Here is a 108,736-nt window from a genome sequence, read left to right on the forward strand (position 1 = left end):
GACAGGCTGCTAGTAACAAAGTGTCTAAGGATGCTACCAGAGCAGTTGTATACTTTTACAATGTTATTATGCATTCATAGTGGTTTAAATCAGCTTAAGCACTGAACCTCTCTAAAGATAATAAAACCTGAGCAGTTATACTTTAATGACTGTAATTTGCAGATAAGAAAGTACTAAAAATTTACACCTAGTAAATGAAATTTTTGGTGAGTCTGTTTTATGCTTTAACCTGTCCAATTTCTACACGGTCAGGAAAGACTGCTTTGTTGTACTTTTCATACACTCTAAAGGTCGGTCTTATTACTTCACTCTGGGCTTCATGCATTAAGCGATATAGTCATGTGGCAGCTTAATTCAAAGTTGGTGGTTATAAAAATGTTTTTAACCTATTTTCAGATGTGGATAAGCTTTCATCTTGGACCAAAACATGAAATTTAGCCAGAAACGAATTTAATTTGTAAAAGTTTATTTTAACATGTTTTTTTATGGATTTATAAACTCAAAAGACTAACAGATCTGCAGCGGCTGAAACATCTGGATGTTTTAATCCCGAATTAAGTGAAATAAAGAGCTCCTGATGTTTGATAGCACTGCTTTCTTTAATTATGTGGCATTTGGTATGTGAAATTAACTATTACAATGAGCCAGTTCTCAGTGTGAAGCTGCCTGGTTGTAATTATGGAGGTTAAATGACGTTTGCAGTGAACATAAGTAGTTTGAACTTTTTTTAAAAAATCCCCTCGTATCGCAAACGACTACGGCTTTAAAGCGAAAGCAAATCAAAAGAGATAAAGCAATACAAAAATAAATAAATAAATAAATATCTATTTTACGTCAAAGACTGAACAGGAGCGTCTCCGTATTCAAACTAAGCCCTGTTTAAATTTCAACAACTGCATTCCTTCTCTTGTCTCCTTCAACAAACAGGAAACACTCGTCCTACAAAAAAAATGACTGGCGCTCGATTTTAACCAATGACGTTCCACCACAACCTCCGCTCAGCCAATTGACGTAGAGAAGAAGGGCGGAACGTCCTGTAATGTGATGCAAATTCGACGGTCAAGCTTGTTAGTCCCACCTTTTTGTGTTTCCCGCACCGTCAATCAAAATAGAAAAAAAAATCGACCCGAATTCGCCGATCAACACTGGCCCGCCTTTGATAAAATAATCATGTTCGGAGTTTAGTTGATCCGATAATCCCCCGGGTTACTACCACTCACGCTATGACTGGTACGTAAACGTTCAGCACATCGAAGCGTGCAGCTAATCGGTGAGTTTGTGAGAGCTGGAGCCGAGCGAGCTACGTCTTTTTATCTTTAGCTCTGCTGCTAACGAGCTCGATATGGTTAGCTGACTGAGCTAGCTGGCTAGCCACGGAGTTGACAAAGTAAACAGTCGAGCTCGGCCCCCCAAATTTCTTCAGAACCTCCGCTGCAAAGTTGAATTTCGCAGTCGGCTCCTTTTGGGACCGGAGAGTGGGGATGCTTTGCGGGCTTTTCTGGCAGGCAGGAGTTGAAGATTACAGAGTTTTGCTGAGTTTCCCCCTCTCTCCCTGCTAGCGCCAGAGCAGCCTCTGAAACAAGGAGAAATGGCGTCCGCGGACGTGGACAGCAGTCAAAGCGAGTTTCTGCAACCCGGCGGCGCCGCGGAAACACAGGTATCCGACATTTTCTAGCTCGTCTTTCTCGCTCGCTTTCGATTTCTCGGTTGTGTTTTGTTTTGGAAGCATGAAGTTCACAGGTTTTAACATTTTGATGGCATGGGGGAGAAAGCCGTACACTTCCTGTGTTCCCCTCAATAACGGCCACCCACTTTACCCCTGTAAAACCCGCCCATAGTGGGTAGGACACTGAAGTCAGTCACTTGGGTCGGCTCGCTGGAAGATAGCCGGTGTACCTTGGGCTCGGAGGATGCAGGGGTGGGATAATGTAGCACGGATAGCATCCATAATCAAAACAGTAGCTTGCAGTTGTGTTGTAATGGCCACCCATCCCCCACACCCTGCTCTCGGCTGTATCTGAGCCTGCTATCTTCACTCTGTATATGTGTGTGTGTGCGCTGGTAGTGCTCGCAGCTTTCTTGTGACTTTAAATGCTGCGTGATCTACTCCTGCCCGTGCTCCACTTGTTCTTTTCATGCATCTGCACAGTTTCTGAATCCAAACCTGATTGGTAGACAATAGCCAGACTGTGATCTAATCTGAAGCTGAGAGGAGTCACTGTCTCCCTGTTGGAAGTGTGATCTGTCCCTGTTAATGTGACTTTTGATTGTGCTCCCAGACGACAGATATGTCAGCCATTCAGCTGACGGGCTCGGATCGATGGGAGGTGTTGACTCCCGTCTCGGCTGGGAAGGAAGACCAGGGAGTCGTTCACATTCCAAACTCGGGGATTATCACGTCCAACGGGCAGTACGTGCTTCCTATTGGGAGTATTCCCAGCCAGCCCATATATGTTACAGCAACTGGGAGTGAGGCTGCAGCAAACGGAGTGTCGGGCATTCAGTATCAGGTAACAAAAAGATGAACAAAGAAAAACATACAGATCAGAGCACTCCTGCATAGGTGATCAGGATGCTCAAAGCTGTCTCCCCTCCGCTCTGTCTTTCAGGTCATCCCTCAAATCCAAAATGCAGATGGGACAATTGCAGGATTCCCCACGCAGGGTTTGGATGACGGTACGGGGCAGATTCAGCTACTCCAAGATGGCAGCCAGGGCAGCATTGGAATCAGCTGTGCCACGACGGCAACCACAGATCTTTTGACACAGGCGGGGCAGGTTCAGTCGATCCAAGGCGTTTCGCTAGCTGGAGGTTCGGCGTACACGGGCACCATGCCTGTAGGGCTTCCTGGCAACATAACATTCGTCCCTATAAACAGTGTGGATCTGGAGTCGCTGGGGCTGACCGGAGCTCAGACGGTTCCCATCGCAACAGGAGTCACACCTGAAGGCCAGTTGATAATGAGCAGCCAGGCTCTCGAGACCCAGAACCAGGACACCGGAGCCAAACAGTCGCTGGTCACAGTGAGTGACCCGAGCGCCAACCAAGAGCTCTATGTGCCAACAACCACAACCACTTCCTCTTCCAACTCCGCCCAGCTTCCTGAGACCATCGACGGCACAGGAGTTCTCACCCAGGCGACTGCCGTGTCCGCAGGCGTGTCTGATCCCTCGTCCTCGGAGAACTACAACTCCCACAACCACCTGCAGCAAATCCAGGTCAGCGTGTGTGGCCTTAGCAGCATGTCATGTGAATGTGTGTCATGCCCAATGGTCTCTGGAGAAATTTGATTAGAATTTAAATTATAAGTGAGCAATTTAATAAAATTAAGGAATCTCAGAAGGAAAAGTCTTTGGTCTGCACTAAAGCCATAAGTGGGGACATGTAGGCCTTGGAATATCGTCATTCCTGAAGACTGGCATCCAATATCTTATTTGTTGCAAGAGTTGACAGATTCCCAGCTTTAGTCATACTGTTGCCAGTTTAATGGGAAGGTTTTGCACAACAACCCCACAACACTTAGAAAACCTTAGTTAATTAAAAAGGTACTAAAGAAAATCCTTAATAATAGTAATAATAATAACCTGGGTAAAGTAAACACAGTTTAATAACTGTGTCGTCACTGGCAACAGAATGCGAGAAATGACACCCAGCCCAAGTAATGAGGGGTTAAGCAGATTCTTCTAATCACCCCAAGGTCTATAATGTCTGTAAGGCACTGCTTTAAGGTGTGCATTTAAAGTTTACAAATTCCTCTTTATGTTTGTTGAAGCTTTCACTGTGACTGATGTGTATCACAGAACATATTTTGGCCAAGACCACCTGGATGATGTGGTTCCTATGGAAACGCACCAGGAACCTGGGCTCGACTCAGGGCTGAAATCATGTTAAAAATGATTTAGCTGGCTAAAGTCATTTGATTGCACAATGTCTATTATTTCAGCACAGCGTGTCATGCTAGCAGTCAACTAAAGCACTTACGAAACTGTTACTCACAGCTGTCGGAATAATCAACATCCCACTGCAACACAAATGCATTCACAAAAATATTGTGGCCTAAACTCATATTTGGAAATTGTTTTTTAAATCACTGCATATGTACACATACTGATCACAGTTTTCCTGTTCTTCCTGCTGATGGTTCCTCTGTCTGTTGCTGATATCCAGTTTCTTTCACTCGAAAAATGCAGTTCTTTGGTTTGTCAGGTCATAAAAATGTAGCTTTGTGTACTTTCATCAGTTCTACTTTAGATCAGAGCGCTGCAGTGCATCTCACATCTGTCTTTTTAAAATTTTGGGGGGATTATTTCTAGTAGATGTGATTGACAAGAAGGCATCTGCACATGATACAAAGCAAAAGGGCCTAAAAGCGCACTGCTGATAATAGGTTTGGTTAATTTTTTTCATGCACTTGTGTTATTTGGGCCTTTACATAAAGTGGTAATGTGCAGTTTCTCCACTGCAGAAAGTACTGCATTCAAAAACAAAAACATATGAATTCTACTCATTTTGGCCCTTGTTTAAAAGTGTAATTTCTTTCTGCAGGTGTCATCCTCCAATGCCACCACTATCTCACAGCCCATCTTGCAGCTGTCTGGGGACAGTCAGGCCCAGGTAGCCCAGGTGGCTCAGGGTCAGGACCTGACTGCAGCAGCAGGTCAGACTCTACAGAGTGTGCAGCTGGTCAACCCTGGGACCTTCCTCATCCAGGCCCAAACTGTCACTGCTACTGGACAGATCCAGTGGCAAACCTTCCAGGTAAGTTCAAGGGGCTGTTTTGCTCTTTCAGGTGAGCTTACTTTGCCACAAGATTCTTAAAAACATCTGTTTTCTCTCTTAGGTTCAGGGTGTCCAGTCACTCCAAGGACTTCAGCTGCCCCAGGGTCAGGGCCAGGCCCAACAGTTGACTTTAGCCCCAGTCCAGACCCTTCCCCTGGGCCAGACAGGCCAGGTCAGCCTGCCCAACCTCCAAACAGTCACAGTTAACTCTGTAACACAAACTGGGGTCCAGTACTCACAGGGAGAGGATGCAAACAGTCCAGCAGGTACAGCCACGCATAAATCACTCTTCATTTAATTCATTTAGTTAATCCCTTACAGTTTCTTAAATCTCCCTCTTGGATTCTGTTTTCCTCTGCTCAGGTATCCAGATAAAGGAAGAGCCAGACTCTGAGGAGTGGCAGCTGAGCGGGGATTCCACGCTGAACCCCAGCGACCTGAACAACCTGCGTGTTCAGATGGGAGACGAGGACATGGAGACGCCGAGCGGGGAGGGCAAAAGGCTCCGCAGAGTCGCCTGCACCTGCCCCAACTGCAAAGAGTCCGGAGGAAGGTGGGCCTCTGAAAACACACACACGCCACAGATAACAGGAGGTGTAGGTGCTGAGCTCACCTTTGCCCAGCAGAACAAAAAAAGGAAACCATAGTAAATGCAAAGTTTGGAAAATGGAAGCACTTCTGCCGATCCCTGATCCCTTTTATCTTCACTCTCCCTCGTTTCCACAGGGGTTCGGGTATGGGGAAGAAGAAGCAGCACATCTGCCACATCGCCGGCTGCGGGAAGGTTTACGGGAAGACATCCCACCTCCGAGCTCACCTGCGCTGGCACAGCGGCGAGAGACCCTTCGTCTGCAACTGGATGTTCTGTGGGAAGAGATTCACCAGGAGCGACGAGCTGCAGAGACACAGGAGGACGCACACAGGTGAGATCACCCATCGACACGCTTTTTGTTTTGAAATTGGAAAAAAAAAAGAACAACAACAAAGTAACAGTTTTATGGTAGGAGCTCATGTGGGGATTACATTGCCGTTACAATGTTACAGTTACAAAATGTTTTCTTGTCTGCTGCTGCTGCTGCTGTCCAGAGCTTTTGTTTGCGATCACACAATGTTCAGCAAAGAGGTGTGAAACACGAAGAAAAAAAAGTGAGAAACCGACACTTCACAGCAGATCATCAGCGATATCAGTTTTATTTTATTTGTAGCTGAAATGAATTTAATCAGCTAGTAAACACTTGAAATTACATCATTGTTCATCTGTGGAGTTAAGTAGCAGATAATATCAACTCAGCACGAAATATTATTATTAAATCATTTTAACAACGCTGCCGTTGCTGTGATAAAGCCTGAGATGTAGACGGGGGCTGTGATCACAAACTTGTGATGTGTGCTTGTCCTTAATTGATACTTTGGGTTAAACGACAACTAGAGTCAGGCTCTGATTTCTTTAGAAATTTGACCCCATTATTGCGATCACATTTCTATCACAATGATGCAATATGTGACTGTCTGTCATTAATAAATCATTAGATCCATCAACAATCTTCCAGCAGTATTAATATAGAGGTGTAGCTGCTCAGTCTTGCTATCTTGGTAAAGCCTTTGGTTTCCTTTTTGGCTTTTATTTTGAAAACCCTCTAAGTCGGTGAGGGAGGAAATCAGTTTAATTTCAGTGGTCACCAGGACAGAAGCGCCAGTAAAGTGTGTTGTTTCATACTTTTCCCATTTAGATGTTGATTGGCTCTTTAGGGGCAGGCCTGGGACAAGTTTTAATTATTCAATTAGGGGGCGTTTTAGCTATTTTGATAGGAAAGTAAAGTTTTTTTTCAGAGAGGAAAGTTGGGGGAGAGCGACAGGAAAGGATCTGATCCCAGATTTTGCATTTAGCCTTGGGGCATATGGTCACCTGCTCAACCAGGTGATGGCAAGTGAATCTGAGTAGATGGTGATGAAGGATCTTGCTCACGTGGGCCACCAAGAATCCAGTGGTCACCATGAGTGAGATCCACACTTCCTTTGAGGAGATGGAAGATCAGTGTAGAATCAGATTTAGAGATTTATGGCTTCAACATTACATATTTTTTTAAGATGTATGGAAGAGAGGAAAGGTCACATGACCTCGACAAGGGCTGCAAATCAAATCGTGTTGCAATAAAGTTGCTCTGTAGCATCTTAGTGAGGTAAGGCAACTCATTAACTGCATCCCTGTTGTGTCAGAGTGTAGTGTCATCATCATGCTGTAGAGATTTTTTTCTTTCTTTTATTTGTGAGGTAAAAGCCCTAAAATGTTATGACTAAATTAATATGATGCTCAAAACTATTTAACAGTTACACTAAGAAGAGTGCTTCAAATGGGGTCCTGAGTAGGCTCGAGAGAGCCGTCCCCACTGCAGGAGCTTTTACAAGTGCTAAGTGAAGGATCTGATGCTAGAAACAAGCGACAAAGTCTCCAAATGCTCCAGTTCAGTTAGTTGCAGACAAAAATGTGCCTCGCCACTGATGTGTGCTTGTTGGACCCTGCAGGGGAGAAGAAGTTTGTGTGCTCAGAGTGCTCCAAGAGGTTCATGCGGAGCGACCACCTGGCCAAGCACATAAAGACTCACCAGAATAAAAAAGGCGGGGTGCCTCCCTCCACGTCTCCGCCCACCTCCGAAGCCGTCATCACCACCGACGGAACAACGCTCATCCTCCAGGCCACCAACGCGCACGACCTTGTAGCCAATCAGGAGATCCCCTTGCAGCTGGTCACAGTGGCGCCCAGCGAGGTCATGGAATGAGGGGGTGGGTGGGGGTTGATGTGGTGAGGTGGCTTTTTGAGAACTGGCCTATGAAAAGGGACCTCTTGGGCTTTTCTCTTCCCCTCTTCCCCCCCCTTTTTTTTTTCCTTGTTTTGTTTTTTACATATGAATATATACCTAAATGTATATGACAAATATATATATTTTAAGTAAGAGTTATCTTGACTTTATGTTTGTTTTTTGCAGTCTTTTTATAGGCGGGCAAAAAGAAATAACATTAAAATGTGTTTGCTATGTACACACGCTCACACACATACACACACACGCACACGAAAACACACATTAACACTCAAAACACGACATGAATACTCAACACAATGAAATGCCTTATTTTGTATTATACTCTTGTATAAAATGCTGGAGGTGCATGTTGGTTTTTTGTTTGTTTTTTAAGAAAAAGCTTTGCAGGTGATGTAACTGTAACGGGGGTAAATGTGTTTGTGAAATCAGAGGGAGGGAAAAGGAAGCCGTGGAAACTCTCGGGGAGAGTCGTGACAAATCTGAGCGCCCTGTTTGAAGCGGCACGGCGTCCACACCGCTGCCTTGATTTGTTTTTTTGTTTTTGTTTTTTAAAGTAGTTTTTAAACGTTTTTGGAAATGTGCTGATTCGCTTTCTTCCTGAGAGTAAAAAAATCCAGCACCTCAGAGTCTGGTACCACCCCCTCCCTTCACTGTCGTCGTGCTAAAGGTAACCAGCTGCTCACAGGGGCTTCGCGTTTGGCGTTACAGACTTTACTAAGACGGCAAATCAGGTTATTTTCCAGCCCAGTCGGGGCAGCGGTGCTGATGTCGCGCCGCGCGCCGCAGAGCACGGGCGCAGCTGGCTGGTCAGGTTAAGATGACAGTGCCACCATTAACCGGTTTGAAGTTTGTGTTTTTGCCTCAAGGACGAGGGGAGGGGAGGGGGAAACAGATGCAAGCAACTTCTTTTAGCATCTGTTCTCATGAGCACGCCGTCCGCTGTGCTTGTCCACATTTAAAGAAACACCACATCTTTTTTTTTTTGTGTTAATTCTCATTATGTTTCAGTTCTCCACGTCTCTTTGCTGGTCTGGGTGTCGTCTATGTTGAAGCCACACGATGATGGGGATCATAGGTTTTAAAGCGTTCTGGGTTATTGTTTGTTGGCTGCAGGAGGAGTCTGCACACACCAGTGTTGCCATGTGAAGAAAACGGATGCATCAAATCGGCCCCATTTAGGGCGGTTCTACTTTTGTTTTCTTTCCTGCTTTTTGTGTCATCACATTCCAGTTGCACGCCACACGCTGTGGGATTCGTTTTGCAATAACCGCTCTGTTGGTAATTCTGGCCAGATGTCACTCAAGTGAAAAAGCAAAACAATCATGCCATTGTTTGTGTGTTTTTATTTTTTATTTTAATTGATGTAATCCCTTTGTTTGTCCTCATCTTTGTAGCATTCATTTACATGTATATTATCTTATTTTCACATTGTTCATAGAAGCCATTAGTTAACTGAATTTTGTTGTATCAAAACCTTATTTTAAGTGATTTTTTTTTTTTTTTTTAAAGAATTGGTGTAAAAATTGAATGTTACCTTTTTGTAAAACCTTTTTTCAAATGGATCACAATAAAAGTCTGAAACCTTCCAGTAACAGGTTTTGTGTGTCCAGGGCAGAAATGGGATGTCCTGCACCAAGAGGGTTACACTTTAGAGAGTATGTAGATGCTGATGGTTGGTAGATATGACAGTAAACAACGGGGGAAAGGAAGAGAACAGCAGTGATGTGCAACGAGATCACAGTATGAATCGCTGCTCTGGAAAAATTAGAGCTGTAATATTAAACAGGCATTGTGGTGGCAGATCCAGATGTTGCCATCAGGATCAGATCTGTTTTTAAGAAATTCACAGCTGTGCATGATGTGAGAACAAGAACCATCACGAGATGCTACATGTGCGAGAGGGGTGGTTTCCCAGTCTTATATGCAAAAAAAGTACACTTAATATCCTTACCATCTTCATTACACTTCTAGCTGTGACATAATCACAGTGGAAACTTTAGTCTCATAGTAGATCCACCTAGGAGATAAATTTGAAAATCCTAGGTGTTCTCCAGAAAGGCTGATTTCATGCAAAATGCTTCAGAAGTTCTCATGTGGATTCAGATCTGTGCAGGGAAGTGACATCACTACTTTGTCATCCAGGAACTACCTACACAGTCTAGCCGTTGGCCTGCAGGATGACATCATCAGTCTTGATGATGTCATCCTGGTAACGCCAGCACAGCCTGTGGAGGTCTGTGTGACCGAAGGATATGAATCCCCCAGCTCACCACTGACCCACTGCCAAACCTGTCATGCTGGATGATGTTTGAAGCAGCAAAACATTTACCCAGCTTGTCCACACTCTTTCAGGCTCAGAGTGAATCTGCTCTCCACATGGGAGAACGGAGTCCCAGCAGCAGACCGGCCAGTTCTGGTGTTCTGTCAAGCTCCGCAGTGCTGGGGTGAAAAGGTCCCACAAAGGGACGTCAGGCCCTCACACCACCCTCGTGGACTCCGATTCAGACAGCCTGCACATGAATAGCTTGCTGGAGATCATGTTGTAGGGCTCTGGCAGTGCTCCTGTTCCTCCTTGCACAAAAGAGCAGAAACAAGTCCTGCTGCTGAGTTGATGTCCTTCTACGGCTCTGTTCAGTCTCCTAGCAGCTCCTCCACACTCTTGAGGCTGTGCTGGGAGACACAGCAAAGCTTCTTTTGACAGCAAGCATGGGCTGGAGGTACTGCCTCATGCTGCCAGATGTGACAAGGACACTAGGCAAAAACAGAAACTAGAGAAAAAGCAGTCATGAGGGATATGGGGTCAGTCTGGTTATTGCCTCTGATGTCACTTTGATTTGCACCAGAGCAGCTGATATGGACTCACAGTGGTTCATGCTTCCTACCAGGACAGAATGATATCCCTGAAGTTTACGGACTTGCTGTTATCATGTGATCCAGTTTTTCCTTTTTCAGCAGTGTGCTTATCTGGCTGCTAACTAGCTTTCTCACCAGGGTTAGCAGAATCTGCACAGGACGTAAAGAGTTAAGTCAAGTAATCACATGTAAACAAAAATACACTGGACCACCCATTACTCAGACTTTATTTAACAAAAATATCTGACAGCCGAAACAAGATGAAGATGACAAATCCATCGATGTTACCAAAGAACAGAAATCACTTTTGCTTTAGCCAAACTTTTAAGGCTTCTCTTCCCTTTACAGTATAACTTTGATCTGCTTCTGACTTTATGCTGCAACATCTGTACCTGAGAGTCACAGTGACAACAATCCTACTGATTTTGATGTTCATTTTCAGGTCAAACACCTGTGGGTGAGAGTTTATAGTGCTTCTCCTTGTTTTCTTTAAAATCACAGCCTTCACGAGAACTTGTATCTTTATGCAATCCAGAGAAAAACCAAACAGCTTCAAATGAGCGAGTGCAAAGTGTTACCAGCACCAAATGTTTGACGTACAGCAAATAAACACCAAAATGAACCAGCAATGCCATTCTCTGAAGTCCTCCTCCCTTTGTGCTTCTACAAAAGCCAGAACCAGAATCCCAATCAGTGCAAACAGACTGACATCAATTACAGGGAGAAAAAAATGATTCGCTTCACACAACACATCCTCACAGTTTGCACCCACACAGTCACCGAAACCTATAAAAGAACAAAAAACTGGACATTGTTTCAACCAGTCGGTCAGTCTGTCAGCAGTCCCCGAGGCAGGAGAGGAGCGTCGTTCTGAAGCAGACTCTTTAAACAGAGTCCAGTTCAGCGCCTCATCGCAGCGAGCGCCTTACAGCTCCGTGTGAGCATCTGGCAGAGGACAGAGGAGAGAGACGTTAGTCTGTGTGATTAATGCGGAAAGCAGCGCGTATCGGTTTCCGCGAGCGAGGCGCACCTGTGGGCTGCTGCTTCGCCATGTGGTTCGCTCTGTCTTGGATTCTAGCCTGCAGGCGTTTGATCTCCTGGTCGTAGTCGGTCCACTCTGCCACGATCCTCACCGCAGCCTGCAGCTTGGGCTCTTTGGTCATCGGGTTGTTGCACTGATATTGGGAAAATGAGAAGAAAGACAAAACAGCTCATATCATAGTTCACATAATGTTGTTTGGTAACAAAAACAGGACGCAGCATCAAAACTGATTTTTGTCCACCTATAAAACGACTATTTAAAACCTTCATGGCAAGGCTGAGATGGTTTGGACATGTGCAGAGGAGGGATAGTGGATATTCTGGGCAAAAGATATTAAATATAAAACTGCCAGGCAGGAGGAAAAGAGAAAGCTTCATGAATGTAGAGGAGGAGGACAGGCAGAGAGTTTGTATGACCGAGGAGGATGCTAGGGACAGGGTGAGATGGAGGCAGATGATCCACTGTGGTGGAAGAAGAAGGTGGTCTTATTTTTAATGTGAACTCATTCTTAAGCCTGCCTGCCCTCTAGTGGCTGTTAGGATACATAGCAATCTTTAGAAAACTGCCATCAATCCTCTGAAACTCTGTCAAACTGCACAGAAAATAGAAGCACGTTGTTACCAGATCTATTGTTTTGGCGCTCTTCTTGGAGCTGTCATCACACCAGGTCTCACACCACAGCCACTCCTGAGGTAGAGACTTTATGGGCACCTGGTGGATCATGTTGTTTGGAAGATCCTGGAAAAAATCAAATCATATAAACAAACAAACCAGTGAGAAAAAGTGCAGAGCTTAACTAAAAGCAGAGAAGGGAAAACTATTGTTATGAAGGTTGAACCATCATGTACAAACAAGCATTAGAAGCAGCATCTGCTTCCCCTGTGTACTTTCACAGTTGGCTGTCTTTATGTTTTCTTTCAGCTGCGTAGTAATCAAGTTGCAATCACAGACTACAGTTTGTCCTGTCGCTGTGCTCAAGGACATCAGAGCCTGAAATGTAAAAGCTGCTGAACAATGCTGCAATCATAAAACCAGTGATGCGCTGTCGTGAAATCAGAAGCAGAGCAGAACACGACGAGTAAACACGAGCGCCGACAAGGAACAGACGCACACTAAAGCGAGGCTGCTCTGAAGTCTTCACTGAAAAACTGGAGAAGAGTGTTCAATCAATCTAAAAACATATGGCTGTTTTACATAAAACACATGGCTCTGATGTCACGTGTACATAAAAACACAAATGTGGACAGTGAGTGAAGAGAGCGTCAGACCTGGTCGAGGTTGGAAAGGCTGTTGGGGTCTTGGCTGAGCCCCTGGTACTGTCCTCTGAGTCGATCTCCTGCAGCTATTTTCCTGAACTTCTTCAGATCGACGACGTACAGCGCGCTGCAAACGATGGTAACATGTGAAAGTTGCAGGAAAGCATGTTTGCAGAAAGTTGATGTTAAATGCTGCTGAAACTTGATTGCGACACTGTAGCTGAGCGATCAGCATCTACCTGATGTGGTATTTGCGTCCAGCGAGGTGGCTCGCCCAGTATCCGGACTTCCAGAAGCGGTATCCGTCCATCTCCCTGCGGCTCTCGCAGAACGGAGTGTATCCGTACGGAGCTCCCTCCAGGTCGAAGTCACGCAGCTCCTTCAGGTCTGTGCGCACGATCTGAAGCAGAAGAGGAGGTGTGAACAGCTTAGCTGGCACAAAACAGTAAAAAAATAAAATAAAAAGTTGAGAAAATATCTCACATAAAAAAAGAAAAAAAAAATGAGTCTATGAACTCATGTGGAGCAGAACTGAGTGTGCACTTCCAAACTTTTCTATAAAACTACTTCCAAACCTTTTAGCACTTCATGGCAGTCCTGAGGAATATTATATTTAACAGGTTCTCTGAAGCTGACAGTTTCCTCCTTTACTGAATAGTAAAAGAACAAATATTTGGACAGATGCAGGATGAGTGACTGTGTTTGCACAGCTACATGTGAGCGAACCTGGTCGGCATCCACGAACAGGATCTTGTCGACGGCCAGAGGGAACAGCACGTCCAGGAAGAGGATCTTGTAGCCCCAGATGATCCTCTGCTTCTCCGTCTGCTGGTGTAACCAGCGGGGCCACTTATACTGGACCAGCTCGTACTGGAAGCCGTATTCCTTCGCCATGTGGGGGATAAACTCCTGAAAGATGGTGACACACAGGAACAGAGCTGTCAGCATGTGCACACCTCATAATTTTCCCCTTTGACAATATGGGGCCATAAATAATTAAGGTTTAAATTCATAAACAGGCTGACAGCTGACCGACAACTGACCCCTGACAGATTTAATGAAAATGGACTCAAATATCGAAAATGCAAAATTAAATAAACACAATGTAAGACCACAAAAAAAAAAAAAAAAAAGCACGGTAACTTCAATAGACACCGCTCTATGAGGTCGTAGAAGGACACAAACTGCTCCCAGCCAATCGGCAAAGATCAGGCTATGTGACGGTTAGATACATTATTGCATGGACCAATCAGCAGTGGCCTAAAGCGTTTTAAACTTTACTGTTCTTCTGGAGTTCAGAAAACTCTTGCATCTGTAACATTGAAACTAAGAGTGGTAAACTCAATGAAATTCAGTCATTCTGTGGTTGAATAGTTGCTTTAAATGTTGAGTTTGGTGTTGTTTACGTAAGATTTCTAGAAATTAGTGAAATGTTTGGCATGACGGATGATTTTGTAGGACAGCAGAAATCAAAAGTAAAGTGAATACCACAGGTTTGTATAAAATTATGCAGTCATCTACTGAGGAACGAAACTCATTCATAGAAGTTTATAAGCTATAAATAGTGAAATAAGTATGATTACACTCAGTTTACGACCTTATAGCAGATTTTATTATACTTAAATTATATATATTGATATTTATTTTTAACTCTAAATCTTAGAGTTCAATTTGTAAAACTGATTTACAAATTTAATATTTGTGATTTATTTAATTTTGACTGAATTCAGATTCATGTTGAATTCACATTTATTATGACAATATTTTTTTCTACACTTTGCTGTTACTGTTTTTGCTTCAAAGCCGGCTCAATAATGACTTAAAAATAATCTCTTTTTTCCCCATTGCAGCCGTCTGCTTGGTTCTTTTATTGAAAGAAGGCTGTTGTTGTGCCGTGCTACAGAAATAGCACAAACTGCCTGATTCAGTGTTTATGAATGGGCTTAAATCTTTGAAGACTAGTATAAATGTTTGGTGCAGTCACATCGAAGCCACATTAGATAGATCTGACACAGAAGTGGCCGGGACCTGACAAACATTTCTCAGCTTCCGTGCGAGCAACTGAAGCAACAACCAATGAGAGAGCAGGATACCGCTGACTGACACATGACCCGACAACCAGAGCCTGGAACTTCCACAAGGGATCAGCCGTCAGCTTCAGAGTGAATAACACTCTGGTGGGTTTCAGGTGTGGCGCCTTGTGGGTACAAAAAAATCTCCATTTAGTGCTTCGCAAATGTTCACAGCTCGCTGTGAGCCACATGTGAGTAACTTCAGACAACTTCCTGACCCAATTTTCCTGAAATAGTCCAGAGGTCATGTATGAAAACGGCGTCAGTGAGGTGGTTGTTACATTTCTTCACACTAGCTGCACTCAGCAGCGTTAGGAAGGTTTAGTTTGCTTTTATGGTGAGAACATAAGAGAAATGCTCCTTTGGTCCTATTCTGTCAGAGTACTGTACCGTGGGTGTACTGTGCTTTAAACAAATAACATGTTTTCTAGTGAAATACTAAGTACATCCCACATTTCTCTGTTTTCCTGTAAGCAAAGGTTGTTACACTCGTGTTAAAACATGCAATACATTCAGCATCCTATCCACTAAACTGCAGCACCTTCAGAAGCCAACAGTATCTCCCACACAAATTATTTTTAGACATAAAAACTAAAGAATACTTAAAAGAAAAATCAGGGAGTAATCCGATCCTGCTGCATGTTTCTGCTTGGGCTTCACATCGATGTTGGACAGAGAAAAAGCCGCAGCCATTGGAGAAGATTTCCACATCAGTGACGAGATGCCAGCTGAGTTTTAAAGTGACACCAGTGGCAAAAAATAGAATAAAATAAAGTCAAATCCTACCTTAAAAGTGGGAGACAAGTAGTTCTTGAGGAACCAGAACTTGACGGGAGTTTTGGTGTGCTTTAGAACTGACAGCATCATGATCCTGAGAGAGGAGGACGACAGTAAAGTAAAAAGACTGGTGGCAACAGAACTGGGAAGAAAAAGACTCTAAAATCAAAAGTATAAGGAAGAAGCAGGGATGTTCGCTTTCAAGGATTTTTGGCTGACACAACAATCCCCTTTCTTTGCCCGGTCACATCTTTGACACCCACCTGAGGAACCTCTCGTACAGATGCCCCGAGGCCACAGAGAAGATGTTGATCGTATCTTCCTTGTCCTGCTTTGGCTCCTCCGTCTTCCCTCCACTCGTGAAACCTCTGAAAGACAAAATGAAAAGCGATTATTTGACAGTTTTGAACATTTGAAAATTAAAAATGATCACCGTTTTGAGCTGCACCTGGTCAGGGAATTCCAGAAACCAGTGTCGTTCTCCTCCGTCCCATCACTCAGCAGCTCCTCGCTGAACTTGTCTGGCTTCTTTTGGACCTGATCAACACACAATCATAACTCAGTCAGTCACAACATACTGTGGGAGGAGAAAAGAAGAAAATCAATTAGTCTGTTTAAAATATGAATCAAATATCATATGACGTGGTTTGGATTCAGGACTGAAACTTACACAAAACATTAGTGGTTGAGTTTTTACTCTGACTTAAATTTTGTATTGGCTTTAAGATCACACGAGATCGCATGTTCACATGTTGTCATGAGTTCAAGAGTGTAATTCCCTAAATATTAGGTTAAAGTGCTTCAGGTGATTGCTTTCTTACACAGCTTTGCTCTTTGGACACATTATCAAAGCTAATGCTAAGCTGCTGCCGCGGCGATGTTGCCTTCAAAAACACGAGTAATCCACCGAGTCTCAGGACCCTCAGATTCTGGGAGCAGAGCTGCAGACACGGGGTGGATACTGGGCCAGATGTCATAGTTATGAAAAACTTTCATAGTAGTTTAGTCACAAAAGCTTTTCATCTTTTTATCGTCAAATTTTGGAAATAGAATTGTAGACAACAGACAAGTATAGTCTCTTGCTTGTGCTGTTGTTGGTTCACCAATCAGCCACAGAAAAGAGCTAACAACAAAGAGCTGAAGTGATAAACAATGAAGTTTCCAAGATAGTCACGGTCTGTACTTTTCATGCTGCATCTTCCCTCTTGGTCACGGCAGGTTCAGCGCCTGCTTCTGCCAGAGGTTACTTCCTGTTAAAGGGGTTTTTTCCTTCCCACTGTCACCAAGTGCTTGCTCACAGGGAGTGGTCTAATATTGTTGAGTCTTTACATTACAATATAAAGTGCCTGTCGCTCCCTTCCCCTCCCAGCCCACTTGTCAACCAATTAGCATTCAACCTACACAAAGCATCATCCACACCTATTGTTGAAAACCTCTCTCCTGCAAAAAGAGAGGAGCTCATAGACACAACAGCAGGTCGACAACCTGAGAGAATAAAAGCTGCCCAGGAGATGAGACTGTATTTACCACACTGGGGGCAAAGCTGGGGTTGCATTGGGTCAAGGGGCATAAGCAAGACCTGGAGTGAAGACACTGTTCACTCTAGCAGCCAACATTACAAAAACTGGCATGCGTTGCTTGTGGCTAACCTTTAGAGTAAGCACAGTGAGGGAATAAAGGTCGACTGTGAGGCAGCTGCTCCTTCTTTGTTTGAGGGAGGGCCAAACAAGCTGTTTGGTGGGCATTATGGCAATGTGTTACACAGTGATGTAGATGAATGGTGGAAAACAATTTTGAAGCATACTTTTGCAACTTCTCAGAATTTTTGAGAAGATGAACACAAACAAACACTATAAAGCCCAAAAATTATAATATGGGCTTTTTAATGTGAAAAACAAAGAGGTGAGAGAAGCTTAATGTGTATGTGCTTTTGTCTGTAGTTGAAAAATGCACTGGCACGTGGGCACATCTGTCATATGCAAATACCGCTTCAAAGTCTGATTTCACTTTAGTCATCTTTGCACAAATTACATATTTATTCAGCTCAAAACGGCTCAGTTCAGACCGCAGTTTCTGCTTCTCGTTAAAATTTATGAGAAACCTGAGAAATTGAGCAGTCTGGATATTCTGCTCACCAACTTTCCATCCTGGATTTATCCAGCTAACAGTGCTGAAGGGCAGATTCCTGCCACTGCTTCTGTGCTTTTGTGCCAGAAAGACGTCACTGCATTGCAAGTGAACCGACCTTGACTTTAATGATTCTGCTCTTGAAATTGTTCAGCACGACTACAATGTCGTCCGAGTCTGCCGGAGAGTCTGTGCCGTCATGGCTGCAACAGAAGAAAGAAATGATAATGAAAACATTAGTAGAGAGATTTTCAGATTAATTTATAGAACCAGGAGCAAAGAGGAGTGGCTGACATTTCATTTATGTGACAGAATATAGCCAATTCGGCACATTATTACCTGTAAATCTTGTAGATTTCATCAGAGCGCCCTTTCCTTAGCTTCAGGATCCAGGCGCCTGGGTTGGCTTTGAGCTGAAAGTAACCCTGCAGAGCAGAACAAAGGAGATTTACAGTTTCAGGCTGAGAGAATATTAATGTCTAGGAAAGTAAAAATATGTTATTTATCAAGTAGGAAAGCATTAAACTATAACAAATCAAAGCTGTGTTATAGAGAGGGTCATGCTTTGAAGTGATTACCAGGTTTGCCATGACGATAGTGTCCACGATGACGGGCTCAGACTCGGTTCCCAGGGTGAACTGAAGGCCACGTGGAGGCTGACCCGAACTGACGTCAAAACAATGGCCTTCCAACAAAAGGTGCTCCAGCTCATACTCTGCTGCTACAATATTCTCCACCTGCAAACACAGAAGCACAGCCAAGGAAAGTTTACTTTATGCAGCCCTATATCAGCATCCAGGGGCTCCACAGACACACATTAATAATGGTTCCCAAATTAGCTGAAGGTCTCCATGAGGACTGGACTCCAAAATGTTCAATATATAAGCAACTTATATTATCTATATGTTGTCCAGCCAGTTGAGTTACTGAAACAGCAAAATTAAAGAATTAAAAACAAACAAATAAGCGATCCTTCCTAAAAACAGATGTACTGCTGTACCTCCTGCAGGTAGATGTTGTCCAGATCGTATCGAGTGTGCACAGACTCAACCATCCAGCTCTCGGGAGTGTTGAGGTTTAGAGTGAAGAGTGGAGAGTGGGGCATGTCCAGGAACTTTGCCATGGGCCCAGGAGAGAAACTACCATCAGCCTGAAACGCCACCTCTGGCTCCAGTACGTAACGATAAAAACTGGAAGACAAATACACAAGCAGAAATCAGGTGAACCTTTATATCAGGTGGATGAGTCTTTACACCACATCCTGCCTGCTTTAACAGAACAATCCTGATTTACAGTAAGCGCCATATGCACATGAAGCAACATCAAAAGATTCAGAAAAGGTAACATCTTGTCAGCAGATGTCCATGACTATTGCAAAGTCAATAAACCTGCATAATAATATGATATTTGATGATTCTGTACTTTAACTAAAGGATAAATGAAAAGTGATGTGGGAGAGGAAATAGAAAGACCATGAAGGTGCAACTAGGATATACAATTTCAGCATGGAGTACAGAAACTGCTTGTTTTCTCACCTCTTCAGGGGCATTTCTGACAGCTTTGACTGGCAGTTCATGAAGACACGCAGGTTGACGTTTACCAGCTGCTTCATAACCTGCAGGAGGCGAGGAGAGGGAGGTGTTACACAGAACAAAAACAGACCACGTTAGAAATAAATCAACTGGACGTACGAGCACGATGGATCACAAATTCAAAGGAGTTATCACAGATAACCTACCAGAAGAAGAGGAGCAAGTTTCTGAGCTTCTCTGGTTACTGGATCTACCACAGCAACGACATCAAAATATACATCTCCCTCTTTAGGACGAATCTTCACAGCACTGCCAACAAACAGCAAATCAACGAGAAGATCAAGCAAACAAAACATATTTAAGATCCTCCTGCTTTCTCCAGAAAAAACAGCAAACAAAAAATCTTTAACCGACCTCTTCAAGGTCTCCCTTCTGAAATAAACTATCAAATCACCCCTGTGGAGTACTCACTTTTTAAACATCTCAACTCAATAAAGAAATCTTGCTCATCTGATTTATACACAGCTGTACCTGTAGCGGTCATCTGCAAAGCCATACTCCACACGTGCTTCTCCTTTAGGCTGAGACGAGAGCAAAGCGTCCACCTTCATCACAAGGTCGCTGGCCCTGAGAAAAATGAAGTGTTAACTCGCACAAGAAAGGTTCATCTGTAAACTTCTTCTCAGAGGAGCCTGAAAATACCTGTCCTCCTCGATTCCAAAATTCTGAACTTTGCTTTTGATGCGCTCTCCAGAAGTCTTTAAGATGATGCTCTCCAAAAGCAGGAAGTCGTCCTGGTTAAACACCTCCGCCTCCTCCAGCGGACCTATGATCTGCCAAGAAGAAAACAAAAATACTGACTGAATAACTACAGTAAATGTGGGTAGATGGACATTTTTGACATCAATATAAGCTATATTTGAACCTATACAACATCTAGGACAGGTTTAAAATTTCTGACTCACTCTTCCGTTGCTGATAACTGCTCTTTGTCCTTTCTTCAGTTTGAGCACATCTCGACAGTAAGCAGCGTGGGAAAGCAGGAAGTCGAACTTGGGAGCCTCATACGCACTTTTAAACAGTGACAAATCCATACCCTGAAGAAAAAAACATAGATATCTTGTAGGCAGCTGACAAAAAGGACAAATTAGGAGTAAGAAAAACTAGGATGGCTTAGTGCCTTAGTGCAAAGGCTAAATATTTCACCAGTAATAAAAGAAGAAAACATGATCATGTTTTCAACCCTCTCACCCCGACAGCGAACTCGCCGACGTCGACACCCTTCTCCAGGGCCGCAGCGGTCTCTTCTTTAGCCATCTTTGTGATGAAGTTCTTGGCATTATTGGCAGTTTGTGTCTGCATGGCGGACCAGATTGCTCTGGTCACGCGGGTCGTCTCAGCAGACACGTCAGCTGACGGGTTGTTGATCATCCCCAGTCGGACGTTGTTGCTGGTTTTCTGTTGTACAGGAGGGGAGAGATGATAAGCTTCTACAGGCTTTAATGTTCTGACCGTCTATACGCTAAACTCCACATGAGTATCGCTGTAAAGGAAACTATGATACACAGAGAGGACAGCCTCAGTTTTAAAACTGGTTCACCTCTTTTTAACAAGCATGTGCATTTATTTGGTTAATGACACAGAACACATTTCATTGCTTTGCATCCGTGTTTTTCTTTGTGCGAAGAAACACAATTACTTTTTGGCATTCTGCCTTTTTGCTTTTCTCTCCTTCAAGTTCTACAACAATAAAGTCATCACTCTTGGCTATGATGCTATAGCCAGCTGCACATTAGCCTAGCTTTGTATAAAAGTCTGCAGCAGCCACAGGCTTACTGGTTGTTTAATCCCAGAAAAACTGCAGAATAAAAACATCCAAGTAGTAGCTTTATGGAGTGGTTAGGTCACATATCATTTGTGAAAAAGCAACTTTTGGAAGGTATCAGAATTTGTTTTATACAGTTTACTTCACATCAAAAAATTGTATAACAATATTTTAAACAACAGCTCATTTTATACCATGTGTTTGATGGCGTCATAAAGGAGCTGGCGTCCTGAGGGTTTGTCAAAATCTCCCACTACCCAGAAAGTCACAGGACGAATGTAGGCATCATCTGACAACCACAGAAGAAGAAAGACACAAGGTAAGAATAAACAACCACAGTTGTGCTACAGATCAACTTCAGTGGTATTAATGGTGTTGGCAAACAAAGATAATACACTCAGTGGCCACTTCGTTAGGTACACCTGTTCACGGTTCATTAAGTTCAAATTTATTTAGAGCCCAATATCACATATAGAAGTTCAAACAGCTTCACGGTCATAAAAACACCAAGAATCAAGGTCACTTATATCTAAAAAACAACAAAAAACAACAACAAACAACTCATCAGAAAAACATTACACACACACACACACACACACACACACACACACACACACACACAAGCATCATTTACCAAACAGACCATAAGAATAGAGAAGAAAGGTCATTTAAGTGACTTTAGCCATGGCATAGTTGGTAGTGTCAGACATACTGGTCTGAGAATTTCAGAATCTGCTGATCTACTGGGATTTTCCCCACACAGAAGTCTTTGGCATTTAGAGAATGTAGTCAGAAAAAAGAGAAAATACCCAATAAGCTGCAAATCTCTAGGTGAAAATGCCTTGTTGATGCCAGACGTTGTTGGAGAATAGCCAGATAGGGTAACAGTAACTCAAAAACCACTTGTGACAAGCAAAGTATGCAGAAGAGATTCTCTGAATGCACAACATGTTGAACCTTGAAGCATATGTGCTACAGCAGTGGAACACCACACCGAGTGCCACTCCTGTCAGCTAAGAACAGAAGCTACGCCCAATGAATCAGGATGTCGCACAGCTCAAATCATCTCAAACTGGTTTCTTGAACATGACATGACCGCTCTACTCAAATGAGCTCAATCCAATAGATCACCTGTTTGATGCCATCGTGTTGATATGGACCAAAAACCTCTGAGACTCATTTCCCACACGTACAAACAATTAAGACAGCTCTGAAGGAACAAGCACCATCAAGCTGTACCTAATAAAGTGACCACTGAGTGCTAAAGTGCTGCTCTCTGCTCCAAATTTTGCTTCCTTATCACACCGTTCAAACTTTTCATGCAGTTACTTTGAAATCATACTGGGTGAACTATCATGCTCTCCCACTGGAACAAACAACGTTATAGTGAGCAGTTACATAAACACATTTTAGTACTCATGCTTGGAGACTGGTACACAATTATCACATGCATAATTATTAGTCATTTGTGTCCTTTGAGAACTGAACACAGATGGAGGAGTGGTGGTGGATTCACAAACACGGTGCCAACAATGTCGTTAACAGAAAACTGAAAAAAAGAGCAAGTGAGTAGGAGGGGGAATAATGTGGAGAAAAAGGGTGATTACCATGCCTGTTGGTGGTGGTCATCCCTGATGCAGGGAATTTAAAAACACATGAATAAGAGGCGGAAGTGGAGGAGGAGGAGGGGACAGAAGGAGAATACACCAGGAGAGAGTTTAGCTTTGAAATTTTTTATCTTCACAAGTAACAACAAGAAAAAAAATCCACAGGCATGCTTTTCTACTCAGTGATCAGATGCCAGAGTGCTCTTACCTTTCTTTGTCATATAGTTCATGCTGTTGGCCACAGCTGTGTTCTTCTCTACTGTGTCTAGCGTTGAGAAGCGAGCGTAGTCATCTATGAAGTAGTTATCTGCAAAACGAGGGTAAAAAAGGAGTAAAGCATCGATTGTGGAGCAAATGTTTTTATAATATACAAACCTTTGATTACATCATATCTGTACTGCAAGCTAAAATGCCAACAAAATAATAATCATCAAATAAATAGAAATAAATAGAAGCAGTAATGGTTGAAGAATATTTGGAAAACTAACTGTGCTTCTACATGAAGCTTTGAGGTCGTCCATGTAACAGACAGCACATTAGTTTCTGAGGATGATCTAAAAAAAAATTTGAAATTTAAGAAACCCTTATACTTACTGGTATCAGACAGGTCCAGGTAGGTTCTGCTGGTGGACAACACTCTGGGGTTGATTCGAGGAACAACACTGGGCTGGTTCATGATGAAGTCGACGACATCGTGGTCTGTAGCCAGCTCACCCTGCAAGTGACATGAGAGGAAACATGCGAGGTTAAAGTAAAAAGTCAGAGTCGTCGCTTTCGCAGGAGGTCCTTCTCTGCAAGATTTCCCTGCTCACAGTTTAAAAAGTGCTTCTTAAATGTTAATGGCCTTTCCACTGCAGTTACGGGTGCTTTGATGGGTGTTTTCTCTGAATAAGTTTGAGTTAAACATGAAAAAAAGAAAAGAGAAAAGGTAGGATGGCTAATGCTATGCTGACCAGTAAGACTGCTATAGCCACCAAATTAAATGCTGCTTGCTGTGTTTAAATTCCTTAGAAATCCTTTGAAAGAATCAATTCAAAGATTTGGCTCCTCTGTGTGATGGGCTGACATTAAAAGAGGAAAAATGACAGATGGCATGCTCACAAAGATCCTGCTGAAAAGAGAATTTGTTTTATGACTACAAAGACAGACAGTGCACTTTAGCAAGTTTACTTTATGGTGGCTTAACTTCTGCCTTTAATACCTTTAATTTTACACTAAGATTTTGTAGCAGGTCCATTGAATAAAAACCTAATTAAGAGAAAAGGACAGACAAATAAATATATCTTATGAAACCTGCATCTGGAATTAACAGAGTACTTTTCAGAAAAAACAAAACACATTTTTATTGATAAAAATTAGAATAGATTTGAAGTTCGCTTGTGAAATTAAGGCAAACTATTTTTGCTGAGATGCAAAATGCAGTTTTCTGCATATTGTTCAAAATAATACAAATACAAAATATCAAAAGATGAAACTGAGATATATTATTGGTTGTTTTGAATTAAAGTCCAGCAACATATTTTTTTAGAAATTGTGACTTATGCTCTAAAACCTGTATTTTAGAATAACCCTTAATAAAATAATGATATGGCATATAATGAGGTTTTATTGTAAATGTGATTGTAACTGACCAGGTAGACGGCCCTCTGGTAGAACGAGGTGGTCTCCAGGATTTTCTGCATGGTGACAGTTTCCAGTTCATCCGGGTCCAGCTGTTCACGCTGGTAAGGTATCCCGTTGTACATGACCACAGGCAGCGGGCCTACTCCTGTTTGCTCATAGTATGCCCGTCCTTCCTGAAAGGGAAGAAAGAAAGAAAAATGTTATCGGGTTAACCTTTAATTATTAGGCTCTGCAGTCAGTTTTGCTCTATTTCTCTTTTAGAACAAAATCACACTTAATGTTCTTGCATCTAAAAACCTCTTAAGTACAAGATACTATTTTACAGTTGCTGCAATTCCACCACATCCCAAATGTGCTCTACTGGATTGAGATCTGATGATTGAAGGTCATCTGAGTACAGTGAAATCATTCTCATGTTCAAGAAACCACTTTAAGATGATTTTATCCCACTGGAAGCAGCCATCAGACGACAGATACTCCGCCTCAGTTGACATGAGTGTGACGCAGTGAGGTCTTCTGTGGTTCCTGCTTCAAAGTTCAACATGATGTGCATTCAGAAATGCTCTTCTGGATACCTTGGTTGTAGCCAGTGGTTATTTGAATTACTGGTGCCTTCCTATCAGCATGAAGCAGCGTGGCCATTCTCCTCTGACTTCAACAAGGCATTTTCTCCTGACGCTCGCTGATTTTTTTTCTCTCCTCTTTTTTCAGACCATTTTCTAAAAACCCCGGAGACGATTGCGTGAGGAAAATCGGAATAAATCTGCAGTTTCTGAAGTACTAAGAGCAGCCCGTCTACCAAAAACCATCCCACGTTCAGAGTCACTTAAAATAATCTTTCTTCCCATTTCTGATGCTCAGTTGAGTTGGTGCCGTTTGACTGTCTGCTCAGATATTTGTGTTTGTGAGCAGTTTAATGTATGTACCTAATAAAATGACCAGTATTCATCCACTGATGAATCATCAAACTATTCTTGAGTTGTTCAGTTATCCTTTTATTCTGCAAATGCATACTGCTCTCTTGACTGTAATTGCACACTTAGATTTGCTGTGTTATTAAAAATGTAATTTTAGATTAATAATATGAACAGACAAAAAAAAACATTCTACTCGACTCACCTTCCTGTTGCTGTCATAGCTGGAGTCAGCTCCGAGGACACTGCTGACTTCGACGTAGGGAAACTTCTTCTCCAGCACTTTAACTACATCCCCAACACTCAGCCGACCACCAACTGGCACACGGTTATACATCTATAAGAAGGAGAAGAGAAGAGAATGAGATGAACAAGTGGAAAAGGCAAAAAGTAACAGAGACACAGATTAAATAAAGTCTTTTTCACTTCCTAGTTTCTGTGAACAATGGACTCACCGACATGACGGCTTCAAATGCATTCTGACTGTCCACCTCTTCTGTGATGTAGTTGTAGGCTCGGACGAGTGCCACACCGGCATCTTGCATACCATCGATGTCGTCTTCATCCGACACCACAAACACCAGCCCGATCCTAAAACACAAACACGGAGCAAGTAAGCTTCCAACAGTTAAAATGCAGAGCGTGTGCTGCCTGCTTCATCAGTATTCAAACAAACTGACCATCCCAAGATGCCACATGCAGTGCGGTATCAAAGGTCTTCCAAACATCCCTGACAAAACTCCTAAATTAAAATGGATTTTTAACTACACATTTCTACTGACTACCAATGCTCTGCAGCACCTCGTTTTTTTTAGTTTTCCGTTTACTGTACAGCAATAAAAAAGTGATATGTTGTGTATTCAAATTCATAAAAGCTGATAATTAATTCCCAAGAAAATGTCTGTCCAAAAAAATTATGCATCTTGATGACAGAAACACCAACCTGAGGGGTATATTATTAGCATAAAACATCTCTGCGACGCTCAGCAGTTCAACAGTGTTCTCCTGGGTCGGATCCAGAATGATCACCTGCAACAGATGCGTGTTAGCATTCATCAGGAAAGTTTCAGATCTATTTGGATTCGCAGGAGTCTGATTAATAAACTGCGCTCTTACCAGATTGTGAAAGTTCTTGCGGATCTGCCTGATGACTCCAGGGAAAGTTGGTCTGAGCAGCTCCTGCACGTTGGAGGGCCATGAGCTGTACCTGTAGTCGGTCTCCAAGTTGTTAATCCACTAAAAAGGAGAATGCAGTGAAGAGGAAATGGTTTAAATTAAGTTTAAAGACAAGACTGAGCAGACAGGAGCCAACAAGAAATTACTTTTGACTGCTGGCGGAAGGAAAGCAGGACCATAATTTTGGAGGGCTTGAAATGCTTCCAAATTTGCTCAAACAGAAACTTGATTGCAAAACAAAAATCTTCCAAACACAACACATTTCTTTCCAAGCTTATTTTGGTTAAGTCCCTCATTTGCTGCAGCATTCAGTTAGTTATTAGGGATGTTCGTGAACACGGGCACTCTTACACTGATGGCCGGGCTGCGGATGTCAACGGCGTAGTCAGAGTCGGAGGGCTGGACGTTGAGCTTCAGGATGTCGTGAATAAAAGGTGTCTCGATTAGCAGGGAGCGCAGACCCTCCATCACCCGCGCCTCGCTGCGCAGCACTTCAAACACACTGCAGGTAGCAAAGGACAGAGGCGAGTTAAGTGGTGCAGTGTGTGTGTATTGTAATCAAGAATTTGAGCGTAGCATCTAAACTGCCTTATTATCTGAAAGAGATGTATAAGTAGAGCTCACTATTTTCAGTTTTGATCTGGCTTATTTAAATCATTAAACAGCAGGTAAGATGTGAATGTGAAATCAGATTTTAAAAACGTGACAAAGAAACAGCAACAATCCCCGTTATTACACAGTCTCACTCTCAAGTTATTTTATCAATTGGTTGAACACGACCTATTAATACCTAATACAAGAACTGATTTTTGAATACTGAACTCGAGAATATCACTTGGGTACAGTTTTCCATATGCAAGCGTTTGCTGCTTTTATGACAATCATTCAAATCTTTTCATGCCCGGTTTTAGGCCCAGTTGTCTTAACATTCCCAGGTCTTAATAGCCCAAAACACACAGACACACACACTAAATCTTTAATTTTACTTCAAAACAATCACCAGTTCATAACATTTTGTTCTAAACAATTGTTAAAGTATATAATCAGTCAAGCTACGGTCTTGACTGATTATATACTTTCATTTGCAAAAGGTTAACACAACACAGATGCATTTCTGTGCTGTAATTACTGCAAATGAGATGCTCAAAATATGGCTTTTTGTGTGTACCTGAAGATGTCCTGTGCGTCCAAATCTATATGCAGCCCGTTGATGAACAGCGCTGAATCCCCCGGCTGCAACCCCAGAGTTCCTTTGAAAAACTATGGAAAGAGAAACGTCAATATGACTAAATACCCTGTTTGTGTCAAGCTCCCCATTCAACACCAGCTGAGCAGATCGCCACGCTGTGAGGCAAACAACATCAAAACCAGCCATCACGTAGTCAATTATACTGTAAAACTAGAGGCAACAGTCAACACAAAGCCACAACGAGTCACGTTGACAGCTCTAAACAAGCACTGACAACTCTGTTCAAAATCAGCCTGTTTAGAGCAATCAAACCCCACACTAAACAAATCTAATTATCAAAGAAGGGGTGTGTAAATGTGTGTCTGTGTGTGTGTATATATGTCTATGAGAAGAGACGCGCGTGTGTGTTTGTGTGTCTGCACAGGCAAAAGGAAAGCTCAAAGTCGTTCTGGCGCAGTCAAATCTCATTACAGAAAGACAAAGACATCAGATTAATCATACTCCAGACATTGCAATTACAACAAGACATGATTAACACAAATATTGTTCATCCCACTTAAATTGTGTGAGTGTGTGGATGCATGCCTGTGTGTGAGAGAAAGACAAAGACATGTCTGTGTGTGAGCAAGTGCACATGTCCAAACTACTTCAATCAATAATCATTTCTCGCTGCAGGACTCTGTGCGCCTGCTGAATGAATCACCGATTCAGTAATTAGGACGTTTGTCTGCTCAGCCCCACCATCAGCCCGAACCCCTGTCTGCACACCAAGATAATGTGAGCACAGCTTCAGGAGAGGAGACCAAGCAAAGGAGAGAGAGAAAACACTGACAAGAAGAAGGGGTGAGTGCCTATTCCGTTAACAAGGCGAAGCAAAACACACATTGTCAAAAACTGAATGCCTTTCAAATCAGATGATGTTTACAATTTATCACAAAGTAAAAGGTAAAACAAAACCAGGAGGGGCAGTTTCATTCTGAGAGACAAAAGCTACTTGATTGTGGATGTTTGCAATAATGCTGTTTGTCTCGGTTTTTCCTCTTTAGTGGATTAAATTGGTAAACAGCTAAAGCTAAATTATCCCTAACCACTAGAGGACACAGTCTGCAAGATTAAAAGAATAAGGATCCTCGATAATAGAAAGACAAACATAGGACAGAGGATGAAATCGAGCAGTTTGAAAGCAGATGATTTAGTCCTTGCCACTAAACTGCTGAGCTAAAAGTTAAGGCTTCAGGCTGATCAAAACTCAATTTTAGAGTTTTTTTTCTACTCTCACTTTGTGCGGGGCAGCCAATCACAAGAAATACTGCTTAAAAGGGCAGCAAATCTAAAGGGGGAGGAGCTAAAGCGACGTCTTTCAGACAGCGGATGAACTGAGCAGCTGCACCAAGGCCCACTATAAGATTTATAAAGGTTATTTTGAACTGAGAAGCATACAAGCTTAAAGAATAAAAGATTCCTGATGGATATGAAAAGAACTCACTTTATGCCAACGAAAAGGTCTTGGAGGCACAAAAGAAGGAACCAGAATATCAATGATATAGTAGCTCATGATCCATCAGAATTCACAGGTTATTGTAAAATGTAAAGCTGGATGAAGGGTCTAGGTTTTGTTGTAACTGGTAAAATCCACCGAGAAGTCAGGGAGGATCACAAACAGCCATAAGGGGGACAAATTAATCTTGTTTCACTAAAATCACATGAATATTCTTAAAGAAGCAGCAGATCTTGTGAAAATGAAGGAGTACCTGTAAAATGGCAAATATGACCTTGATCTTGCACCAATTCTTGTGAATTGTGGAGATATGTACGGACAACAGATGCTTTGCCATCACATAAGCCTATCAGTCCTTGGATTGGATGAGTCAATAAAAAAACAAAACAAAAAAAAAGAGCCTTGTAAAAGCCTCATCATCCGGTCTTTGCAAGAAGACATGAGAAGCTTGTGTCCTAATGAGATTTTTATGTGACATCAAGCAGCCATTAGTTTTTTTCCCCCAAGTTGCACAGCAAAGACGTATGACTTCACAGAGAGGAATATAAAGACTACTGACCACTGACACATCGTGTTGAGGTTGGGATCGGAGATAATGTTGCATAAATTATGTCAGCTTAATTCATGCTGTAACAATTACATGTGGTTTCTAAACCTGAAAATACCTGAAATGATCAAGTCATTTAGTGTTAGTCTAACAAGCACATGAAGACCTATTAACCGCATTCATGAAGTTGAAAGAAAGTGAAAGAGACTAAAGTGTTCATTTTCATCTTTAACCAAAAGCAGAAGTGTTTTCATTGTGTTACAAAGGACGAGTGGAAAAAATAGAAGATGATCAAACATCTACCTTTTGATTCTCGCCAATCTCTTTACGGATCTCCGAGTTGACCACAGTTTTAGTGATTGACCTGGAAGAGAAAAGGAAAGACTGAACTGTGAAACTGCTGACTATCCAAAATCTACACAAACCAAGCTTCTTATTGTAGTTACTGCTTGTGTGTGTGTGTCTGTGTGTGTTTTTGTTTCTCCTCTACCTGGCCTTGGTGGGAAAATTCTGACTGAGGTCTTTCATAACATTGAGGGCATCAACAGCGGGAGCAGCAAGAATGCGAGCAGCTGTCTGGAAACTCAGATCTGTAAAAGAGAAGGTGGGTGGATGTTCAGGCAGGCAACGAGGGTCAGAATGGGAAAGAGATGAGTGGAAAAAAAGAAGAAGAAGAAGAGGAAACACAGGAAAAGAAGAAAAAAGAAACAATGATCATAATCACAAGACATGTGAGCTCTTAAAAATAAAACAAAATAAAGACAGGGGCTGCTTCAAAGATTGTTAACTTACCCTTAATTATTTAAAAGGACTAAAGCTATATGCTCGCAGCTCTGTACAACACAGACATTTCATATGGGCAAATTACGATTCACACTAAAGCGTCGATGCTGAAATGTTCGTGTTGAGCAGGAATTATGTTTATGATGTTCGCCACCTTTATTTGATATAAATGCAGATACACTTATCATCTCTTTAATTTCTAAGTGTGGAAAAGATAAATGGGTGCATGGAGCTTTGGTGTGCAAGGAGGGAAGAGAGCAGTGAGGATTATTTCAATGCAGTGAGCATCTCTGTAATGGTGTTGTAGTCTGTGTGATTATTAGCCTCTGGAGGTCTCCCTCTCTTTGTAAACAGGCTGAGCTAATGAGCCCCAAAGGGTTAGGAGATAAAGACAGACGCCCACATGACAGTCTGACAGTCGAGTTCAACCCCCTCATCTCCTCGGAGCCTTTATTCGCCAAATATCAAAGCAGCCGAACGCTCACATCCTGATTACACCTACTGATAGGCTGACCTTTTACATATGGAAGCGTTTTCTTTAAGAAACATAAACATAACAGACGAGCTGGAGCCAATATAATTTTTTATTTGCTCGATAACATCAAACAAAAATGACAAAATTAAAAAGTATATGTGATTGCATCTGTGAGAGGGAGTTTGAACAGTTAATCAATGTATGATGTAATCTAAATCAATGCTTTTATATTGCTGCAGACAAAGCTCTCATGTCTTCAAGGTATTATGGCTCAAACGCATCAAGAGGACAGTGATCGATCGCAGTCGTAGATCAGAGATCGATACAGATACATTTTCAGCTGCTAGTTCGATTCACAGATGGAATGACATCATGGTTAAAGCAACAGAAGACAACTGGAAAAGCCAATGTTAATTTATTTTCATTTATTCCTGATCAAAGGGTTGTTGAGACAGGAAATAGGAAAGTGTTTTTAACTTTCTAATAGTTCAGGAAACTCCCATGGTTAACAGATGATTTTAAACAAATACAGTATCTGCACGGTGCTAGCATGTGATAATAAAGATACAGTTTATTTTCTCTCATATAATACTGTTTTGAGGTGGACCCATTTTTAGGTCCTCTTGGTCCACTTGTTTGAATCGCATTAACCAGTCCTCTACCAAAAATGCAAACTACTACCAACTTATAGTTGGTAATAGTTAAGCATACTGGGCATTTTTTCCATTTAACACATGTTAGGAAATCCCAGAAAAGACATGGGCTTCTAGGAAACACAGGCTCACTGCTTTTACTGTAGGCGGCAATTATGTTTTCTGCTGTCTGTAGTCACTCCCCAAAGGCCCATTCTGTGCTAGAAAAACCCTTGAAATGATCTTTTTTTTCATTTGTGGAGTAAGGAGGGTATCTTTAAAATGATTGTGTAACGAGATATTTCTGTGAAATTGTAAGAACATCAGAGGATGCTCTGGGTCAGCTAACAATTGATTTGATTTTAATGGGTATGAGGACATGGGATTTTTCCCATCGGATAATTGTCTTTGTCAGCCATAGCTATGGAAGTAATAGATAGAGAACGAAGTTCAAGTCCTGCAGGTATATTTGCAGGATCATAAAATTGATTCTCTGAAAAATTAAGTCACAGGAGCAATGCCCACAGGTGTTACCTGTAAAATGAGAGGGCCTCACAGTTTATTTTCTGCTAGCCTGTCAAGATGTTGACTCGGTCAGTTTTGACAAGTTTGTTTCATTGTGCTGTATCATTATTTATTTACACGTGTAATACCAGAGACAGATACTTCCTTGCAAAGCCTGTTCATATTGTCAAAACCAATCACTCAGAAGGAAACTGCAAACACAGAAAAATCTGCTGATGACTGAAATAAGAAAATTAAATTTGGAAAGAGGCCCACCTTGCATTTGCCAGACTTTCAGCGGCGCCATCTCATTGGTGCTCTCCACTAAATGCTTCCTCAATTCTTTAAGCTGTTCTTTGAGCTCCGGGTAGAGGGTCCTAGTGAGAAAGATGGACAGAATGCATGCATCTGTTAAATGACTTAAGTGCTAATTAAGAGAAAGTTGTTGGATTCACAGATTGATTTGATTATTTCTGGTTAGTTGAGCACAGATGTGATCGCTGCTTCAATGCAGGAGGAAAAACAAAGAAAAAAAAAGAAAGGCTTGGCTGAGAGAGTGTGGTGCAATTCCTGGACCGAATCCAAGCTTTGAATTTTTATCATAGGCTGACACAGAGTCACTCACTTGAGTTTGCCAAAAAGGAATCCCTGGACCTCATCCACTGGATCATTCTCTCCGATCATTGTAGCATTCACCTCCGCCCCTGAAACCACAATCAATTAACTCGATTTTCAAGTCAGGACTCCTCTGGGATTACAACACTGTGAGCATGTGTGTATCGACTGTGTGTCTTCCTGTGAGTATGTACACCTTGGACTTGTGTGTCGTCCTTTGCTTTGTACTCCTGGCTTTTGATGGCCAGCTCCACTCCATACCCGGACAGATACACCTTCTTTCCCCTTGACTTCTGCAGAAGAAGAAGAAAAAAGAGAAAAGATGGGCTCATCACATACTTAAAATTGTGTCACACACAGAAAACGCTTAATTGCAAATTAATTGCATTTGCAAACAGATTAAAAGACACAGTTATGCTAAGCTGATGACAAAACAAAATATATATATTTTTTATGTAAAAAGCTCTGTGAACGTTCTTGTGTTCCCACTTGTAAAAAGCATAAATCCCACTCACATTATAAATGCATGTGCTTGCTGACTATCTTCCATGTGCAGACAACCAGCTTGCTAAGTACTTAAGCCACTAACTGTCCCTGGTCTGGCCCCAGAGCTATATGCACAGAGTAAGAGTTAAATGTTACAGCCTTTCTAGTGCCCAGGACTTCCTGCCTGAAAGACAGATGGTGAGAATAATTTAGCATAATCAGGGGGAGGAAAAAAAGAAAAACGCTATCAAATGGATTTGCATGTGAGGGGAAAGTAATCCAACTTGAGAAACTTGCAGTCTAGCATGAGGAACTGGAGAAGCTCTTTTCATCCCAGGTGTAAATGAGGACCGTCTTAAACTGCAGAATTTTTTTTTGTAAGACGAGGATAAAACATGGGAGCCCAAAGTAACTTTGGGATTTCACCACATGACCATAAACCTACTTACACGGATAAAACTATTCCTGACATGGAAAATATTTGCTTTATTGATAATTTCACATAGTAATATACAAGTAGTGACCTAAATACGCTCAATCTCAAACTATCTAATGTGATCGTCTCATTTAAATTATATTAGAAGTAAAGCAATTCTTACAGGCAGGTAGTGGCGAAGCACATAGGTCACAGAGCCTTCATTAACTTTGGATAGAATGACTTGGTGAAGCTTCTGGAAATCTGCCGTCCCAAACTGGGCGTAAAGAATCACAACAGGAGCATCTGGATTTGAACCTGGGTATTTATGATCACCTTTAAAAAGATATGGCTTTGTCCTGGAGAAGAGAAATAAAGCTGTGCTTAATTATATATTTCATAATCCTTTTGCTTTAGATGTATGTGACTTTTTTTACCTTTGAGGTGCAGTTTTTAGGAGTGCCTCTAACTTCTCTGTATCACAGGTCTTCTCTCCGTGGATGCTCAAAAAAGCTGAGCATTCAGAAGGAGGAGGCTCAGTGGACGCTATCTAAAAATATACCCCAAAAAAAGCATAATCAGTAATAATATCATCCTACTCACATGTGTGCTCAAGCCTTCAAAACAGCTTTAAATTGCCCTGCTGTTACCTGTTGGAAGGAGTGTACTGTTGCAGAGTAAGCTCTCAGTGAGAGTGCGAACTTCAGCATGTTTAACTGGACGGAGCTGAGCAAGGCACTGGCTCTCTTCATGATCAGATCATAGTAGGCCTGATCTGTGTCTGTGTGGGGACAGCAAATGTGCACACGTAAGATTTTGGTGTGGTCTCGCCCCTCTCTAGAGGACCGATTACCCTTCATATTTAATTACTGTAATCTATATTAAATAGCTTTGCCGAATTCACAATTCAGAATAATCCTTTTTTATGTTACACTGGGCTGTGAGGCAATAACCACAGATCATCTCATCTCGCTTCAGGGTCATGGTCCCTGTAAGCAAACTTTCTTCTAATTCGCTGGGCCTCACAAACGGAAGGTCTGAACAGCAGGTGGACGGGGCTGCTGTGCCGAGAGAATATCTGTTCTCACTTACAACATAAGGTGCCATAATCAAAAAAAAGAGAAAAAGAAAAAAACTGCGTTTAGAGCAATCTGAAGCCTGAGTTTTCACTGGGATTACTTGCACAAGCGCTGACCTCAATATCGGAAAATCTGACCAAATTTAATATGAGTAACCACCACTGGTACAGTATATATAATAAAGAGAATAAGGAAAAGCATAATAGGTCCCCCTGAAATTGTGTTACAGCAGTGCCGGTCTAACTGAGATACACTTTTTATTGTGTTATTGCTCCAACGAGTATGTGGCTAAAACACTGACAATGCAATTACTGCCAAGATGCTGCATACACATCATAAATTCAGCTGCTCACGGCGCAGAAACTAAAAGTGAAATCTTGTCCACAGAGTCCAAAGTTTTACTTTACCGTCATGCTCTCCTTCTATGTTTTGATTGGCCTCTACAAAGTCCCAGAACTTCTCCTGGCTCTCCTCTGCCATGAACTCACTGGGGAAGAAGAATATGAAAGTGGCGGTCTCATAAGCTGGAAATGCATAGTGTCAGCTACTGCAAACAGCACAACACCTAAAGCCCTTAATTATTCACAGTCTTGCTCAAGGACATATCAGTGAGACAGAAGTGTAGTTTAAACTCACTTAGAGGACAGTCACAGTAATGACCTCAGAGCACTGATTTATCTATTATCTCCTTTTGAAATGTAATTTATATGTAATGCAGCCAAAGCGCTGCTCCTGTTGAGCAGTGCAGTGTCATACCTGGCCTCCAGCAGCAGCGGTGTATCAGCCCATTTGGTTGTAAGAGTGGTTGTGACAGCCTTTGAGTCCGCACTCCCAGATGCTGCAGAGAGCAGCGAGAGCAGCACGATCCACAGAAGCCACATCCTCAAGCCTACACCTGAGGGAACAGAAGAGTTGGGAAGTGATGCTAAAGATTTCCACATTGCTGTTAAAGTCGAGCTCAAAATAAACAGTGTGAATGATAGTATCATCCCGCCCATTGTGCTACACGGTAGTGAAGAACGGAGCCCACTCAGCCACCAAAGTAGATTATAATGTTATCTGGCTCTGTACGAATTGGCTGAACATCTCACTGCCGACAGAGATAAAACACAGAGGCAGATCCTAACAAACTACAAGCTCAGTGACCACAAAGCTGCCATTGAAAGATGAAGACAATAAAAACATGGAAACGGAAATACAACACAATATGTAGCCACTGTAAAACCTTTAATAACAATAAATCATTTCCTTTAACAAATTCAGCTCTGTTTATGCAGATTTTCAAGAATGCAGTCAATTATCTCTCAAATAAAAACATACAGATATAACATACTACAACTACTGTGTATAATCAACATATATTATTAATTGTATATTAATAACATTTAGCTGCTTACACTCTGCCCTAATGTGTTGGTGCTACTGTTTACTGACACTTTTATATACTAATAACTACCTTTGAATTGAACATATTTAAACCTTGGTTTTTTGGATGGGGCCATATGGACTTAAGGAACACAGGGATAAAATAAGGCCATCTATGTCCAGTTCTAACCTATGTACTGTGGTGCTTTTAGAATTTGCTTCAATAGACCCTCTGTAGGATACATCATCTCAACTCAGAGTAAAAGCTCCTGAAACAAGGAAATGTTTCAAACAGACCTCTGAAGAAAGAGCAACAGCGCTCAAATAGAAAAAACATGTTGCCATCTTTACACATTTTTGCTTATCATATAATTTAATTTATGCTCTCATGAGTTCTTGGCCCCAAGATTTAAAGCTTGCAAACAACATTTCCAGATGATATTATTTTTAGCAACTTATATTTGCATTACACCATAATTAAACACTAAACATTCAGTGACTGTAAGGGCAGTGATTTTAACATAACTGATTGATTTTATTGTATTTATATTGCACAGCAATATGAGGAAAATAAAGTTAGCCTTTCTGAGCAAGGTCGATTTAAGTCCCCACCCCCATCTATTGGTCACGAGAGAAAAGGATGAGATGGTGGACGCAAGCGGGAGAAATGAGCTTCTTCCGAAGGGTGGGGGGCCCACCCTTAGAGACAGGGTAAAGATTTTAATCAATCGAGAGGGGCTCAGAGTAAAGCCACTGCTCCTCCACATTGAAAAGTGCCAGTTGAGATAGGTTGGGCATCTGATTAGGAAGCCTCCTGGGTGAGGTGTTCTGGGTATGTCCTACCAGGAGGAGGCCCTGCGGTAGTCTTGGGACACGCTGGAGCAACTATATCTCTCAGCGGCCCAAGGAAGGCCACGGTGTCCTCCCACATAAGCTGGAGGAGGTGGCCTGGATAGGAGGAGGTCTGGGTTTCTCTGCTCAGGCTGCTGCGCCCGCAACCCGGCTCCGATAAACAGACAACAAAATAAATGGATGGAAGGAATTAGTTCTTCCTTTGCAGTCTTTTTATGTTAGTCTGTTAACTAAACTACACGCAAAACTGTTTCACTAGCAAGGACAAACAATTCTGATATTTTAATGGAGAAAATCAGCGTTGTTTTTGTCTTTGTATGTATTTATATGACCACAGTATGGTGCGTGAACTCTAATTTCTGACGGCACTGAAAGATCCATTATTCAGTGCCACAGGGTGTGCATAACAGGCTTTTATCAGCTTTCCACTGAATAATATTGAGATCTGATCAAATCCTGTTATTAAATAAAAAGTCTGCTCAAACAATAAATGGTTCCAAGCTAGTCATTTAAAATTAAAATAAACAAAATTAATATTATTGTTTTACACATATGTATGATTATGTGGTCTAGACTTTATAATCATCTTAATAGTAGGACACATTACGCTGCTTCAACAAGTGTAATGTCAGAAAATATCCTTAAGACTCCTTATTAACATCGTGATACCACCTTCAGCAGTGCTGCCGACAACATAAGGCTTGCCAAGCACAGTAGGATACTGCTAATTTGCTAAGCAATTCAAACACGGTTGTGAAGTGTTCACCTAAAGCAAGGTACCAGATCCTCTCCTCAAGCTGTGCAACTGATTCAACATGTTTGAATACTTAGCAATTATACAAGAATACCCACATAAATTAAATATTAAAGAAAAGAAACACCTGGTCATTATTTATCACTTCATGGAAAAATAACTGTAATTAATCTAAACAAAGCTCATATTATGCAGAATCATTTACCTGTGCAAGTTTAGCTGCAAATAACATAACACAATGCTTCCTATTAATGATTGTAAAAGTTATATTTGTTATATTTTATCGTATGTTAATATGACAATTTTTCTTCTTGCTTTTGGGATGCACACCTACTAACCACACAGCAATGTCAGACCTTGCCGATTACCGTGTGGAAACAAAATAACATTTACCAAAGGTAGTGGCTGAGGTTTACTTTTTTGTGTCTGATCATTTTTTGCCCTGGATCAGAGCTCAACAAAGACAAATAAACAGCAATGAAAAATTAATGACTTAAATAATTAATGCTGGTATCTGGATCATCTGTCAAATTTAAACATTGGTATGATGGCAGGTTTTCCATATTGTTGCATTTGAGAAATATTTTTTAGGAGTTCAGTATTTAGAAAGGCTTAAAAAAGCCTTAGAGCCTTTAAAGACCTAAAGAGGATGCACCAGTAACCTTGCTTCTTTGTGTTAACTGGATCAATAAACTCTAAAAACCTGGTCAGAATTAACAGGTATCAAAACAGCAGTTATCAGTTTTATCTACCTAGACCTTTCGCCTCAGGCTCTGTGCATGTTCGCATAAAGCCTGAAACTATCAAGTATCATTTCACTCTTCACTCTTCTTCCACACAAAATTGATCAATCGATCATCTATCTAATAAGCCAATCACATGACAGAAACTCAATTAATCTAGGCATGTAGACCCGCTGAAGTTCTCCCCCATTCTGATGCCCGAAATGAGGAAGAAAGGGGATTTAAATGACTTGAACGTGGTATCGTTGGTATTCCTCGATAGGCTACTCTTCAGAAATTTCCTCCCTCACATTCATCTTTAGGGTTTATAGAAAATGGTCAGAAAAATAAAAAATATCCAGTGAGCAGCAGTTCACTGAGAGAAAATGCCTCATTGATGCCAGAGATCAGAGCATAATGGCCAGACTGCTTTAAGCTGATAAGAAACCAACATAAACACAAATTACCACTGGTTATAACCAAGGTATGCAGAAGAGCATCCCTGAATGCACAAAACATCAAACTTTAAAGCAGGCTGGCTACAGCAGAAGGTACACAGTGAAAGAATGGACCCATTCTGCCTCCTATCAGTGGTTCAGCCTGGTGGTGTTGCTGTAACTAATCCAATATCACAGTAGTTGGAAGTTATCTTGCTATGGTAAATAATGATACTCTGCCTGGTAGAAGGGGCCAGTGTGTTTTCTGGGCCAAAAAGGCGAGTTCAAATACCCTACCACAAAACAACCAATGGGGAGTGAACCAGTGGTTATGTATAATCCGCTGGGTACACTACACTTTATTGAAAGACACCTGGGTGACCAGCGAGTCAAACTCTAAATAACTCTAAGACATAAGGTCTGAGAGGACAAAAAGAAGAGCCAAAGTGATGAGGAGGAAATGCATGAACCCTTCATCGCCATATCATAACGCTACAGATTTCCTTAATAGTGTTACACTTAATTACAGCAGAGCAGGATGCTGAAGCTGTAAACAAAACGTGCCATCATTTCTATCCAATAGGAGAGTTCAGCGTGGCTCATCCGTCCAATGAGTGCACAGTTTGGACATCCGGGCTGTCTCAATGACAACCCCCAGAGCTGTCATAATAGCTGTAATCACGAGCTAACTGCTAATTGTAACAAACACCTCACACGTTCAGATTTTACTGGTTTAACCAGCTCTAATGTCTGCTATATTTACTCTTCAGAGCCCATTCAGAGCCGGAAAACTCACGGCGAGCTAGCGCTACCTGAAATTAATGCTAGCTAACGCCTCCCGCACAAAAGGAAACCTGCCCGATTGCACCTGTTTTTGTTTACTTACACGCACAAAATGTCAAATCCTGTTTGAAACGACAATAAACAGCCTTAACTACAAGCGTATGAAGCTCCACAACACAGTAAAATGAATGATTTAGTCTCACCGAAGCCGGCTCGGTAGCTTCCTGAATTCATGATCCGCTGTGGAGTGGGCGGGTCCTGACGGGCTCATTAGGCAACCACAATGTTGCCTGTTCAAAATTACTGAACCTCTCAAGCGCTAAATGATTAACAAATGAGACGTGCCTTAGACGCTGACCTGCAAATTTCACTGAGATCTAATTAAAAACAAAGACAAAATAAAGACAAAGGCAAAAACCTTTTTCTTCTTCTTCTTCTTATTGTTGTTGTTGTTGTTGTTGCCTTCCCCCCCCTGATTTAAGTAAACTATATGAAAGGACATTATTTTTTTTAAAGTGTAAGAAGTGAGAGCAGAAAATACATAAAGTAATAAGCCATATTATTAAAACCACTGACAAATGTTGTTAGAGTGCTCGCCAACCTTGGATCCTGGCATCCACTGGATGTTATTTAAAAAGCAGCGTCCACTTAAAGATTCTTGAAGAGAAAGTACGCAACCCTTGGCAATAGCATTAACCAAGGACCATTTTTTAATTTTAATGCAAACTCGAACACAACACGGTTAACAATAAACTGCTCTTATTGGCTAAAGACACTGTTATTTAGCCTTTTCTATTTGTACAGTTCAATCATTTCTTTGCTTTTTGTGCTCTCTTCTTTTGTTCTTAGACTTTAGTTTAAAACAGTTGGCAAATGGTTGCTGGAGGTTGCAAAGAGATATATGGTGCTGCATCAATCTGCTTGTGATTGCTGTGGTCTCCAGCAGTTTGGAAGATGCTGAGATGTCTGTAAACTACTCGCTGAACAGTGTTGAAACTGTTAATGAGACAAACTGAAATAACAAGACATTCCTAGTCTACGGTAAGATTAAAATTAAACAACAATTAAAAACGTCATACAGTTAGAAGAAAGTGTTTATGTGTTGAAAATTTGTTTAAAAACAGTAAAACATTGTCTTGTTTAAAAAGTGGTTTATACTAAGTATTTGTAGGTAAATATAATCACATGAGATGAGATGAAAGAACCAAAAAAGCATATAGTTCATGCGTTATTTATCATCTTTTTGGTGCAGATGTGCAGAAGTTGTGGTTGCTGTATTACGGCATCTAGCTCATGCTACAAAAAAGGAATGAAAGGGGTCGCTTTTGAAAGCATATAATTTCAAATACAACATTTCCCTGTCTAGTTTTTCTGTGCAGTGCGTTTGCTAGTTAAATGTGCAGCTGCTGTGTTTCTCAGAAAGAGAAAAGAATAACTTATGGAGGAAAGAACCATCCGTTCTCTTCTGCTCATCCTCATAAGGGTCCTGGGAGAGCTGGAGCTTATCCCAGCTAAATTTTGTTGTTTTGTAAGTTTGTAATCCATTGCATTTTGAATTATTGTATTTTTATATTAATATGACATGAGGTTCAGATAGCTTTTCACAAAAATACCTATGTTTTCCAAAGAGCTCCTTTTTACTTTTATAGTTTGAGTACATTTCAGAGTCAGTACTTTTTAATTATTACTTGAGCAAAGAAATTGAATGAGTATTTTAACCTTTACCTGAATATTTTTTTAACACAAGCATTTGTAAGTGAAAAACGCCTGTGCTTTTGCCACCTCTGCCAATCATGCACCCTTCTTTCTCCTGTTACAGTATTTTCTCTTTTTTATATACAGTAATTTCTCTCGTCTTGTATATACTATATATATTTTATTTATTTTTCTTTTAAAAATGTGCTCTTTTCACTTTTCACTTGCATCGAACGGGTTTGCACACAATTTCGTTCTTCTTAAAGCACAATGACAATAAAGATTCTGATTTCTGTTACCGATGTAACTGACACATGCACAAGATGCACTTCATAAAACCAACAGTGGTCAGCATGAGCAGTCGGAAAGGTCTTGAACCATTCCGAATTTCTTAATATTTTGGATAAATATTTATTGAAACATGAGGAAACATAAATGGGAATACAGTATATCAGGCATAAGCAGAGTTTGTAAGCTTTTAACAAGCTTGAAAGTCAATATTTGGTGTGACAATATTTATTCTTCAACAGGACTGTAGCACAGAACTCCAGGCAGTCTCTGTGGGCCTCCTTTCTTTCTTGATTCTTGTGTGTCTCGCAGATCTTATGATTTTTTTTGACCAACTAATTTAGCCAACAACTGTATACAGTAATCTGTAGTGGTCATTAGGGTAGAAAATAATGAAGTGTTCATATACCATATTGCATAAAAAATCACTGATACATTCATAAATATGCACGGTTTGTATGGTTAAGTAAGTTTTGCTTTGAGTATTAAGTTTGTGATTGTATTATTTTCTTAATTTATATGAGAATTCATGATGCTTATGGTTTATAAACAAAGCTTAAAAGTCAAATCTGAGTTAGGTCTGCTCCTCATCCTTACCATCACCCTCAGGGCAGCCATTATTGTCCTTGCATATTCACTTCCATCACCTTCTATGACTTATATCTTCTGCTGCACAGACAGCCTGATGAAATCATCTCGATAATAGTCAGTTTAAATAAGTATCCAAACCTATTTGTGTTTATAAACCTGCATCAGTGTACTTATAGTACCTTGGTTGAGTTGGCTGAACAGCATTAGGTTAAATGAGGTTTATGATATGTGCAATGATTTGATATATGATAGCTATTTTCTGTTAGTGTTCATTCTAACAGTCTTGTGGATATACTGTGTGATTAAGTAAAACATTAAATGGTTTTCGAGGGTGTACACATGTTAGTGTGCTGTCTGATGGTGTTTTATTAGAACTAGAAAAAGATAAATAAATCTACTCATCCACATATAACTGACAGACTACTTAAAAAAAAGTTAAATTAAAAAGAAGAGTCATTGTGGTATTTTTAAACTACTCTTTCAACTGCTTGAAATGCACTGGCTTCCTCAAAATGTCTTGCTTACCTCATGGCACAACGAATGAGAACTGTGGGCCCAACACAGAATAAAGCTTAATGCTGCCTGACGATGGCTTTGCTAAGTTTTCAACTGAAGCTGCTATCAGAACATATAATTGCTTGGAATAACTGTCAGTTGCCACTATATGAGCTCACCTTGTGTCTCACCTTGAATATTTGGAGTCACTCTCTGGCTGTTATTGAAATTAAGGGCCATGTGTTTCATTGTGTTAAGTTGTGCTGGGTCATTACCAGCTGCTGATAGGTGAACCAACCAACTTAACCTGTTAGTCGTGCTCAGAAAACAGCTGACTTCCCTTAGTTTGCTTACTTTCCTCCCTTTCTTTTGTTTTTGAAACTTCAGTTTTGCTTTTCTGGGAATAGAAATGACTGGACTAAACTATTTTGTCGTACTTTGTAAAGGGTGAAAGGGGCATTAGAAAGCCTACACAATCCTTTTAAATCAAGGTTCAGTCTCCCAACCTATTTATTCAGGCAGCTTAATTATGATGCTAATTACTTAAAACAAAAAACTGCAAACAAAAGCAAACTTTTCATTTCAGCCTTGAAAGAGCCCCTCCCACCAGTATCCCCCTGGCTCGTCAGTTCACTTTACTGCCGCTGTTCTTCAACACAGCCTGAAATGTCTTATTCAGCTTTCTTATAATTTCTTTAAGTAGTCTGCAGGAATAGTTCTCCAGGCTTTTTGAAGGGCATTAAAAGCTCTTCATTGGATGTTGGCTGGCTTTTGTTCCGTTCTCTGTCAAGATGATTCCACACTGCTTCCATATTATTGAGGCCCACCCTCTGGGGAGGCCAATCCATGACTGATAGTGTTGCATTGTTTGTTTTCTATCCAAGTAGTTTTACCACATTGGCAGTGTATGTGGGATCATTGCTGTGTTGAAAAATGAAGCTGCTCCCAACCTGCTGCTCTCCCCATGGTATTGCATGGTACATTAAAATCTGACAACGCTTGTTTATGTTCATAATAGACACTCACTGTTGTACCTCTCTCATGACCTTGTCCATACACTTTGTCTATGTCAAATTAGGATCAGTCTTTACTGTCCATGATCCTGATCTCACTCAGAATACTATACTTGCCCATCAACTTCAAGGACAAATTGTTAAATAGGTGCCAATACATTCAACCCTTTACACATGTTTCACTTGTTGTGACTGATTAGCAAGCTCTGAAGTCAAGTCTCCGGTGCTGATCCAAATCTGAGACCCGCCCAAACTCACCTGTTGTAGAACTGTAAAAAAGTGAGCATTGTTCAGTGTGTAGTGGCTGTTGAGCTATATGTATTTGGGATTCTAGGTATTACTCTGAAATGCAGCTCACGGAATTACATATTCTATATGCACAGTGTAATAACCATGGGAAATAAATCCTTCATTCAGAAGCAGGCATACCTGTCCCTTTGGTTAAAAGTATTTGTTGTGTGGTAATGAAAAAGTAGATAAACTGAAAACCCTCTTATTTTGAAAGGAGCACCTGGGATCATTTTGTAAACCTTTACCTTGAGTTTGTGTGATATCTCTTGGATAGACAATCCCTGTGGGGCAGATTTGGTAAAATGTGCCAGACTGCCTTTCTACCTGTTGTGTGGTCTTGATAAAAAGAAGATGAAAGGTACGGAGACAGTGTCCCAGGGTGCAGAGACATGGCTCTTGCTTTTTCATTTACTCGCTCTAGCAGCCTAAATTAAATTGGACAGTTGATCCTCCAGAGGGAGCAGTTCCAGGGTTTGATTTAACATTATATAAAAAGCAGCAACATTAATTATCCTTCTGGATTTGACCTTCACTTTGACGTGCCCATGCGGACAGACTCGCAAAATCTAACACATACACAGAAAACTCAGCCGTATCTGCATTAGGACAGGCCTAAACATCCCATTAGTCCGCATAAGTATAGCTAAAGCCCGTCTCATACATGCACACACACATTGCCCACAGGGCCTGTTCATCTGTCAGGAAGGTGACATCTTCAGATGAATTATGGGAGATGGTTGCCATCTTCTCTGGGGTCACATTCGAAATGGCGAGCTCGGGCTGTGGGCTCCCTCTCCTCACACTATCGCACGTCAGCCATTTTAGAGGTTGAAAGCCTCGACGGGGGACCAAAACGACCTCAATTAAACCTCCATTAATATTAATACATTTTGTCGTTTCACGTGAGTTGCTGCTAATTAAATGTGTCCCTGACTGTATAATGAGGGTCAGCCGGGGTCACTAACATGAAGCTAATTCGCCACATAACAGCGACCAAAAACTCTTTGCTGATCTGAGCTCGCTTCCTGTAAATACACCCGGAGACGAGGACCGTTTTGTTTACACTCGTACATAAACATCTGCGCAGGTTCTCAGTCATCCAGGTCACGGTAGTCTCGAGAGCTTGAAAAGAAGGAAGGCAACTGGAATTCATCACCACAGCTTAACTAAACAATGTAGCGTATGCTGTGCAGGGCAGTGGGGAGTGCTTGGATCTCTACGCAGGAGAAACCAAACAGCCACTTCACAAATGCATGTCCACTTTGAATGACTATCACTGGATAGAGGTGGTGGCTTACGTCAACCGCCTACAATGCATTGCTTCAACTCCCACTCACAAATTTACCTCAGGTGACGTGAGCAAGTCAGCCAAGGTCTCACAGTAGTTTCACCCTTAACCCCCAGTGATGGCAATGATCCACACCCTGACATGATCAATAGAGGGTCAACGACCACCTCTGGAGGGGACAACCCCCACTAGGCTTTAGCTGGGATTCTCCAGCTTTTAGCTTTAGAACTGAAGAAGCCTCTTGAATGAGAGGTGAAACGTCTTAAAGGTACAATATGTAGTATCTCACCACTAGATGTCAGTAGATTGCAGGCTGGGTGAACTGAAAGTGGATAATCCTGGCTTGGTGGCTACAGTATGACAACTCTGGTCATCATTCATCTGCAGAGTGTAGGCTGTCAGTTCGCTGTTCGCCTCAGCTGTTAATATATAGTCACGTTTATTTACTCTTGCAGAGAAACTCTTACATGGCACTTCCACAAACTGGTGCCTGCACCTAATTCAAAGTTTATAAGAATGCATTAATTTGTTGGGAAGCCTTAATTACACCCTGATAAATGTATATTTTTGAGTAAAATATTTGTTTAGTCTATTAAAAATGTTCAAAAAAAACAACATCCAGGTGCCCTCTTTTGAGATTTGTACATAAACGCACACGCTTAATGAGCGCGTCACTTTTTTCCTGCACTGTAGCATTTTTTTTATGATTGTGTTCTCTGAAGGATCCATGTGTCACTTAATGTGAATATGTTATCCCTTTTAAACAGCCTTTTAGATCTCATGGGCTGGTGCAGCCCCCGCGGGTTTGTGTCCTGTTACATTTCCCCAACATCAACATTTATCAGGCTTTTATGTTGAGGTTAATAAGTTTGCAGCAGATCAGCTCTTTATGAGCTCCTGTCCCACGGCTCCAGAGCTCCACACACACACACACATGCGTGCAAACAAACATAATAAACACACATTTTTCAAGCCTAATAGGATTGTGAGATCCTTCAGATCGGACTCCCACTAGTGTAAGTCAGCAGAGCACTGCCTGGGAGGTTAGATTCTTCTGTTCAATCCTGCAGTATCACGAGAGGTGATTTGGTGTTGACCTGGGAGATTAGCCAGACGTGGAGTGGAAGGTCAGATAACAGCCCCAGATGGTCCATCTAATCATATTTATTTTATTGCTAAAGGGAAAAATGCGTACTCCCACTTTGGACTGCTGTCTCTCCCTCACCACCCTGCACATTCACAATCTGACAAAACAGGGTACTGAAACTCTGCAAATTGTTTGTGTAGAGAGATTTATCCACATTGTATATTTGACGATGAGGGTCTAAGCCATGCCACTGCTGGAAATGACTCAAGCCCAGACACAAAGACCAAACTCCATCGTGACCAGCTGCCGGCGCCAACAGGGCAGTCCTCCAGAACTACAATAGCCTGGCTCGATGCACGTAAGGGAGCAACTCAGTATGAACTTATCTGCAGAATTCCACGCTGAAAATAAGCAGTAATAACGCCAGAGTTTCTTTGTTTGCACGGCGCACGTATGGGACCAGCACTGAGGAGCTGTAGCCAGTTTGACCTGCTAATAATGGACTGCAGCCAGAGTCCGTACAATCAACTCAGAGCTGGATTCCCACTGCAAAAGCGAGCGAGCGCTTTCTCTCCCAAACACTCACATGCACACGTTCAGCCGCACAAAAGCTGTCCACCCCTCTGCAACGGTCGAGCCATTATTGTTTGTTCAGTCCAGCTGCACTTGAAATGACAGCGACCCAGAGCTAGGGGGAGGATTAAAGACTGCGTTCAGTCTAATACACCATTTGCCAGCTGCCAGAGAGGCTTCGCAGCTCTTCCTTTTCTCTCCTGCTCTTCTATTCGTATGTCAGGCAGAAAAAAACCAAAAAAAAAACCCAGCATCTCTTTCCTCTTGCCCTACATAAAGACTCTCTCTGATTCCTCATCTCCCCGACACTCTTGCTCTTGTCCGTGCCAGCTTTGATCTCCCTCCAGCCAATTGCCCCTGCTCGTCACTGTCCTGGCAAATTATTTTCTACGCCTGCCTCGATAGGTCAGAGTTGAAGCTCACTGGTGTGTTGATGAGGCAGGGTGAAGGCCTCTCTCCTCTGGAAGCTCAGCCAAGGACAAGGAATTATATTTACACAGGCTGCTGTCCTCTTCCTCGCAAACACCCACCTGCTACAGCAGAGGAAGAAGCATATTTGTGTGCATATAAGTGCATCAGGCAGGCTCAGAGTGTCTGCAGATTGAATTAGGCTGTAGATCACTGGCGACAGGACTGAGGACCGTCATTAGGTGGGGAACGGGCATCTTTATGGGGTCACAGTCTTGCAGTTAGTGTAGGCGAGAGGTAAAAAAAAAAGAAATCCTTAAGTTACAAATTGGCCTGTGAATGGGAGTGTGGAAACCTGCAGGTCTCGGCTCCCACTCAAGCTGTCAAAAAATCACTGAGTGTAAATGAACATGTGGCTCGTTTTCAAGTTCAGTACCTTGGATGTAATTTCCAGCTATGAAAAAAAAAAAAAAAAAAAAAAAAAAAAAGGGAGATATTTTTCATGCTTGATAATAAAGTGACAGAATGGGAAACATCAGAAATGACACGCAGTGACAACCACAACACAGCCCGGTCTGTAAAAATGAAATATTTTAATTGGTGGCTTGATGATTCATTTTTGCAATCATAAGAAACAATCCCAGAAATATGCATACAGAAGGAGCCAGAGACAGACTGCACACCAACTCAAAAACAAAAACAAACAACACACATCTCTATCACACTTTAAAAAAATAAAAAGGATGATGCTAGCGACACCCAGGTTGCTTCATTGTCACAAAGAAAAAATGCTGTTAAGACATCAGATATACACAGAGATCAGACACAAAAATCTGAGCATAGCTTCAGAGCATCAATAACTGGAATCATTTCGGTGAAAGGTTTGAGATTTCCTCTCACACTCTGTTCAGGTACGGGGAGCGTTTTTGAGGACTACTACACTTGAAACTGGGACGCTGAAAATGAAACGCTCTTGAGATACAGAATTGGTGTCTTATTTGTTCCGAAACCACTAATGCGGAGCCAGATATTATTGGTTTCGAGCCAAAACATGGACTAATGTGAGTGTGACTCTGAAAAAGAAGTTGTGGGCAAAACGCCTGGAGCTTAGGGGGAAAAAATAAATAAAAATCTCCAGTTTGAAGAATACAATGACTGAGATGGAAAAATATGTAAAAGGAAGCTCTCTCGTTCTATAACCATTTTTCCCTCTCCCTAATGCATTACTTTAAAAGAAGCATATTGACTCTGGATGTGTCCCAGTACATTTTCATCACCCCCCTTTGTTCTTTTCTCCTTCATAAATCATCCCTGATTTAAACAGAGCTGATCAAATAAAGAGATCTGCAGGAGGACGGGAGGATCCGGCCTGTTAAATTTCAGCTAAATTGTTCCCTTTGTTTAAAAAAAAATAAAAATAAATAACGTTAACAACCAGATGAATCATGTTATGTATGTGGATCCCAGGAAAGCAGGTTGTTTGCCTGCATCCTTTGACTGAGAACACAAACAGCGGACTACATTCAGTTTAGATTCTTCCCGTCCCACTTTTACATTCTCTTTGTTTTCCCGTCTTATTGCTGAGAGCGTTTGCTTGCAGGCAGGGTCGTTGAGGGATTTTTTCAGTTTTAAACCCAAATTCTTTCAAAATGCTTCCTTGCATGCATGTGAAACAAATACTTTTATTGTTTCCAGCCTATAACTCAAGCCTAAAGAGAAATCTCACTGTAACACAAAGTCTTGATTAAGTGATAATGAACAGATGCAGCTTTGCACCACATTTTTCAGTGAGCTGGGCGCTATTAATTTGATGACCTTAAAGTATTGATTATATGCCTGTGACGTGTTCAGCTGACCAGATAAATTCCCAGCAGTTATAGAAAGGAAACAATCATTGGCAGAATACAGAAAATTGCAGTTATCTCTCAGCTGCTATGGACTTAATGTCGATTAGCTACAGATGACTGGAAACTGCTGCCATTAGAGCCCCATCTGTGACCACGTCAGAGTTCCTATGCAAACCTTGGGCTATGAAGTCAAAATCTGATTTTTTTTTACCCGTTATCTGGACATAAGTTGTGTCTCCAGTTCTCTTTGTGATAACTCGAGCGACTACTTACGGCACAAAACAATAAAATGATCACCCTGGGCTAAAGACGCATTTAAATCCGATCTTTCCCCAGGCTTCCTGCTCGACCTGTGCCAGTAGCTGGCACTCTGCGTGGAAATAGTTTTTCGGTCTTGCCCCATGCAAATATTTAACTTTCCGGTTAAAAAGCTGACCCCTTTGGGAACGTGAAAAAGCCTTTGAAGATACGGCCAGCTGCTGGATAGCAAGTTTGGATTCCCTCCTGCAGTTTGCATACATAACGCTACATGACCAAATCACTGAATAACATACAGGGGAACTAAGGTCACAAAATGAGAAAAATCCCACTAAGCTTACTTATGACTGATTGACAAAAATGCACATTAGGATTTTAAGTGGTCGTACTGATAGTCTGTATACGTAGCCTCATCATGGGAAAGAGACAAAAAAAACAAGGGTTAAGGACAGGTCGCGGGGGAGGAGGGGAGGGGAGTATTATTGGCTTGCATCACTGTGAGGGTCACACTGCTCTGACATGCTGCCCTCCACAAAAACAAAAAAGGCATTATAATTGGTCATGAAGCCACTCACTCACAAAACTCATCGCACATCCTCTGTCAGTCAGTCAGGCACACTATTTACAAAGGCATACACATACGCCAATCAAAGGCATACTGTACATACTATTTACACAAACACACACACTCTTGCAGAATTGCACTCATCCACACAGACTCACGAGTAGTCAGAGAAATTACTGTAGTGTAATGCAGACATAGTATCAGCAATAATTATGGTGACTATGATTCCCAGTACATAGAGGCACTGCTACCTCGCCCTGTCCGTTCTTCAGGGTAAAAAGACAGCTCCCACTAATGAACCGCGGGTCACCGGCGCTGTGGGCGCCCTTTCAGCAGGTAGGGCGGAGGCTTCTTTGAGACTGCTACTTTTACAACGCAGTCAGAAGTTAAAAAAAAAAAGAAATGGGAATAAATGGTGAAACTGAAAATGCCACCCACTGCATTAAGAGCTCACATTGCCATGGTGACCAGAAGTTCCACGGCTCCCATCTCAAGCATTTGTCTGAGTTAAGGCTTCCAAAGCGCTTGCCGCTCACACAGTTCCTGGCAACAACCTGCAGCACGCTCGCTCCTCTCCCCTCCCCTCCCTTTGATTTACTTGCACCTATGTGAGATTCTGCGCTGTAATTGGCTGTCATTCTCTGCAGGACTGAGACCCCCCCCCAAAAAAAGAGAAATAATGAACTTATCAAGCGACAAGGGCTGTGGAAACCTTGACTAGAAAAACAAAAAACAAAAAAAATCCCACCCCTAAGAAGCAAGGCTTCAGTAATGGCTATGGTCCATAGTACATCAATCCAATCCATTTGCTTTGACTTATAAAACAAATAAAAATAAAGACATAAAGGAATCACTTTTCTTTAGGCAGCAATGTTGGTCTCAGTGTTATTACAATTGTGCTTTTTTTAAAAAAAAGCATCAACACAGAAGGAAAAATACAAATAAATTCATCCTAAAATGAGAATGTCACTATTTCATGGCCAAAGCATGTTCATGGGTGAGATGACAGATTTTTTTAATTTTTTATTTTTATTTTTATTTTTAAAGCGGAAAGCTTTTATTACACAACTGAGTCCAACTTTTCTTTCCATCTTCTTTGTTCGGCCCAGCAATCAGCTCATTTTCATAGCTCTCCCGGTTCCTTTGCAATCAGAGAATCCAGGAAGTAGACTGGTCCTTTTCTTTCTCCTTTCTCCCCCTTTCTTTCTTTTTGTTTTTTTTTGCAAGGATTAGCGGGAATTCACAGACTTAAATTCATTTTCTCATGCTCCATATCAGGCCATAGAGACGGAGAGGAATACAGAAGGAGGAGCGGAGGTGGGAGAGCTGGTTGGGTTACTCAGCTGTCAGCGACTTTTAAAAATATCTCTCCTCTGCTCAGTCAGTAATGATGATGGGAGAGACAAAGAAATGCACAGGGGAGGAAAGGGCAAGCAGGCGCTAATAACAACTGGGCAAACCTCAATAATGTGAGCTGATGCAATCGACCAAGCTCAGGTTTCCATAGCAACCCACTCGGATTCTGATTCCCGCAGCCCAACTCTGGTAAAGTCTGTTTTTTTTTTGTATTTTTTTTTCAGTCAGTTGGGTCTTTGAAGCAGGCGCCACTTTCTGTGAGTGTAAGTATGTGTGTGCGAGTGTAAGTGTGTGTGTATGTGTTTGCATTTCACATTACATATGCATGTCTGTTGTTTGTTCTCATTCTTCTGCTACCAGCGGTTGATGATCTGGTTCATGTAGTCCTCAGTGGGGAGCCTGCTTCCCGCCTCCTCCGTTCTGCCTCCCTCCTCGCCCTCCTCCCGCTCCTCCCTCTCCCCGTCTCCGTCCTCCAGTGTCGACACCAAGCTCTGCTGGCTGCGGGAGGGCCACAGGCTGATGCCCAGGCCCTGGTGGCTCTGTTGCATGTGGTTCTTGATGCGCTGCTGCCGCCTCTCCTGCTGTCTGGTATACTGGTAGCGCTGCTGGAACAGGTCCTTGGCGTAGTCGTACAGCTCCATGTCCAGCTCGTTGAGCTCCTCTATACGCTGGACCTATTAAGGAGAGAGCAGGAGAAATTTAGCTGAGTGGATGAGATGGAGGCGGGGAGTGTTGGGGGGGGGTGTTGAGGAACTCTAGTTTGAGGAACCACAAAAGGTCAGTCATGGCGGACCCTTTTGGAGCACGGTGACCTCACTGTGTCATGCTCTACCTCGTGCTCTGCGTCAAGGCCCGGCCACTTGCTGACAGTGCAAAAAACACAAAGTGTTCCCTTATCTGGAGTGTTGATGTAGGCGGGGGTAAAAAGAAAAACTCTCTGTGGAGAGATAAAGGTCAGAACACCGTGATCATACTTGACATGCGTGCCTCATCTAGCTTTTTTTTTGGTCAACTAAACTTACAGGTAAAGTGAGATGGATCACAAGTAAGGCCGATATGCTTGGAAATGCATGGAGCTGAATGTATTATCACTTTAGCCATGGTATTGGATTGGTACTGGGGTTGATGTCGAAGCCTTAATTTCTTCATCAACTTGTGTCCAAACACTGACTCTGGGGACACAGGGATATTTCTGTGATTAATGACCCATCAATACTGCTCAATATTACAAACTCAGGCCCAGAAAGTTCCCAGAACACTTGAGGCACGACCCCAGAAGCTAAATATAGTCTCAGTTTCCTCAATGCGTTGCTGGGAAAGTTTCAAAGTTGGAATTGCGAAAATGTCCCATGGTGACATTTGATCACATGCTTTATAGCGTGTCTGCAGAGAGAGGGAACTGAAAGAGAATGCATCGCCAGCGTGGAGACAACAGAAACATGTTTGGTTGTGCCATGCAGCTGCCTTTGTAATCTGCTGTGTGCAGATTGAACATGGAGGTGGGGGGTGTGTGTGTTTAATTAAGAGAATCCCTTTGAAATCTGTGATGGAGTGCTGGATATCATTTGCGAGCCATGTGTGGGATAACAGGGGGAAGCGACGTGATGCGTCGATGTTAGAAAATCTGAGGCGTTTGATCAGCGGCGTGGGGGGGACACCAGCAAAAAGAAAGCCAGGGAGAAGGCGCACGGCTATCTGAGAACAGGCGTCGAATTATTTAGAAACCAGTTTCAAACAAAAATGACTCAGTGAGATCTTGAAGGGATGAGGGCAAGAGTGGGCTTTCAGCAGCTTTAGAGCAGAGTCTAAAGTAAACAGTCTCCTCCAAACCTGCTAATATAATTATTTGAATTCCTTTAAAAAAAACTTATTTAAATAATTCAGTTTAGCAGAGCGGCTTTGCAAAGATTTAAACCAATTTTTTAACCTACTTTTAAACAAAATGCGACACAAAACGCCACACCTGTCAGACTCCAAACTGTCACAATATGATATTTCCTTCTTTTCGTGATAATAACCAGTGGGTCCACCTTTCCACAGCATCTGTCAGAAGCATATTTTATATTCTCTGCTCCAACTGGTTTTGATGTATAAATCACCAGTCTGCTGTATACTGGAGGATCTCTCTTTTTTTTTTTTTTTTAAGCTGAGAACTGAGCTTAAAAACTCCCACACAAGTGTGAAGAACATGTTTAAAGCTGCTGTTTTCTCAACAGCGACAGTCATCCCAACTCATTTCACAGCAATATAAGACCGCAGACTTTTCTCTCCGTCTCTCTTTTTGCTATTTTTCCCCCCCTTTCAGCTCATTGTACTTCTTTAAATACATTTCTTTTCCTTTTTCTTCCAGTTTCTATTAAAAAAAAGTATCTGCCAAATAATAAAAATTCGAATGCAATGAGAAACAAATCAGCTTAAAATAGAAACAGCTTAAATTGTGATTACAGTATAAGCTAGTATAAGCTGCTTTAAAATAATTGCCAGAAAATTCTTATTTTTGAACTTTCTGACAAATAAGAAAGAAAGAAATGTATAAAATATTTGTATACATTTAATTTTTATTTAACTTTTGTTTCAGTTTCTTTCATTTTTGCTACATCGGGTACTTTTGCGCAATTTCTTGTTTGCATTTTTTTGGGGGGGGGCAATTTATTTAGGTTTTTCGAGGTGAAAAGAGATGATATAGGTCTCAAAAACTCATATATTGAACATGATACATCTGGCATTATAGAGTTAAATACAATGTTAGCACAAGGCTACCACAGGTGAGCCAGATGTTGCACTGACCGTAGTGTTGTCCAGGTCCACCCCTGCAGCCCGCGTGCTGTTGTACTGCATGAAAGGCCTGATGAAGCGCAGCCTGAAGGTTCGTTCAAAGAGGAACTGGGTTTTCCTCTGGTACTCCGTCAAGCCAAAGAAGGCCATGTCTCGTAAGTTCTTCTTGGCAGACTCCAGGAGAAGCTGGGCCCTCTTCTTCTCTGGAACTGTGGACATATTGTAGCAGCCTACGAGACTCAGGTCCGCCAACATACGAACCTAAAGACGGGAGAAAAGGACGTGAAGGAGGCGAGCCCATGGAGTTCCTGAGAGGTGTCTGTCACTCACTGCATGTGCAACAGAATTTGTGTAGGTGGTACTAATATTACTTGGATTTTCACTATTCATCGACCAGCCTTGATCATGAAATCTTTGATTTTGCCGGCACATCATATGTTATCTTTAAAATGTCGGTATCAGTAACAAATTTCCCTCTGAAATTCCAGTAACAGGAGCAGATTAGAGCCAAGAAAACTTTGCTCCGAAGTGAGAGATCACTTCATTCGGGGGGCTGTTAAAGTACAGTAAACAAACAGACTGGACATGAATTTGGATTCACTGCATGCACCATAGCCCGCTGGTCTATCAGGATGCCTCAAGTATGCATGTGTGTGTGTTTGTGTGCGTGTGCCACATTTATAAGTCATAGGACCCTGAGTAATAACACCCCGAGGCTCAGATGAGATAAGCTGGCCAACACGTTGAGGTGGGAGACTGAGATAGCATGAGAAAAGGAGGTGTGAATTTGAGGTGTTTATGACCAGAAGGCAAACTCCTGACTGTGTACTAGTAAATGTGTGTGTGTGAGAGAGGGAGAGAGATCTAGTGTATTTTCACTCATGCGGATTTCATCTTACAAGTGTACCATGCACTTTTTATATGTAAGAAATGAAATAAAAACAAGTTCTCCTACTACTTTAACTTTAATTGAAGCCAAGTTGCATCTTTGCTGGCGTTTACAACATCTGTACAGTAATTCTCATGGTGAGAAAGCAACCTGATAGGAGAGAAGTCAGGGCTGGTGATGTGATGCAAGTTTGATGGACCATTTTTGACCATTTGTGCGAAAACTGTTAAAAAAATCTGTATCTGTAATAATATGAATGTCCAATTTGTTTTCAAATGTCGGTATTGGCCTTAAAAATCCTATATCGGTCGAGGCCTATTTTTAGCGCACAGGTTTAACTTATTTTAATGCTTATTTTTTTAAAAAGTGATAGCACACAGTTAAAAGTATCTACACAGCGTCTAATTTGCATCTGTTATCCCCGGACAGGTGGATAAAAACTACCACACTTCAACCGAAACGGCACAAAAGTCCATCAGTATTAAATAATGAACCAAATCAATGGATACAAAGGAATAACTCATGGTGACACTTTTGTGCTGACTTTAGACAACGTTTGAGGCTAGTTTTAAACATTACAAAGCTTCTTGATTCCATTATGTTTATGGGTATGGATTTTTACTTCCTTGCTACTTTTAATAAGAAAGCAAACTGAGCAAAGGAAGTCTTTTTTAAACTGTGGTACCCGATCACCAGTCGCTACCACTGCCAGGACAGGCCACACATCTTCTTAGAGGAGACACTACGAACAGCTAAAACATCAGGAATAAATGATAGTAAAATAAAAATCTAGCTCTATGAGAATTTGCCCGTACACCTTCTTGTGTGTTATGAGGTAAAATAAAAGGGGGAAAAACATGGTGTACACAAACCTTTCCAGTGATTTGAGACATTTGGTGTCTGATGTTCTTGAAGTTATTGAGATTAAAATAAACATTGACGCTTATGACCTTTTCCCCCCCTCTGTACCTGTCTGTTATTGGCCAGGTTGTAGGGACAGTCCATGAACTGTTGCAGGGTGCACCCCGACCAGTCGGACCCCTCGTAGCAGGAGGGCAGCTCCTCAGGCGTTGGGGTTCGTCCATCGCACATGTGCAGGGAGGTTTTCCACGTGGCGCCCCGCTGCACGTGCCTCCACTCGCTGAGGTAGCGAGACACGGGGTCCCTCAGCAGAGTGATGTAGTAGAACTTTCTATTTGGGGACAAGGATGGAGCAAAAGGGAGGAGAGAAAAAAAGCAGAGGTTACCTCAGTTGTAGTCAAAAGGTAAAAACCCTTAATGTTAGGCATTTAAGAGAATCAGCCTCGTGTGATGTTGTTTTAAGGGTGCAAAGTGAATTTTGCACACACCAAGTATGCCAACAAGAACGCTAAATCAACACGCAGTTCTTCAGCCGACCATATGGTGGCACTGTGTGCAATGGTTTCCCGAAGCAGTTCATTGTGCATGCTCCTAACTCAGGGCTTCACACTGAGCTTGTCATATTTAGTACCACATTATTTGCATTTACTAGAAGCAGCTCCGTGTTGCACAAAAGAAATCTGGGTGGAAGACTGGAAGCCAAACTGCAAATGAGCACGGGAGGAGGAGGAAGTGAGCGAGAGAGTTGATTTGTAAGGCAGAGGGATCGGGTCAGTGTTGGGGCCATGCTGTGCAGGAAAGGAAACTGCTGGCACAAGCACATCTCATGTGTGCAGCACACATCTCCACGCTGCAAACATCCTTCTGTCTTAGGCTCCGACGCACACGCGCGGCAAACATCCTTTCCCCTTCCTTCGCGCTTGCACCAAGTCTCTCTGAGAGATGACTCATCCCGCATCTTGGATTTGGATGGAACCATTTCTGTGGTGTTTGTCTGTGCGTGTTTGTGTGTGATGTAATGGTGCATAGCACAGTTCAACATCTCTCTAGAGGGGACACTCCCACCAGAGTGGAGACCTTTCTAGGCCTTCACACTCCAGCTAATTACTGCAGTCTAATCAATCAACACATCCTCATTAACCAAACGCACACATATAACCCACGTGCGTATGCTTATGTGTGACTATGTGCCTGCAGCGTGGCTCAGAGTGGCAGTATGGATTTGTCTGGGCAGCGGACGCACGTCAACTGTCAAAAAAAACACACACACGCAGAGGCACACACGCTGCCCTTTTCCCCTGGGCCTGCATCACATCAGAGGAATGTTTGCAGAGGGAATTTTGTGTGCTGACAGAACTCCACGAAATCGCCTGGTTCACACACAAGCCGCCTCTCATATACACACAGAGTCTCTGCTTTCATCGCTAAATCTTGGGCTTCACACTACAAAGCTCGCCTGGCGAGAGAAGCGGGACTGCTGGGTGGACACAAAGCCCCAAGTGTCACACAAACAGTAGCAGTGTCTGGCTATTAAAGTGGCAACATCCCTGAAAATCCAGCAGCACTAGCAGCAGCAGCTGCAGCAGGAGGAGGGAGATCCTGGACAACAAAACAAATAAACCCGAAATCTAGCCACAGCTGAGAGATAGAGCATCATTATAAAGACAAAAAAAACTAAATCCAGCAGTTATGAGGCGATCCCGGACAGCAAAAGACAAAAAAAAAAAAATCATCTGGGAGACCCTGCACGACAAAACAGCCACACCCCGATTGTAGCTGCAGCACAGAGACATCTCTGCAAATGAAACAAATCAAGTAGCGGCAAGGGGGGGATCATGAACAATGAAACGACTAAACCCTCAATCCAGTGGCAGCTGGGAGATCCCAGGCAACAAACCAAACAGACCTTCAATCTCAGAGACAGCGGGGGGGTGGAAATCACAGCCACAGAAACAAGAATCTAAACTCTAAATCCCATCACCCTAAACCTAAAATCTTCCCCACCCCACCCCATCCCACCTATCTAATCAAAAACAGAGGAGAGGCACAGTCAAACTGGAGCCTGCAGGACACCTGAGTACATTATAGAGATTCCTGCGATGACATTATCAAGATTCCTAACACTCCCCAGAGTGAAGAGTGTGTGTGTGTGTGTGTGTGTGTTTCTCAGTAAGAATATGCCTATTAAATCAGTGATGACATTTTCCCCCTCTTGGCTTCCATTCCACTGAAAAAACACGGTACTGTTTGGCCCTCGATACAGGAGACGGGAAGGGAGAACGAGGGAAAGGGTGAAAAACTGAGCGGGAGGGAAAAAGAAAAAAGGGGAAGCTAGAGCGAGAGAGAAGGAGAGAGTTAGGAGGGGGCGGAAGAGAATTTCAATTAGTTTTCTAATACTGTGAAAGCAGTGAGGGCCCCAAGCCCAAGTGATTTATCAAAGTTATGGCTCCCGCTATAATGAAGGCTCAGGCATATTACCAGGCAAAATAAATAAATAACAGGCACACAAACACACACAGGAGGCAACACGCATAGGAACACACACACACACACACACACACACACACACACACACACACACATGCACACCCAAAGCCAAATAAATGATCTTAAACGGCATGCCGGCCTGTCGTGTCTGCTGGGTCAGGCAGACTGCGAAACCAGTGCCGCGGAGACTTTCTCGCCTTAAAGCCTAATGATGTCTGGCCGTGTACTCGGATCCCAAGGTAATGATGGTTCAACCCACACACACACACACCTAGCCTCACGTATTTTTATTCACTCACCAGCAAGGCCACTCCCTTTTCCGTGTTTTTTCCCCTGGCTCTGAGGGAGCGGAACATTACAACAGGTATTCTGGGTTTTTTTTCCCCCACCACAGGTGACATTGGCTCGCAGCTGAAGCATATGCACTTGTCAAATCAGCTTCAAAGGTAATATGAACCGCTCAATCTCTCACCGGCGAGATTAAAGATCATCATACTCTGGCTGAGCATGGCCGTGGATTCGCAGTCGTGACACTGCAGCTTGAAAGGTCCCCTCCTGCAGACTACATTTAAATGCATTACATTGTTTTCCTTCCACAAGATTCCCCGGTTTGCCTTTGTGTTATCTGCAAAAGCAGTCAAAATTACATTTATGAAACATGTCGACTAATCGGCGAACACTTACTGATTCATCCCATCAGACTGGTGGTGTGTGGAGCACTGATAAAAAAAGAAAATAAAAAAGATGACTGCTTGATGGGGAGAGGCGTGAGGAAGCCACTGTGGGGCTTTGTCTGGTACCTCTTTTACTTCATCCCTTTTTACTTTGTCCTGATCAGTACAACTGAATTCAAAATTGAGGGTATAAGCTCATTATGAAGCTCACTAGCTGACTGGCTGACAAAAACAAAGATAGGACGAAGAACAAAGCAAGCCCATCATGCAATGATTCCTGTAGTTTTCCATTACGAGAAATTTTCCCCCTCCTTTCCTCCCCATCTCTTGTGCACATCTGTATTTTTCCATGCGCTGTAGATAAATGAGACTAAGAAGTTTATTCACATTTTCCAACTTTGCCAAAACTACGACGACGCCAGGAAACACCGAATGCTTGTGATTCCTCGCAAGTTTTGGTGGACAACTTGGAGGACAACTGAATAAACACAAAACGGGCTAGACTCATCCCTCTAATAACAACGCAGTCCAGACTCTCTACAGTGCAAGTAAGTGTGACAACAAGTGAGGTTGCTGAGTGTTATCAAGAGGAAACACACAGAACTCGGGCCGGCTACGGTCCCTCAGAGCCCGGAAAAAAACCATAACCCTGTTTCCTGAGGACCTCAAATCATCACTTCTACAACTTCCACCTCCTTTTTTTAAAGCCTCTATTTCCTTCTGTTTAAATCTTCCCTTCCCTCTGGGTCGTTTTTTCCTTTTGGAGTAACACCCTGAAAGTGCGACACCCACTCTTTCTCTACCACTTTACTGTTAGTTAGTAAAATATTAGAAAGCAAGACTGCCATTAATTAGGGTAAGGACGTCTGCAGGTTGTCCTCCAATTAAAATCTCTTTTTTAAGATATACCAGAGGTTTGCTTCAGTACACAAGAGATGCAAACAGTTTTTTTTTAATTCCTCAAAAACATGAAAGGGTTAAGACAACTTGTTTAAATATAAATCTGAGGGTGTTTACATGCGTAAATCATACTCATCCGGCCCTATAAACACAGTGACGCCAGCAGCACCCTACGATGTCGCAGCCATGATTTATTAATAGTCTGGACGGTCGGTGAAACCAGATCCACTCAAGAATGAACTTTTTCCACCTCTAAAAATGGAATTGGAAGCAAAACCACCGCAAGGAGAGTCCAAACTGACCATTACGCTTTACTGCCAACGCCACTGGCTGGTGAATTTCTCTTCAAAAATCAGACGAAAAGGTTGGAAAAACTTGCATGATGTGCAGAATATCCTCAGATTGCTGGTCAATTATGCAAAGATTTGAAATTCCAGCAGCACATCTTGTTTTTTTAAAGATGATGAAGAAAGAGGGAAAAGCTGAGGATAACTTGTGTAAAAATGAACCTCATTTTAGATAAAACAAGGAAATTAAAGTGTACTTTATTTCACTTAATGTCTTCAAAGTAGGAAGGATTGATTGAAATTGGGATACTGTGATCCGATATCGGTCAGAGGTGATGAAATCCCACCACTTCTTTCTGTCAAAATTCACCATGTGGTCCAGTTAGAAATTTACCGTCTTCTGCATGGAGGCAATAACGAAGACTCAAACGAAAGGCATCAGGAACGCAGAGCACGTTTAAATATAAACCATATAATATAAATACACAAGTATTGGTTTGCACATTCGGCTAACAAGCGAAGCTCTCGAGTGTGATCCTGGGAGGAGACAAATCCTTTGGGCTTGCGTCAGAAAATGCATCCGACATAAAAACCTGTCAAATAGGAGCCTGGTTAAGATATGTATATATATATATAAAATCACAGTTACAGCCATAATTTTTAACATCACAGTTACGTTTGATACATAAACGGTTTTTAATTAGCACCACCACAAAAGATGCCAGAAATCAGACTTGAACATCCTCGCCTTTTTAGCACTTGGTAAAATATCTGCAAGCACAGTTTCAGCTTTGCTCTTTTTTCTTGTCACATTTAGATTTCTTTGCCCGAATACCACAAACGAAAATCAAGATTTGACGAGGTCCACACCAAAAACGAAAAATAAGAATCCGATTTTGAATGTGTGTTTGTGGTTTAACTCTCAATAACAGGCACTTTGAATGCTGAGAAAGGAGCTGGTGTGTGGAATAATATGGCTGTAAATTCAGATGACATCAGCCATGTTGGAGCGAAAGCAGGGATCAACATGTCGGGACTTGACTCTCAGCAGACTACCACTGAGGACTTCCTTCACGTCATCATTTGGATGAACATGCACACTCGACACAGGCCTAAAATAATTGATGGTCAGGTTGGACACATGTTGACCTCATTTCATAAATCAAGTAGTCAGTCTTTTTGGGAGTTGGCAGGCTTCAAGCTCTAGAACAAAAAACCCAAACCTGACTTATAGTGCCCGTTTGTCCCTCTATAAGGTGATCTCTCGAGGCTAAACCTCACCCCTTGGCCTCCCCCCTACTCCCTACTCCCTTTTTCCTGTTCTCTGCTATCAATCCGTCATCTCATCCCGAGTGTCTCTAGCCAATAATGATGCACCAAGACAGACAGAAATAGACCCTCCGGTTCAGACAAGCTCTCCAGGCGTCGTCTTCTTCTTCTGGCTGCCCTGGCTCACTCTTCCTCCCTGTACCGCTTTCTTTGTTAGTTGATCAATAACAGCCTCAGGACTCAGACAGCCTGCCTTGGTAATTTGGACTTTAAACACAGAAGACGTATGAGAGACTGAGTGGAAAGAAAACAGAGTGGGAGAAAAGGGGGAGGAACAGGAGACAGTGGGGACAGCGCTGGGGTGAGGGGACGCAGAGGGAGCACAGTGGGATGAAGCAGACATCCAAGAGCGTTTGTGGTTAAATATTAAGGACATTAACAGAAATTCTTTGTTCTCTCAACAGCAAGAGAGGAAATTTATGGTTTCTAAATATTTTCCATTTAGGGTATTCACATTTTCTATATATCAAAACATCCCGACTTAGATTTTTGGATGCAACTGGATATGTGCTGATGTGTCAAGGAAAATGTGACTGGGATAAGTTGGCTAAGGCCAGTCTTCAGAGCAACAGAATTCATAATTATATCAAATTATGACCTGTAACTGCAATCATTATTTGGCAAAACGATGAAAAATCAGTTGTCAGTAACCACATGTAACATCCACTAAGGGATTGCTTTGTGCAACTAAATGTCCAAAACCCAAAGAGACTTTTATTACCATAAGATTTGACCGAAAAAAACCAAAACCCAAACAGCAAATCAAACCATTTATCAGAGAACCTGATGTCATTTTGCTTAATGAGACAATATTACTGAGCGGTCTCTTTGTGATTGAGAGTAGAAGTAAAAAAGGGCCCTACTTGAACTGATGTTGAAATGAGAGTCGGTGGTTTTTATCGAGTAAATTGAAGACAATTACAAGCAGGTTTTGTAGTAGTTACACAAAACCAGCAAACTGGATTTGTACTTTTTTTTTTCTCTCCCTCAGAAAAATCACATTATCACGCTGATGATTAACATCATCATTCAGCTTCAGTCAGCTTCACAAACAGACACAGGATTACTGCCACTATTAAGATGCTAAATGAAATCGTTGATTAACTGATCAGAACAGGTAAGAGGAAATTAATTAGCACTATTAATGATCTAATTTCTCATTTATTAAGTCTGTATATTGAATACTGGTTGATTCCAGTTTATCAAGAGTGTGGATTTGCTTCTTCTTTTTATCTCTCTGAGTTCTGGACTTTCTTCTTTCAGACATTGAAAATGAGTGAAAAAGGAGTCAATCTAGTCTGTGTAGGTGACCATTTATTTATTTAGTTTTATCCTTTTTTTTTTTTAGTTAATTTAGGCCAAATGCTGATCTATGAATCATTCAAATATAAAAAAAAGGTATCTAACTCAAGGGATGAACCAGTGCTCTGTCTCTACACAAAGAACCAATTTTAAATTGTATCTTTAGGCAGTAGCAGCCTGTCACGAAAACACAATTTGTTCCAATTTTTTTAGTCAAATCTAAGCAACGATAACTCAATTTGAGAGGCATAAAATAGTATTTTTGCACCGACTAGGTGATTCCTAAAGAACTATTAGTCAAAAATGAATAGTTTGACATGGTGTGTATATAGACTGTGTTCTTTTAAATTATGAGGAAATAGGTGAAGAACAAAAAAAAGAAGTGACATGTTTAGAGAAAAATATCTACAGCAGATGAACAGTAAAGTTATGCCCTTAAGAAATAGGAACAAATTCAGTAAAGACTTGAGAGATGAATCTGGTCCTTCACTTTACCCATCGACTGTTCACTGAGGCTTCAATGGAAATGGTCTCAGAAGCCATTATTAAGAAAGGGAAACTGGTAGAAGACGTTGGGGTTTCCCAAAGTACGCAAATACCAGAACGGAAATTTTGTGGCAAAAGCTGTTATAGAGTGAGGAGTCATAAATGTGAAGTTTTTGGTTCAGAATTGTCATTGATGGAAGTATGAATAAAGATTTTGATCCACTACGCAATATGGTATCTAAATTTGTTAGAATTGTACAAACTCTGTTTTTGCACTATATATATCGTGCTTCCTTGTACGTTTGCACGTTTCAGTAGCTCCCATTTCATTTATGTCACCTAGCAAAATATAAAGAACTGAGGGGTGACTCAAGAGTTTTTGGTAGGACTACACGATTAGCAAAATAACAATTACTGTAGTTGTATTAACCAGCCTTTATTACTCATTATTTTATCAAGAGAATGAAACCAGTCCCATTGGGTGCACATTTTGCCAGCATCGCCCCCAAAAAGGAGTCTTATTATGATGTACAGTAACAATTTTGAATCGTCGTTCCACTGGGGCAGTAAATTTGGATCCAACACCGAGAATGCTTCAGAGCCCCTGCAGTCATTAACAAAGCATTCAGGCGAGCTCTTCTCTACAAGCAAAGGTATTCTTCACAAAAAAAAAAAGCAAGTTGGCAATGCAAGTGGGAGTTGCTGTGCGACCATAACTAAAAGAGCGTGTGAAACCTTGGCTTTTGCCACGAGTGCAAAATAACTCATGGCTCGCTGCATTTCAGCACAGAAATGCATCCTCTTCGTGATTACAAGACAAAGAGGAGCAGCAAACGGGGAGCAGAATGCCTCGGATGGAAGTGTAGCCCACGGCTTACGGAGCTGTTCGTTACAGTTCGGGAATGGACAAAAACAAAGAGAGGGCAGGAGGAAAAGAGAGACAGGGGAGGGAATCCCCTGAGTGCAAAGCTATGTTCGGCAGGAATGTACGGCCGCCTGTTCGCTCATGTAACTTGGCTGGCAACTGCCCAGAGAACTGTCTGACAGACGGAGGGAGAGCGAGAGGGAGCCGGGAGAAAGTAAGATGGATATGGTGAGAGGTAGATGGGTGGAGGACAAGGAAAGTTGCACAAGTAATCGCAGATCATTTTTCATGTTTTTGCAATTTTATGTTATGCGCGCAAGTTAGGATAGGAAGATGTGATTATATGAGATGTATCTGCAGCAGATATACAATTCTTAAATGTCGGCGTTTTCCTCAACATTTAGAGTGGAAATGATGATTAATTGATTATTCAGCCAATCAGACAAGTTAACCTGCAGCTAGCACGACAGCTGATGAATGTCTCTGTTTTTGACAAGCTGTGATGGTTTGATGTTTATCAAAGTAGTTAGCAACCACTTTCATGTCCATGATACGCACTCATAATCTGATAATAACCTCATATTCATTCCAGCATGTAACGCTCATCACTGTGTGACCAAAAACAGCAGTTAAATTTTGTGATGCAGAGCGGATTGGCCTATCTTAAGAAAAGACCCCTCCCCCTCCCCAAACATGAGTTTATCTTCAGTTTTAAGGGAGATTATGACAAATAACTGCAGAATCTGTGCTAAGTTTGCCTCTGGGCTGCAGCTGTGTCCCAAAGTAATAAAGAAGTGATTATTAACTGAATTGGGTGCAAAAAGGACCACAACGAGAGTATAAAGATTGCAGAGTGTGGAATAAAGCACTCTAAGCAAGTTTAAGAAATAGTGCACGGAAATAAAGTGGAAATGTATGCTAAGCTGCAAAAAAAATCCAATAAAACAATCTGCTATAGTCTCCCAAAGCTGAGACAAATAATCGTTGTTGTAAGTGTGAGCGCAGTAGTAATAAAAATTCAGTAATCAGAGTCCTTTTTCATAAACATGCATCCAGTTAAGGAGAGGAAATGTGAGCCAGGAAATGAGAGGGATGGAGGTGGAGCGTCACGCTGTTTAAGGTAACAGACTAAACCTGATATCCTGTTGTGTGTGTGTGTGTGCGTGCGTGCAAAAGTCCCCTCCACCCAGCATCATGTTCATATGCCTCCTGATACCGAGGTCAAAGCAATCACTTTGCTGACATATGGAAAAGCTGCACCCAACGCAACCTCACCCCCTCCTATTGCACAAACGCACTCGAGCACACACCTGCAAGTTGTGACATAATCCTCGCCATATGCGGTGATGTTAGATTATTGATATGTCCCAACAGTTCACTTATTCCAATGAAGGGAGGGGGAGGAAGAAGAGGAGAAGAAGAAGGAGGAGGAGACTCTGTGCAGAGTTTGGGGGCAATTAAAAGGCTGGATAACGAGGCTAATGAGTAGACAGGTGGCCCCATTACAGAAGCAGCCGTGCACACTCATTAACACACACACACACACACACACACAAAACCTCCCCTCTGGCTGGGATTAGTGTGTGCACTTTATGTGTGTGCGTGTGTGCATGTGTGTGAGACAGAGAGAGAGAGACCCCCCTGTTTGTCCGTTAATCAGTCGCCACATACGAGACTGCAGGCAACAGGGTGTTTTCTGTGTGCGTGCATTGTGTTTGGGTGTGCGTGCGTGACTGGAGGCGAGAGTGTGAAATTGGAGTGATAAGGCAGTTAACATTCAAACCTCCCCACCTGCCTTGCACAACCCTTTCCACGCGCAGACACACCACAGCGCTCTCTTTACTTCTCGGCTCCAGCGCTACATCTGTATATATGCATGCGCGTGTGGAGAAAGTAGGCATTCAGCTGTGTGAATAAACAGGATAATGAGATATTGCTGAGCCAGTAGCAGCGGTGGATAGTATACGCTTGTGTGTTCGTTACCGAGAGACAAAAAAGGCGAGGAGGCAAAAAAGCCAGACTGGGATTTTTCTTTCGTTTGAAGTAAACATCCTTTTAAGGTAGTGTCAAGCATTTGCCCGAGAACGATAAAAAAAATAAATAAATTTTTAAAAGAGCAGCCTGATGCGGGTGTAATTACGCAGACAGAGATAGGCACGCTGATGCTTCACGATTACCCGGAAAGTTGAGCATAGATGCAGCACAAAGACAAAACAAAAACTGCAGTCACATGAGGATACATCTCAGTATCCTTGAAAAGTAAAAGTGAGAAAGGCATAAAAAAAAATCCTCTTCAGGTAAAAAACATATATATAAATAAATAAATAAATTCTCAGGCAGTAAGACAAAGAGTTTACTTAGAACCGAGTCAGGGATGGAAAGAAAGACAAGTCAGGAAAAAGAGGTAGTGTAGAGGTAAAGACTAGGTGGAGTTAGGAAGGAAAAAAGTGAGCAGGGAGACTTTTAGGAGCCAAAGGCCAGGAGAGCCCAGTGAATTTGGAATATATTCCTGCATGTCAATGGAGCTTGTATTGGTAGTAGTTATTATCTTTTTGACTGAAAACGGGGAGAAGGGAGATGTGGGGGCAGTCAGTCAGTGAGTCAGCCAGGCCTGGAGACAAGCCTGAGGCTGGATTTACGCGGTCCGGCCTAGGAACCGCAACCTCACCCTGGGGAATAGGACGGGGACAATTGGTTCTTTAAGAATGGTGAGAAAAGTGTGAAGGGAGGAAGAGGAGGGGTGAATATGAGTGATGCATGTATGCGTGTGTGTGTGTGTGTGGTTAAGGGGTCCTCTAAGCCCAATTAAGCCTGACTGCATGTCGGAGGGCTGTGCCAAACATGCCCCACCTGTTTAGAGAGGGCCATGGGGCTAATGAGCAGTGCCTGGAGGGAGGGAATGGCATGAACAAGGCGTGGAAGAAATTGGGAAAGAAAATTCCAGGGAATTAAAGAATAAAGGTGGCATTCCCTAGATTTTGTCCCCATACACTCTCTCATTATGCAGCCACAACTTGGAGACACAATGTCAGAGGGATTTCACAGCTAAAATGAGCCTTTGTTATCATGCGCAATCATACGATACAGGCTATATACATGTGACAGGGCAAGTCCAAACACACAAGACACGCACACATACAAAAACACACCCTCCAATCAGTCGAGCAAAAACAAGCAGCCAAGGAAACTACAATCAGAGATGGTCAGCAGAGGCAGGAGAACAGGAAGAAGGGGGGATAGCAAAATAATAAGAGCCAAATATTGTGCAACAGGCGCAACAACAGCACAGGCGCAACACAGGCGCAACACACAGCATAGAATGCCTGTGCTGTGTGTGTCTGTGTAAGTGTTTGTGCGTTTGGGTGAAAGAAGACTATTGTCTAGTAACATAACTCAAGCTCACAGCTCCAGCTTTGTCTCGAATAAGCTGTGAGGCTATAGCATCCTTCCTCCTCGCCTTCCCTCCCTCCTTACCTTCAATCTCTTCAATAAGGGTCAATCTATTCCTAAAAGAGCAGTTTGACATTTTGGGGTGCAAGTTAAATGAGAAGCTGATGTATAGTTATGGCTAACAGCCTGGTAGCTTTAAGAGGCCTTAATTTATTTATTTATTTTTTTTTTAAAAAAAAAAGCAAAAAAACCCCCAGCAAGTCCTCCCTTGTCTGAAAGTCATTAAATCTGCCTACAAGCTTGCCAATTAACATGTTATGACTCGTCTGCTTAAGTGGTATAAACACTACTTGAAATAACCCCACAATAACCCTATTACACTAACTGCATTATAGTCTGCTAAAAATCCTCTATCAAAAACAGCCTGTGAAAGGTAAACAAGAGAAATTATGTAAAATGGGAAAGACTGTGGAAAGACCTGTCACGGTCTAAAAATATTTAGGCAAACAATCATGTAAAATTACAATTTGTGGCTTTCACACTTTTTGCTCACAATTTTTGTGTTGATTAAACAAAAACGATTAGATGTTTGAGCTTTAGAGACACTAATAGGCAAATTTATTTAATGTGACCAAAGCCACATCTGACTTTGGAGCTTAGCCTTATTTTCCTATTAGAACAGAGCATTACAGGGGAAAGGGTAAGGTCCATGAGCCACACAAGCCTAGAGATTAGGAGATTGGTCAGTGACCAATGGCAACTACCTGTTGCTAGGAAAAAAGGTATTCCCCGACTGGTTTGCAGGTGGTTGCTGGTTGTCACCAGGTGAAATTGGAGAATTTCAAAGTAAAGGTCGTGCCTTGCCACAGCAACCAACATGTTACAAAAGGCAAGACCTTTACTTTAAAGGTGAATAGTCTCTCTTTTAGTTTACAATTCACATTCAATAGTTTCACTAGCACTCTGTGACTCCAGCAATTAACAGGTGACCAAATCAATCTTAAGGAGGTTTTTGGTGCAGCACTGTACAGCTTTTAGAGGCCGAGTTCACCTAACGGCTGCAATAGTGCTGTTGGGGAACTTAATTATAAACGCAGAAAAGTACAGTCAGACTTCAATCCACCATGCAATACCATGTGGGAACAATCTGATTGCCACTGGCTTCATTTTTCAGCATGATAATAATCCCAAATACACTGCCAGTGAAGTAAAAGCGCACCTGAATAGAAAAATACATCAGTCATGAATTGGCCTCCCTAGAGCCCAGACATCAACATTATTGAAGCAGTGTGGGATCATCTTGACAGAAAATGGAAGAAAAGGCAGCCAACATCCAAAGAAGAGCTCTGAATGGCTTACAGGATGCCTGGAGAACTATTCCTGAAGACTACTTAAAGGTTTTTCAGGTACTTTAATAGAAAAAAAGAATGTTGTACTCATAAATATAAACCGATTAGTGTGAATCAGATCTACGTTAATCATCAGGAAAGACAAAACATGACTAGAATGTGGATTAAAAACGTCATCATCGTCCTCCTCACCTCAAACTTCACCTCCTAAACTGAAGTCGGGGCTCTAACACACAAACCTGTGCATAAACATGCTTATTTATTCCTGATATTGTCACAGTTACTTATTGTCAGATTAGATATGCGGCCCTCCTGTTTCCATGGCTGACAGCAGGCCAGCTAAACAACAACAGCTGGTTAGAGACTAATTTTATTGCAGCTAATGTTAAGCTCGAGTGTAAAAATCAAACTTTCTCTCTGATAAACAGTTTGATCACATTCTCAAATTGTTAAATGTCCGAGTCCAACAACCCACGTTAAAGAAAGTTTCACTAAAACCAGCTAACAACAATAAAAACACCAGCACTTAATAACAGAATAGTTCAGGATATCTTCTACAACTCACCTCAGTATCACCGTCACTGGTCAGAAGTGAGCTTCACTGATTCTTAAACTTGTATTGGACTCCTGGCATAGGTAAACAGCCGATTGACATCCTACACTCACTATAGATGAACAGTAGACTGAGTTGTTTGTTCTACAGCGGCCACCGTAGCCAGGATTTTGCACTTGGATTGGGAGGAAGGAAAACAGAATTCAGTTGACTGCTATTTGCAACCTACTGACATCTATTGGTGAAATTTTACATACTGTAACTTTAAAGAAATTATAAGAAAACTTGCCTCAGAGTTCAAGAAGGTCACACCAAATATTGACCATCAAGCTCATTGGAAATTTTATTTAGACTGAGTTCATTCTATTTTTGCCTTATATACTACATTTCAATTTATTTTTGCACGTTCATCTTTTTGGTAAAATCTAAAGAAATGAGGGGTGACTCAAGACTTTTGCACATTATTATATATATTTTTTCTTATTTCATTGCACTAGTGCTCTGCTGTTCAGATAAGACAGAAGTTTTCTAGTGAAACTTGAATCAAGACAGCGAGTAAAGCTTTTCACAACATCAGTTTATTCCTTTAATTATCCACTGACCAACAGCTTTAAATACACAGTTACACATTCAAGTGACCAGAGCGTTAAGGGGGATTTTAACTGCTTATTTAATTCTTCACACAAGATCACGCAAACACATACACGTTTGCACTCCTCACACACACACGCACACACAATCAACTGGCAGCTGCTATCAGTGAGATTAAGGCCAGTGTGACAGACGTGATTTCAGGCTACATCTGCGACAAAGAGAAAGAGAGCAGAATAAACAAATGCAGAGCAACATGCAGCTAACGTACACCGAGCAGCAAATTGTTCCTAGCTAGTGGAGAGGAAAAAAACAAGAAGGAAGAGGAAAAGCAGTGGAGCCAGGCACCATCTGTTGGGTGCATATTGACTGTGCATTCAGAGATTCAAAAGGCTGTTAATTCTGCACAAAACCCAACACAGAGGGCAGCTGGAAAGACCTGGAAATGCTGTTATGAAGTAACCTTTAAACAGGAATTAGAAAAGGCAAAAGATGATAAGATGTAAGACTGAAGAGGGATGAAAGTCCATGCCCTTTTGATGTCTCCGTCTTGGGTTAAAAGGAAGAAAAGGATTTAGAAAAAAGAAAAAACAGATGTTGTGTTTGCATTTGATGCAAGCAGGCTTTTAGTAAAGGAACCTGGCCTTTGGTCATAGCTAAAATTGAATTAGATCTCCATTTAGCCTGCCACAAACAGCTCTGCTCTGCCAGCGCCCATGTTCTCTTCTGCTCTCAGCTCCGTCTCCCCTTTTTTCTCTCGACTCCCTCTTCCTCTATCCGTCTTATACCATTACGAATGACACCGAAAATAATTGAAAAGCCCGCTCCGTCCTCCACAAAACTTCAAACCTGCTTCTCAGCATGGAAAGAGGGAGGCAGAGAGATAGAAGAGAGACTGAAAAAGAAAAGTGAAGTGTAGAGGGGAGTATTTTTTTGTGGTGGGGGGGAGTTGAGCTGCTCATTGATATGACAGTTTGATTTTCTGGGCTCTGCTGTGAAGCAGCTTAAGGGGGCATCCCTCTATTATAAGGCCCGTGACATCTAGCCTCTCTAGCTCTTCAGCCTTCACCCTGCATATGTGTCTATGTGATTCTAAGCTGTGCATGTGTGGCTCTAAGTACATGTGTTTTTCACCGTGTGCGCATGTGTGTCTGTCCGAGTCAGACGCTCCCCTGAGTTTCCAATCTCGGATCACATGCAGGGGAATGTGGAGTTGGAGCAGCTGCTATCCTGGCAACACTCCTCGCCAACCAACTGGGATAGAAACTTACCAAGCATCAACACCCCGATATTCAACACAGCAGAGGACAGGGTACATGCAGTGTGTGTGTGCATATGTGTGTGTCAGCTTAAATAACCATTCATGTTGTCAGCAACTATTACGCATTCAGCTGAGGACCCTACCCGGAATTATTTAGTCAGAATTCAAAAGCAGGACAATTGTAAATGTTGGTATTTGGAATTTTTTCCACTTAAAAAAAAAAAAAAAGTGTGCTAAATTAATATAAAACCCAGAGACCTGTTTTGGTATCAACAGCGCCTTTCAGAATTTGTGCCACCTGGTTGGATTTGGCATAAAAATCTATTCATTTACTTTATATAACCAAAGTGGCATAAGGCTGCTGTTCTCCCAGCATGAATCAACCACATGCTTTGGGATTTTCTTCCAATGGAAGACGAATGACATGGAAAAACAACAAGTGAAAGGCTGATGGAAAAAATATACATCACAGCTGACGGGTTTATTCTATCCTCCAAAATGAAAGTAAACAAAGGCCAAGGGTCAAAGCTGGAGTGCTCCCTTTAGAGAGGCAAGAAAAATGAAAATAGAGTGAATAAATATCTCCTTTAATGGTCATGTAATGGGACGAGTCCTCGTACAGAAATAAAAGAACAAAAAGCCAGATGAATAGAGAGTTTGGGTAAAGGGTGTAACATGTTTAATGAGAGTAAAAACTGGAAGACCATGAAAGACCATTTAGTCTCATGTGAACCAAAAACAATGTTGTTTGTAGCTTATCGTGAGCAGGTCTGAAATCAGCAAAAGGAAATCTTGATTGTCTCAAATCACACTCTTTAACCCCTCACCGTCAACAAGGGGGGGAAAAAAATAATAATTCTGCATGCATATTTTTATAAAAACATTATAACATAAAAGCCACAGCTCTATAAGCTCATGCTACCTGTTTGCCATAATATTTTTTATTCGGGTGGTGCCAGGAAAGGCATCCGGCATAAACTGCCAAATGAAAAACATGCGGAGCTATTTTTTCTTTCCTTTTCTTTGGTGATTAAGGGAGCGGCCGAAAGCAACTTTATATTGAACAGATTTTGGGGGGTGGCAACCGGTGTGGACTTTCCCAAACTCAAAAAACTAAACAACAACACACATGATCTATTGAATCCTGCAATTTAAATTCCTATTGTGATACCGTTTCCTGTTTTGATGAGAGAGAAGGCTTCACATCCAGCTTCATGTTAACAGAAGCCTGTAAAACTGTGGCTGGGTGCACATGTTCAGGTGCTGGACGCGTGTGATCACAGCCTTTGAACACAAGAGATATCATAACGCAGACCAGTTAGCCCCCTTTGTTTCAGATAACGCACAGCAATCATTTTTGCTGCTATATGAAAAGTGCTGCTCACAGAGTTTCCACTCAGCTTCTTCGCAATCCACTTTAACAAAACACAGCCACTCTGTTGACTCGTTTGACATGGTGCCACTTAGTTTGGAGCCAACTCAGAGTAAGCATTAAATAAGTTAGACCCAGCGGTCTCCATTAGGTTGGGTGAGCTCAAAGTTACCAAAAGCACGGGGGTGTTTTTGAAAAGCTGTTGATGTTGTGCTTTTCACCATATAAAAGTAACACCACTGATTGTCTCACTAATAAGTATTGAGTTGGATTAGTGCGTATTAACCAACCAATCCATCAGCTAACCCTGAGTCTGCAACCCTATTTATGAGGGTCCTTTTTTATGTTGTAATAACACCAAACTCATCAAGCTACCTACTAAAAATTTAGGACCATGACAGTAAATAGGAGTCACAAGCATTCAGTTGGCCAGATCTATGTGGGAAAAAAAAGCTGCAGACTGCACCGTACAGCGGGTTGGGCATTTATTCATAACAGCTATGTCCTGTGTTTTGGAGCGGATATTAGTCAATGGAATGTCTACATAACAGTAATAGTATCAGTGTGTGAAAGTGTGTGCGCCAATGTGCGGCAGCACATCCTACCCTCACCAATACGAACAATGCGAGATTTTGTCTTGTTGGAAAGATATTAAAGACTGTGTGGGAGGCTGATATGTAATTATCCTCATGTGCCCAGCCAGAAGAAACATGTAGAGACGAGCACACGAGCGCACTGATAAAGGGGAGAATCAGGGTGAATCCAAGAGAATCCCAAACAAATCCTTGGATCAGATGCTGTGGTGACGGTGTTGGGAAGTGGAACGAGGAAAAATCAGAAGCCAGACTAGGCGACTGGGGGTCCCGGTTAGTGATTCCATGTTAATGTGCTGGTTACAAGAGAGTATATTAAAACTCGCAAGAGACCATGTGCCAAGGGAACAATATACTATGCAAATAAAGCTCCTCCATATGGTGAGTCAACTGAGCACTAAACACACACGTCTGCACTGACGAGCCAAGTGCTTTCCCTCATTTTCATGGTAAATCTGCAAAGCCTTGTGACTGCTATCCCTGCTCAGCCTGTGACGGTGAAAAGCGAAAGAGACGAGAGGAACACAGAATGAGAGGAGAGGACAAGAGATGATAGGGAGGGAAGCAGCAGACGCTCAATAGAGGAAAATAGGAAAAACTAGCCAATCTTGTCTTCTGTTGCTCCTGATTAGCATTCAGTAGGAACTGGAGGAAACAGTTAGCAGTCTGGCCCTTATCAGAGTCTGCCTGCATACCTCCCACACTGGGTCACCACGCTGAAAGCTCACCATGTCTTTTTCCCGTGTCTTCCCACTGCCTATTATCTGTTAATCCGCCCACATTGGTTCATCCCAGACTAACAGGAAACATTACCAACTGCTGAAAAAAAGATCGACCTCAAGGCACACAGGGAAAACTAATCACTCCAAAAGCCCGCTGGATAAGTATGTTCGTCTGGCCTGCACCGTGTTGTCTCGCCTAACAGCGAGGCCGATCTACCTACACAATGCTTTGGACGGTGATCCGGAGCTTTCACAACCTGTCCCCGGGAGAGCGGTGACAGGACAGAGGGATAAGAACGAAACAGGAGGGATTGGAGGAGTAAAATATAGACTTCTGTAGAGGTCAGACACGGTTCGGCGTACCAGAGAGATGCTGCTGTAGCAGAGGGATTCTACCAACCCTGTACTTTATTTTGTAGCATTTAACCTCCCGTGTACAAGCAGCAGCTGGCAGGAGCGTCAAATTCACAAACATAAATCCTTGTAAAAAGTAAATAAAACCATCTGTAAGGGTTGGAGGCAAGCGAGCTCCACAGCTGGGGGTTAAGTTATCCCTTAAACTTTCCCCTTTCCAGTGGAATGTGTGTCTGTGTGTGGAAGTGTCTGACACACGTGCGTTCAGAAAAAAAGGTAAGCAGTGATGGAATGATGATCCTGTGATTTCCCCCGAGGCCACATCTGCCTCCGCTAAGCAGGCCGCCCCTAAAAAGCCTCATCTGACATTCCTGGAGCATTCCACTAGCATTCATCAGCCGCTCCAAGACCTCTTCCCAAAGCCCCCACACACCCCTGCTGTGTGTACCTCTCTCCCTCCACTTCCACAAAGTTCCCTGAAGCTGGATCCAGAAATGTCCAGAATGTCTGCTGTGAGATTTGCCAGAGCCAGAGCGCGATCCCGCCCTCCCTCCCTGCAGCACCGGGGTCATTGTTCATCCCTCTCTGCTCATTTCTTATCCATCGCTCACTCCATCTCTTTTCTCCACCTCTGCAGGGATTTGCGGCTCTCTAATAGAGGCATCTACCATGTCCCACTAACTGCTGGAACAGCTGGAGCTGGGATGCATGCAGTGAGCTGCCCATAATGCGTGTGTATGTGTGCAGCGGGGTGCGTGTGTGTGTGTGTGTGAGACAGGGTGTGCGCAGACGAACATCTGTGCCGAGAGGAGCAATGGGAAATGATGTTGCAAGCTCCAAGCTTGGAATATCTGTCACTCTTTGACATATCAACGCGCCCAACTGCATCCACACACAAGCACGCACGGCTGAGGATTGCGCCGCTCACGCCTACACACACCGAACGCTACAGCGGCTGTTTTTTTTTTCCTTTCTTTTTTTAAATCAGGTGTCATAAATCACCCATCTTCTAATTGTCGCCGACTTCCTTGTTCTCTGACAATCTGCTCCTTGACAACCAGCCCATATAACTGATAAACGGTACCCAGGACTTTCGTCGTCCAGGGTAACCGGGACGTTTATCAGGGGCCTCCATCCCTCTTGGATAGGATCCTGCTTGGCAAAGCACTGAAAGTTTGATAAGGTGAAGGTGGGCATGAAGCTCCATATTTAGCCACTGCTGTCAAGCTGTGATTTAGCACCGCAGGTAATTGCACAGAGTCACAACGAAGCAGGCGGGAAGTAACTTAGGGGTGTGGGCTAGGACGAGCGGGGGGGGGGGGGGTTAAATTATGCTGAATAGCACTGCAGTGATATCCCCATTGCTGTTGAAACAATGCATCGCCGCCGACTACTTTTCATTGAGACAGCAGCATTAAAGCAAGAATAATGGATCCTTACAGGAACCTCAGCTCGATAGTTGGAGAAACAAAGCTCTCATTGTAATCTCAGGCTCTCTCCCTCCTCTCGTGCATTCATCCCAGCTTTAATCCTTTTCACATTACTCTGACTCTACTGTAGGCCATTAGATGAAGAGAATTACAATTCTACTGTAGGTTTCTAATCTCTCCCCCCCCCCTTCCTATTCTCCTCCCATGTTCAATCAGCTCCTGGCAGCAGTATAAAGAACATAAAAAAAGATCTGTAAAGAAGTTAAAGACATATACATCACAGGCATTCACAGCTGTTCACAAAAAACAAACTCGCAGCTGTATCTTATATCAAACAGTACCACATCACAGCGTGCTCTATTATTTTGAAGCTTGACACACTGACATTTGCAGGAATGCAAACATTTTAGATTAAGGAAGCAGCTACTGAGGGAAAAAAGGGGAAAAAAAGCGACCCGAAGGTGTATTTTGTCTTTGAAAATAATGTCAGTGAAATTTGAAACCAGCGCGGATAGAAAAATCAGCACCTATCCAATGACAACGGGGAAGACTGTCTGCTTATGACTTCCTTGTGATACGGGTAAAGTAAAATCTAATTTCGTTTCAACTTCCAAATGAGCAAATCAACTTCATGGTGCACGGAATATACAGCAGCAGTTCAAAAATACATACACTAATATGGTTAAAAAGTGGGCAACCTTTAGATATTTCTGAGACTATTTCAAGCATGTTTTTTTTATTTTTTAATACCCTAGTACAAAACTGCGGCTTTATCAACTGCTGCCAACTTTTAGTGTTGTTCGCCGACTGCTCACAGCTAAGAGATCTTCTAATATATTACCAAGAAGTACAGATGGTAGTTATGACTGTGACTTTATTTCATGTGAGATTTAATAGAGACACAACTGAGTTAAGACTCCATTTGCACGGTCACTGTCAAGGCAAAATAAAATATCAAACTAAGGCTTAAAAAACACCACAACAACAAATCTTTCTAATCAATTGCAAAAACAAGCTGTGCTGCTGAAAACTTTTCTTTGTCACTCAAATCACATCAATACTCACATAGTGTGAAGTCTTCACATTCTGAGAAAATCTCAAAGTGATTGAATCGATTGTTCCTCGAAAAGTCACACGTGAGCGCACGAAGTACGCGTGGTGGACAGTCTGACTGCGGGGATAAGAAGAAGTGACCACAGGCAGAAAACTACAGGAAGCCACTGACAACAGATCCATACCCATCTGACTGGAACTAGGCCTGTAGTGGAAAGGGGTCAGCTGGAAAAATAGATGGGTGACTGTGATGTAAAAGCACCTTTTCGGCTCCAAATGGCTTCGGTGGTGATTATTGTAATCGATCAAACGAGATTTCAATCACCTACGCAATAAAAAGCCTCAGACTCAATTTTCAAGGCAGGATTCAGTGTTTTGGTTTTCCCAGTTTGGGGGACAGAAAAAAAACCCCAACAAAAAAAACAAAGAGACCTAATATGATGTATTCCAGTTTAGACATGTTCACACATGAACTTGGAACAATTTCAAGAGTATCGGGATGGGATATTTCTGTCCGTTTCTATTCTCACATATAGCACACAGCAAGAAATAGTGCTGCCCACACTGCTGGTGCAGGAGGGAACACACATGACGCCTACTCGCAAGCGGTAAATCCACTGGAATATTTGCCGATTTGCACATCAGCACAACAGAACATCACATGGACTTTGCAATAGGAAGCTGGCAGGCCGAAGACCAGTTTATGCCTGACTGGGTCGGACAGCTGCGCTCTGATATGAACCTGTGTTGGGAAATGTGCAGAAGTGTTAAGGCCTCTTTCGAGCCCCCAAAAATCTACCTAATTGGAATTAAACTAAATAAATTTAATTCTTATCTTGTCCTAGAAAGAAAAAAAATTATTGAAGAGTATTTAAGGGGAAAAAAAAACAGTGTGGCGTGAGGAAATAGCTGCTCTGAGATTCATTTTGGTGAGACGTTTTTTTGCTTCATTAATGGGGAGCTGATGTCAGCAAGGACTCTGTTGGGAAATGGAAGAGAGCAACATAATTCAAATTCGAATCAATCACCGAGCTGCAAGGACACCTCGACTCTAGCAGCAGACATTTCGTCTGAGAATTCCGGCTCGCTTGTCTACACTGGATGGCCACATTGCTAATCACCCCTGCAGGAAACATTTTAAAAAGCTCAAAACTATCACGCAGCCTGGAGCCTTTAAGCCACCGGCATCCATTATGTGATTATTAGGGTATTCACAATTCTCCAGGGGCAACGGAGGGGCTGCCAGGTACGGCCTTAACACAGAAATGTTGTGATGTGTGATACCAACAGGTACCTGGAGGGTCTGAAAGTGCTTCACACAAGGACACCCCAGCCACATCGCTGCTTGCTTTCCCGGGGGAATATGGATTCAGACCTTCCAGCTGGAGGACAGTCTTCCCATTTATTATGTGAGTGGGCATTTATGCTTTGCTGGATAGCCTCTGTATAGGACAGGGCAGGATTTATTAATCTCCTCTGTGTTTTGGATTCACGTTTAGTGTGTAAAGACTGGGAAAATAAGGGCCCTAGCTAGTATACAGATATAACTGATGAGCCAGTGCAAACCTCTCTCATTAGCCCGCAACCTCAAACTATTAGGCAATTAATTTATTAACCATTACTTTACACATTCAGCATTATGCACACATTAGCTACTAGATTATCATAAAAAAAATCATTATTTTCTTTTCTCTGTTCATTAATCGTTTTGGTTTAGGACTTTCAGATGACGCAAGGCCTAAATATCTAGAATTTGAGTAAATTGCTATGGATTTTTCTCACATTTACAGCTCCAAAGTTTCACTGTTGGAGGAAACAACCGGCTCGATTATTTGACGCTGAAAATGACGGTTATTACTTACATCTGTAAGAAGGGGGGGGAGGCTTGTGTCCTATTGTGGCTGAGTGCTTTCAAACAGAAAATGAAAAGCAGGTTTGCTCCTGTGCATCATGTGCAGACTCATTTTCTCCTCTTCCACACAAGTAACTTCGAACAAACATCCCCGTAGACTCTTAATTGACAGAGAAGTCTAAGATGGTGTAATAATGTGTTGTTTATTATTTTATCCGCGTCCCTCCCCGTAGCAACACTCCCAAACGTATATAAAGGAATTTGTGGGCTTCCTCTCTGTGCTCCACTGGTCATCCTTTCAGCATTCAGCTGGGACAGCTAATCAAATTTCATGTTGGGCAGGACAGGAATTTTCTATGAAAAGCTGCAGTGTTGTTAAAAAAAGAAAAAAAAAATGTTTGCCACATTATCCTCCGTTTATAGATTTGTTATTCCATTTATCAGTTTTGTTGTCTCTTCTATTCAGCATCAACACGAACCACTCGATATGAGTGAGTCTGCCTCCACAGATAAAACCTGAGCCTTACGGATTTATCTATTCTGACCCGCAGGGCTTTCCAAGCAAGGATAATGCTGGTGTTTAGCAAATCACCACCATGTTCCCCCCATCTCGTCTCTGCTAGCATATAAACACAGTCAGCATAAATGAAATATGGGCTCATTTTCTCACCTTAAAGGAGAAACGGTTAGCCGCCATTCACTTTCATATAGTATAAAAAACAGCTTACGCGGATTTGTCTCAGCGAGGTGGTCGGTGAGAGCAAACATGACGTTTTAATTTGCTTTTACCTGCGCTGGGTTATTCCAGCGAGCCTGGCCTGGACGACTGCTGCATTACATTACTCTGCTTACTGTCAGCAGACTGAAACTGACAGGAAGACAGAACCTCTGCCAGGAAACAGTCTTAAAAGAGCATGATAGGATCTTACAAAGCATTAGATTCATGTTTTGCCATTACAGATGTCCTCATAGAGTTATTTGAACACAAACAAGGACTGGAACGCCTTTCTTTTACTTGAGTATCACCTCCTAGATGAACATTTATGTTCATTACAGCCAGCCTGCTATTTATTGTGTTCTCATGTGTTATTAGGGCCTAAACACCAATAGGTTCTGTTTTTTGTTGTTACTTTTTATGTGTCACATTGTTATTATTGGAAGAACGTGGCATGGAAACTGGTATTTGTAGTGGTGCTTGTACTGTGATCATTTGTGGGAATGTACCTTGATACCACCGATCTTGACTGACTGATTCCCACCCCTGTTACTTACAGTCGATTATTAACTGCCAGATTTTCACTTCTCGCTGAAAGAGTTTGGGAAAAAATAAGCAACACACCGACTGATACGCGGGATAAAACTCAGTTCAGCATTTATCCCTTAACAGTGTTAACATTTGCTGCAGCAAAATATACTACAGTAGATATTGACTCAACTGAGATTCATTGCACTCGCTGTTGGAAAAATAAAAATCCCCCAAAAGCCTTTCTGCTACCTGTAGCTCTTTCCGGCTCCCAGAAACACGTAAGCACAGAGAGAGCAGGGCCTGATCTGGTCTAATCCAGTCCCTCGCCAACCCACCATGCAGTGGAGGTCAAGGACACCCCAACGCAACCTCCACCTGTCAGCGCAGGTTGGCAGGGGAGGGATTATGGTAAGACGCAGGAGACAGATTAAAGGGCGCCACAAACAGAGATCTGGGGTGTCAATCTGCTGGGCGGTAGGGGATCGTCCACATTGGTGTACCAAACTATCCCCAACAGTCACGTATGCACCAACAGCGTGAGGCTCAAACAAATGCTTCCTCCTCTTCTCTGCAACATCAAACACCCCAGCGTCACCACGACTAGAATCACAGAGCAGTGCTGACACAAATTCTATCTTAGCTTTTATGTGCTGCAGGTTGCAGGCACTGCACCAAGCAATAAACTGTGGGGGCCTGGGTGTGGAGTGGGCTCTGAGGCCTTTAAGCACAGAGCCTGAGGAGCTGAGGCAAAGAAAATCAACCCCAACTTCGGAACCATTTTGTACTCTTCGAGGCGAGCTTCCACATTATTTTGTTTCAGTCTGATTCTGGCTGTGTCCTTGCATATTATTTTCCCGCAGTCGTGCTTTTAATTCGCGTCAAGCAGTTCCATCTCATTATACTATTATTCTTAATGGCTTCCCTTCCTCACTGTTTTGTAAAGCTCTTAACTGTGTTTTGAATGTAGTCGCAAATGTGAAGTTTACTGTGATTCAAATCGCGCCGCTGCTCAAGCAACTGTCTAAATTAGAATTCATGAATATAAGAGGAAACATTTCATTTCACCTCTGCCGTTATCTGACAGCTTAACCCAGAAAAAGAGCACAATCAGGTGGCAGGTAACACCGCGTAAACGGAGGTTGTTATAAGGGAAAGCATTTCATTGTAACAACTTTCACTATAAGGTGACTCCGCGTCCAAATGCTGACATCAGTGGAAAATGTGCACCGTGCACACACGCTTATAATTTGCCTCTTGGTGAATGTGAAGTTGTTGCTGTTGGAAACTGTTTAAGTTAAACACACAGAGGAGAGCGAAATCCAGATGAGCTAATAATGCTCTCTGAAAAACACCCACATGTGAATGAGCGAGTGTATTTACTTACACGCTGTAAATACTCATGGCCACACGCGCTCATGAACTCCCTTCGGTAAACACACGTGAAGACACTTGTGCGCGCGCATGAACGCACACGCCTCCAGACTGACCGCCCTGGACGCACACTCGTACCACGCCATGCCCTTATCGTCTAAGATGTCCAGCTTTCAACAGGCCCTCATATTCTCCTCCTCTCCGTTTGTGCTTCTCCTCCATCTCCCTCCCACTGTTTGCAACCATTCAGAAAAGCAAAATGTGAAAAACACGCTCGCCTCCAAACACTGATTTAATTAGCTGATTTAATTAACTGATTACCAAACTTCTATCTCAATGCTACAAACAGCAGCCAGCATTATTAATCATTATAGCAATACTGTCGCACTTCCCACTCACTGCTGAAGCTGTTGCACCAAAGGAAAAGGGACAGCTGCCCTACTTACACACTCCACGTATACACACTTAACAATCAAACCACTGTAAAATTCACATGCATCCACTATGATATGAGCCGAGTGAACATGTGCGCCATCGTGCACGCACGCAGACATCGCACTTTGGTTCAGAAACTGTCCCAGTGGTACCCATGCCCTGTCACTTCAGCTCTCTTGCTGTGATTAACTCTGTAAAGGTGTGTGTGCGTGTGTGCATCCAGGTCCCAAGTTATTGTCTGTTGTCCTTCGAACAAAGGAGAGAGGAGAGAGTCCCGGTTAAATTAGCAAGTTTCATTCCATCAATGGTCATCATTATTTCATGGGGTCTTGAATATTTTATATACTGTGAGCCTGTGTGTGTTTGTGTGCACGTATGTGAGAGGTTATGTATGTGTGTAAAAGCATGCCTACATCTTGTGTGTGTGCATGTGTGTGTGTTTATGATTTTGTAGCTCTACGTACTACAAATACCGGTATTTTAGTGTGTGTGTGTGTGTGTTTGTGTGCATGCTGGGACATTAAGTATTAACTGGGCTGGGGGGCTCAGAGATGAACGTCCGGGTCTTCTACCATCCCATCATGCTCCACTGCTCTCCTGTCTCGCCTTTCCAGGATAGGAGCCTGGGGAGCTGTCAAAACTCACTGCACTATGTGTGTGAGAGAGACAGTGTGCGTGTGTGTGTGTGAGCGCATTGTCTGGGAATGGGAGGCGACTCATGCAAAACCCGGATGAGTTAATAATGCTGTTTGAGAGTAACTCTTCAAAAGCTCGCACACACACTCTCAGACATGCTCACGAACACACACGCTGAGGCGCCCGCACACACACGAACTGAAAAACAGATGCGCACGGGACTTCTGCCTCGCGCCCTCCCTCCCAGCTTGACATGTTCCTGTCTGTCCCCTCCTATTCCCTCGCCTTTTCGGTTCACGGGCGCCAGAAATAAAAAAAAAAAAGAAAGAAAGAAAGAAATGTGGAAAACACAGAAAAATAAAACCAGATTGAGGAGAGAGACGAGGGAGACGAATAAAAGCGCCCGTTTCGACGGAGCGATGACACGAAGCAGGTGTCGCCAGTTAATTTCTTGACTGTCACACCCCTCCCCTTTCTTTTCTCTCAATATCACTTTTTTACCTCAGCGCAGCCTCTGTTCCTCCTCAATCCTTCTCCTCCCCACCCCCTATCTGGGTCATCCTTTCTTCTGCTTCCCTGCGGGCGTACAGTAGGTACAGAACAAGGCAAGAAGGAAAAAAAATAAATAACAGAAAATGAAACAGAGAGAGAAAAAAAAAAAAAGAGAGAACAGCTTCTGACAAATATCAGCGGAGGAGAGTCCAGCACCACCACCCCCTCCCCAAAAGTCTCTACTGCTCCCATCACCGACTGTTCTTTTACAAACTCCACATGCCGAGACAATTAAATATCTCTGAGCCTGTGTTCTGATTGCCAGCCCGGGGAGCGAAGCAACAGACTCTACAGGCTGGCGTATTGGTGATGGAAGCTACTTTGTTTTGGCTGTTTTTGTTGGCCTTCTGGTTAGTTATAAAAATAAAAAAATACCCCAAAAACTGAGAAATAGAAAAAAAAGGAAAAAAAAAGAAAAAAGGATGAAGCAAAGCTTGGCGTTTTTTTTTTTTCTCACCAAAGAAGAAAATACTGCAGTGCTGCCTGATGCACCAGTGACCAAGGACACACACACACACACACACACACACACACACACACACACACACACACACACACACACACACACACACACACACACACACACACACACACACACTGAAGTGAGGTGCTCAGCTAGACTTTTGGTTGTAAAACTGAAGACCAGGGGAAAGGTGGGGAGAGAGTGAGGGAGAGACAAAAGAAAATGAATTGGACACAAGAGACGGGTGAGCGGTGGAACGTGGAGAAACACCTTTGCCGACTACACTAGAGTGCACCAGAGCAACACACACACACACACACACACACACACACACTCACAGAGGTCCGCACAGGTGCTGTTTCTGGGCTGGGTTTGGCTGCAAAGAAGAGATAAGGGACCGGAGAAAGAGGAGGGCTGAGGGAAAAAAAAGAAAACTGAAAAGAGAATGGGGAGAATACAGAACGATGGGAAATTAGAGGAGAGGTGCTTCAGAGGCGAGAGAGATCACAAGAGACAGCTCAGGGAAAACAACATCCTGCAGGTGATGAGACAGCAGCGCGCACACTTACGCGCGCAGACTACACAATGTTCACACTTATAAAGAAATCACACAAATACAAACGGGTCCCACAGGCTGTGTGAATGGAAGAAAGGAAAAGGGCCAATCCCATTTGGGAGAGCTGAAACGTCCCAACAGGGGGATGACGCGCACGCACAAACACACCGCGAAGGAGAACAAACACAGACGCAAAGACCTTCAGCACTTCAAAGTCGAGTTAACATTTAACAAGTTTAGTAAATCAACACACGTGGACCTTGTGTGTGTGAGTGTGACCTGCCATTGTAAATGCATGTGTGAAGAACAAAGTGGGTCTGTGTCTGCGTGCTCGGGGACAAGAGATCATGTGTGTGTGTGTGAGTGAGTAAAGCCACAAGGGCAGTGCAAATTGTTTGATTAGCAAACATGCGCGATGTAACTTTGAGTCTTGTGACAATTGATCTGATTTACATAAACACACAAGAGAGGTCAGATGAAAAGGTCTTACCTGCTCAGGAAGAGGCCACGTGGAGGAGGAGGAGGAGCCATGGAAGAAAAACACAAAAAACAAAAGAGTGGTAAATAATGACTTGTGCTGACATAAAGGTGGAACAAAGTGTCCTAACACAGCGACACTGTGTCAACAGTGAGTGAACCACAGAAAATCCCCATAGCAATCACACAGTCTGAAATCAATAGTTCAAAATGCCACTCCTTGGCTCATTTATAGGATGCAGAAGAATTAATCTGACACGCTGACAAGTGAGGAAAAAAATGAACACCCCGAGCGGCAGAGCGGCACAGAAAGATAGACAGGTAGGAAGGCCAGTTGGAGGGACAAACTGATAGGTGGGTGACCTATTTATTTGACAAAAGGAGTGACAGGCAGGGCGGCAAACCGACAGGTAGACAGATGTATAAATTGGAAAGAGACAGAGTGAGATGGACAAGTAGACATAGAGACACGACTTAGAGTGTGCCAAAAGCAGGGAGCCTGTGCAGCCACGGGGACAGGAAGCCTTGACACCTCATTATAAATGAATGAGAGATGCGTGCCCAAAGAGGCTGATGCTGGGGGGACAAACACACAAACATGGTGAGAAATCTCCTCCCTGGAGCTGACAACCAGATGGACAGGTAGAAAAGCGGGTGGTGAGGAGGAGGAAGGTAGAAGGGAGGAAGGAAGTAGTAGCAGAGGAGCCAGTTTACTTTGGTCTTCCTCCAGTTCTTCTGCTGGCGTTGGCCAAAGCTTCAGAAGACGGTCCAACTCGGACACAGGCGCTCGCTCACAAGCAGGTATGTTCAGATGGAGTTAAACAGAAGGACGGCGAAATTAGGATAGATGGTGACAAATGGAGAGAAAGTGTGAAAACAGAAGAGGGAGCAGGCGATGATGCGTGTGTGTGTGTGTGTGTGTGTGTGTGTGTGTGCGCGCCAGTGCCTGAAATAAGCTTGATGGCAGCTGTCGGCTTCTGAGGAAAGGAAGAGGGAGAAGAGGAGCAGGGCGAGAGGAAGAGATGATGGAGTGAGCGGTTAAGATAAGAACAGACAGAAAGAAAAATAGAGAAAATCACCTGATAGATAAGCATATAGAAATGTGATTACACACCAAGAGAGAGGGGAGAAAGATCAGGATGTAGAGGACGCCCATTCCTTTCAACATATCCGCAGCATGTCAGACACCATATGCGAACGTCTTGCTTCATGCGAACACGCGACAGTCACTTTCGCCTCAGAGTTGAGTTAATTAAAACGAAGCGTGGCGAAGCTGACAGCCTTCGTGTCTGTGGTCATACATATGTAGTAATGGATGGAGATGCCACGTTACTACCACGCTAACGCACGCAAAGATCACTGGGTACAAGAGCGGGGAATGAACGACATGCTGTAACCCCAATACAGTGACAGTCGGAGACATGAGGATTCAAAGAGCTAATAAGGCATTACCTTCATCTTCTGTTCCATCTTGGCTTATTTTCTTTTTAATAGTTTTAGCCAAATTTTCTATCATTTATACAACAACAGTTCTGGGCACACTAATAGCTTATCTAAAAACATGTATTAAAATAAATCCACCGTAAAAGGGAAAGTAATAAAAGTGCTGGTAGCATTCTCCCATTTCCATGACAGACAGCAAAATGCACTTGAACGCCAAACAAACAACAACAACAAAAAGTTACTGAACCCCAGGGAATTAAATCAATTTCACCTATGATGCCTATTTGGTGTTAGATGCATAATTTGGGGAACTGGCAGAATAAAGACGAGCTAATGTTCTTATGTGCACCTCTGTTTAGCAAGTATCTATCAACAGACTAACATTAATTCACCAGTTATCCGAACAAAGAGTTCCTACCTTATATAAGGTAACTCCCGCCACAGCCACCCATTATAATCCATCCTCCTTGCAAAGAAAGTTGGTAAAATACACCCCGGTTTCCCTGTTATTCCTCTCTTGCCGATTGAATACGCTCTTTATTTTACATCTGTGTCTGCAAGTGGACTCTTTAGCTAAAATGACTGATCTCATCTAGGATAATAATGACGACTTTAGCGTAATGCCTTGTATTACTACGCTATTAGTACGCTATTATAGACCTTTTTAGCAGCACAGCAGATAGTTCGACTTGTCACAGTGGGGAAAGCACAGGTACTAACGATGGCTCAGGTCTGTTAAGTGTCCCAGTAAGCCATAACAGTGAATCCGTCTACAGGGCTTACCTGTATGTGGTATGGATCCATCATGAATACATCTGTGCTTTCCCTTCTGTGACAAGCGTAGAGTGTATAAAAAATCGACGTAGCTTCTGGGTTTTAAAAGTGAAGCCAATGCAGATGTGCAAGGAACCTGCTCTATGAAATCCATTTTCAACACAAAACTGGTGACAGGTTGGATAAAGCAGCTAAACACTATGAGGAAAAATTAAAGTTTGCTTTGCTTTTCAGCTTTATTGGGCTCCGAAGGTAGAGCAGGTCATCCAACTGGAAGGTTGGTAGTTCAATCCATGGCTGCTCCAGTCAGCATGCCAAAGTATCCTTGGGCACGAAACTGATGCATTCTATGGAGTACGACTGTGTGTGAATGTATAGAATGCACTGAGGCTTGAACAGCGGGGCTTGTATGAATAGGTGTGTATAAAGTGCTATGAGTGCTCCAGTAGAGTAGAAAAGCACTATTTAAGAACTACCCTATTTACTTTTTACCACTTTAACTAAACCAGTGTTTCTTGCCTCATCAGGTTTAATCACATCCATGTCACCACCTTGACTTTGTACAGTTACTCACATTAAACTAATTCCGATGTATATGCTACCCAAAAGGAAACGCTTTTCCCCCGATGGCCCTTGTTTCTTTGTTAGTCATTAATCTCCAGTTGGAGAGGACTTCCTTAACAGCTAAACAAACATGAAGCATCTGCTGCAGATGTGGATCACTACACTACATTACCAAATTCCCCTTAGAAACGTATCCTGATGTGGTCAAAACGTACAACAAAGGATCACATCACTATTTACAAAATGAGACTGCGAATAAACGAGTCATCCTATTTCATTTGAATTCTCAGTTTCTCAACACAAGGACCGACTGAACCGTCATGAACACTTTTCTGGAAATCTTACAATTTCTTCCATGCAACTCCATGTTTATGTAACAGAGTTAGACGCCAGTAAGATCAGAATCTCTTTAGAGTCGACGAGCAGCACGCCCTCTCAACGAGTTCCTGGTCTGATTGTTTTGTTCCCAAGTGAAATTACACGGCCCGATTTCTTATACGACCCACTAAACTGAAAAGCACTCTCAGCTACTTCGACTGATTTAGTTGTAAAAATGACCTCAGCTGAGACATGCAGACACAAACTGCTACTCCAGATTGAATTAGCGACTGAAGAAACACACAAATTGCTTTAAAATGTGTCAAATAAGTTAGTGAGAGAAGACTAAAAGTGGATCTTTTACACAAGAACAATTACTACAGATAATTTGCAACACAAATACGAGAGCTTTACATTTAAGAAAAAATCTGGTTAAAATAAAATACTGATTATTTCTTACGTTTAATGCAAAACTGAACATACAATCTTCAAATCTCTCTCGATGGGTTTCTTCATAGGATAAATCATATGTAGTACAGCTAGTACAATGCTATCTCCTGCCGTTTTAACCAATCCAAGACTGTGTTTCCTTCTTTTTTTTCTTTTTACATCATAGACTATTTCAGGCAGTTTCCTATACAACTTAATTTATTGCTGTGAAGAATTTTTTTACCCATGAAAAAAACGACTCATGTAGGAGAAAATCCTTTAGTTCATTTACAACAAAAGCATCTTAGTCTCACAGCTGCAATTTTTATTTATGCATTGTGTTTATTTTTAAGCAGTGGAATTTTCATTCACTTTGTTGAAACGCCAATGTGCACAATTCAGAGGGGGGGGGGGGGGGGGGGGGGGGGGGGGGGGCGAGGATCTATGATGTTTTTGTCAATATTGCAAAAGCCTTTTTTCTCACCCCAAGGCAATCGCTGCCCTGAAATAATCTTCCACAGACTTCTTTAATAAGAAGAGGAAATGCACAACATGTTTTAAATCTTTTCTGTGGACGACACATTATGGCTCTGTGGCTGTTTAATGATCTACAATCCTGTGGGTCCAACCTGTAGATCTAACCCACTGGCAGCACAATTCCCTTTCTGGGAACGAAAAAAAAAGCAGGCAGGTAAAAGCTGCTCATAAAGGCTGACGGCTGCACTTACAAAACAGTGACTGAAGGAAGAGAAGCTGAAAAGACGGTAAGTGCAATAGATTTTTAATATTTAATAGATAAAAACACAGTCGACAGATATCTGAGGCCACTTTTCTAAATCTGTCAAAACTGATGGATCATCATCGGGTGTTTATCTATAATTTGTGACTGCGACTGTGTTGTGAAGAAAGTCGTAACGGACCCCTGTGTAAAGTTGTTCACTTCAAGGACTTTAAGATGAGGCTCCAAAGAGCCAGTACACCCATGTCTGACCTTTTCACCTCGTCACACACTCTCACACAGACACACAAAACGCCGCAAGGGCTGACCTCTTTACACTGATTAACATTCCATCAGGTTAGGAGGGGCGATGAGATAGTTTCCCCTCACCTTCTTGTTTTCTGTTTCTCTCTTTTCCTTTTTTTTGTTTTTTTTTAAAAGAAAAACCTCCATCATCTCTCCCAGGCTTTTCTTTCTGTTTGCCTACTCAAACACAATTATCCCACCCCTCCAATTTCCTTCACCGTGGCGCTTTTATTAAGCTTCTTTCTCCTTCTTTCTCCCTTCATATCCATTTTCTCCTATGGGTGTTTTAATGTTTTAGCAAGAGTGTGCATGTGTGCCGGCATGTCCTGGCAGGTCTGTTTCTCAGCTACCAGGCTTACAAGAACTTGCCCGACTAACCCCATAGGGCCAGAGTTTGTGTACATAATTTACACGCAGACTTATATAGATGAATACTTAAAAATACAGATATATTTTTATATACGTGCACAAAAGCAGAATCACACATTTTATCACTCTGGCAGCGAGAGTAACAAAAACGGGAAAATGACTAGGTGTTTCATTAACTATTCTGCACCTTTTCTGCTTTATTAAGACCTGTGACTCATGTTCATCTCTACACCTGCTCTCTCCAGGCTTTTTGTGGCCGTTGGTGCAGAGCAGCACCCAGCAGCTTGTGTGTGTGTCTGCTAGAGTGAAGTTCAGCTCATGAAGACTGCACACGGACACGGTATTTGACTTTTAAAATCCAAACACTGCGGTTTGCGGACACGTCAACTCTCCTGCCAATTTTTTGACGGATTCTCAGCGGGCGCAATTTCTCTTCTTTGCTTTCATTCCCTCACTTTTTAAAATGCAGCGACAAAAACAACATGTCAATATTTTTGAAGCTTCCCAGGCTCGTTCAGGCGGTTAATTAGTTGAATGCCTTTAACGGGGGCTTCTGTGTTGCTTAAAGCTACAAATTTATGTTTTGTTTGTCCCTATTTACACACAAGAATGGTAGAATATTAAAAACACAGCCCAATGCATCATTACTACTACCAAACAGAGCTAAAACAATGCCAGAAAGCGCTGCTTTGGCATGAACAGCACTGTGTATCTACTAATTTCACATTTTTGCCTCTAATCTCAATTAAAATCTCTTTTTGGCGTTAAGAAAAGTACATTTGAAGTGAATTCAATTATACTAAAACTCTGAAATCTTTCATTTCTATGAAAAATATCCTATCGTACTATTATAGGCAACGACAAGCTGTTTTAAAGCATCTATCTCAATGTAGCACTTCAGTCGAGAATAAAGGTTTTTTCTTTTTCTAAGAATGAGCTTTGATAAAATGAACGTAAAATGTTTTTGAGGAGGACTTTGATGTTATAATATTTTGAAGGAAATAAAATTTGGTACAAAAAAATAAACAAAAAACACAAGTTACACTTAGGGCTGTCTCGAATATCGTTTGTTGGGCTTCAAACGTTGACAGTAAAATGATGCAAAAGCAGCTGAATTTCTTTTTTCCTTCTCCTCAGTGCATGCTGCTCTCCAACTTGCTGAATGGGGCAGAAGAAGAGATTTGACTGCAGAAGGACCTTAGTTGCTGAACAGCAGTTGGTTGATGGGAGAAGGGGAAAAAAAGCTATTAAATGTCTGCAAAGTTGCTAAATGTAGCAAAAACAGCCAAGCTGAAACAGGAAGAGGATCACTGCTTAGAGTGAGTTGTGTGAAACATTTAAGATGATATAGATAAAGAATGTAGTTTGCAATAATAGTGCACCCAAGATATGAACACAAGATTTTACTAAAACTGCCTTTATTGTTACATTTAGCCCAAAGTACTGCTGAGTCATGCTAGTTCTTGGCACTGCTATCATATATTACAGTATTTAACAAAAAACTGAACTGTATAAAAATTTGTTGAATGAATTCAGCTTATTGGTGCGACCATTCACAAAAGTCCCAGTTTCTGCCACAGGGACTATAAAAAAGTAAAGACCGGAGTTTGTGTAATTAGTTTAAGAATTCGTTTTAGAATAGAATAGCCGTTTATTGCCATTGTACACGTATAAAAAAAATTACACACCTGCACTTTAAAAAAAAAAAAAATGCTATCTGGACTTAAGGACTTAAAATGCTATTTTGACCTATGTATTCAATTCATTGCCGAGTTTGTGGGTTCAGTCTATCATAACATTTACTCCATTTTTTTTACTCAGTCTCAGTTTCAGAAAGGAAGATTATCCGGGATAACCGTGAGAGCTACACCTCGCTCCTCAGATCTGGTTTCAGAACCCCAACATACGAACGGAAACATCTTGAAGCTTCAAAACAGCGCTTCAGAAACCAGTAACGGATGCTACACCTATCTTTTACGCCGACTGTGGCCTTTCTCACCAAGCTTGTTTGCAACTTCCCATCAGAAAATGTGTGACGCCTCAAGTAGCACCAGATAGTGAGGGGTGCCTACGTAACACCTTAGAAAAGCAGTTAAATTGTGCTGTATGGGAAAAAAATATATTAATAATAAAAAATAATAAATATTCAAATCAAATAAATATTTTGGCATCTTAATTTAAAAAGAATTGTCGATCAAATAACTACTGAAAAAAAATATCTTAACAGTCAAATATTATTTTAGGCTCTTACGCTCAGCACACAGTAATTACAGGGTGCACGAAAAATAATAATAATAATGACAATAAGACATTACTGTTCACTGTATGCATATACTTTTACTTTCTATACAACAAAAAGCCTTTTCAAACTTTTAAAAGTCCTTTAACAGTCACTAGCATCCTTACATAAGACCATAATTACCTCTTGTAAAAACATTAAAACCTGTTTGTTGAGCAGGAAAGGTTAACTTCGGTAAGAGTTTAGATACATACGGTACATGCCCACACACAAACAAGGTGAGTCATAAAGAAATCGGTGAACGACCACAAAAACAGATTGTGGCACCCAGAGCGTCACTGTCTTTCAGTTGTGACTTATTACTTGAGAGAGAAACGCAAATAAAAGCCGGGATGATGAAAAGACATGAAGGTGGATGAAAGACGCCTGGCGCACCTACAAGAAATCTTTACAAGTTAAGAAACAGTGTGTACAAGGCCACAGAACCACATGTCCATATAAACCAGTTATAAAAGGGAAAAAAGAGCAGGATGAACAATAAGTGTGCATATCTGTGTGTGCGACTGTGTTTGTATGCAGTCGAGTGTGAGCCAGACTCCAACTGAGAGGGGAGGCAATAGCAATTCCCACTGACCTGAAAACTAGCTTGCCAGCCACCTCAAAATACAGAGGGATGGAAAAAAAAAAGAGGGAGAATGTCAGTGAACACGAATGGAGTGAAAATACAGAAAATACAGATTTAGAAATAGTGGCGAGCGGTCGTGTAGAAAAGATTTGAAGAAAAAAAAAAATACCCAGGTGCAGTGAGGGGATTACAGAAGGAACGGGACTCGACGCCCCCTCTGCACCGCTGGCTCAAATGAAAAGAATGATGAGACAAAAAAAAAAAGAGAGAGAGAAAACAGATTGACAGAAAACGATGGAAGGAAATGTGCACGAGGCATCTGCACACACCCAACAGGATGGAAAACAAGTGTGAGACAGTTTGTTTAAGTGCTGACAGGGACTCTGCATGGGTGTGTGGATGTGTGGGAGCATGTCCCTTTTTTTGCTTTTGTGACTCCCAAGGTCTCCCGCGGTCAAGAGCGGATCCCCTTTCTCTCTCGTGCCCTCTTTTCATACACTTATCCCCCCGCCCCCCAACGCACACTCTTTTTTTTTCTTTTTTTTATACACTCATTCCTCGTCCCCTCCCTCTCTTTTAGCGCAGCGCTGAATGGCCCTCTCTTTCTGATGAGTGACTGATGAATGAAGTAGCTCTTTGAAGTCAAGAGTCACAGCAAGGCTGGTCAAGCGTGAAGAGATGCTGGACAAAAGATGGCAGAGAGCGAGGGGAGAACGGGAAGGAAGGGAGGAAAAGAGAGAGAGAGGGGGGGGGGAGCACATGTGGGGGAACAGTGAACATCATAAAGTCTGTAAGGGACAGAGGGAGCATGTGTGTGGCAGAGAGAGCATGGTCTGCATTTTTGCATGAGTGCCTCGGACTATTTGCATTGTGATGCTCAAAAGGCCAGCATCACGCAAATGGGAAATAACCCAGGTTGCGATGAAGTGACATCTTTCTGGACTCCAGGGACTTTTATGCACCTTAAATACCTCTGCTCTCTTTCATCTATTGCTATAGACACTCAGAAGCAGAGAAAATGGCTACTGTCTAGATGTTTTTTCCTGTTTTTTTTTGGTTTGTTTTTTTATAAATACTCTTAATGGTACTTCTCTTTAATTGGTTTCGGTGGTTTAAGTGTTGCATTACAGTAAGTATCTTGCCTTCTGCAAATTAATAGCCTTTTAGTCCTATAACCGGTATTTGTCTTTGTTTATGCGTAGGGTTTCTGTGTATCAGCTGCTTAATTTGAATCATTTTTTTTCCAAATCCCCCTGCCTCGCCGCCCCTTTCAGTCAACACCATGTTTAAATTACTTTCCTAGCTGGTAAAAAGGAAAAAAGCGTAAATGAAACAGAACAATCTCACTTGTTTTACTCATTGTCTGGGAACACCTTGCTTCACAATGACACACTCACCTCTGAAAGCTTCTCCGTGCTTAAAGGCTCATTGGTGGTGGGGTAACATTTGTTGAAAGCTTTGGAGCTAACACCTCAAATTACCTGGCTTTCCACTAGAGGAGAATATGAAATTCATAGACGGCAGCGGAGTGACAAGCAGTCATTGAGAAAGCGGTTTGATAGTTATTGCTTTGGCTTCATTTGTCGAGTAATTACAGACCGGGATGTGCAGCCAAGTCCAATTTTGAGAACAAGCGAAAAACACAAAAACAAAGACTGAACGATTTCAATACATCTCGAGCTCTTAATATCCAGTGTAGTAACAAGGCATGTCTTATCAGCATTTGGTGGGACTTTTGGATCCCATTTGCCTTCGACCATGGGGAGAAGACTCCATTAAAGGGAAGCGCACATAATTAACTGTTTGCCTTAAAGAGGCAGGATAAGTCTTGTCTCTCATAAACATCTAATTTACATACTCAGCTCTAATTGGGCTGTTATGTTCTATTTTCCAGGACATGACGAAGCCCTCTTAAGCACCGCTAAGTGATGCGTTTTCATGCGTTTGAACTCGTCAGAGCTCTTTTTTTGGTCATCTGTTCGGTTGTCCAATAAAATATTTTTTTAGGGGTTAGCAGGACTACCTTGGAGATAATTACAGCATACCAAAATATCCGGGGTTTAGGCCGAGACTGGAGTGGAATGCTCGAAAGCGTATTAGCAGTGGATGCCTCCTTTGCTCATTGACTAAGTATGAAAATAAACTTTGAAACAGATGTTCAGGCTTAGTTGGGGAGTTATCTAAAAATATCCGCAACGGGCAGCGCTGGGGTGCAGTGGTTAGCACGGCTGCCTCACAGGAAGGAGGTTCTGGGAATCCACACTGGTCGACTGAGTCCTTTCTTTATGGAGTTTACATGTTCTCCCTGTGCTCGAGTGGCTTCTCTCCGCTGTACTGGCTTCCTCCCACAGTCCAAACGTGCATGGCGTTAGGTTAATTAGGATTTCTAAATTGGCCATAGGAGTGAATGTGATTTTCAACAGTTGTCTGTTTCTCTGTTATCCCTGCGATAGACTGTTGATGCAATGTTCGAGTGGTTGGTTATGGTATTAGCCTTGCCTCTCCATGTGTATCTACTATAATAAATACAGCAGTTTTAAATATAAGACACTACACTGACTGCTGAAAACAGTACAGCCTCAGTGGGACTGGATTTTCCCTGCCTATTAAAGCCTAAGTAACCAATCAATGTGCTTGTTAGGACAACTCCAGGGGAAAATCTGAAATATTGATACACTTTGTATCTTTTTCAAGTACTAGTCTTAAAAATGTCACAACACTGTACTATGCATGTGTAGGAGCTCCTGAAGTAATTTAGTATTTTTTTGCATTTATTTGACAGGCTAACAAAAAGTATAAAACTGGAAGCTGGTGGAAGTTTAGTATCTTACTTAAAGACTCTAACAACACAAAGCTGTTGGAAGACATATTACATATCATGGGGGATCAAACCAGTGATTTCACTGTTACAAGACTTCTTCCTAAACTTCTAGTATAAAGTATCAAAGGAGATATTTTAAGGAATTGACGGGCTTAGCAGACATGAAAGACCCACTCCCTAGAATTCCCTTTGTAACTTGGCAATTACCCCAAGACCACCTGATTTTTCTGTCTGTGCACATGAGGGAAAAAAAAGGCACAGACAGAGAGTGGGGGAAAAAAGAAATCCACCGTACAGTTCCCCAGGGTGAGAGAGGGAGAGAACACTATACTCCTCCTGTGTTTATCTCAATCTCACATCAGATCAGATCACTGGCGGATAAAGGCACATCCTGACACATCACTTCCTCTCTCTGGAGGAAGCTGACACGCGCTGGGGACTCGGAATGACAGCGGTGGTGGCGCGCAGGATGAAGAAGTAAAAGTTTTTTTTGACAGAGCGAAAGAGAGAAGGGGAAAGAAGGGGAAAACAAAGGTGAACCTGACATACTTGCAGCCCAGATCCACAGAGCCAAGTGAGATGAAGAAGAGGAGGAGGAGGAAGAGCGGCAAGAGACAAAGAGGTGAAGAGGCACTAAGAATAGTATAACTGGATTAGCTTTAACGCTGACCTTTATTTGGCAGAGTGACACTCTCTCACTCGTCACGATCGCTCTTTAGTGCAGTTACAGGAGAGGCCTGCCCTACATTTAAAGCTCAGATCAAGAGTCGGCGCTGATTTTCAAACAAGGAGACGTATGGATTTAACTCTTAACTCAACCAGGCCTGTCGCATGATCTGTGTGCATTTGTGTGCAAGAAACATCTTTTAGTAGCTGCCACCTGACAGCTACTCATACGACTGTTTGTGGTACAAGCAGTCAGCTGCGGTTCGCCTTTAATTCTGCTCAGCACAAAATAAAAACCTAAATCTCTCCGGGCAGCCTGATGAAGTTTTTATTATTTATGCCCAGCTACAGATGGCGCACAGAGGGCTGAAATGAAACCAGAACTTCGGGGGCTTGTTTCCAGAGGTAAGACAAAAACACTCAATGTCACCAGTGGCATTTGTAACATAGAACTAATCCGACAGAAGAATCCAAGGGCGAGTCAGGAGATGCCAGTTTGGATGAGACGCGGCAGTGAGTTACAGAAAGGAGTGGAACAGAGGCGAGCGCAGATGTGACGTCACAACTACTGCTCTGTTCATACTGGAGAAAAGAAAGCAGCGAGTGACTTTTTGTTGTTCGGTTTGTCCTTGTTAATATTTAAAGTGACCACCGTCTAGCTTTTTAGCCTTTTAAAGCCATCAGAAAATGTAGATATTATTATGCAACGACAATCTTATTAATGTAAATGCAGTGATTTTGGAGTCACGTCCCTGGGAGGGCCTCAGAAACAAGAAACTGCATCATCCGAAGCTGACAGTGTGCAGAAATGATCGTGCGGTGCACCTAAATGTTCACAAACACACCTCGGCTTTTAGGAATTGTAACAAATCACAGCTCAAAGCTCATTATTTACATTAGAAGATCATCAGAAATATGCATTTTCAGTGACGCTCGGCAGCAATGTAAGCAACGGCGACACATTTCATCTGTGGTTTACCAGGCAAACATGCAGTCACGGGCAGGCACACAAATCAAATTAATGTACAGTGCTGTGAACACAGATCCCACAGGACACACATTCACATGGCGCACACACACGGCACACATGCACCAATGAAGTTAGAGGACATGCACTCGCACACAGACACACACTGCACTTTCAAAACAACCAAAACAAAACAAGGAGCAACTCTGGTGATCTACAGCTCTGCCCTAAAGCAAAGTACACAAACCAAGTGTAGCAGAACGAGGAATTTCATTTTTCCCCCCACTCTGTCTTTCCATGAATGGCATCGGTGCTTAAGTTACTTCTGGCGGGACCCTCACATGCAAACATATATGAACACACACACACAGAGACAAAAGAGGTCCTGGGATGGCATGACGGGCAGAAAAACTGAGAAGGATGATGGGTAATGATGGGAAGAGGCGTCAAATAGTAGCAGACAAAACCGGTTTCTTTTTGGGGATTGGTAAGAGTTAGCTCAATGTGTGTGTGTGTGTGTGTGTGTGTGTGTGCACGGGTGTGTGCTGGTGTGTGAGCGGAGACGGTCACAGTCAGCTGAAACTCCTCCCCCTAACTCAAAGAGGCAGTGCAGGATTTGCATTTTTCCCACAATTCAATTAACACGCTTGTCAGCCTCGCCTCTCCGTTCACATGCCTCCTTTGGCCATCTCTCGCTCGCACACACGCAAGCACGCACCCGCAGACACACATCAGCTTCGTGAATAGATTATTCATAAATCCTAGCATGCAGAAAATGGTCGCATTTATTTGTTTGTTAACAAATAAAGGAGAGGGAATGCACACTGAGAGATGAGGAGCAGCCCCGGGGTTCACATCCTGTCTGGACTTGTCATATTGAGGGACGTGAAAAGACAGTGCCGTTAATGGATGCAGAGAGAGAGGCTTCCCCTAGGGATGTCTCCTTCCCTCTCTCTCTCTCTCTGTCCTTCTCCATCTCTGAGGAAGGAAAGAAGATGTGAGGGAGGGCAAAAGATGAGAAGTGCGACCAAAGAATAGGGAATCATTGGGTGTTAAAAGAAAGACAAGACACTCCGAGTTGATATGTAGCGAGAGACCAGACAACGGAGACAAGGCCAAACCTCATTTAGGAACCAGAAATAAGCCACAGATGCGCTGACTTTGCCGCGGGGCCGGCTAATGACTCCAGCGAGCCTCTTGTCTGATTAATAGACTGTAATCCCATTCTCATGGATAGCACACCATAGCATTCCGCAGCACCACTCATTAACCACTATAGAAATGCTCACTAATCAGCCAGTCGCTTTTAGCTAGCAAAACTAATGCTAGGCTAGGATAATCAATAGGCGGTAATCCTGTTGGCGGAGCTGCTGCAGCGTAACACCCCTTATTACCAGCCATAGAAATGTCTGCTAATCATTCACCGCACGGTTATTTGTCCACAGGGCCACAGAATCACTTCGGTGGCGGTGGCGAGGGTTGACATTTGACAGTCGGCAACAGAGGGTGGAAGAAAAGGAGTGACACACAGAGCGGGAGAGGCTGTGTAATGATTAAGAAACACATCACTCTTGCTTTCCTGTCCCACACTCATGCTCTCTCTCTGTCCGCCTGTCTGTCGTCAGTCTTCAGCATACATCCATACTGGTCTGGTAAGACTCTGCTCTATGTTACTGTCATTCAAGTTCAATCAATCAATGACAAAAAAACCCAACCTATCTAATCCATAGCACTCAATCAATAATGAAGTCTTGCAGGCAGGGCAATGATAACCTTTCACATACCATTCAATGGAGATGATGTTTAGCGGTCCCTCTTCTTCTCCTGCCCTTACAATCCATTGAGGTGAAACAGCTGGGGCCAATCAATTACATGCAACGGCCTCAACTCGGCTTCACTGTACCGGTTTGATTTCTGTGCCGGTTCATGTTGACTTTAAGGTTGATTCTGTAATACCCAACGTCAACAGTTTGCTTCTAATCAGACATTTGCATCCCTGATCAACCAGAGCCAACCTTTCGTCTGCTGCAAAACGTCTGCAGATGGACTCCATGGCATCGAGTCAAACTAAAACCCTGCGTATGTGTGTAGTGATGAGGCCCAACAGAGGTATTGGCATATTCTATTGAGCTAAAGTCTCTGCTCTGAATCCTGAGGCTGTGTTATACGTTGACGCAATGACCTGAGAATGAACCTGAGCTGAACTGTAGTCAACGCGAAGCAGCAGTGAAGCACAGACCTGTCAATTCTACGTTACCAAAGGAGAAAATAGATACAGACTACATCTCAACTTTTTCTAACAGAAGAGAAATAACTATTTTATTTGAGGACAACTTGAAACAGCATTAAACTAAACAGACTACAAAGTATCAAAACCTTTACTTAACTTTTTAAAAAAACCCAAACAAAACTATTTGCTGTATGATAACAAATGATTATCATTTTCCCCAATGCAAGATAAAGCTAAATGACGAACTAGTAGTCCAATGTTTACCGATCCACCTGACATTATCCACTGTCCTGTTAAAACCTCAAATAGGCTGTGAGCAACGAGTTGATATTTGAAGCTTTTGGCACGTCTGTGCTGGCTTCATTATTCAACTCCACACTAAAGCATTTTAAGCTTTAAAAAGAAAACTTCAAATAAAACAGTTTGAGCAGTAAGAACTTTGGACTAACGGCCTGGTGGCAGCTTGTACAGATATACAACCTATAACAAAGCTTCTTTCGGTATGGTCCCCCAAACGTGCATGGAGAGGGGTCTTCGCCCACCACAGATGCACTTCTGTGCAGTCCTCTAAAATCCTAACTGTGCATTTCTGGAAGCTGATGATGCATCGGTCTGCCGAATGCTGATTACTGGGAACAGGAGAACCATGAAAACTTCAAAGATCAAAAAATACAGAATGAAAAGCACAGACGGTGGCCTCAGTGGTCGCTTTTCATTGTTTCAGCTCTCTGTTTTACTTCAACTTTATAAGTTATAACTTTGCTCTTCTCTGCGGTTGGATGACAGCCCAACAACAGCACAAGCAAGAGTGGCCTACAGAACAGTTGGACTATATACTTTGTACACTGACAGCTCATGCTCTCTGCAGGTAGATGGACTGCGAACGTGCTATCCCTGCTGAACCATAAATTCTGCTTTATTCCTAAGGGGTCGCCATAGTGGATGGATCTGCATATTTAATTTGGCATGGATTTTTACACTGGATGCCCTTCCTGTCGCCTCCTACAGCAAGTGTTTGATATTTTACTTAATTACCAAACAGGTCATAACAACTGTCATCGATCAATTGTGTGTCCTTTGAAAATGCCATTAATCTACTACTGTTCCCAAGACTAAATGTAAACATCCATCCAGACATTTATCACTGCATGTCCACTGTACAAACATGATATTCATCAGGTAAAGTAAAGCAGCTACTGGTATTATTCATGAGAGATAAACCCAATCAGAGCCTGGTTTCTAGGAAGATAAGCAGGCTTGCCTCAGAAGAAAAGGGGATTTGAGTTCATGAAGGGAATAACTGGCTGGACTGATGTGGGAATGTTTGTCGGGAATACTATAACCGCAGCCACAGGATGAACGGACGTAACCGGCTTTGGTGTGCCTGGCCGCCAGCGCTTAAACCCGGCTAATCTGATTGGATTAACACTGACCTGCCTGACTACACATGAGCGCGTGCGTGTACTCGCATAGACAAACACACACACACACGTATGATATGCCAATCAGCCGTGGCTGCCTCTGCAAAGTTAATCTGGATGCTGGGTTGCGCTGGCTGGCTGACTGGCATCATGCTGGGCTACCACATGCATACGCATCCGCTCTCACGCCACACAAACACACACACACACACACACACACACACACTTACTCAGAGAGCCATCTTAGGGTGCAGTGATTTGTGCTGTGAATCTGAAACAGACCTATTGAAAGAAGAGTAATGCCCAGTGCTTGACAACCGTGCTAATTGACTAGCCCCCTCCCCAGCAATGAAACTAAACGTTTTCACCCCTCCATCCTTTATCTTTCCAATCATTCCCTGACAGCTCTCCTCTTGTCCCACACTCATTCCATCCTCTTCCTCATATTACTCTTCATCGCCGCCATCTCTTCTTCTGCCCCCCCCCCCCCCGCCATCGTCCCCTCCCCTCCCTCATACTCATACATGTAATCATTCATTAGAACCAAGGCAGTTGTCCATTAGGCAAAGCAGCCATTTTGGAAATTGCAGCAAATCTTCCATGAAAAGACATTTCCTCTAATGCAGTAGTCACGCTCGGGGGGAGAGCGAGAGAACGATGGCAAAGGAAGGAAAGAAAGACAACGGGGCCGAGATGGATGGAAAAGTGAAAGAGAGACAGCAAGAGAGCCCCCAGCCATAAAGCCACCAAGCAGAAAGCAAGCCTGCTGTTTGATTAGAGTGACACCGTCATGTGGACGGAAGGAGGGAGGAAAGGATGGAAGGAGAGGGAGGGAGGGAAAGTGTTTTAGAGACAAGCCAAGGGGGGTTGAAGAGGAGGTGGGGGAGAAAGAAACGGGGAGCGATTTGAAAGAGGACTGAGACTAAGGCAGTAAAATTAGCCCCATCACTTTGCTTACTAAGACACTCTTTGACACGCCAGGATTAAAAAAAAGAAAAACAGGCATACACAGTCATGAGATGTGTGTATACACACACACACACACACACACACACACACACACACACACACACACACTTCCAGAGGACAGATGGTTTCCCCCATTTGAAAGTGGTGCTTTAATTTGAGTAAAGTGATAGGAACCTCCTTAACCAATTAGAAGCACCATATCTTAGGCATTGCATTTGACTGTTTGTTTCACACACTTATTAGTGGACGTGTGTGAGTGCGAGATAGTGTGTCCCATGGGATCAGTGAGGAACATTAAAACTGGTATAAGGAGTGGGAAGATGACAAATCCACTCCGAGTGGCGCTCTGCTGAGTAAGTGAGTTACTTTCTCCCACAATGCCACTGTTCATCTCGATCTCATCTAATCACCAATCAAAGCCAGACCTGTCTCCCCCATTACCAACTATTCATCACGCCGCTGCTTGCTCCTTTTAATGCGCTTTGCTCTGAAGCTGCCACATTTATCTCCACACCAAACTGTGTCCAATCAACTTTTATTTTCTTCAAAAAAAAAAAATAATTAGGATTTACTGTATTTAAAAGAAGAAAAAAAAAGAAGCATACTTTATCTACTTTCTTCAGCGTTTTTAAAGCTGCTGTTACGCTCTCTTCAAGTGGAAATATTCAGAAGAAATGGTGCAACAGACTCATCTGTTCAATCAATAACTAATCCAGCCATAACAACTGGGCTTGGAAAGTGTTACAGCATCAATACAAAACAGCTCCCAAATCCACAAATGTTTTTGAAATCTCATAAGGGTAATTATGATGCTCTCTAGCTCTTGTTAAAAGGGCAACATGCCCCCATATAAACATAATTGGAAACAGTTCATAAATTAGGCAACTGTCAAATATTGCAGAATTTTATTATTGGATGCACTTGTTTGGACAAAAACGTATTGATACTTCTTTCACAAAAGGCGTGAAAGTATTTTTTGTTTTTTACTGGTATGGTTAATCAGCAGAACAAAACAAGCAAAGACACATTTCTTTGATTTCAGCATCACGTTAAAGAAGTCATTCCCAAAGTCAAGAGTGCTACAGCCTACTTAAAAACCTGAAAATCCAATGAAGCCCACCCAATCTTAAATTGTGATGCATTTCCGTGAAAATTTAATTTAAAAACAAACAAACAAAAACAGCCTCTTGGCTATAAATTGCTAATGCTACCAAGTCATATGCAAACTGCTGAGCCCAATAAGTGACCCACCTGCCACTTTGACACAAACTTCAATACAAAAGCAGTAATGAGTACTGTCACAGACTAACCACCTCATAATATCAGTTTTAATTAACGTTTGACATAAATACACAAATTTAAATAAATATGGAACCGTACATACTTGTGAGTAATCTCAAACTGAATTTCTCTTAGTAATTTGCCCCACCTGCAATACTTTTGTGGCCCACCAGGGGGCCCCGACCCACAATTTGGGAATCCCTGCGTTAAAGCATAATTCAATTAAAATGGGATAAAATATAATGAAAAAATGAAAACAATTTAAGTATGAAACATTTCATTAATGATAATTACATATTATATACGTCTTAATTTCACCCCAGCTCAGTGTGTGCATCTGCTCTGTTTCACTGTCATTTCTATCCTCTGCTCTCTGTTTCACCATGTGACTGAGCGAGGAGTAAAACCCACTTAAACCCAAAGACGACCCCAGCGCCTGAAAGTCAGCCCTAAAATCTCCTAGTTATTATTATTATTATTATTTCTTAATATGCATCCAACATGAAGCTATTAGCAAGAGACAACACTGCAAGAAGCTCTGCTGGTAGAGAAGCCAATCCTGACCACAACCCTGGTAGCTCTCCTGCTGATGTCATTACAGCTGCAACCCCACCGATAAGCTTCCTCAACCCTCCCATCCACTTCTGGAGACAGTTAACCTCGGGGAAACGCTGCAGGGCTAACCCTGGTAGCCTGCTACACGGATGAAAAGGACTGGTGTGCTGCCAAAACACTGTGGGAAAAAGCTCATCAATTTTCATTTAGGGCGTGTGAACATAAAGACATAGACATGAAATAGATGTTTGGCTTACATTAAAACTCAGGAAATATCCATATCATACAGAGCACAGCATACCAAGCAAAGCCAAACTGAATGAGACGTAACAGTTTGGGACGTATTCACATACCCTTACAGTAGTAGTGGTAGCCATCTTTAGTGACTTGTCCACTATTAAATCTTAAATACGTTTGTTTGTCTGGACTTATCCTGCAGATATATATTTTTTCTTGACAGCCAGGAGGTGTATTTATGTGCCTCAATCCAGCTGATGGAAATGGTCCTAATTCACATTTTATTTTTGCAGCATTTGAGACGTTTGTGTAAAATCCACTCGACAGCTGTATGAGCGCACAGCTGCAGAGAGAGGGATGCTAGATCTGTCAGCACAACAACTGCTCCTGCTACATAGGTTTTTTTCAAATAATCATTTTCCGTTTCACACAGATATAGATTCACTCAAACCCACTTCCTCAAACGCACTACGATTACGCAGTTGATCGGAAAGCTACGGGTTGGGGGGACACCGGGAAATGCCACACTGACACCTTTAAATTCACGCTTTAACTTGCTTTTGCACGACAATGCCCTCAAGATAAATGCTCCCAGCATTATAACAGTGGCACAAGAGGACCGAACAATGAGGACAGAGGCCAGAAAAAGAGGCAATGACGGAGAAAAAGGAACAAACAGAGCCGTGACAGAGAGAGAAACAGAGAGTGCTTCTGGTTTCTTTGCAGTTATTCACTTCTCTTCTTTGTGAAAGTTGCGCTGTACACAGCTTGGAGCAGCACTGTTTTCTTTGGGGCGTTTTTACCCTTGCAGTGCCTTGTTTTTCCTGCCCCGAGTGCTCAGACAGTCGATTACACCCGGGCCAAGGGATCGTCTCTGTCATCTGTGCTCTCACCCGTGCATATTTACTCTCATCTTCTCTGCCTTCTTGTCTCGTTCTTTTCCTGTGGCCTCTTCAGGTGCACGCGGGCTCAGAAACTGTTCACAAAGTGATGAAAGGCAGTTTATCCTGCATCCACTGTGATATCTCAGCCCTCCATGCAGAATGGCCGAACACGTTATCACCTCTGCCCCAGGGAAACCACAGGAGTCAGGACAGACGCCAGTAGCAAATACCACTGCTAGTGTGTGTATGTGTGTGTGTGTATGCGTGTCCCAGCGGTAATAATCACCCGGATTAGAGCGGAGCCAAACCCCCGCAGGGTCCCCCGATCTCCCTCCCCCTCTACCAGCCAAGCCCAGCCCAGCCCGCAGCACTGATCCCCCAGTCTGAGCAGCCATGGGAAGCAGAGCAGCCGGCCTGACATCTCCACCATGCCTGGCTGCCAGACAGACAAATTTCCACAATTTCTAATCCCTCTTTGTCCTATTGATCATCCATAGCCAAAATAAAATATTGAACAAGCTCAGACAACACAAAGACACATAACCCATTCAACAAGCGTACCCTTTAACCACAGGGGTGCAGTGAAATGGAAGTTGATACAGCCGTCAATATGTCTGGGTGAGGGATGCAATATGTGGGCAACAACAATGGGGAAGGCGTGGAGAAGAAATGGGTTATAACTTAATAAGAATGCGCATTGTGTCTGGGTACCTCGCAGTCAAAGCGAGGGATTATTACTGAGCGGAAACGTTGCCTGGATGTATTACAGCCCTCCTGAAATAAATTCAGCCAAATCTCAGTGTACGATTCAGTGGGAGGGCACCCTGATATTGGCACCGATCAACAATTGTCAGAGATGCTGCTGAGCTCCTGTGGCATTTCGTGACAGTGCGGTGTTGAAATGTCAATCAACATTTGCCTCTCAGCATCTATTCTCGACCTACAGATAGATGGCTTTATGAAAATTATATGGTAATGCTGTCCCATGCAGAGAAGAACATATCCGTGAAGAAGCTATGGGGATTTTCATGCGTTTGTTGCATTCGTTTATGAGATTATAACACCTTTATATTACCCTCTATTGTGCTTTATCTTCTCTGGGATCACAATAACAATCCTGTCATTAAAAAAAAAAAAAAAAAAAAAAAAAAAAAACTGCTCCAGGAGGACTTTTGATATTTTTATGAGGAAAGATGAGCTTTAAACCATTGATTAATATGCCTTTTAAAATGTCTCCAGGGGAATGAGGTAAAAGATGTCATGAGCAGAAAGAAGCTGCTAAGAACTGAAAGGCAGTTTGACTAAGTGACATAAGTTTATTTATCAAGTGTAAGTTTTTACGAGCTTTCAATGACCTTATTGTACCTCCAGTGGAGGCTCAGCTCTAAAGTTTCAGACAAACAAAATCCTCCGCAGTTTGGGGGATTAGAACCTAAACCACACTTTGTGTCTTTTTCATAGTCTACAGTAGCCTGACTACACCAAACACCTCTCAGTCTCACCTCAGGGATTTCTGCTTGTTCTCCTTCTTGTTGAGGACCCCCGGCACACAGTTGGTGAGCTCCGTCCAGTCTGCGTGCAAACCGCAGCTCCAGCCGGTGGAGAACCGAGAGAACAGCCAGGTCTCCTTGCGGTTCGGCCGGTAGCAGGTACACTTCTTCTGGCCCGGTCTGCAGTCGCAGGGGACCTCCAGACGGACATTCTGCACCAGGTGCCTGCCGAAGGTAGTCCCCCCGGTCTTCTGGATGTGCAAAAACACGATCACGTCCTCCCCTTTAATTTGGAAATCAATCGTCCTCTCCAGGTCCCTCACGGGGAAGTAGTATTTCTTAACGTAGTGGGGGTCCGGAGTGGGGAAGATGTCCCCCTCGTCTTCTTCCGTGAAATAACCGTGCGGGGAGCCGAAATTGATCACCCCGGGGGCCACGTACTGATAGAGAATCAGCATAAAACACACGGATCCGACGACGATCAACAAGAATTTGCTGCTCCTCTCGACCATGATCCTTCCCAGTGCGGTCCCTACAGCACGCTACCATTTCCCAGTCAAGCCGACAACGGGGAACAGGGCGCTCGGCTTCTTCATTTTTGCTTTCCCCCCTCCGAGAAGGAATCGTTTTCGGGGCTCAACAGTGGCTCATTCCGCTTCGAGGCGACCGGCGAAGTTGGCTCATGGCTCACCGCGACCGTTCAACACCGTGAAAGACGCATCGTAACTCGCTCGGAGAGCCCCTCGGAGCCGACCCGCTCCCGTTTCACTTTACTTTGGTGTCCAGTCAACACAACAGGCTCACTGCATCACAGTGGAGCTATGTACCCAGGATGCAGCGCGAAACCTACCTTTCAACCTCTCTCACTCCCTCTCTCTTTCTCTGAAAATCTAGTGAAAGGAGAATCGCTTTAATTTGTTGGTTGACATGTAACGACCGCGGCATTTACCAGCAGCCAATAGACAGCGAGATAGAGAGTTCCAGTAACGAGCTGTAGGTAAATACTTTGTATTGGATTATTTTACAAAGAGGGGTTTTTGAATGAGTCATAGTGGTTATAATGTTGTATTCTGAGTTTATATTTTCACTTTTAAAATACATTTACTCTTTTCAGTTTACTTTTATTGTTTAAATCATTCAGTTTTTGCTTGTTCTCATTAATATCAGCGTAGCTTTTAGATTTATTTTAAAAAATTATTCTAATGTGGAAGCCAAGATTTAAAGGAGTTCTGAGCAGAGAGATAACTAAAAGTGAACAAAAAACTGGGTGTGGAAAAAACATTAACACATTAACGTTAATAAAATATAAAACCTATAATTTAAAAAAGTAATAGGAATGTCAAACTAAAATAATAAATAAGTAAATAAATAAATAAATAATATTAAGTAAACCTTTTGAGACTTTTATTTTTTTTTACTGAACCAAGCTCTGGGAATTACCTGGAACTCAACTGAAGTGAAAACAGAAACGAAACAGAAATCAATACCAAACTGGAAATACCAAACTCTAAAATTAACTGATAGGACACTTTGTGTTGGCAGCACACTTACAGCATGTAGACGACCCATGACCCCATAAACCCACGTAGGAAAATCCATCTGGCAAGTTGTGCTCAGAAAAAGTTCCAAACTGACCTTAGTGTATTTTGTAAGTACATTTTATTGTTTCACCAGGGACAACACACATTTATGTACATAAAAATACAAAAGAATAGAAGATGTAATGTAATGCCGAATTAAAGCAGAACTGCTTTAACTACTACGTCTGTAGTTCCATGCCAGGTCACATGAAAATGTCACAATTATCAAAGACATTCACCAAAAACTAACACAATAAAACACCATACAGAAAATGTCCTACCTCACCCGGACTGAGTTTTAGTTTTGTTTCAGAAAAATGACTTAAAATAAAAATAAAAGAATTTTTATTTTAAACCTTTTTACACACACTCATCACACATGGAATTTTTTTAGTAACTGCAGAGTCGTTTCGATATCTCTGGAGTTGAATTAGTCTGTACAGCACCTGTGATAAGCCTATAAATGCTGCAGTCTCAGGGGCTTCGGGGACCCGGCTCCTGTGGGTCTGTGTGGCATTTACTCTGCAGTAATTTGATTATTCACAGATCTGTTTGCTAATACCCTCCCCTAAAGGAAAACAAAAGCTGGAGTGGATGGTCCTTAAATGGCCCCTGCATTTTTAATTAGTTTCAAAAGATCTGGCAAAAAAACAATGATTTTCTGAAAATATAGCTTATTTTATGTGTTTGTAAGGACACTACTTCTTAAATTTTTAAAGACATTTTCTCAAAAAACGCATTTCTTATAAATCCACATTTTTATAGGCACATATTTTATTTAAAATCTTATAACTTCCTTTTGTTGTTGTTATTTTTTGTTTTTCTCTGTTTTCGTCTTTAGATTTGGGGTAACCCAATATTGTGTTATTTTTCCTCTTGCTCAATAAATTAAGAATTTATATAAATATATTTAAAATAGCTTCGAAATGTCCATCACAAAGAACACACTTCACACAGCCAGAAAAGCAGCATTAGGTCCAAGTTTCTGTTGAGCAAAGCTCCCCTAGCTCGTTTACTAGAAAGCACCGAATGCCCGACAACCATGAGATCAACCTTCCCCCGGTGCTTCACGTTGCTTCTCGCGTTGCTCCCGCTGGTGGTCAGCAAAGAGTCCTGCTCGCTTTTCTTCGAGGCAGCTTTCCAACTTGTCAGGCATATTTACGCGATTCCTCGGGGCGATTACTGTCGAACATGTTTTGACTGATCACATGTGCGAGTGGAAGAGAGAGGCATGTTTAAACAGCCAGGTGCTGCTTCATCACAGCTGACGGCGTGTTTTCTTTGCCCTCCCTGTGGTTTAGCTCGCAGGTTCTCACACATTTGTTATTGCAGATGTTTATTGTGGTAATGTGACAGAGCGAAATGACTGTGCCTCTAATCTCGCCAAACTACCCGCCCTGATTCCCACATGTCTCTTAAATGAGGCTTAATCAGGAAGATCGGCCT

At 42.4% G+C, this 108,736-nt stretch overlaps 3 protein-coding genes and 1 long non-coding RNA gene across 8 annotated transcripts; 2 read left to right on the forward strand and 2 right to left on the reverse strand.

Moving 5' to 3' along the window:
• The first annotated feature begins 1,052 nt into the window (after positions 1 to 1,052).
• On the forward strand, positions 1,053 to 9,190 carry LOC100712184 (transcription factor Sp3). 4 transcript variants are annotated; one of them, XM_005477204.4, is made up of 9 exons: positions 1,053 to 1,230; positions 1,560 to 1,657; positions 2,280 to 2,510; positions 2,610 to 3,218; positions 4,546 to 4,758; positions 4,841 to 5,045; positions 5,143 to 5,332; positions 5,506 to 5,702; positions 7,303 to 9,190. In XM_005477204.4, exons 1-9 carry the CDS (start codon positions 1,224 to 1,226, stop codon positions 7,554 to 7,556), a joined length of 2,004 nt encoding a protein of 667 aa, XP_005477261.1. In that variant the 5' UTR covers positions 1,053 to 1,223; the 3' UTR covers positions 7,557 to 9,190. The 4 variants fall into 4 exon arrangements, with proteins under 4 accessions (XP_005477261.1, XP_005477262.1, XP_003442971.1 ...); XM_005477205.4 differs by having other exon boundaries at positions 1,055 to 1,270; XM_003442923.5 differs by lacking the exon at positions 1,560 to 1,657 and having other exon boundaries at positions 1,055 to 1,270.
• A 1,460-nt stretch (positions 9,191 to 10,650) lies between these two features.
• uggt1 (UDP-glucose glycoprotein glucosyltransferase 1) lies at positions 10,651 to 39,846 on the reverse strand. 2 transcript variants are annotated; one of them, XM_005477207.4, is made up of 41 exons: positions 39,742 to 39,846; positions 35,382 to 35,520; positions 35,033 to 35,112; positions 34,197 to 34,327; positions 33,984 to 34,096; positions 33,731 to 33,905; positions 32,842 to 32,938; positions 32,656 to 32,734; positions 32,307 to 32,407; positions 30,127 to 30,226; positions 29,940 to 30,000; positions 27,571 to 27,662; positions 26,754 to 26,904; positions 26,343 to 26,462; positions 26,170 to 26,255; positions 25,682 to 25,817; positions 25,432 to 25,563; positions 24,321 to 24,485; positions 23,284 to 23,404; positions 22,898 to 22,996; positions 22,690 to 22,713; positions 21,277 to 21,371; positions 20,509 to 20,715; positions 20,223 to 20,354; positions 19,960 to 20,090; positions 19,789 to 19,884; positions 19,464 to 19,566; positions 19,261 to 19,340; positions 18,726 to 18,915; positions 18,304 to 18,462; positions 18,065 to 18,150; positions 17,844 to 17,928; positions 16,047 to 16,135; positions 15,862 to 15,966; positions 15,608 to 15,692; positions 13,476 to 13,658; positions 12,989 to 13,149; positions 12,762 to 12,876; positions 12,115 to 12,231; positions 11,482 to 11,626; positions 10,651 to 11,396 (listed from the first exon to the last, which is right to left on the reverse strand). In XM_005477207.4, exons 1-41 carry the CDS (start codon positions 39,770 to 39,772, stop codon positions 11,377 to 11,379), a joined length of 4,617 nt encoding a protein of 1,538 aa, XP_005477264.1. In that variant the 5' UTR covers positions 39,773 to 39,846; the 3' UTR covers positions 10,651 to 11,376. The 2 variants fall into 2 exon arrangements, with proteins under 2 accessions (XP_005477264.1, XP_003442873.1); XM_003442825.5 differs by lacking the exon at positions 22,690 to 22,713.
• Positions 39,847 to 47,840: 7,994 nt separating this feature from the next.
• hs6st1a (heparan sulfate 6-O-sulfotransferase 1a) lies at positions 47,841 to 106,574 on the reverse strand. The gene is made up of 4 exons (XM_005477208.4): positions 105,723 to 106,574; positions 55,927 to 56,149; positions 54,081 to 54,329; positions 47,841 to 51,967 (listed from the first exon to the last, which is right to left on the reverse strand). The coding sequence occupies exons 1-4, from the start codon at positions 106,220 to 106,222 to the stop codon at positions 51,647 to 51,649; spliced, it is 1,293 nt and encodes a 430-aa protein (XP_005477265.1). The 5' UTR covers positions 106,223 to 106,574; the 3' UTR covers positions 47,841 to 51,646.
• Positions 88,381 to 100,767, forward strand: LOC109195996 (uncharacterized). The gene is made up of 5 exons (XR_002057465.2): positions 88,381 to 89,665; positions 90,463 to 90,644; positions 91,147 to 95,632; positions 96,022 to 96,081; positions 98,089 to 100,767. It is a non-coding gene; the product is annotated as an uncharacterized LOC109195996 (long non-coding RNA).
• Positions 106,575 to 108,736: the final 2,162 nt, after the last annotated feature.

This window comes from Oreochromis niloticus, linkage group LG19 (genome assembly GCF_001858045.2).
Source record: "Oreochromis niloticus isolate F11D_XX linkage group LG19, O_niloticus_UMD_NMBU, whole genome shotgun sequence".
NCBI lineage: Eukaryota > Metazoa > Chordata > Actinopteri > Cichliformes > Cichlidae > Oreochromis > Oreochromis niloticus.

Excerpts from the sequence above, each read along its gene's own strand:
- LOC100712184 (XM_005477204.4), top strand. Across the intron at positions 4,759-4,840 it reads TCCAGTGGCAAACCTTCCAG|GTTCAGGGTGTCCAGTCACT; the intron begins GTAAGTTCAAGG and ends TTTCTCTCTTAG. Across the intron at positions 5,333-5,505 it reads TGCAAAGAGTCCGGAGGAAG|GGGTTCGGGTATGGGGAAGA; the intron begins GTGGGCCTCTGA and ends TCGTTTCCACAG.
- uggt1 (XM_005477207.4), bottom strand. The coding sequence starts at position 39,772 with ATGAATTCAGGAAGCTACCGAGCCGGCTTCG. Across the intron at positions 32,735-32,841 it reads GGACGACACACAAGTCCAAG|GGGCGGAGGTGAATGCTACA; the intron begins GTGTACATACTC and ends TTGTGGTTTCAG. Across the intron at positions 19,341-19,463 it reads AACTTGCTCCTCTTCTTCTG|GTTATGAAGCAGCTGGTAAA; the intron begins GTAGGTTATCTG and ends CGCCTCCTGCAG.
- hs6st1a (XM_005477208.4), bottom strand. The coding sequence starts at position 106,222 with ATGGTCGAGAGGAGCAGCAAATTCTTGTTGATCGTCGTCGGATCCGTG. Across the intron at positions 56,150-105,722 it reads AACAAGCAGAAATCCCTGAG|AAAGTTCTACTACATCACTC; the intron begins GTGAGACTGAGA and ends GTCCCCAAATAG. Across the intron at positions 51,968-54,080 it reads TGGACCTGGACAACACTACG|GTCCAGCGTATAGAGGAGCT; the intron begins GTCAGTGCAACA and ends TCTCCTTAATAG.